We start from the raw sequence: 144,179 nt of genomic DNA, 5'->3' as shown, positions 1-144,179 counted from the left end.
ACCTTTTCTTAGCTCTCTCTAAAAATCACATTTTTCTAGAAATTTAGGAGCTGGTGATTGGTGCAATAATAAGAGCAAACAAGGATGTGGGAGTGATGTAGCTGTGATATCCTCTCCCCTCATTCATCCTCGGGATTGATTTGATTAAATTGGCTCACTAGAAGGATATTATTTCCTGACAGATTTCTCATGGGCACCTCTCCGAAAGCTTTACTGGAAGAATGATATGCCGTCTCCCAGATATGCTGTCTCCCGTCTTTCTTCTGGCAAGGATATAACATTATTCTTGCTGAAAAGAAAGATGGGTTTTTTTGAAGATAAGATATAAGCATGAGAAAAGAAGATTGATCCAGCCCATTAAGGTCATTTTTTAAAAACATGTACATTTTTAGAGTTGGCACATCTTGTATCTTCTGTACAGATAGTTCTCGACTTCTTGTGCCATATCCGTCATTGGATATTGGCAATCATGTTGGCGATCCTATTTTTATCAACAGCCGCACGAAAAAGTGCTGTTGAGCTTTGTCCAAACCAGTCCCTTAGATTTTGAAACCATGATGTTCTTCTGCCTGGACCTTGTTTGTCTTCAATCTTTCCTTGGAGGATTAAGTGAAGTATGCTGTATTTTTCTGGGTGTTGCATCACATGTCCAAAATATTCTAACTTTCGCTTTTTTATGATTTTGATGATTTCCCTTGGCTTTCCCGGATGGCTTATCACCTCCTCATTTCTGATTTTGTCAACCCAATTTATATGTAACAGCTGCCTGTAAATTCACATTTCAGATGCTTCTAGTCTCTTCAAGTGGCTTTCTGTCAGAGACTGTCCACTCTGTAGAGCAGTATAGAAAAGTTGTAACATCTGACAAGCCTGATTTTCAATTTTAGGCTTATGTCGTGACTGCAGAAGACCTTTTTCATTTTGAACAAAGTTTTCAACTTACAACCACAATTGGGACCGGAATTCCAGTCATAAATCATTATGGTCATAAGTCGAGAGACCACATCACCAGGCCCAACTTTTTCAATCATCTTTTTATAGCAGTTGTTAAGTAATCTCGCAATCTTGAATCTAAATCCACTCTCTCCAATGGGCATTTTTCCATCAAACAACTGGTTGTAAGTTGAGGACTATGTCTATTATCTTTCAGCTTTGCAATGGATGAAATCCGGATCTCGATGTGCATTAGGACTCTGCTGCTGGATATCCTCCCTCCATGGCTCCTTCTTTCCCCATTTGTCGGTGAGGTTTGCATAACATAGCCTGAGTAGAAGAGAGGGACCGGGGGAATTAGTGACTGGGAAGCATGCCAGTCCATAGTGGGATCAATAATTGCTTGAGATGTCAGATATGGTAGTTGTGTGTTCTTTCCATTTCATGGAGGGAACCTTTCCTTCTCCCTTTAGCCAGTATCTCCTGGGTATTCAGATATGGCCACCCTTAAGTGGCTGCCAGCGAAGTATTAACACTGCTGTTTCTTCTTTCTCAAAGCTGCCAAGTGAAGATATAATAGCAAAATTCTCCCAGGCTGTGGATTGGTGAGTCCTGGGTGGTTTGCATGCATCCAATAACCAAATATTAGTTGCTATCTGAATCCTCCCTTATTGGAAAGGAATCCAGTTTATCTTCTTTAAACCTGAAATTGACATATTGCATCAACATGATACATATTCTTCTTTATTATTTATAGAAGTCTTATTGACTAGATAATCTGCAAGGCCCTTAATCGTATTTCTGAATGCATATTACTTTGTGTAAATCTCCTATTTATACAGTATCAGTTAACCCTAGAATAGCAGGTATTGGTTCCGTGCTAATCATAAATGCAAGCTAAAATGTTTCCTTTACACACAAGTGTTTTCCGAAATAATTGCTTTGTTGGTTAGCCATTCTAACATGACTCTTCAGAAGCACCCAGTTTTCATTTACACTGACATTTTCTGTGGTAGGCTGCCAACCAACTGTGTAGCTTCTATTTTTTAAATCCCGTTTGGCTTTTAGATGGAAACAAGCCCGAATGATTTTTTTTAACGTCCCTTGTCTTGCTTACACAGGGCAGGCTGCTCAATCCGAGCTTTTGCGTGGCATCCTCATACCAACAAATTTGCAGTGGCCCTTCTGGATGACTCCATCCGTGTTTACAATTCCAACAGGTAAGGGATCTAACTGGCCTAAGGTAGACCATTACTCTGAACAGACTGAGACCAGTGGCAATTAACATGGCATATGACAGAAAGCTTGAACTCTCCAGGGTGGTATAGAAAGTTCTATCAAGAATTGATTAGTACAGGTAAAGGAAAAATACAATGGCACCTTGGTATTCAACTGCTTTGAAACGTATTTATTTCTTGGTTCAATTTATATGCTGCCCTTCTCCGGAGACTTATCATATTTAGTAACACATTTTGATGTGAAAATTTTGTGCCGGTACTCATTGCTGTTTGGTACTCAACGCACAAGTTAGAACTTGTCGATGTTGCCCACCTTGGGACTCACAACATTATTCCTTATGGGGAAAATTGGTTTGGTACTCATCATTTTTGGTACTCATCGTGCCTCCCAGAATCAATTAAGGATGAGTACCAAGGTACCATTGTAGTTGGATTATTGGACCATGAGATGAGAATAGTAATGTGAGCTGTGCATAAGAACAAACTAGGTTTGCTTGAAAACAAGAGAAGGAGATCATTTGGACTAAAGGTCGGCCATTCTGTACACCTATTCTTTGCCCACCTTTGGGCCTGTGTCAGTAGTTTTGTGTATTCTTGTCACGAAGTGAAGACTTTCTCAGATGGACCTGCCCAATTAATAATATTAATATTATAGGGAGGATCTGCTTGAGAATATTCTTCTCTGGGAAAGTTTACAAGAGAAGATTTTTCTCTGGGCTCTCTTAAACTGTAGCATTCCACCCTTCCTTGCAAGGGTGTAACTAGTTCCCTGCCCTCCCAAGTTGCTCATTGACTTTTGAAGTTACTGAAACGCATCTCTCTTACTTGGCTTTTTAAAGATATTTTTAGTACTTGATCATTTTTATACCATACTTGCACTGTAATGTTTTTCTTTAGGAAAGCTGTTGGCTTTATACCCAACCAGCAGGTAGCCAATATTAAAATATGAATCTTCTGTAATAAATAATATCAAACCAAAGTCTATCTTGTGAGGGATCTCAGCAATCTCCCGCTGATCATCCAATAGAAATGGATCACCACCCGCAGAAAATCAATTGTCAAACCACCTGCCTAGTTGCTCTGTGTGGAGAGCTACCTAAATAAAAGTAATTGTTTTATTCTTGGGTTTGTATGTAGAAATATAACTTCTGACCGACTGGTTGGAACCTTAGGAACTGAAAGGGCCATTAATCCAGCCCTCTGCTCAGTGAAAGAATATTCCTGTAGCGTGTTCTTGAGCACATTCAGGAAGGAGAGCCTACCTTCCTTTCTGCTAAGACGTTTCTTCTAACACTCAACTGAAATTTACCTTCGTATAATCAAAGACTTTGTCTTTCACTTTGGAGCAATAGTGGACAAATCCCGATTTTTTTTCTGTTTCATGTTATTTTAAGGATGTTTAAGCACACAGGGTAACCTACATCAATTCCTTAGGCTCATTTTGCTGATATGTGCCTGGTATCCCTGGCCCTCTGGGCAAATTTATATCTCTGTTTGGGTTTTCTTCTCCAGTACTATAGTCCCAATCCTGAAGCATCGTTTGCAAAGAAATGTAGCTTTGATGGCCTGGAAGCCACTGTGTGCGTCTATCCTTGCTGTGGGGTGCCATAGCTGTGTGTTGATTTGGCACCTAGATCCCACTTCACTTTCTACCAGGTAACCCAGTCAGGTCTTGTTTATTAATCAGTGATGGCAGCCCATGTTAGCCAGCAAGTCACAATTGCTATTTCGTTGCTGCTATTTGAAGGAAATGCTTATTAGATACAGTATCAGATGTGCAGCCCAGTTCTTTTACTTTAAGTGTATTCTTAGTCTCTTCCCCGTTATAGTTTTTCCCATTCTTCCATGTACCTTTTCCCATTTCCAAACTATGTATGTCGTATATCACATGTCCCTTCTCACAAGTCTATGATCTAAATAACGAATGCAAGAATATGAAGGTCCATGTATTCATTCAGTTTCTGCTAATTGGAGACAAAGGAAAGCTACCATCTCCCATCCCATCCCCCAGGAAGTCTTAGCAAGTTCTGGGTCTCCTCTCAAGGACATAGGCAGCCTTCCAGCAGTTAGTGGCAGTGTATGAAGATATTTGTGGCTTTCAGATTCCTTATTTTAATGTCTTTGTTTTCTTCAGTTTGTCATCCATTTTCTGTTGTCTCGATATTGCAAGCTTCTGAACAGAGACAATATCTTTTCTATCAATCTGGGAGTTATTTTTGTGGAGGGCTGGGATCCAAATGTTTCAGGCCACTAAGTGCCCACCTCCATCCCAAGTCTTAACAGTGCCACTCAGTCTCTCTGATGTTTGGTCATGCGGTTATTTGCTGCACACATTGCTCATTTCCGATAATGGGGATGTGAATTCTGCAGCACTGGATGATGGATGTACCGTAGTATCTTGTATGACACAGGGAACGTTTGCAGAAGGACTGTTCGGTGCTTCGGACTCAAAGGAAAAAGGTGCTTTGGAGCCTTCAAGTTGCAGTTATAGCACCTCCCTACAGTTCCTTAAAGCAGTCACATCTTTTCCCAGCATCGCACACTTGTCATCAACAGTGGCAGCGCAACCTTAGAAAAGGATGCATTTGGGTTAAGGAGAGCTGAATGGTGCTATGTAGCTCTTAAGCCGCTTCTGACCATCAGATTCAATCTGCTGTACAGCCTTAGTACTCAGTTTTATTTTGCCAGCATACGTGCTCATATCTGCAGAAGCAACTGGGTGGGCTTGCGTAACACAGTGACTTCTGGTTTAATTGCGGCTTGCTAAATGGGTTTTCATAAGATGCCAATGAAAATCAAAAGAAATCACATTAGAGCTTCCTATGACATGTGTCTCTGTTTCCTGTAGGCCTTCATCTGGCTGTGCTCAAGTGCTCAGCCATCCCGGCCACAGTCCCATCACCAGCCTGGCCTGGGCTCCCAGTGGAGGATTGCTTCTGTCAGCCTCACCTGTTGATACATCCATGCTTGTAAGTATGTTGTGCTGTTACTGCTATTATGGCAGTGGTGGGATTCAGCCGGTTCTGTCCGGTTCGGGCAAACCGGTAGCGCCGACCATGGTAGGCCCCGCCTACCCACCCGGAAGTAATGCCGTCCTATTTAGCCATGTTTTGGAAGCCATGTGCAAGCAAAGAGCATGCATGGAAGTCTGAGCATGCGCGGAAGGTGGCGCACGCGCTCACATTTGCAAACCGGTGGGGAAAGTAAGTGAATCACACCTCTGTATTATGGTATAGAACAGAGATGCAGAACAATTACCCCTCTGACTTGTGGACTTCAACTCCCAGAATTCCTGGGTCAGCATGGCTGGCTCAGGAATTCTGGGAGTTGAAGTCCACAAGTCAGAGGGGTCATCGTTCCCCACTTCTGGTATAGAACAACAGATAGCATAAAAACTGTGGCAAATAGATCCATAGACATTACTCTGTAGTGAATGCCTTTTTTGCAGATATGATTCTCTCGGGCAATGGAGGTCCTGAAATGATCAGCAGGTTTGGGGACAAATATTTTTGGCAGACTTTTCAGAAGGAGTCCAGGGTGCATCGTGTTAATTAATTTTTCTCCCATCAGACTCTTTATCGGTAGTGTCATTTTAAGTTAAAGTGAGGGCTACTAGAAGATTCTTGTTGGAAGAAACACAGTGCTTTCTTTCCACAGTGGCTTCTCTCCTTTTGACCTTGTGCCGCTAGGTATGGGATGTTTCCACAGAAAACTGTATCCAGTTGCAGTGGTTTGGAGGAGGCGGGGTCACGTACCTGGCTTGGTCACCTGATGGCAGCAAGGTGCTAGCAGCAACACCTTCAGCAGTCTTCAGGTGAGCAGAGAAGCCTTGAAACCAGTCATCTAAGATGAGTCCTCTTTCTTTAGTGGAGTAATGGACAGTGGGGTAAGAACAGTGAATGCCATTGCTCTTCTCCTAGCTGAATGGTATTCCCAAGGCAATTTCATTTCTTTTTATCTTGTTGCAGAGTGTGGGAGGTTCAGATGTGGACTTACGAGAAATGGCCAACTATCAAAGGTCCTTGTCGGGTAGGTTGGGAAAACGGAATGGTGAAGGGTTCTTATTTATTTACAAAAATTGCGGTACTGCCCAGTTCATACTGTTCAGGGTGGTTTACAAAAGGAAAGACAGAAATAACCACTCAAAAATAATGAAATGCAGCTCAGTAATATTACACAGCCAAAGACATATCCGTCTGGTTGCTGTAAAATTTTGAAAAATCCCCCCAAAATCAGTTATCAGAACCCAATTTAATCATGTAGTTTTTTCATTCAGGAACTGAATTTCTATTTGGAATTTTCTTATGATTTTAATATTACCAATCATTTATTCATTCATTCATTTATACCCTTTCCTGCCTTGCAAAACACTAATAAATAGGTTGCTAGATGTAACTCCAGGGCTGGGACACTTAGCATCCCCTTCCATAAATCTGGCAGATTATTCCTGAAATGTCCTGGAGCCAAGCTCTCTAGAGGACTTTATTGGCCAAATCAGACCAATTGATTCGGATGCAAACTACCAACCTAGCCAACAGAGGACCAGTGTTCTATGACAGGGGCGGTTTTTGTGGTCTCTGGACAGCTTTCAAAAGCATCTTCGTGTAGAATGGAATTACAATAACCTAACTTCTCCAAAACTCAGGAATATGTGTATCTTAAGGTTGAACTGTTGGGTTCTTGGTGTTCACTGAACTTGGGTTTTTTAGGTGTTTTATTAGCAGGCCTAGCAAACAGATCAACCTGAGAGAGAAAGTGGAGTTTGCTGACTTGGACTGCCAGTCTTTGTTGGGATATTTTTTTTTTCTTGATTAGGATATTGTTTCTTCTTTGACTGTTTATCCGGGGGTTGACAACCAGCAGGCAAGCTATCTATAAACAGCTAGCAAACTCCACTCTCCTGTGGACCGATGTTGTTACCTAGCCTGGTAAAATTCCATCGTAGGAATATGACCAAACATAGCAAACATCCAGATCTCAACAATCTATTTAGCAAAGAATTTTGGTCCCTTTGTTTTACCTGCATTAAAAGTGCATTTGTTTTCCATTTCCTCTGCCTGATCCCAGACTGGTTGCTGGAGTCCAGATGGCAGTCGTTTGCTGTTCACCGTCCAGGGGGAATTTGTGATCTATTCCTTATCTTTCTTGGAATACAGTGGTGAGTGTGCAGCTGTGACACGAATACGGCTTCTCGATTTTTGCAGTATGAAAAATAGTTTCAAGAAGCATGCTTGAATCTTGGTCTCTTTAATGGAGGTTGGGGTTGTTGGGTGGTGTTCTTTGGAGATTCTTTCTTGTACATGTAGTGCATTGGAGCAGAGGAGAAATGCTATTGAATAGATTTTTGGCTGGACTATGGAGTTGGCTTCAGTGTCTTGCATAATGCGACTTCGTATTTGTTTAATGTACAGATTTGATTATTCTGGATGATACTTGGTTATTAAATGAATACAGATAATAAGCAAAGTAGAATCTGGAAGAACTGTTTGTCAAAGTAATCAACGACAGGAGAGACGAACAGGGAATCTGATCTGGGTGTAAAGCCACTTTCTACCTACATCCTCCTATTGTTTGGTTTCTCTCATAACTTCCAATATTTCAGGAGAGCAGCAAAGGCAGGTCGGTGGGTCTAAAACAGCTTCCATTGTGGCAGATCTTTCAGAGACTACGTTCGAGACTCCCTACGGGGAGGAGAGGTGAGAGAAAGGGAATATACCATGTCTATGTGGAATTTGCTTGAACGTTTCTGGCCTTCAACACTGTTGTGGTTGCTCTGGAGCGTTGATGAGTTGGTTGCTGGAAGCATAGAGATCTGGGTTTGGGTGGGAATCAAAAAAGATTCTTCTGAATAGGGTTTCCAGTAATTAGAAACCCTGGAGCTCAGAAGCTCCCCAAACCTCGGGATGGGCTGCAAATAAATTTAATGTAGTAATAATAATCGGATAATAATATACATTTGTAGAATGAACTAAGGTTTTTTTTTTTTTAAATACAGTTTTCCCCCTATTAACACTTTTTAAAAAGTTTTTAAATTCCAGACTCCGAACCTTTTTCTTCCTGTTGCAGCAAAGTTTGAATGTTGGTGGTTGACCATTGACGCTTAAGCATTCTGCTCTGCTTCAAGTCCTCTGTCTCTGTGTTGCAGGATTGGAGGGGAAGTGCAGTCCATGGTTTGGGATCCAAGCGGGGAGAGGCTTGCGGTGGTCATTCAAGGTGAAGCCTGCTTCTTTGAAACTCTCTGGGCAGCTTGGGGAAATGGAGGGCAAAGGGAGATGCCCTCAGCAAACATGCCCATGCCAAATTCTGAGTCCTTCTACAAATGCAGCATTTTGAAAAATCATTGGGGTTTTGCTTCCAGAAAGGCTTGTTTTTTGTCTTTGAATGTGAGTGCAGGTGATTCGTGCAGCCAGCCATAACAGCCCCCTCCACCCCTCCTCAATATACAATCAAGCAGAAATCACGTCCCTTCAAAATCCCATGAGCAATAACATAAGGATGTGCTTTGTGTGCCTTTTAAAAGACATTTATAGGTTACATTTCAAGGCAAAAAGAAAGATATCACCAAACCCAAAAAAGAAAAGGGGAAAAAAATGCTTTTAAGTTATTCGAAACAAGGATGACTCTAGTGGTTTTATTAGGATGATTGTATTCCTGTACTCGTCAGATAAAAATCCTCAAAATATGTTACTATGTGGATAATTCAGAATGTTATGACACTTTCAGTACATTATGTGGCTTTTGCTCCTTTATTCCGTCTGCATTTTACATTCTGCCTTTCCTCCAGAGAGCTTCAAATGGAACATGTGATCCTTTCCCCTTTCCCACAGTTTACCCACAGATCTATAAAGGCTGAGACATTTGCCCAAACTGACCCTTGTCAGTTTCAAGATTATATATTTGGGAAAAAAGGGACACGGATGAAAGAATACCCACTTCCTGCTTTATAAAAGCACATGCGTAGGTTAATCTGTTGTATTTGGGAATGACACATCCTGCTAGAAGACTGAAATGACCCCCAGCCCTTCATTTTACCCCTTTTTTTTGTAGAAATGAGGGGAAGGGCACTGTAAGCATGAAGTGGCTACCTTGCTGTGCCTCAGAAAACTTTGTGTTTTAAAACCTCCTAGTGTTCTCTCTAAAGCTGAGAGTTGCCTTTTCCTTCATGATTTCTTAAACCCTCCTGCCAAATAAGACAACCCTTCTCTAAACTCTGAAGAACCCAGGGGGAAACATGGGCAGTAGCTATTTTATATATTGGGCCTTCTTTAATGTTATGGCTCTTTGGGTTTATAGTTCGTTTTTCTGTTGAACACCATCCAGAGTCAACACTGAGTTGGGCGGCCCTATAAATCTAATAAATAAACAGCTGAGAAAGGCTGGAGATATAGGAGAAATGTCTTGGCCGAGAAAGAACTAGAAACAGTTGCTTCTGCATCTGAGTAAACTCCTCTATGTCCCACTTTCTCACATGCACATTGAAGTTGTTTTCTGGATTGTTTTTTTTTTCCCCCAGAAAGATTTGACAGTGCAGTCCCAAGGATATTTATTGGAAGGAGTCCCACTTGGTTTATTGAAATTTATTCCCCTAACTGTGGACAGGATTGTGCTGTCAAAGCACCAACCACACCAATTGCATATAGCTATCAACCAGTTAGATAATTCCTCCCAGCTCAGGCCCTGATTTACTGTAACCAATAGCAAAGATTCTTGTATTGTAGTTTACATATTAAGTGCTTTGCCAAGCTCCTTACTTTTTAATGTGTTTTTTTCTTCCCGCAGGAAATTTGGATACCTCAAAGACTATCATTGCAGTGTTTCGGACTCGCAATAGCCCTGTGTTTGAACTTCTGCCCTGGTTTGTATTGTCCTGTCCCTCTTTATCTGGAAATGGATTCCATAAGGCATTTCTTATCTATTAAAACAATCTAGATTGTCTTTTTTTCTTTAAATAGTTTTAAATGGGAGGGTCCTCTTCAAATTATTGTGATTATGGTAGGGAGGCAGATGAGGTAGGTTCTTTTTTTTCTATCTATCTTTGGGTTAAATTCTCTCCTATCTATTTTTGGGTTAAATTCCAGCTCATATTCCTGTTAAGTGAATTACTGCAGTTGTTAAGTTAGTAACACGGTTGTTAAGTGAGTCTGGATTCCCCATTAACTTTGTTTGTCAGAAGGTCGCAAAAGGGGATCACAGATAACCTGAACATCGGGAAAGATAGCTAGGAGATCTCTACTAGACTACAAGTTGCTCATTCTATACAGGCAGTCCTCAACTTACAACAGTTGATTTAATGACCATTCAAAGTTACAAAGGCACTGAAAAAATGGACTTACGACCTTTTTTCACACTTATGACTGTTGCACCATCCCCATGATCACATGAGCAAAATTCAGACGTTTGGCAACTGACTCATATTTCTGACCGTTGCAGTGTCCCTGGGTCATGTGATCCCATTTTATGACCACCTGACGAGCAAAGTCAATGGGGAAGCCAGATTCACTTAACAACAGTCATAAGTGTAACAGTCAAGAAAGGTCATAAAATGGGGCAAAACTCACTTAACAAATGTTTCACTTAGCAGCGTAAATGTTGGGCTCAATTGTGGTCGTAAATCGAGGACTACCTGTATGTAAGCCAAAAAAGCAGGAGAGGTAGCACTCTTGGGATATTAGAGAGAGAGTACTAGACATCACTAGGCCAGGGGATAAGTATTTTAATGTACTTTTATTGTGTGCTGAGGGTCCCAGACTGTGCAAGCCTCCAAGTACTAACAAAACATCCTTTAGGCATCCCTGTTATAATATGCACTCTCTTTCTTCTATCACTTCTAGTGGTTTTGTACAGGGTGAAGACGGGGTTCAGCCACAGCTGGTCACTTTTCATCCTTGCTTTAAGAAGGGAGCCCTTCTGACAGTGGTAAGTTCAACCTCCACGTATTGAGAATTATGAAGAATGCCTGATCCAGGTGGGAAGAATTGTAGCTGTCTTTGCTATTAAATCTATGTTTTCTAAGTGCTGTAAAGAGGGCTAAACTGACTAAAGAGAGGGAAGGTTTTGTTGCCACCAGATATCCTAAAACACGGGTGGCAAACTCGCGGCATATTGCCGTCATGTGGCGTATCGCAATGTTTTTCCCATTCATGGAGCTGGGTGGGCTTGGCCTGCATGCGATGCATCCGGCATGTCTGCAGGCCACCAGTTTGACATCCCTGTCCTAAAACATATACAATATAAAGTTGGCTTATTTGCTGACTTGTCCACATTTCCCGTAGGATGAACAACAGTCTCTCTGGATGGCTATTATCTGGGCATGGAGTAACTAAGATTCCTCTTGTCTATTCTAGAATATCCTAGGTGAAAATTTAAAGGTATATATATTACTCAACAGCTGGGCTCTTTCCAGTCAACATAATAAGGATTAGTGTAAAATTATCTCCAGATCCAAATGGGATGGATTGCTTTGTAGCCTCATGTAATTCGGCTTAGATATTACTCTGATACTCAATGATTGTTTTGTTTTTCTGAATTGCGTAGGTTGATCTATTTGGAATCCGTGTTTAGGGATTTGTTTGGATTTTGTGCACATTTCATGATTCTATCCTGGGCTACGTATACAATTAGAAACTTAAAAGTCCCAAGATTATTAATTTTTAAAAGCAAGCTTTAAAGCCCTTAAGATACTATTTCCAGACTTCTGAAAGCTGAAATGAAATATGAGGCATACTTGATTCCTGTGCCAAAGTTTTATATTTATTTTATGTAAGAAAGTATAACACTCTGACTAAAAGGAGATCAATCCCTATTTCAACATAAATCATTCATTTAGACATTTTACCACTTTGGAAAGAGGTTATGTATTTATTTATTGTGCTTTTAAACTCAGTTCTCTTCTGCATGGCTAAGAAACTCAGGATAACACCAAGCCTGGCTATAACCCCTTTCAAAAGTTACTACAACATTGGAAATTAGAAGGAGAAAATTACAACTAATGCAGACATCCAAAATTACCCATTGCTCCCCCGTTTATGCTGTGTTCCTCATAGACATTCTTAGCTTTCTGTAATGTGTAAATGGAGATCCTTGTTTTTTTCCTCCTCTAAGAATTTAGGAATAAGAATCCAAGAATAAACTATGGCTTCTGAGCATAACATATTAGAAAGTAAGCAGACCAAGTTTCCAAATCAACGTGTATGATCATTGAGTATTAAACCTGTCAATCAAAATAGAGCAGCACCAGCAATTTCTCCCAGTTTATATTCTGGAGAGAGATGGGAACTGGAGTGGTGGGGATTTGGACAGATGAAGGAAACTTAAAAGTCCTAGGGAAAGCCTATTAATATTAATAGCAATAGCAGACTTACATACTGCTTTACAGCCCTCCCTAAGCGGTTTATTGCCCCCAACAATTTGGGTCCTCATTTTATCGACTTTGGAAGGATGGAAGGCTGAGTCAACCTTGAGCCAGACAGGATCGAACTCCTGGCAATGAGTAGTGAGGTAGCCTGCAGTATTGCATTCTAACCACTGTGCCACCATGGCTCAATATTAAGAGAACCTGTTTTCAATATATTTTAAATTGGGGGATTGTGCTTTTTTGTATCTTCTCCACATTCCACCTTTCGGAGTTTTTTAATTTATTAAATTTATTTGCTGCCCAGCTCACTGTCAAGATATATATTAGAAAATAGAGGCGAAAAATAGATGTCAGGAAAGGAAAAGGCTTCATAATGGCTGCAAAACCAATAGAAAGAAAGCATATATGCAAATGGACCAGAGAATCACCTTCCAGGTTCTTTAGCTACCTTCAAAAAGCAGGTTTATTCATTGATTTAAAATATATAACTACATTAAAAAATATATAGCTGTCCATCTTAAACCAAACTCTGGACATTTTGCAGCCAAGAATAAAACATATACATAATAAAACCAAAAGCAATAAACCTGATAAGCAAAAGCAGTTGAGCCTCACAGAAGAGGCCAATATCATGCATAGCACACCCACTCATTTGTCTTTCCAACGTTGGCTTGCTGAAATGCATTTCTGCTTTAGACAAAGAGTGAAGCTCCATGACCTGGGATCTCTCCCAGCAAGAAGAAAGAAAGAGCCTGCAATGGTCTAGGCTAGGGGTGTCAAACTCAAGGCCCAAGGGCTGTATCTGGCCTGCGGGGTGCTTAAATCTGGCCCATGGGGCCGGACTGGAAATACCAAAGGACCGGCCCGCAGTGCCTCTGCCAGCCAAAACAGGCCGTACGGGACTCATTTTCGGCCTGCAGAATGCTGCAGGATGACTGGATTGGACTGGATTATTTTTATTTTATTTTATTTTATTTTGAATTTGTATACCGCCCTTCTCCCTGAGGACTCAGGGCGGTGAACAGCCAAGTAAAAACATCAAGTACAAATATTAAAATACAGTTAAAATATACATATATAAATTTGGCCCCATTAATTAAAAACAATAAACAAAACACTTAAAAACACTTAAAAAATTAGGCCAGCCCGGCTTGCTGGAAAAGGAAGGTTTTAAGGGCACGGCGGAAGGCACCGAGGTCTTGGATTCTCCTTATCTCTGGAGGCAATTGATTCCAGAGGGTAGGTGCCCCCACAGAGAAGGCCCTCCCCCTGGGGGTCACCAGCCTGCACTGTTTGGCTGATGGCACCCCGAGGAGGCCCTCTCTGTGGGAGCGCACAGGTCGATGGGAGATCGTCGGTGGCAGCAGGCGGTCTCGAAGATAGCTAGGCCCTATGCCATGGAGCGCTTTAAAGGTGATAACCAACACCTTGAAGCGCACCCGGAAGACCACTGGGAACCAGTGCAGCTCGCGCAGGAGCGGTGTTACATGGGAGCGCCAGGCTGCTCCCGTCACTACCCGCGCTGCTGCATTCTGGACCAGCTGGAGCCTCCGAGTGCTCCTCAAGGGGAGCCCCATGAAGAGAGCGTTGCAGTAGTCAAGGCGAGAGGTGACGAGGGCATGAGTGACTCTGCACAGGGAATCCCGATCAAGAAAGGGCCGCAACTGGCGGATCAGGCGAACCTGACAAAAGGTCCCCCTGGTTACAGCCGTCAGATGTTCCTCCAAGGACAGCTGCCTATCCAGGAGGACTCCCAGATTGCGAGCCCTCTCTGTGGGGGCCAACGACTCGCCCCCAATAGTCAGTGATGGAGTCAACTGACTATATCGGGATGCCGGGAGCCACAGCTACTCAGTCTTGGAAGGGTTGAGTCTGAGCCTGTTCCTCCCCATCCAGATCCGCACAGCCTCCAGGCACTGGGACATCACTTCAAGGGCATCGTTGGGGTGGCCTGGGGTGGAGATGTACAGCTGGGTGTCATCAGCGTACTGGTGGTATCTCACCCCAAAGCCACGGATGATCTCGCCCAGCGGCTTCACATAAATGTTGAACAGGAGGGGCGAGAGGACCGACCCCTGAGGCACTCCACATATAAGAGGCCTTGAGGTCGACCTCTGCCCCCCTGCCAACACGAACTGCGACCGGTCGGAGAGAAAGGAGGAGAACCACCGTAATACGGTGCCCCCCATCCCCAACTCTTCCAACCGGTGCAGCATGATACCATGGTCGATGGTATCAAAAGCCGCTGAGAGGTCTAACAGGACCAGAACAGAGGAACAACCCCTGTCCCGAGCCCTCCAGAGATCATCAACCAACGCAACCAATGCCGTTTCCGTGCTGTGTCCAGGCCTGAAACCCGACTGGAACGGATCTAGATAGGATGTTTCCTCCAAGAATTGTGGAAACTGTCGCGCGACCACACTCTCAACAACCTTCGCCAGGAAGCGAAGGTTGGAGACAGGACGATAGTTGGCCAATATTGCCGGATCCAGGGACGGCTTCTTGAGGAGAGGCCTCACCACCGCTTCTTTCAAGGCGGCGGTGAAGTGACCCTCATTCAACGAAGCGTTGATAACACCCTGGAGCCAGCCTCGTGTAACCTCCCGGGAGGCCAGTACCAACCAGGAGGGACACGGGTCCAGTAAACATGTGGCCGCACTAAGTCTCCCCAAAATCCTGTCCACATCATCCGGAGTCACAGCATCAAACTCCTCCCAGGTAACATTCTCAAGACTATTCCTCGTCACCCTGCCCTGATCTACCCAGAGTCCAAATCCCCCCGGATCTGAGCGATTTTGTCATACAGGTATTGTCCGAAATCCTCCGCCCTGCCTTCCAAGGGATCCTCCCGCGCTCCCGGATGGAGCAGGGAGCGGGTTACCCTGAACAGGGCGGCCGGACGATTCCCTGATGACGCAATAGAGGCGGAAAAGTAGTTAAACTTTGCCGTCTTTATCACCACTAGGTAGGTCTTAATATGCGACCTTACCAGTGTTCGGTCAGATTCAGCGAGACTGGCCCTCCAACCGCTCTCTAGGCGTCTTTTCCGGCGTTTCATCTCCCTCAGCTCCTCGGTGAACCAAGGAGCCGCGAGGGATTGACACCGGGTCAGAGGCCGCAAAGGCACGACCCGATCCAAGGCCCCACCAGCCGCCCGATCCCAGGCAGCTACCAGGTCCTCGGCCGAGTCGTGTGCCAGATCTTCAGGAATTGGCCCAAGCTCCGTCTGGAACCTATCAGGATCCATCAGGCGCCTGGGGCGGATCCATCTAATTGGGTCCGCCTCCCTGCGGCGGGGTGTAGCGGTTCGAAGGTCCAGACGAAGGAGTGAGTGATCTGACCATGACAAGGGTTTCATGTCTATATCCCCTATAATAAGACCACTCAACCACTGGCCAGAGACAAAAATCAGGTCCAGCGTGTGTCCCCCCCCCGTGAGTGGGGCCATGAACTAACTGGGTCAGGTCCATGGCCGTCATGGAAGCCATGAACTCCCGAGCCATCTCTGACGTTTCACCAGCGGACGGCAGATTGAAATCACCCATGACCATAAGCCTGGGTGTATCAACTGCCACCGTGGCTATCACGTCGAGTAGCTTGGGCAGGGCCGTTGCCACGCGGCAGGGAGCCAGGTATGTAAGCAGCAAGCCCATCTGAACCCCATGACCCCATCTCACAAAGAGGGACTCACACCCGGCAATCTGTGGCACAGTGGTCTCCCTCGGACCCAGACCTTCGTTAATAATAACCGCCACCCCCCCCGCCCCTCCCCTGGGCCCTCGGCTGATGGAATGCTCTGAAGCCTGGTGGACACATCTCAACCAGAGGGACCCCTCCCTCCGGGCCCAACCAGGTCTCCGTAATACCCGCCAAGTCCGCTCCCCCCTCTTGAATAAGATCATAAATGAGGGGGGCCTTATTTACCACGGACCTGGCGTTGCACAGCATCAGCCGGAGGCCCAGGTCCTGAGTATCTGAGCCACCTAGTATCCGAGGGGAGCCTTGAGGACCGGGGCGTGCAATCGCTCTCAAGTAGCGAGTGCGCACCCCCGGCACAAGATAAGGTCCTCTGCTCCCGCCATATCTGCCCCTCCCATCCACCGTGCTGATGACATCCCCAATCCCTCGCCCTGCGCCCTCCAGCCCGTTACCCTGTGCCAGGCTGGGCCCTGACCTAGGTGGATTACCCCCCCCCCATCCCCTTTGGTCGCCCTCCCAGTTCCCCTTAAAAGATTATTAAAAACCCTAATTAAAAAACCCCTCAATCCCCGCTTTAAAACATGCCACCTCTCGGGGCTCCAAAGCCCGTCCTTAAGGTAGGCCTTCGATAGAGTGGAAGGCCATCGCCGCGAGAGGGGGGCATCTCGCAGCGCAAGCAAATCTGCCGAGGTATAAGCCATACAAGTATGATGAGATGGAAAAGGGGAACCTTGGATGTCAGCGAAATTTAAAGATAGTCATTGAGGTGAGAGATGGCAAAAGAGGCTGGCCAGGATGAAGCTGGGGCCCCTTCACTCTCTCACAGTGATGGGGCGACCAGATCAGATGGTTGCAGTGCAGGCGGATGGCCACAGCCGTTCTCTCACCGCGGCTGGATGTAAAAGGCCAACAATAGTCACTCTCTCCCTGCAGATGGAGCAGCATGTGGCCTCGAGTAAGTGCCTGATCTGGATAAAAAACAAGCAGCATCCTACAGTTTAATGCCAGATTTTACATACTGAAGGTCCATTTAATCTACAATCAACAATCTATAATCATACAATCTATAATTGATAGCCATTTCTATTTACTATCTTGGAAATTTACCTCTGCTGTTAGATCTTGTATTACCATGTTATTTATGCTATTGTATTTTTATTATTAGTTGAATAATAAAAATACAATAGTATAAATAGTTTTTCTGCCTGGAAAAGCAATAGGGTATAAATTTAGAAATAAAAAGTTTAGTGGAGTATGAAGAATAAGTAATAAATGTTTGCCAGTAATATCTGGTAGAAAAGATAGGAAAATGGTTATAGTAGAGAACTGTGGAAAGAAAGAAGAGGAAAAATGCATCTTGAGCCTGTCCCCACAATGGCCACACCTACTGGCCACGCCCACCGCCGGGGACACACCTCTAGCCCTCCGAGGTCAAACCCAACCCTGATGCGGCTGTCAGTGAAATCGAGTTTGACACTCCTGGGCCATCTTGAGGAAACAGGAATGTTTTGCTTCTACTGCCTTTGGTTTGATGCTTGTGTCTTTCTTTCACAGTGCTGGTCAAACGGAAATATCAGCCACGTTCCTTTCTTCTTTGTGACCGCTCAGTTTCCTTCATTTAGTTCTGGGCAAAGTCCTCTCGTGCCCTTGAGCAGTTGGAGCAGCACCCGGGAGCAGCCGCTGTTTTCCGAACTCTGAAGGGTCAACTTTCCTAGGACTTTGCTCTGAAGGGCTCCCAACTTCTGTCACATCAGCCTGGGAAGATCCGGGACCGATTTTAGATTTAATTTTGTATGAATCTCTTTCTTCTATGAGCTGGGCATGGATTATATAGTCTGTGGTAGAGACTGGACCTAAGGAATGCCTGCTTGCTTTCCTGAAATGGACAATGTTGTAGTTGTATTTAGGGCAGAAAATTAAACACATCAGTTCAAGATCCTGTTTTTGCCTACTGTTCTTCTCCCTGCCAGTCAAATAATCCTCTACGAGCTTGTTTTGTCTAATTGAGAGATTAACTGTAATTTTTCTGAGCGTCTTTTTCGTTTGCTGCCTGACATGGGGTTTTCGCAAGATTTTGTGTTGTTCTGAGGATTTGTGAACTTTACTTCCTGGAGGTATGAAGAGCAAAGACAATTTGTTGCCCTTGAAATATTGAAAACGATGACTCAAATTTTTGCCATTCATCACGATGATTCAATCGATTGAAAGGGTGGTTAAAATTGGATAGATGCCAAGTTGTCCACCACTGTTTGGCTGGGGCACTCATTGCAGTAAGTTGTCTGTTTATTCAGCGTTGGCTTGGCCAGTTGCATGAACCCATGCACTGTGGTGTGTAAACCATAGTTTATGACTTGGTATCATGTGTCTTCCTGTGGGTTAACACAAGATGTAAACCAGATGAGTAAAATTAGCTATTGGTTTAGGGCAATGGGGGAACAGACATTTTAATGAATCAAAACAGAGTAAGATACTCATCGCCAAACTTGAACCTGGTCAGTCCCATTGAAATGTTACAGGAGAGTGCATTGTGGGGTGAGGATGTTCGAGTAACTTCAGGAATATTTTAACATGTATTTGAAAATGAAATTGGAATGTGTACCTCTCGTACACCCAAATGAGTGTATGTAAGATATTTGTGTGTGTATGAGAGATTTTAGTTTTCCTTACAAAGTAAGCATTTGTGAAGATAAAGGGAAGTTTGATCCCCTTATATCTGGGCTCTTGGTTCCATCTTTCATTTAAAAAAAAAGTTTGTAAAAAGAATTGATTAAGTTGGAAGTTTGCTGGTGACTTACTCTGAGCTGTTAAAATGAGCAAAGGATTTCTTAGATCAAATTCCTGCACAATGACATGTTACTTGATAGTGAAGATTACATACAAGTGTTAGTGAGGAGAGTTAATGTTAAGTACCAAAAGATACCTCTCCAACTGGTTGTTTTATATGGGCATTAGGATGGAAATGGGATGGATTCTTAAGGACACTTCTCTCCCCTGTATTATTATTATTTTAAAATCACTATCAAAAATGATGGGGAATACTGGTAAAGTTTTTTTTTTTGTCTTCAGCTTTGGGAGTTGCTGCAAAGCGTTCCCACTAGGGATAGTTGTAAACTGATCTTCAGAAAGAGAAGTGTTTTCAAAATAAGCAACAGCAACAACGTTCGGCTGTCTTATTTGGCTCCCTGCCACCAGCACTTCCATCTCTGTCACTTTGATCCTCTTATATTTGGACTTTGGCTTGCAACGCCTCATATCTGGACTAAGCAGCTGAGAGTTACCCAAAGGGAGGTTGTACGCGGCTGTGGAGGGAGATTCCAAGTGCACCACAGATTGCGTTCTCCTCTTGCACAACGCAGGAGGAGTCTTCAGCCCACCACTTTGTACACCTCGGTGTGCCTGTGAGCTGAACAGCGTTTACTCTGAGCTGCTGACCAATCTTTGGAAGAAGGAAGAAGAAACCCCCACAGAACCTGCAATTCTTTCAGATTACTAAACCCATGTTCAGAAGAGGACTCATCTAAGAGCTAGACCACGCTGTGCCATGTAGGAGGTCTTTTGCTTCCCTGTTGACTGCTAGGCCAATTCCTGGCCTGTCTGGCTGTCCCTATGTTTGTGACACTTAGAAGTGATCTGAGACTCACATTTCTCATGATATCATATGAAGGCCAATGGAAATATCCCAAATACGTATTGAGTTCATAGGAACTCTTCCTTTCAACAGGAAATAACTTTTGCTTCTTCGATCCAGTAGGCTGGTATTTCCACCGCCTTTTGTATCAGGAGATACAATTTTACTATAGAAATTGCCTGATCAATTTGCAAAGCAGATTTGCAAAAGCAGAGAAAACCGTCAAGGCTATATTTTTAATGCCACGGAAGAGCCTGTTTGATGACTTGGTCAAGTAAAGCAGCTTAAATGACAATGCCTGGGGCTCTACAAAAAAGGATGCCAATTCACTCCTGCTTGCTTGCTTTCCAAAGGTTTTTAAAGAGCGTGTTCTTATAAAAGCAGTTTCATAATAGATAATACCGAGTGAAATAGCCAATAATAAAAATGAACTCCCCGTCCTTTATTGATTCTTGAATTGCTGTTAGGATATGCTCTCGTTTGGGCTTGGCTGCCTAGGTTGCAGCCCATGATGCAGCTAATACAGCCGTAGATTTGGAAGGAGAGGCTGACGAAGGGGATGGGGCAAGACAAACTGCTTTGCTACGTATTTAAGATTGCTAATTACAGGTAGCCCTTGACGTATGACCACCATTGAGCCCCAAAATGCCTGTTGCTAAGTGAAACATTTGTTAAATGAGTTTGCCCCATTTTACGACTTTTCTTGCCACAGTTGTTAAGGGAATCACTGCAGTTGTTAAGTTAGTGACACGGTTGTTAAGTGAATCTGGCTTCCCCGTGGACTTTGCTTGTCAGGTCGCAAAAGCTGATCACATGACCCCGGGACACTGCAACCGTCATAAATATGAGTCAATTGCCAAGAGGCTGAATTTTGATCATGTGATCATGGGGACACTGCAATAGTTGAGTGTGTAAAACGGTCACAAGTCACTCAGTGCCGTTGCAACTTTGAACGGTCACTAAATGAATTGTAAGCTGAGGCCTACCTGCAATGGGTTGATTACGGTAATAAGATTGCACTTTCCACAGCAGTAATAATTGATGGAAAATAAACCATGCCCTGTTACAGATCAAAGAAATATTTATACAAAGGTAGGGGGGGCTGTCTTTTAGGGGGTACCCCAGGTACCCATCTAGTCATGAGGAATCAAACTTCAATTCATGGTGGATTGTACTTTAAAAGGATGTAACAAATTCTAACAAACATTTCATGAATTAGACTATTTCTATTTCATAAAGCATGAGTAGTTGATAACATAATTGAATAGAGTATCTTCTAGAAAACGATGTGGCTAAAGCTACCGAGCAAAAATATTCCCATCTTAATTTCAGTATCATCTAATCCTAAGGATTAAAATAGACCAATGTGTTCTCATATTTAACATATTTAAGTAGGGTGATATGTGGATTTGGAAAGATCAGAAAATCTACTTGTAATGCACAGGCTTTAACCTTTTTCTTGGCCTTGAGTTGTAATCTAATAGCAACAAAGAAAAATGTAGGTAGGTACAGTAGGTACAGTATCTTACTGCTCTTTAGTCTACTCTAAAACATAAAATAAGGATCAGACAAAGATGAATTTGGAATTAGATGTACTTTTATTTATGTAGGCACAGCCACCAAAGAAGTAGAGTTAGACACACAGTATTTCTGATTACAAATATGCATTTCATGTTAATGGTAACCCGTTTTTCTCCCCAAAACAGCATTTCCTTGAAGCAGTGGGTAGAGTGAAGGTCAGTTGTAGCTAGAGCCAAAAACCATCCTATTTCTTTCACCATCACCCTTGTTTCTGTTTCCGTCAATCTCTCTCCTTTTAAAACAATTGCTTTACTTGTGGAGATGCTACCAAGAAAAGGTGAAATAGCTGTTAGTCTTCTTGAATTGAATTTTGCTTCTTTGGAAATTAGATTGAAGATGTCAGCTGACCACTTCTGATGTAATACCCTGAGAGTCTTTAAGAGGATATCAAATCAGTTTTGGGGGGTGGAGAATGGCAATAATTGAGCAGATTAGATAGAACATCTCTGTAAAACACCAGGGATTAAGAAACTGGGATTTTGTTATTGATTTCATGCTTTGCTCCCTAGTATATTAAACTATGATATATCTAGAAAGAGGGATCCAAATTGACTGACAGGTGTTTTATCTAGTATAATTATAAGAAACAGTGTACACAATAGAAAGGGGATCTAGTTTTTAAACAACTGTTTTGGATTATATAGCATGGTGGCCTGTGGGGGAGACAAAGGCAGAAATAATGCTGCAAGTGCAGTTTTAAGGGGCATAATTCCAACAAGGATTACAAGGATAATTACAGCTGTGATTTTTTTTTTTTTTTGCCTTTTGTTCTACTGTTAAAGGCACAGGGGATGCTTGCCAGGAAAAAACGGAGATGCCAGCCATTATGCATATTACTCATGCTTCAAAGTGTTTACAAAAAGTGGCCACTGGGAGAAAAGAAAATCTGCAAACTTTATGGGTGGGAAGGAAGACAGAAACGAAGTGGGTTTCAGCAGCCCAAGTGGAGAAGATGAGGCTCGCAGTTTAAACAGACATGTTCCCACTGTTCCAAGAGGACTGTGAACGACCCGCCTAGTTGGTGAAAGTTGGAAATGTAATTTTTGGAGGATGATTTTAAAGCCAGCCTTTGATCCAGCCATCTTAAAGGAATCCACAGTTGGGGAAGGAAATTCTCACATTTCAGGCTGCTGCTAATTTAACCAATCAGATATTTGTTGGAGAAGCTGAGAGAAAAAGAGTCTTGTCAGTGAGATTGGTACAAATTGATGAGTGGTAGCTAGTGGATTAAGATGTGAGTTTACTAGGAGGGGGTGGAATTGCTCTATCTTTAGAGCAAATATTCCTAGTTTATTCTGAAAAAATAGCAAGTAGCACACTTGGGCAAACTACCAAATAAACACCCAAAATATCTGATGGGTTGCAACCTTAGTCAAACCCAGTTTAGCCCAATGTTTAACCCAGATAATATTCCAGCCTATCAGGAGAGGAGGACATAAATCAAGTAAAATCATACCGGAATAATTCTCGTAGCTAAAATTGTCATGTGGGAGAAATGGATTGGCTAGTGACTATGTTAATGTAGCCTTACAATGAAACCAGCTTGCTGTAGTAGCGGTTAAGGCATCATGTTAGAAACCCGGAGACTGTGCGTTTTAGTCCTACCTGAGGTACGAAGCCAACTGTGTGACTTTGGGCTAGCCACTCTCTCTAAGCCCGAGAAAGTGGGCAATGGTAAGCCACTTCTGGAAAAAAAAAATTCTTGCCAGGAAAACTGCTGGGACTTGTCCAGGCAGCCTCGAGAATCAGACAGGATTGAATGGAAGGAAGGAAAGGAAAAAAAAAAAAGACTTGTAATAAAGTAGAATTAGTTCATCTACTTGTATTTCCTGTCTGGTCTCCCTGGTAAGGCTGACATCAGTCTTGTGAATCTGAAAAAACAATTCTCCACTGTCTCCTTTACTTCCTGAGAAATTAGGGGTGATCCCTTCAGAGCCTCTTACATCACCCACTAGCCAGCTGTGGGCTATGCTGTCTCTGATTGGTTCCTAGGCAGAATCTCTGGGCCCAGCCTCCCAAGGTCTTCCCCGTATAACCATTACAATTGGACAGCAGCTTTGTCTTAAGCAGCATTTTTGGGGGGTTGGTCCCTAGATATAAAGCTAAGTTTCTTTAGAGGGACAAATTCTTATCAGATTAAATCTGCTTCCAAAACAGTTCTGTTGTGTAGCCCCAGCACGTGTACGAGTCTAGTCCGTCAGAGGATTGTGCTGAGTGTATTGTCTTCATCCACCTCCTTCTCCTCAGGTTGGAATGAGCTGCTGCTAGGAACCGGCAGGGATTTGAGGTATTCCAAGTGACGCCGGGATTCGGCTTGGTTGCGCCGGATATAATAGATGATGTAAGTGATAACGACACCAAACCAGACAAACATAGTGAGCAGCATTGCAAAATCGGTGTGCTTCTGCTGAGTGACACAGAAGTTGACGCCGGCGCTGACCAGATGGGACAAAGTCTTCCCAACATACTCCTTCCAAGTTGCGGTGGTGCACACAATGTCTTCCGCCGTCCTGGCTCCTAAGGAAAGAGCCTTCATCAGCTCCTGCAGGGAGCAGTCACAATGCCAGGGATTGTTGTAGAGTTCTAGCTTCACCCAGGTCAGCATGACGAAAGGAGCAGGGTCTATGTTTCGCAGCTTGTTCCCTGAAAGGTCCAGGAGCCTCAGTGCGTTCCCTAAGCCGTGGAAGGCTGCTGGAGAAATGCTCTCGATGAGATTGTCCGCCAGGTGAAGTTCATGGAGGAGTTTCAGGCCGTGGAAGGCCCCGCTGGATATGTGGACAATCCAGTTAGAGTCTAGGTACAATACTCGAGTGTCATGAGGAATGTCAAAAGGGATAATCATCAGATTTCTCCAACTGCACCACACCACACCGTTTCCTGGCGGGCAGTCACACCTTCGTGGGCACGACTGATGGCCATGCAAGCAATGGATCAGGAACAAGAAGACAGACCACACCGACATTACTGCTGCGTTCTTCACAAAGAAGCAATGAGATCCTGGCTCACAGGCCCAGAACTCTGATTGAAAAGCAAAGGGATGGGAAGAAAGTAAATGACAGCGATAAAGGTCCTTACAATACATTTAATGCAGTGCTGTCAAATTTGCAGCCAGCAGGCCGGATGCGTCATACACTGGCCACACCCATGCCCGGTTTAACGAAAGGGGGAAAAAGTCACAATACGTCACGTGATGCCACCGAGATGAGTTTGACACCCCTGATTTAATGGGTTTATTTTGACAGTAGCTGTTATCATTGTCAGGGTTCCAAGTAACACCCCTAATGAAAGAAGACTCGGAGGCCAGAAGTTCCTCAAAGTTCCATTTTATTAGAGGTGTCATATTGGCACATCTGGGAAAATCCGAATCTGAAAGCTTCCAGGTTTTTCCCACCCAGAAGAAAGTCCAAGTCCAAGTCCCTGCCCTTGCACCCACATGTCCATCACATGGTCCAATCAATCCACCATCCCAACTGGCGATGCCTCCCAGTCACACCACTGCAGGTGCAGGACAAGATGTCCTTGACTCTCAAAGAAAAGAATGTTATTATGGCTAGATATTTCTCCACTCCATACAATCCCTCCTCCCAGTTTCCCACAGCACTAAATGTGGCAGCCCTGAAGATCCAAAGTAAAAGATGTCTTCCAGGACTGACAATCATATGACCTTAATCCATAAAGCTTTATTAATAAATGGGCACATACTATTCTTTTGTCTGTTATGAGTTATACAGGTAGTCCTCGACTTACAACAGTTCATTTAGTGACCGTTCAAAGTTACAACGGCTTTGAAAAATGTGACATGACTATTTTTCACAGTTACGCTCTTTGCAGCATCCCCATAATCATGTGATCGAAATTTAGATGCTTGGTAGCTGGTTCATACTTATGATCGTTGCAGCATCCTGGGGTCATGTGATCTCCCCTTTTGCAACCTTCTGAGAAGCAAAGTCAATGGGGAAGCCAGATTCACTTAACAACCGGGTTACTAACTTATCAACTGCAGTGATTCACTTAACTGTGAGAAAAATCGTAAAATGGGGCAAAACTCACTTAACAACTGTCGCACTTAACATCATAAATTTTGGGATCAATTGTGGTCGTAAGTTGAGGACTACCTGTAATTAACAAAAGCTATTTAACCTAGCATTTCCTCTCCATAAGCAGTAGCTCCTGTTTTGGCCTGATGCAAATTGTTATAGTTTATAAATTTATTTTATATTTTGATATATACTAACCTATTAAGCTTTTGGTTGTATGAATGCAAGCACGTTTTCCATGTTGGAAATTTTTCATTCTTTTTTCAACAAAATGTAGGTCTGTTTTTAGGGGCAATTCCTATAGGTATCTACCCCAAAGTAAGCCTGATTTAATTCCAAAGTGTTCGTTTCCAGGTAAGTGAATGCAATTGTCAAAAGAAATATTTTTCAAAATTCTCCTTCATTTTTTTATAATTTGGGCATATTGGCTGATGTACTTGCTTTATAGATCTCATATGCCTCCAGCTATTTTTCTCCTCAAATTCAGCAATGGAAAGGAAAAGGGAAGATCTGTATTTGGCTTTGGAAATATAGGTTCTATATATAAAATCATAATTGAACCTGAACTGCCAGTGACTAATAATGGTAGAAATCAAAATATCAGATTAGTAATGAATATAGAGGTAAAGAAAGATTAAAAATGAAAGACTGATTAAGAAGCAGGTTAATTGTCCTGGTCTATCTGCTTCGGATGGTGATTATTTTCTTTCAGATTACAAAAAGCAGCTCATGTATTTACAGTACAACACTAATATCTTTTGATTTTTATTTCCTAATCATACTTATATGCTTGGCCAGATTTAAAAACCTGCTCTTGTGCCTTTAATAGCAGCAACATATGATTCTGTCCCTGCCAGGAAATACTCCCCTTTTGAGCTGCTACACTCAAATTGCCACCACAGACCCCAAGTTCGTAAGCCAATCTTCCTTTTGCTTATTTAGAACATTACAATATACAGTATATTTTTAAATAGTTTGCTACCGTTATTATATGCTCCAAAATCAGTGGTCTGTATCGTCAGTTTTACATGATTAAATGAACACCAACGCTTTGCTCTGCCTTTGCTGGGAACAGATAACACTGATGCTTTTCTATCTGAGTATGATTATATGATCAGTCCACACCCAACACATTTTTGGTTAGCCAAAATTGATCAGGCAACGCCACAGCCATTTTTTTTTATTTTTTTTTTTGGCTTTCAGCTATTTTATTGAAATACATGAAGGTTGAAGCAGCACAATAGCTGGAAAACCTTGGGAGGACAGTAAATTGAAGAGATGTTTTTAAAGATTTCCATAACATTACTTGAATGAGGCAGAATCAAACAAAACTTTTCTTAAGAGACATCATCTAGGTGTCAGGTATATCATCTCTGGCTAACTCCCGTGTCCATTGATTTGGTGGGAAACCTTGAAGAGGGAGGCCCCCCCCCCAACTTTCCAAATCTACAGTATGTTGTGCTTTTATGCTATGCTTGTCTCCCATTGAATTCACCCAATTTTAACACTGTTAGATGTGCACAAGTAGTTTAGGAGTATAGTATATGCATGCACAATTGTGGCTGTTTATATGACCAGCAACAGGAAGATACTGGCTAAACTACCTAATCCAGGACTGTACAGTTATTACAATTGTCAAAAATTCATCTGGCCTCCATGTTTCTAACTAGGGTGTGTAAACATTAGGGTGGGGCTTTGCGTATTGTTTTATTTAGCTGTGGACTGGATCATGTTACACTGCCCACTGTAATATTCCGGTACCTCCCAACTTTTACCTCCTGTAAATTGTAATTCTGATGAATTGTGATGCAAAAACAGCACTGACTAATCCAGGTCTTGATACGATGCAGAAGAGATCATTTGCTGTGTGTCTGCATCAAGACCAGATTAAAGACTCTTGGGTGAAGTAGCCCAAATTATTAGTTGATACCTCTATCACCTAAGCCACCATGCCACACTTATCTGTGTACACAAGGTGCTTGAATCAAGTCTATCTGCCCCCCAACTAATGGACCCTGAAGATAAGGGAGTCTCCCAGACTTACCTGCAGCTTCTGCTTGGCTTCCTTTCAGGGATGCAGGAGCCACAAACCCCACAGATCAACTTCTCTCAGGATGTCCTCTCTGTCTACTGTAGTTCCCTGCCTGCTGTCCATCAGCTAAAGAGCTTGAGACACATGACTTTGTGAGTGGGAGGAGGAGAGAGGGAGAGTGCCCCTACCAGACTGCAGGAGGTGTGGCAGGGAGAGCTGTCATTTTGTTTGTAATACACGAACACAAAAGCTGATGAAGCAGCGGCCTCCTCCCATCTCACCCCAGAATTGGACATTATAACTTTTAGGACTTTTTAATGATGTTTGGCAGCCCACTTCACATTTTGTAGGAAGAACCAGAAGAGCCTAATGCTGGGAAAGATTGAGGGAAAAAGAAGGGGACGACAGAGAATGAGGTGGCCGGATGGAGTCACTGAAGCAGTAGGCGTGAGTTTAAATGGACTCCAGAGGATGGTAGAGAACAGGAAGGCCTGGAGGAACATTGTCCATGGGGTCGTGATGGGTCGGACACAACTTCGCAACTAACAACAACAAAGGAAGAACCAGCATTTTCTGCTGTTTTTTAGGTAAATTCTTTTTGGTAGGCTTCCTTTGCTGAATAAATTAGGTTCAACCTGTTTTAGAGAAATCCAGTTTGTTATAGTGGTTAAGGCACGAGGCTGAAAACGAGGAGAGTGAGTTCTGCGTTAGCTATAAAAACCATTTCTGAAAAAGCTTCCCAAGAAAACTGCGGGGTCTTGTCCAGGCAGATGCCAGTTCACACTGACTCAAAGGCACCAAAAGAAAATAAAATCTGTTTTAGTGTTTAGAAACTATTTTTGGTGTGCATCCTACCTTGTTATGGTAGAACATGCCAGACCCAATTATGTGGGTCTGATGGATGAGGCCCTTTTAGGACTGTCAGCAAAAATGTCGTTTCCATCCAGGAAAGATGAGGAAAGAGGTTTTAATGGTACTCAAATCAGAACATATTCGATAAATGATGTTAGCACTTACCGCTTGTAGCATGAACGTTTTTAATTACAGTACTTTTTAAATTAGTTTTTTGAAAGTGGCTCTCAAAAATGAAAAAAAAAAAAGGATAATGGCTTCTTATGTTGGCCATTTGAATTCTTTTCTATTACTTGAAATCCATTTCAGGTTTAGAATATTGCTAAATAAGTGCCCAAGAACAAGCGCAACATGTTAGTGAGATCACCTATCAGAGCGGTAAATTGAGCTCCTTCCCCCACTCCAGTAACTACCTCAGTTTAAAGATAATTCTGATGTAGCAAATCTGCCTTTTAAAACCAATTTTGGTGCAGTTTAACCACTACACCAAACTGGCTCTCTGAAAAATATTATTTTGCTGTTCCAAAATACTTGAAAGCAAATCCCATTTAAAATGCTGCCTGTTTATGAAAATTCCTAATAGTCCAGAAATAAGGTAGGATGAGATCTAAAAGGAAACCTTCTGGTGCCAATGAAGCCAAAGTAAATGATTGAAGCCAAAGGTCCAGAGTTACTGTCTTCTCCAATCTGGCACTTGGCAGATGTATGAAAAACTACATGCCCCATAATTCCCAGAAGGTACCAAAATTGTGGTCCACTATCACTCCTTTTGTGGCCTCCTGAAATGCCTAAATGGGCATGGCCTAATTATTTTTGCTTTTCCTTTGAAGGAAGGATTTAGAATGACAAAAAGTAGGCCTTAAACTTAAGAGGAGAAAGGCATTCATTTCAGCTCTTAAAAGCCCCATGTCTCTCCCCAAATTAGGACTTTGTATGCCAGCCTTTGCTCAACTTGGGGATATGACCCTAAGTATGCTTGCAAAGTGAACACCCTCTTCCAAACTCAAAATATGCTTGTTGTAGAAAAAGCTGGCCCATATAAATGTGATTAAGCTAATTTGCCTCCATTTCTACAAAGGGAAGGTGGAATACTGATTGAAATTTTAAGGGATTTTGTAATTGGTATGTAATTGTTCTCATAATTTTAGCAGTTGGTGGCCATAATCATCAAGCCTAGAAAAATAGAACACTTGATACAAATCTACTAGAATCTACAGAAAGCACTAAATGAAAAAATGCTACGTAATTGATGATGCAATTTTTCTTAAGCATTTCAGGTCAGAAAATGTAAACTGTTTGGGGACAGAACCTTATTTTATTCATAAAACGTACGCATGAAGCTCACATAGTCCACATTCTTCATATATATTCAATGTAATCTGAATAAGCCACATGCCCAACCTCTCTTCACCCTCAAATGTGTCAGGTTTTTCTGTGGATGCGTTTTCCTTCAAACTCAAAAGACTTTTCTACACACTCAGATCCCAAGTCCTCCTGCAATGAAATCAACCCTTATCTTAACCACTCCTGAAGATGATTTCAATGGAGCCTCTTGAGGATTTCCCTCTAATGCAACGTTTTCTCTTCAACAATTGCTGAATCAAATCTCCAAAAATGAGTGGTTCTGATTGGCTGATTTGATTTCGTTTTAAAAGCTTTACAGCAACCCTACAAAATAAGCCACTTCCCAGGAATACAAACTTCTTCTTTTTTGGGGGTGGGTGGGTGGGTGGGGGAGATGATGATGTGCCAAATGGGACGGTTGACAGGTGGCATCTGATTCCCTCAGTTGGGTTCAGCTTGTTGAGCCAATGTCTTTCGCGCCATTTCCAGTGCACCTTCCTTAGTCCTGTTTCCTCCAATGAAGCCACTGGAATGTACAAAGATACAGTCTGGGATCCCGCTGACCTGGGAGAGATCTTCATCACGTAAACCCCTCCATTCCTCCAGCAATGGCAATCTATGGGGAGGGGGGAGGGGAAGAGAAGAGAAGCAAAATCAGGTGAGCAAGGAGATACAACCTTGCTGTGGAATTCATGTATAACTCTTGAGGAAAGAGGAGAGGAGAGGAGAGGCTGCCTAGAAAACCATCAGACATAAGAGGCCTAGAGCCCACAATTGTTTAGCAGTCGAAGGCAGTTACTTAGGAAGGACCTGGCGAGTGGAAAATTAGCACTTTCAGACCTGCAAGATTCTGTTAATGTAGCCCAGGGGTCAGCAACCTGTGGCTCTGGAGCCGCATGTGGCTCTTTCACTTCTCTGCTGCGGTTCCGTTACTCAAAATATGTGTCACAACAGCCAATGTGTGACACCTGCCGGCACACAATTTATTGAGCTTTTCAACACCCGATAGGCCAACCATGGATAAATCCAAGAAAAGAAAAGTTTCAGAAGAAAACAGAATGTTTAATTCAACTACATATGCTAGCTTTGTGACCACTCAAGAAATAGTCAGGCACGGGAAGGGTTTTGTGGCTCCCAGTGTTTTCTTTTCTGTGGGAAACGGGTCCAAATGGCTCTTTGCGTGTTTAAGGTTGCAGACCCCCGATGTAGCTTTTCAATAAAGCAGGTGTAGCTCATCTAGTCATGTTTCCTATCTGGTTCGCTTGGGAAGCTGAGAAACCTTGAGGGAATGGTCTACAATGGGCTCTTTCAAATTTTCTGGAGTTCACTTTCCAGAGAGCCAGCCTGCCTAACTGAAAGCAAGGGACTGCTCGGCACCTAAAGATTTTGAGGAAAAGGCTACAGAGAATATGGGATGAGGCCTCTGCTAAGATACAATGTGATGTCAAGAAACTTTATCCTGGAAACACTTAAAATATGTTTATTTTATTCAATTTTCAGAACAAGTCATTGTTATTCCTATTTTTTTGTGTGTGTGTGTATATAATGTTTATTTTATTCAATTTCAGAACAAATCATTGTTATTCCTATTTTTTTGTGTGTGTATATACCTTCAACTCGGTTTTAACAGATTGTACTCTTAATTTTGAATAACTGGATTTAATTCAGTTTAAGCAGTAACCTAAGATCTAGAGCAGTGATGGCTAACCTTTTTGCTGTCGCATGCCAAAGGAGGGGGTTGTGCAAGGTGGTGGGTGGGTCATGCCCACATGTGCCCACACCCATAATTCAATGCCCTCCCGCAGTCTGCCCCCCCACGCAAGCGCGCATGACCCCCATCCGTGCACCCCATGCTTTTGGCACTTGATGGCATGGTGGGCCTGCTAGGCCCGTTTTTCACCCTCCCCAGGCTCCAGAGGCTTTCTAGGAGCTTGGGGAGGACTAAAATGGCCTTCCCCACCCCCCTGGAGGCCCTCCGGAGGACAGAAAAAGCCTGTTTCCTGACTTCTGGTGGGCCCGGAAGGCCCGAAAATCAGCTGGCCGGCGCATGCATGCGTGCTGGAGCTGAGCTAGGGCAACGGTGGCATGCCCACAGATATGGCTCTGCGTGCAACCTGTGGCACACATGCCATAGGTTCACCATCACGGATCTAGAGCTTCCCAAGAGTGTGGAATTACAATGTTTTCTACTTACCGCTACTGTACTATATATCTCTCTAAAAGGAAGGTGCTGAACCTAAGATGATACCCATGGTTTGTTCATGGGAAGAACAGACAAAAAATTGATCCGTACCATTTGTTGTGTACTCAATGAATCTGAGGCAACTATTCCACGGTATTGGGAAAAAATATTAATCTTTCTTTCAGGGTGAGTCAAAAGGTGTTGAGGAGCTACACTCACCGGTTCTGAAAGGTTCGCAGCCCTACAGGAACACATTGTACCCGCCACTGGCCACTCAGATCTGTGTATAAGACGAATTTCAGTGGCTTCTTTACATCCATGGTTTGTTCCAGCTGCAAAAGATGCTCTTTCCATGGACAGCCTCCTTGTGCCAGGACCAGAATTTCACCACTAGGGTCCACCTGCCATAGAAAGAGAGGCACACCATTCAGAAGTACTGGTTTTACCAACCCGATGGCTGAAGTATACAAAGCGCTATTAAAACACTAGAGGCATTTATTGCTATATTAACGTAAGTCATAAAGTGCCTTACTGTAGATTCTAGTCCAAAAGTGAATTTAGCATCGTCAGACTGACAGAAGTTTCAGTTCATTTCTCCTAAGATTCTAATCCTCATAATGACATACAGGGAATCATGGAGAAGTATACTGAGTGTCAGGTTCCAATTAATGTACCCTTCACAAACCGAACTCTGAGGCATTCTGTTTCCTCAAAGAACAAATTTATTTAGATACATCATCTTGGCCCAAACTGGTGGAAAGCCAGTACTAAAGGTTCCCATGCTTTCCACCCCACTTAAAGTAAAGGTTTCTCATTTTTCCAAAACAGTATGTCACACTCTCCAATCGGGATAAGGGCTGGTTGCTTGGCGACTTCTCTCCTCCTCCTCTGGCCAGCCGGCCGTTGGAATGTATCTGACTCATTGGCTAACTATATTGCTTTGGCTGAAGACTCCATCCACCTCTACTCTCCCCCTTCAGCTCCAAACTGTGTCAACCTGAATTCACGTGAGAATAACCCATGATAGAAACAAATCCCCCACCAGAAAGGAACCGCCCACCGCCTGGTCAGATTACGCTTGACACTGAGTTCAATGGTTCTAGAACTGGAATGGAAACAAGCAGCAAGTGGCTGTCATGCAACTCTGAATGTATCACCTCTATCCTTCCAACTGTGAGGATACAGCAACCCTGGTGCATCACCAGAAAGCTCCTTTATCACCTTTGGAAAAATGAATGCTTAACCAAAAAAAAAATAGGTTATCTGACAGGTATGTTTGCAAAGTTGTCTCCCTCTTAGGAACTTGTGAACACGATGGGTACCTCAAAGCGCTGTTGGATGGCATCCTCCACAAGGCTGCGTGCAGGGTGCCAACTGCGGTGATAGTAGTCAAGCCGGTCTAAGAATTCGTGGCCCACCAGCATCATGGCCTTCTGGAACCCAGCCTGGAAAAGAAGCATGGATTTGGCAATTACACTCTCAATCCCAGGGCGTTTTTAATTTGGAGCCATGCAATCTGTGCTATGTGATTATAGGGGAGGACACTGCTAGCCACTCTCTCTCTGCATTCCTCAGACAAACCATCATGTGGCTGCCTCTTTCCTCTTAGCAGCGGAGACATCTGTGAGCTGCTTACACAAAGAGGTACCAAGTCAGAATTTCCCAAATACAGGTAGTCCTCGACGTACGACCACAATCGACCCCAAAATTTCTGTTGCTAAGTGAGTCATTTATTGTTGTCCCATTTTATACAACGTTTCTTGCCACGGCTGTTAAGTGAATCCCTGCAGTTGTCAAGTTAGTAACATGGCTGTTAAGTGAATCTGGCTTCCCTATTGAAGGTTGCAGAAGGGGATCGCATGACCCCAGGACACTGCAACTGTCATAAATATGAACTAATTGCTAAGCATTTGAATTTTGGTCACGTAACCTTGGGGATGCTGTGATGGTTGTTAAGTGTGAAAAATGGTTACAAGTCACTTTTTTCAGTGCTGTTGTAACTTTGAACGGTCACTAAACGAACTGCTGTAAATCGAGGAATACCTGTAGCTGGGCTCTCTAGAAAAAAAGATCATTGCCGAGTTGATTATGGGTCGGCAAAAACAGCCATGCAACCTCCAGCGCTGAAAGTTCTAGAACTGTGATGGTGAACTATGGCACGCGTGCCACAGGTGGCATGCGGAGCTATATCTGTGGGCACGCGAGCGTTGCCCTAGCTCAGCTCCAGCATGCGTGCGCATGCCAGCCGATTTTTCGGCCTTCCGGGCCCACCGGAAGTCGAGAAACGGGCTATTTCCGGCCTCCGGGGGTGGGTGGGTGAGGCCATTTTCGCCCTCCCCAGGCTCCAAGAAAGCTTCTGGCAACCTTTATGCTGTCACATGCTATCACAGGGGGCATTGAATAATGGGTGTGGGCACACACATGCGCGACCCCCCCCCCCCCCGCTCCTCTGCTTTTGGCATGCAACGGCAAAAAGGTTAGCCACCACTGCTATAGAAGAGCTGGCACAAGGGTCGTCTTCACTGTGACCCTCCATGGGTAGGCCATTGCCCCACAAATAGATGAAAAAAAGATGGAGGCCGCCTTTGGGGGTGTGTATGTGTCAAAAGACAGCAATATAAGCAGCAGGCTCCATCTTTTTTATTTACATGCTTTCATCGCAGGAGAGCTGGGTTAGTCTACGTTAGCCAAAGACCAGGAGGAGCCTGGTAGCACTTTTTCAGGCTAACAAATTTTATGAAAAGGCATATGTTTGACGAAATCAGCCATCGTTCATAGAATAGAATAGAATAACAGATTTGGAAGGGACCTTGGAGGTCTTCTAGTCCAAATCCCTGCTTAGGCAGGAAACCCTATACCACTTCAGACAAATGGTTATCCAACTTCTTCTTAAAAACCTTCGGTGTTGGAGTCTGAAAAATTATCAGACTCCTGATGTTTTCAGTGCTGCTTTGATTTTGTTTTGGTTTTTTAGATCCACCACAACTTTCCTTTGTATCTGATTTTATTGTTGTTTCTCTGTGTCATATATGTGGGTATATGCATAATTTTGTATTTATTTATTTGTTTGTTTGTTTATTTTGTCATGGTTATATATTGGAGGTGGTGACCCTTTGAGAGCTGTATGCAACAAAATTTAATTTTTAATGTATGCCAATTAGTGTACATTCAAAGTAACAATAAAACTATCCTATCCTATCCTATCCTGTCCTGTCCTTATTGTTAGAATAGAATAACAGAGTTGGAAGGGACCTTGGAGGTCTTCTAGTCCAACCCCCTGCTTAGGCAGGAAACCCTACACCACTTCAGACAAATGGTTATCCAAACTCTTCTTAAAAACTTCCAGTGTTGGAGCATTCACAACTTCTGGAGGCAAATTGTTCCACTGATTAATGGTTCTAACTGTCAGGAAACTTCTCCTTAGTTCTAGGTTGCTTTTCTCCTTGATTAGTTTCCATCCATTGCTTCTTATCCTGCTCTCAGGTGCTTTAGAGAACAGGTGCTTGACTCCCTCTTCTTTGTGGCAGCCCCTAAGATATTGGAACACTGCTATCATGTTATCCAAGCTGGCTCAAAGTTTGCCAAGCAAATCTCTGTCTTCTGAATTCTACCTCAGTGTCTTGGTCCTTGTCATTCCAACGAGGATTCAGGTAGCTCACCCTGGAGCTCACGTTGGTGGTCATGGCGTAGCGAGGCTCTTCATCCCACTGGGAGATGCCATTGTCGATTGCATCTATCTCCTCTATGAAGTTCTCATACAACTAAAAAGGGAGGAGGATGGGAATGAGAAGAGGGTCAGTTCAGCGAGGAATAATTTTTGGAGTGTGCAGGTAAAAGAGGCCATCAACAGCACTCTTTACGTTCTTCCTGTGAATTATGCCTATTGAATCCACTAACAAAAGCTGTTTTAAGTAAGTAAGACTTGATGGCTTTACAGGGCCTTCAGTTACTGCTGAACTACAATTCCCACAATACTTCTCCATTGGACATGCTGCCTTGGGCATTACAGGAACTATAGTCTGACACAGATGTTACTAAGTTGGAGAAAGCTGCTTCGGCTGCTGAAAAGGACTCCGTTATTTCTCTTACTCATGCCAGACATTTTCTTTCACATATCCCCATCCCAAATATGGATCTAGATACCTTGTCATAAAGCAGACACACAACAGGATCTTCCTCCTTTAGGCTCAACTTGTTGGCTAAAATCTGGGAGCCAAAGTGCACATATACCAGCCCTGCACTGCTCAGCTTGGTCTGCCATGGTTTCTCAGGTTTTAGGGTGTGCATTGACTCATTAAATGACCTGTGAAAACAAGGCAGAGGGTCAGAAGAGACTGGGAAGGCAGCAAGAGAGACAAAATCACACCACTTTGAGAAAGAGCTCAGCTTTCCAAATTTCTCTTATTCATAGACTGGTAGAACTGACTTTTAAAAATATATTTCAAAGCTCTGCCTACAACAAGGAAACCTTGCCCAAAATGTGCTTTCCTCTTTCTTAGTGCTTTTCCTCCTTTCTTTTCTCTGTCATTTTTAGATTGTAAGGTCAAAAGCAAAGACTATATTAACAGCATTATACCTGAGTCGAAAGATGCTTTGAAAAGCACTTTAAATTGTTGTTTAAAATGCTAAAAATAAAGATGAATAATGGAAGTGCATTTGGAAGAAGTTCTTTACCTCAGTAAGAAGCAGGACAAGGAATGAAAGGGAAAAAAAAGAGGTTGCACATAGTTTCTCACTTAAAAAAAAGTTCTCCTATGGAGACTCCTTAATGGACACAGCTGGCTAGCAATGATGGAATCTAATCCAAGATATCTGGAGACCATTAAATCTGGGTGATTATCTTTCAAACTCCTCTTGACTTCCTCACCTACTGGATGGTGAGACTTAGTGACCAGGTTAAGATGGCAGCATAGAGAGGAAAAGTTTAAGGAATTCCTTGGTACCTCTGGTGATGGTCGTAGCGGTGCTTCTGAGGATCATATTCACCCCCAACATCCACCACAACATCACACGAGGACAGCAGCTGGGGATCCCGAGTCCGGATAATCTCTGCATCCTAAAGCCACAGTGAGCAGTGTGACAACAACACAAGCTGTGAAACAAATGCATGACTACCAATCTTGTAGCTTCTGACCCTAGTCCGTTCTAGGTTCTGCAACAATTGAGAGGGCAATTTTTTTATTTAACTTCAGATTCCTTTTAGTTAGACAGTGTGCCTACAGGATGAAGAATGCTCCACAATCCTGAGAGGTTGCAGATGCAAGTGCTGACAAAAAAAATATTATAAATTAAGAGATATTTTCCCGTTTTATGCTTCAAAAATTCCAGAAGAAGCAAGCTGGGATTAAAGTGTTTTGTTAAAAAAGAAATTTGGGTTATGATCCTTGTTAAACTGAGGAGACATAAGTTTCCTGAATATGCAAAATTCATTATTAGATGAGATTGCCCAAAAGAAAAAACCCAGTAACACTCCCCCCCCCCATTATCTTTTATTGTAGGTGTGAAAGATACTGAAATATAACGTAGATGTTGGGGCACGTATTACACTCACTCAGATTCTAGCATAAAAAAATCGATATGAAAGAAAGCAGCAGTAAAAACTTCCCTTTTTAAAAATCATACCAGCTTCTATTTCTTACAATTATAAAAGCAGCTTTGGAAACATGTAGATGTTTAATGAAATCTCAGAAATCTGGGACAATTGGGTCATGGTTGTAATTACAGATGCAGGATTAAGAGTAGAGTAAGAATGCCAATGATTTATAATGTGGCAAGAGTGCAAACATTTGCTGCTTCTTGAAAGTAATTGTTTTCTGTTTGTTAATCTCAAGATGCAGGGGCTCCATTCATACCACCGGGTGGAGGAGGGAGAGTAACTTTAACCCAATTTTGGCAACTTGTGGACTTTTTAACTCCCAGAATTCCCCATCCAGCCATGCTGAAGTTGAAGTCCACAAGACCTGACTATTTTTACACCCTCAGCCACCCAATGACTGAAAATAACCCGAAAGATGCTATGTGTATATGTGATGCCTCTCCAAAAGACAGGAAAGCCAGCAAGTTGTGCTTGCCTTAATGGGATCTAAAAAAACACAATCTCTGCACACCCCAAAGGGGGGAAAAAAAACAATTTAATCATGTCAGAAGAAGACAGCACAATGCCTCCCTGTATGTTTGGGCTGCAATTCCCACAATGCCGGCTGATCACAGATTGGAGTCTCAAAATACATGCAAAGCATCGGCTCTCCTCAAGCTCTAAAATGCCGACTGGGCACCATAGGAACTGTAGTCCAACACATGTGGGGGGGACGGGACGCAGAAAAGAAAGGCTGTTCTGGAGAGATTGCACTGGCTTGCCGGGATTGCTTTGTAGTGCCTCTGCAGCGGGACTGCCTACCTGGTAAGGGGGAAGCAGCTTCAAGAGGAAGCACGCGAGCGCCTCGTCGCAGTGAAAGGTGCCCCCGTGGGTGCCGATGCGGGGGTGGCGCGCGCGCTTGGGGCCCGGCATGAAGCTCCGAGTCACACGAGGAGCCCAAGAGAAGAGACGGAGCATGCGCATGGCGGCGGTTGTCCTGCACTTGCCGCCCACCCCCCACCCCGAGCCTGATTTCCGCCGTGTGACGGCGGCGCTTCTACCGTATTCCTGCGAGTTGGGGCGCATAGATTTCTTCTCCCCAAACACTTTCCTCGCGAGACAATTATTCATTCCTTTCACGGGGAAAGAACAAGAAGTAGTAATCCTGCAGACGTTCCGTATCAAAAGTTGTGCAAACCTTACACGCATCCGAAAATCCCTTTCAATTTCTTGTAAAGGAAAAACGATTTCCGAAAAATTTAGGATCCGGTTTTGCGATTGATTGCGCGAGTAAGCCGGACCGGGGACGCACTTGCGAGGGAACAGCAGGGCGGCAAAATTTCCTTCCTTGGGTGAAAAAACTGCGGAATAAAAGTACAGTAAGTTGTTCCTAAAAAAAAACAAAAAACACCTAGTCTGGATATTACTGGAGATAGACTTCCACACGGCCTGATTTATTTCACAGGGATGTTTTTAGGGAATACTCCCCTGGTTGAGCAACTGAATAAAAAATAAAAATAAAAACCAACGTTTTTAAAAAGGCATCGAAGCCTGTGCAAATATTTAAAAAGTATTTTTAAATATTTAAAATTTAAATTTTAAATATTAAAATTTAATATTGCTCCTGCAATATTTGATCCTGCACCCCATTTGATGCCCGTGTGGGGAGGGCCCTTTCTTCACACCCCAAACCATTTGCTTTCAAGGAACAGGATGCAATTAACCATAACAGTCAAGGTTAACCTTATTGATAGGGTTAACAATGCATATGAATATATTTAATAAAGGTGGGGTATAAATCAGATCATACTTCCTCTGCATATTTTCCCTATGCGTGATGTTCCCCAACAGCGAACCTAAACAAACGGGAGCTGTGGGGAACTGGCTAGCTGGTATTTCTGTGCTAAATGCTTTCACTTTTTACCACTTTTGGTAAATGCTTTCACTTGTTACCACTTTTAGCCAGGGTTATGAATTCCACTTGCTGGACTGCTTCAGGCTGAATTTCTAATATTGCTGATAGGAAGATACCTGCACTCCAAGCTAAAAGGATCAGAGAGCACTGACCAGCATTCAAGGAGGAGGTGGGTGAAGGAGTTGGGCATATTCAAACCTTTGTCATCAATTCACTACCGGTGAGGCATTTGTACATTCTGTAGACAGCCAAGACTGCGAGGAGCCCTTGTAAAACTAGAACAGCTGAAATATGAATTTGAGCTGCCTCTGGCAAAAGATGAAGTAAATGCAGTATCCTGTGGAAATATTTTTTTAAAAATGATTAGTGGAGCATCTTCATGTTATGGGCAGCAGGATGTGAGGATAAAGGAGGGGTGAAATCCAGCAGGTTCTGGAGAACCGGTAGCGGAAATTTTGAGTAGTTTGGAGAATCGGCAAATACCACCTCTGGCTGGCCCCAGAGTGGGGTGGCAATGGAGATTTTGTAATATCCTCCCTCCAGGAGTGGGGAGGGAATGGGGATTTTGCAGTATCCTACCCCTGAAGTGGGGTGGGAATGGAGATTTTGCAGGATCCTTCCCCTGCCACACCCGCCACGCCACGCCCACCAAGCCACACCCACAGAACCGGTAGTAAAAAATTTGTATTTCACCACTGGGATAAAGCCATTGATGCTTCACACAGATCTTCAAATTATTTCCTCTAGTGGTTTCATGAAGGGAGTGAAGTGGCAGTGAGAGGCATGCAGTCTCGACATCTAGTTCTGGAGAGCTTGATCCATTAACTTCAAGGTGCCATCTTATTCTTCATGCTAGTTAACATTTAGAAACAGTTTATGCTGCACCATTAAACCTTTATCCCAAGTGATATAATTTTCAATCCTCTAATCATTAAGATTTTCCTCCTTGAGAGAAAGACTGATATCAGTGTTAAATGGAAATAAATCCCAGGGCATTTAAATGATTCATTTCTGAGGAAACATATCAAATTAATCACTCAAAAGGTTTTCTCCGTTTTTTTATTAATAAGATAACCAAGCATCACATTTAAAACTGCAAAACAGTATTCAATCATTCTTTCTTATTAAAGCTCTGGAATATTATATTTAAATATTAGATCTTTATTTGTTAGAAAAAAAGCCAAAAGATGTACATAGGAATAAAAAGATAGCATTCATCTCTTAAATTTCCATCATTCATCATCATCACCACCACCATCATCATCACTACAATTAAAATATATATCTCTTGAAATCATTATATTGATTTTTATAAAGTGCATGACGATTTACTACATAAGGCAACAAAATGGAGATGATTTGTGTTTCTCATCTAGTAAGCTACCTTTCTTCTAACTGTACAGGTTTGGCTTTTACATGCAGAGGTTGAAAAAGAGCCCTAACATCTTTCAGAACAGAGCAGCTTTGATTCAAATGTCATTGTTATTAAAGCCTCTAAAACAAATTCACATGAAATATTTTCAGCCTATACTAAATAAACTGGTTCATCATAGTAACCTGACTGGCTTGTAACGAGCATGATGTTCAAACATTGCTGTATTCAGTTGAGGGCACAGAATTTGAGAGGATGATTAGTTCTACTCCTCTCCTAGGCAGAAAAGCTTTAAGTATTCTCCTCCTCCTCTTCCTCGGCATGGACATTGTTTCCTGATATGGGATGGATTCCAAATCTTACATTCATGACTGCAACACCTATAAGAGCTTGTTATTGTTCTAACCATGAAAAAAAAATGACGAAAATGTCTATAAGGTACAGAAACAAACACCCCCTATAGCATGCTTATGTTCTAGCAGCATTTTAAATAGCGGACAAATTAGCAATGTGTATATTGTGCATTCCATATTCAGTACCTGAATTTTCTTCTAATTGTCTTTCAGTACTTGCTACCACCAATGAGCTCAAATTTGCCCTAACTCCCTACTGTGACTCTAACCATGTATTTGCTGGGGTCATTTTCACTTTTAAAAGTGTTCTTGACTCAAGCATATGGTGGAAACATAAACTCATCCCATCTTTAACATTATTTATCAGCTTAGATGCTGAGATGGAGTACAAATATTGATTAAAAAGCTCATTCAAGTGACCAAAGCTAAGGAGGGTTCATTGGAGCGATGATGCATTTCTGCAGTTGAAGGAGCAAGGTTTAAAAACGGAGATACTACGTCTCAAATGGTTAGCTTGGCTAATGAAAAATCCAATGTATTTTGGGTTGCAAAGGTTCGAGCTTTAATATGCTTTCCCTGCGAAAGGAGCTAGCTGAAGGAGGGGCACCTACATATGCTCACACACATCCAACCACAGGGACTTGTTGCATGTGGGTGGGCTGCCTTTGTGCCAACTCTCAGAGAAGTACAGAAGGAAGTTAAGGCTTTGATGAAATCTTCCAATCCCAGTAATTTAGGCTAATTTCAGAGTAAAACAATCTAATCATTCTAGAAAAAGATAAATTGCTTTGCAGCAAACTCAAGGCACTTTCACAAGAATTACAGGCTAGTCTATTACCCTACTGACACCTAGTGAGCACAGGACAGATTTCAATCCAAATGGGAAATATCTATCTCTACCTTCTTATATCATCTGTAAAATCTAACTAGCACAATCTTTTTTTAAAAAAAATGCTTATCTAATCTGTTCCTGTCTGTGAAGAATAATTATTTTACTTGATATATTAAAATATATAGCGATGTATAGAGTGCAAACTGCTGTTATCACCAAGAATTAAAACCAAACAGAACTACACAATTCTGAATGTTCAACATGTCTTCGAAGTAAGCAATATATTCTACTACCTAAGTTTCAGCAGGAGAACATTCGTCTATAATCATGTTTTCTCTTTCCAAACTGACAATTAACTCATCTTTTAATGGTGCAGTCTTAATAAATCTCTCACCCAAATGTTTGTAGACTCCTTCATCAAATAGAAATTGGTCCACATCTTATTTCATATTATTTGGGACCAATGCAACAAAAAGCTACCTAAACCACATATATTCTTGGTGAAGTCATTATTGATGACAAGATCTTTTCTTTGTCAACAAATGGCTCATATGTACTTAATTTTTCTAGAAATCAAGTAGCCTAGAGGTTGTCAAACTTAGAGTAAATATTTTACCAGTATCAAAAATAAATTAGTTTCAGCCTCCTGAGGATGACTTAAGAACTGACTCAAACATCATAGCCCTAAAATGGAAACAACTGAAAATTGCTTATTCTCTATCAGATAATTAAGCTGCTTTGTACATGATTTAATCTGATCATAGGAATCCTTTCTACAATCCATTAAAAATACAATTTTTCTGAACAAACCAAGCATTCTTGGTTAGACTAAAAGTCAGTATTTTACTTCTGTATTATTCTTCATCAACTTTTAGTAACTAGTAGTGTCAGACACTGTTTAAGGCTGAAAGCGGCAAACATGGCCATGGTTTTAATAGTGCAGAGATTCTGGCAGGAACCTGGTTTTTAAGAATGCACCCATATTCCCCACCGAGGAGTGTATGATTAAATGCAAAGTTTTCCAGTTCCTATTATAGATTATTATGGACTAAAAAAGTGCGGACATATTTCTATGCACTTGAGAAATTGCATTAAAAAAAACCCAAAACCCAAGAAGATGGTTATTTATTCTAACAAATCTTTTTTTCTATTCCTCATTTGGCTAACAAATAGAAGTTTTGCTGCTGTTGAAGCATCTTATTAATTAATTAAATTTATTTCTTAAATTTATATGCTGCCCTTTTCTCTGATAAAGTAACTGTTGGCAAGAAATTATATTCAATAAAAACGAGCCACTTCGATATCTGTGTGTATTGCAATTAACCAGGACTGAAAGCTTTTACTAGCCTATAGAAAGGGGACTATCCAAATTCCATTTTTCATTCCACTCATTCTCTGTGGGTGCTCTTACACAATTGTAAGGCCACATTTCAACTACTGGCTTAAAAAGCAATATTTCCTTTCATCACTGCAAAGCAGCAACAACAGAGAAAGCCATTCAGTTTTGAAGGGCAGATGGGGTAAGATGAATCAGGTTGCTCCTCAGAGAGACTGGAGATGTATATCAAGAATGTGGCTCTTCAGGTAGCATGGGGGGTGGGAGAAGAAATCAAAATTCTCACTGACAGAATATACACAATCTCACGTGGGGTAAAAATTTTCAGTCTGTAGCCAGTGGAAAGCTGGGCTGACACCCCCACACACTCTCTTGATTTCCATGTGCTTTTTCCTCAATGGTGGCTTCAGGAGATTTCATTGCCAAAGACTTCAAGGACCAGTGGAGTGAGCTGCGTGCTATGTTCGGGCAGGAAGGAGAGGCAGCGATATTGCTTGGAATGCTCCTCGTTCAGGCTCCTCAAGTCTGTAAGTTTTTGGATCATCTTGGGATAAAGCAAACGGTTGCCTGGAGGAGGGTGTCGGCAAAGAATATAGGTCTGCAGGATTTGCGAAAGTCGGTCTTGGATGGATTCCACCAGAGCTGTGTCCTGAACGCCAGGGCGATCTAGGAAACAAAGCACACCACACATTTTTATGTGATGGAGGTAGGCAGTAGCGCCTATGACAGGGCCTGTATGTGCTCCACTTTTACTTAATTCCATTTCCCCCCCCCTCCTAATAGTAGTTTCTATGCATTCCTTTAATTCCTCCCCTCCGACCCTAGAGTCACAAGTTGAACTCCTTCAAAATAATTCCGAGTTTCCCCTTGTATCCACATTCCATGTCATATGTCAGAATCAGAAAAGGGAGCATCAAAAAACACGTTTTTTAAAAAAGAAAAAATGGCAATGAAAGCAATTTGTTGGAAGAGAGGCAGAATTTTTCTTTCAATATTTCAGCTATGAGACAGCTTGAACCTTTTAAAGGTATTTTTTGCATTAAAAATAAAACTGAAGTTTGTATAAGCCACAGACCAGATCTATGTAGCTTATGTGATCACAAACTGTTGTCAATTTATCTTTAACTCTCTGCTATTTGTTGTTATGCTTAGAAAGAAAGACACAACTTCTTTTAGATAGGAGAATGAACTACTTTTTTTTTCTTTTGCACAATTACTGGAATTTTCTACCAAAAGTTCTCAAAAGGGATGCTGTTGAGATACCTGAAATTAATGACTGTTTTCTTGTGTCTGTTTGAAAGAAACCATCCATTTAATGAGTAAGACTTTGCTTTAATTTCCTCAGCATTTTGGGTCAAGCAGAAATAGGCTTGGGTCAGAAATAGTTAATTCTTATAACAAATATGCATGCTGATCAGATATTAATCAAACAAACAAACAAACCCAGCAGGCAGTGCAGGTAAGGATGTTTTCAAACAAAGGGTTTCTTTTGCAATTGTTCTGCATGGTATTCCACAAGTAGTTAATTTGTAACTTTCCCCCATTACTCTGGCTTTTTTTTTTTACCGCCTTCAATCTATTAAAAAGGATTGATGCCCATAAAGGTGAGTGGCACATGCCATTATTCTAAAAGTATTGCCAGGGGTGTTCCAGATGACAGCACACCCTTGGCATTCATATAACGGGAATTGTCTCTCTTTTAGTGACCTGTAATTTCGAGACGGGCCTGTGCTACTGAGTCTTACTATTCTCCAAATACATCATAAATTCCCCAGCCCAGTTTTTCCCATCTCTTCAATTGTAGCCAGCAAATGCAAACAAATGCAAGAGGGATCATAGTACAAAAAACAGAAAAAAACTTTTTTAAATAGCGTATGTTGACAAAAATCACTTCCCCACTAATAAATTATAGCATTTTCTAAGGGTGCAAGCACACACACATACACATACACATACACACACTGCTACATCACAGGCAGGGCAGGGACAGTCAAACGGACAGATGTGGCCCATTTGCCATAAAACACCCAGGTCTGTTCTAACGCCAAATCTAGTTTCTGACAAATAACTAGCTTCCTTCAGTATTATAGTCATAAATTGAATGTTTAATTCCCACATTGACACACAGCAAATATATTGAACAAAAATTCTCAAGCCACCTTTCTCTATTCAGCAAGCCAATTAGTCTCCTCTGCTCAAAATTCTCCACTAGTAGTGTGTCTTGTAACAAATCAGCTCACAATTCAAGTTTTCAGCAAGCATTTGGTCCTTTCTTTTTGACAAACCAGCAGTCTATATCTCCGAATAGTAATTTCAGAACCATTTGGCCATTAAATTGTTAATCAACACACTTCTGGAAAGAGGCACCTTGGATCTCCTCTCCTCACACTAGATCTCATTGGTTGGAAAGATGCTTGACACAAACTGAATGGCAAACATTTCTAACAATCCACGTTGTGTAGGGAGTTGCGTTGAATTGCCACAGATAGTTTTGACAAGTGCCGGATCTTTGTGAATGAATTCCTGCTGAATGTATTAAGCAATATTGCAGTCTCCCAGGCTGTCTCCATCCGAGGCTGTATATCAACCTTCTTTTTATATGATGCATTTGAACAGGTCTTTAAGGATCTTTGTTAATACAGGAAAAGTTCATATTATCTTAGTCATTTGTCATCCTTAAGCCTACTTCATCCTTTCACTCTTATTTCACCCTGCTTATCACAAGTAGGTCACAGCAGCCTTTTCTTAAATCACTCCAATTTAATGTCTTTTTACTCATTCCTGTGGCAGGTTGCTAGAAGAGTTAATCAGATTCTATACAGAGACCAGCTGAATCCCCAGACTGTATATTCAATTTATTTGAAGTCTGACTCTGGGCAAGGATGTAATCTGTCAGGGGGGGAACGCACTCTTCTCTTTCTTATTGGACAGCCGTAACATTCTATTTAGATTCCATACATCCCATCTATACACCGTATATTTAGCCTGTCCATCTATACACACGATGAAAAACTATGTTCATTTATAGTTTGATTACTTTCGTAAACATGTGGATTCAAGTTTTTTTGAACCTCTGAGTTACCGAGGCCCTTTTCCATCTGATCTCTGAAATCACCCAATTGTTATCATAAAAAGTGATCTGGTACTTTTTGCGTGGTTGTGCACTTGAGGGCTATATTGACTCATTTTAGAGGAGCATTAACCACACTTTTCACTTCATGTACGGTTTAAGCAACTGCTCAAATATGTCTATCATAGCATGTACTGTCAGAAGTCACTGCCTACTAGGCAAGAGATTTCTTGATACTCACAGTCCATGTCAGCTCACTCTGTTTAGTCATCTCCTAATCTCTCTGCCTTAGGGGGAGAGAGAGGGAGGGAGGGAGGGAGGGAAGTCCATGCTTGGCTGGTATTTAGAGAGTATTCTGATGTCAGAGCTCCTGCCTATTTAATCTGGGGAAAGTCTCCCATTGACACAATGGCAGAAGGTCATAGGTTTTTAATTCCACAGCTGCTTTAATACCATGCAAAACAGCTACACTTATCTTACATCTCTTTTTTTTTTTCATCCTCCGACTTATATGTCAGGCTATTTGGAATTTGCCTAAACCAAAAGTAATTCTTCCAAGGAAGATTGGCTCAATTTTTTTAAAAAACGCGATGTATTGACAAGAAGGGATAGAGATATAATAATTGCAGCAAATAAACTATTTGTCGAGCCCACCATGGCTCGCCACACAAACACAACGATCATGCAATGATTCCAGGGGGGAATGGGCACTGGGTGGTTAGGCTTCGGTTGTGGTAATGGTGATTCACTTGGTGTTGCTGATGGTGGCGCGGCTTATTTAAACGGCGCTGAGCGGCAGTTGCTCTCAGCGCCGACTTTATACGATTCGTACTCGTCTTTTCCTTTAGTGAATTAAACAAGCACTGATCAACCCAACATGGTGGACTGGCTTTGACTTCTTCAGCGTTCGTTCACATAGATGTGGATTGGAAACCTGAGTCTATTCCCAATTTAGAACCATTTCCTGCAAACTGATGAAGAAGTGGTACTTTTTACTATTGTGAAATAGGTTGAAGGTGGTTCACTCTAAACATAGCCTGCCTGACAGGTAGAAAAGGGGCACAACGTGAAGTGAGAATCAGCTATCAAAAAACCATGAATTCCATCAGTAACTGGTGCCACAGAAGAATGAGTGTGAATGGCTGTGGCTAGCAACACTCCGAAATAGTGTATGGAATAGGCAAAATGGGGTAGCTAAAACCACCCCCTACAAATAATACAATAAAAAGTATAGTCACCTAAAACTTCATGTCAACAAAACCTGTACTGCACTCAGGGATAACATAACTAGCATCGTGCAGATTGTACAGCCAGCTCTCTTTTTTCATTAAAATTAAATTTCTGTTCACCTCTGACCTGATGCTCTGGAGAGAAGGTTAGTCCTGTTTTTAAATGCAGGCCTAGCATTCTTTCAAAATACTGGTAAACTTGTGTTTAAAAATCGGCCTAGTATTGTTTCAGAAGAACTCTAAACCTGACAATATAGGAGGCTACATTAGATCTAAGAATCATTTTGGAAAATGATCATAAGCATTATCTAGGCAGATGTATTGGTGAAAGCCAGATTTCTAGTTTTTCCTGCAAGTCAAATGGTCCCAGATGGCAATGCTTAGTGACCAGAACAGAGGGAGCACACCTAGAATAGCTGGACCAACAGGAGCTAGGAAATCCTACCCTTAACCATGTCAGGTACATCACCAATGAAATATGCTAGATAGTGTCCAGAGCACAACATAGGGGGAGAAAAGAGAAAACACTAATTTAAGACCAACTAACTAAAGGTAACTAAGTTGTTTTGATTGTGGGCTGTGGATGAGACAAAGGAAATGTCATGAAGACATGGCACATAAAAATGGTATTGATACATATTCATGCAGTAGTTAGGTAGATATGGACACTTCTGCTCGGAAACAGCAAGTATTGATATCACTTTAAGCTCAGAACATCCTGATGTTTGAATTTATCTGAAAACAATCAAAAGTCTGAATCTAGCCAAGACCTGTTATAAAGTTGATTCAAAAGGACCAGGATTATTCCGAGATAGATCAAATTCCTTGAAAATAATCCCTTCATTTTATGCTGTGGAAAGGATTTCAAAAATTAATTTTCTATGGATGGTCATTTGTTCAGTAGTTTGTTTCTTACACCGAGGCACATCCAGTACATTCATTTGGTCAAAAAGATGCTTATCATTTTTTATACATGGTGGAATAAACATTATGTGTGTTATTTCCTACCAAGACTTTAATACGTAATATGTTTTAAGATAGCTGAAATGCAGCCTGTGACATTAAAGTTTTCCTCACCAGGAGAAAGGATGCAGATGGCCATGAGAAGCACATGTTCTTCTTCATGCAGGTTCAGTTTCTTCAGACTAATTTGAAATTTAACGAGGGGCTCCAGTAAGTCTAGGCTGTGGCCAGCTGAAACAGAAACAAAGCAACTTTTGAGAGGCAGGCACTATATTACTAATTACCAGCTAGGCTAAAACAGGGGAAGTAACAAATGTAAGCATAAATCTTGGCCCCGGATTTTCCTTCCAATGCACCCAAGTGTGTCATCCGTTGAGTTGTCATCCCTAAGGTGAGCAGTATGCTCAAAGAAACCAAACAACCGGAATAACAACATCCATGTTTCATTAAAACTGGCTCTTTGGCAAACTTAACTTATACTGGATTCGCCCTTGAGGTGGTGCAATCGTGCAGTTTACATGATTACTTTTTCAACTTCCTGTTCCTCCCCATCTTGGTCAGATGGTTGCCACAGAAACTGAATTCTTAAGTTTGCAACTTCATGAAACATCAGCCAGCTAAGCAATCTGGACCCATCAGACAATCCACCTCCTCATCCCAATTTATTATTCATTGTGATAAAACAACATTTCACTGGAAGGACTTGGAGAAACGTTGGCATGTGTAGCAGAGTGAACTTTATTTTATCTGGCCCACAGCCCTTCCTTCCTCTAAATTTGCTAGCCTTCCTTTTTTTCCCCCTATTGGGTACCACCCAGAAGCTCCCACAAGAGTCTCTGTGGTGCAGGGGGGAAAAAAAGGAAGTCTGGAAGCACCTTTCTTTTAAACTAACACATTTTATTAAAAGGCATCAACTTATTGTGAGCTGCAGCTCACACCATCAAATGTCTTTCTTTCCAATTTTTTGGTTTGGGCAAATAAGAAATCTCTTTTCCTCTCTGAACATCAAGTCCAATACACAAAGTTTCAGCCACTTCATGCTGGCCTCTTTTTTAGATAGTCTAGACATGTACTTTCTTGCTCAACTGCAGCTGAGGAGGGTCACCAGCAGTAACAAAGCTGGGATCTCCTGCCTTGCCCTGGGGCTCCTCAGCTTCTCCCTCCCCTCTTTCTTTCCTGAGGAAAACACTACAAGCTTCCTCTGCAGCAGCTGTTTTTTAGTGCATGGAACTGGGGGGGAGACAAGGACAAATTACCTGGGAATACTGCATTTTACACACCCTGGTTGGCAAGCTAGAGGGAGCTCTTATGGACTCATCTCTTGTCCTCAATGTTTTGGGGCCTCCTAAAACACTTCCAAGGAAATTTGGGAGTACTGTATTTCTAAGTGCATGCAGTATAACAGTGGCAATTGTGTTAAGAACGGCTTGCCAGGCATACCTGCTGCAATCACAAGGTACTGCACAAAACCCCTATGCCACACAGGGGAGATGGCAAATCAGGATTTACTGCCAAGGAGTAAATCAGTACATTTTTCATTATGTTATAAATAGGCTGTAAATTATTAAACAAAGGATAAACCCATTTCTCCTTCTCAGATACACCACTGTCATTAATTCTTTCTAATGTTACCAGCTGTGTAAAATAATACATAAGATACTGTGTGCCACTGTGATTTGCTTCAACCTTATGTAGGTTTAGGACACATTTTCTATATATCTTAAGAGGTATTTAAAAGTACTGAAGGAAAAGAGAATTGGCATGAGGTAGTTGCTCCAGGGCTATCTTCTGCTTTACCATGCAGGTCATACCTTGAGTGACATCACTGACTTGGTATTTGAAGTCATTGCTGCCGCAAGTCCAGGACATATCCTCTAGGGAGAATGACTGATTGGAACGGAGCATTATCACTTCAATGGCACTGGATTTCAAGAGAGCAATCTGATCCTCTGCTGTTAGACTTCTGTATTTAAAAGAGAATATGAAACTCAGATGTCAACCAGTCCATCATCATAACATTCTGTAAGGTCAAGATTAGATATGATTACCCTTTATTCCCGACCGTGCTGTTATTTCTCTTGATATAAACTGATCTAATACAACAGCTTGGAAGGCCATCCCCAAAACATAAGCTCAGTTAACCAATGACAAACTCTAAGTTGATTGCAGACATTTCTGCTTGCAATTCTTTGTAGCCTCAAATGATGGCTTTATCCGTGTGAACGACGGGCCACAGACCAGATGTTTCTGACAGAACTTTCATGTCACTTAATATGGATATTTTAGCAACACAGTTCACACACTGAATTAAAAGCCAGTCACAATTGGGCTATGCAATGCTGTGGATTTGATTAAAGAATTTTTTTTTTTGGAGCATGCAAGAGTGATGAGTGTTTCCTGGAATCATGACACAAATCTTGTGAGGCCATAAAACAAAATGAATCAAAAAAACTTTTGGAAAAACACATGAGGTTCTCGGCAAGATTTTTGCAACAGGTAGAGCTCTGCAAAGCAGATTCAACTTTCTTGCCAATTCAGTTCACAAAAGAAGCAAACCTATGGGAAACCTCTGGCTAAGTGGTTCTCTGCAGGCATGTATGCGCATACACCCATGGCACTCTTCCCAGTCTCCTAGCTCTTATTTAAGAGGGAATCTGAGATACCTTGTTCAAGGTCTCTACCAGTACTAAAGTTGCAAACTACCCCTTCCCTACAGTAACAGGCTGAGAAGCCTTCTGTCACCTCCCAAGGAAACAGCTGTTAATGGATTGCAAGGCTTAAAAAAGACAGAACTGTTCTGAAGGTAGGACTTCAGTTTGACTGAGGAATGATCGTATTTATTTATATGGCTTGTTGTGTCAATATTTTATTTGGTTTTTAAGGTGACCCATTTTTACCTTTTGTGTGCCTTTGCAGATTCTGAAGTCTTGTAAGTCTTGTAAGTGTTGTGCATGGATATATATTTATTTACGCATGACAAATCAGACACAGATACACACCTCTAGGGAAAAAGCAGGCAAAGGTTCTGAAGCTACTTCTAAATTTCCTTACCTGAACCCTGGAATCATTTTAGCAAATCCAATAACTTTCTGGATGCTGTAGCTAACAAGATCAGCAAGGTGAGGCAACATGGAGAGGTGGGAGAAGTCAATGGACATGGATGTGCTGTCATCATTCAACTCCAGACTGGAAAGCATCATTGGCTCTGGTGGAAAAGGAGAGGTGGAAACAGCTTAGACCGTCTGTCACACCAGTAGGGAAGGCATTGTTCATTACAGCATGAAATGTTTTAGAATCTACACAGTATTAATTGGGCTACTTAACGATTACTATTTATTATTTTACTTTCTGGTGTGTATTGATTTGCATCGAGTGAGTCATATTGTGAAGATGAAATTGAGGCGCCACTGCTGTGGCCAGGACCCTGCTGTCCCTAAGCTGACTGAAAGCCACTGCTGGTAATACTCCAATGGGAACAAGCAAAACCAAAGAATCCAAAAGGAGTAATTTTGTGAGATCAAATTTTAAGACTGTAGAATTCCTCAGTGTCCAAATTTTGGACCCTATCCACATGATTAAAAACATGTCCCAGTTTTTCACTTTAATCTACTGCTCTGTTCTTTCCTAACTACACTTAGAATGGTTTTTAGAAAATAGCCATTGCAGTGCAGCATAAAAAATTACATACATGCCCTGGTTCGCACCGGTTCTATAGAACCGGTAGTAAAACCAGCGGGAGGCTCCACCCACTGACCATGACGTTATCAAAAGTGCTTCTGCGCATGCGCAGAAGAGCGCACGCGTGAGCGAAAAGAGCACATGTGCACAGCCCTGTTGCGAACCAGTAATAAAGGTAAGTAGAACCCACCTCTGCATACATGTATTACTAAAAGTACAATCTTTGGCACAAAACCAAACTCAAAGTCTGAACACAGAATCAAGGCATGTCCACATTGAACTCCGGTGCTGCTCCTGCAGTGGTGCTTCATGCTATTGTCCCCAAAAGTCCCCAAGCTGACTTTTTTCCACATCATCTTCCTAAATATTCAAAATTATCTATTAATCTCCAGTGTTTGTATCACATGCCAATCCTGATGGACTTTGGATGGGCAACATTAAGATAAAACATTCTGTGCCAAACTCCACAATACAATAAAGACACAGAAGGTGTCTAGGAACATTAAAAGAAAATGTTCATTCAAAGACTTTAGCCATGTCAACTGCATAGAGTTGTGATGGATGAGGGTTGCTTTTTCCATTGGCAGAAATCCCCACCAATCCTCCCTTCCCAGTTTCTGGTGCCTCTTTCTCTCATTCAGGCATTGTAGTGTGCCATAGCTTTCACACAAGACTCGGGTGCTCTTCCAACCCAACCAGCTGGGGTTTTTTTTTTCCTCCTCCACCATAAGCAAATGCAACCCAAGGAAAATGCTCTTGGCTGACATTCAGTTTCCACACTTGTTTACTGTTCAGGTAGAAGAAGGACAGGCTAGACCTCCGTGCATGCAAAAGCTGACTGGTCCAAACACAGGTTTTGCAGAAACAGTTTGAAGGTTATGGAGATGAAACACTGGCCATCTTGAAGTGTCCTCACAATGCATCTTGGCATGATGCCAGAGGCAGTATTTATCATGAGCCCTTTTCCTATAGAACACTTTCTGAGTTTTCCTAGAATTTCTTTTATTTTTCCACAACCCCAGTAAAAGAAAATTTTTTTGGAACAGTGGAACAAAGGCGTTGGCATTAAGAACTCTCTGAATAGAAGTACTCTAAAATTCATAGGACTATGTTAGATCTTCTGAAGGGGAGAGAAGGAGACCTTAGCTGTAAGTTAAGATTTGTTGTAAAAGTTTCACAAAGAAACTTCATCAGTACAAAAAAGGCAACTGTAGGATTTGCCATTTAAAAGAAACATAGTTGCTAGAATTCTTGCAGTTTACCATGAATATAAATATGATTTGGACTCTGTGTGTTACCTGAAGAGAAGCTGGAAGTATCTGAAGAGTCATCTGAGAAGGAAAAACCTGGTGTCATGTTAGACGATCTACTTGTATGTTCTTTTTCATTTTGTCTTACAGGAGGCTGAAATAGAAAGGGTACCATTTGATAGTAGCCTGCTGTTTTCTTCATACCTTCATCCTGAGTCTAGTTACTAGAAAGTTAGTTCATTAATGGAGATAATTTACTGTGAGGAAAAGGGTGCCTTGAGGCTTTTACCCACTTGTTTACCCAGTCTAATTCCATGGATCCGTTTCTTAGAACAACCACCAAAGAGAAGACTATCATCTGCTCTGATATCCTATGATTTAATTTTTTTTATTTCTCCTTTATTATTTTATAAATAATTCAAGGCAGAGAACATATCTAATATTTCTTCCTTCTCTTATTTTGCCCTAACATTTTTATTACTTAATTCTTTAAGAAATCAGCATATTCTGAACCAAATAGTCACTGCAACTGCTATCTTATTTGCATAATAACCTAGAAAAAATGTATGTTGCAGCCTCTTGATTGAAGGTAAAATACATTTATTCGATCTTCAGGTTGAGAAGGCAGAAGGTATTAAGAGGCTAATCACCCTATATTGGAAATACTGGTTTTGCTCAGAAAATATAAACTAGTAGAGAAAAGTAAGGGAGAGTAGGAATCTGTTGGGAAATATCACAAAAACAAAAGTAACTAACCCCAGGTTTTCAAAACCATGAGTCATCCACAGTTAGTTCTCTTTCTTCTACTTCTCCTATCTACTTCAGCTGTTCTCCTGACGCCTCATGTGCATCACTCAATTCAAAGCTGTTTTGCTCTTGTGACGGGGCAGGAAACACTTGTGGCTGCTTTAGCCACAAGTATCTTCTTCCTCTTTTTCCCTCAGAACTGATAAAACCTCGTTATTCAAAGATTTGTGTGTGGCTGAGAAAGGCAGGTTGGACAAGTAGAATAATGGGGCCCATCAAGAGCCCTGCTGCTTGGTTATTCACTCTGCTTAAGGGGACTTTCCCCTATTTTGTTCTGTCAAGTACATTTTTAAGGACAGATTGTGATGAAGCCATACTGGGCAGCCCACATAATGCAGCTATCACCAACTGAAGTCTAGTCACAAATACACTTACTAATTTCTCCAAGCAGTACAGTTGTAAATCCAACTGGGGTATATAGATAGTCCTCAACTTATGACCACAATTGAGCCCAAAATTTCTGTTGCTAAGTGAAATATTTGTTAAGTGAATTTTGTTCAATTTTACAAACATTCTTGCCACAGTTGTTAAGTGAATCACTGTAGTTATTAAGTTAGTAACATGATTGTTAAGTGAATCTGGCTTTCCCATTGAATTTGCTTGTCAGAAAGTCACAAAAGGTGATCACATGACCCTGGGACACTGCAACCGTCATAAATATGAGTCAGTTGCCAAGTGTACGAATTTTGATCAATGACCATAGGGATGCTGTAACAGTCATAAGTCTGAAAAACAGTCGTGTCACTTTTTTCAGTGCCATTGTAACTTTGAACAGTCACTAAGCGAATTGTTGTAAATCGAGGACTACCTGTATTTACAGATGTATTTCATGCTAACTTAGTGTGAAAATAATTTCCAGTCAGAATAGTTCTAAATCCGGTGACTTGGCTAGAGAGCTTCAATCTGGGACACAGTTCCAATTTAAAAGACATATTGAATTGTTCTTTCATAATAGAAATATGGAAAACCAATATGCAGAAAAAGACCTAGTGGCCCATCAAGGCTGCCCTTTGAGTTTATTTGTTTTTTGCTTTATTTTTAATTTCTTTTTAATGTATTTATTTATAATTAGGTGTAGATTTGAATCTGCCAGCAATGTTACTTTTGTTAAGTGGGATGTGGACAAGAGTTTGAATCACTAATTCAGAAAAGTTACAAAGTTGAAAAATATTCATTTTTTTCACCAGCAGGTGTCCTACTTCTCACAATAATAGTAAAGTACTGAAAAAAAAAAAAAAAAGCAAGCAGAACTTACCCGGAATTGAGAGAAATCTGAATAAGTAGGATCATAAGTTTTGCGGTGGGCTTCAAGAAGAATTTCAATGACTCGCTGTTGTTCCTCCAGCAATTTGGGCTTTAGGCTTTCCTTAAGAGCTTCCTCCTCCTTCCTCTTCATTATCATCTCCCTTTTCCTCTGAACCTCTTCATCGGTCAAAATAACTGTAAAGGCAGAATAGTAAGCACATTAGAGTAGAGGTAAGAGGAAACTGCTAGCCTTAGCTGAAGAATGGGAGAAGACAACAGCATTTATTTCCTTAAGGGTTATTGTTTATCGGGACAGGAGTGATTTAATAGCTAGCAAATGTTCAAAGAAAGAGGGATACTTGACATGGAGAAGACATCCCAGGTGGATCTTCAAAAATTCTGATTTTAAAGCTGTCTTTAAAGAACCCTCTGGCTCACAGTGACTTTCTTCCAACCAGATGTTTGCAAAGTTGCTGAGGACATGAAGCCAGATGTACTGTTTAGAAGACCTCATACACACGAATAAATTTTACTGCCGTTTAAAAATACACGGCCAACAGTTTTTCTTTGCATAGTTGTGCACTACAACCATTTTGGGGACTGGAGGAATAGCACAGGTCCATCCTCATCAAAAACAACTTGAAGGCTATCTGGAATGCTGCCTTTATGTGTTTTGTGACATCAATCCTCCACAAGTTGTCTGTGCAACATGTCAACACACAGCAAAGGGCTGCTTTTGTGGACTATGGCCTTTTCCCTATTTACAATTAACCATGGCACAAACAGCCTCTGGGAATATGTTCCCAGGACGTTCCCTCACATTTAGTCCCCAGAGACAAGCTTATATTGCCCAATGGGTTAAAGATGTGTTTTCTTTCTTACTTTAAAGACCATCCAAGAGAAGCCTCAAGGTATGTAGAGTCTCTTAGACTTTGGGAGGAACTTAGGTGAGGGGCTGTTATTGAGAACAGAGGCGATAGAGGCTGACAACGAGGGCAATAAATATCACCCTGGTGTGCCATTTTCTGACAGCTAAAAGAATTGTGATGAGCAGAGTAACTTAACAGTGGGCAGAAGCCTACACTGCCTGACTATGTTGCTGAAAATTCAGAAATTACAGTCTGCAAGCAAGTGAATATTTTGACAGGTTTTCAGCTCATTCTGGCAATGCCATAGACACACTGCTGGCAGAAACATTATCACTTTTATACAAGGTCACTGATGCATCGCACTGACAAGCTTCCAGGCCTGCATGTTTGGCAAATAGAGACAAAAGCCAACTTTAGAAAATGAAAGACAGAAACCTTCCTTTAAATACAATGAACAACAATTGAGAATCGTGTTATCAAGTGTGAAGAATCAGAAGCACACCTTAAGTTCTGGTTAAGCTGATTTATTGCTCATGTCTATACACAAAAATCTGGTCAACTAATGGACAGCACTAAATTGGTGCTAGGTAAGTGTTAATGGAATTCAAGGGAAGCTGGTCTTGGAGCATTTGTGGAAATCTAAGGATTCTAGGCTGAGTCCTCTCTTAACTATACCCCCAGCCTCTGCCTCCTCTTCTCCTACACCTATATTCCAATAGCATCCAAAACTTTTACATTCCCTTTTTTTAAAAAACAAATATCGCAATTATGGAGATTTATCATTACACATAACCCTCCCCAGTCCCAAAGATTCTGGGCAGCACGCATCAAACAAAGCAAAATCATCACCATTATCATCCCAAATACTCAGATAATAGAAAAAAGAAGCAAGGATAAAATCCAAAATAAATCCAAGATAGGCACCAAGAGTCATCTGGGACTGCAATAAAATAGCTTTTAGAGAAGTCTAGCAAGGTAAGACTTTTAATGCATCAGGCTTTGGGATAATCTATCTTTCTGTCCGTTCATCCATCCATTCACCAGCACATGAACATTACTATATCTTGTATACTAAATGATAGAGATGACTTAGATTTCGAAGATGGTTGGGGGTAAAATACAACATGATAGCCCCAGATGAGAAAGATTAGATTTGGAACGTGGGAAATTAGAGGTGGGGGGGATTTCCTATCTCAACTTACCTATTGACAGATTTGAGCAGTTTCAATACCTGGATTTTTTTAAACATTTTTAAAAAGACCCATGACACATAATGAGAAAGATTACAAAGCATCCTGAATACTAAAAGCAGTATAAAGGTCACCCTGCAATTTAGGATGTATAAGCAGAGCTGAGCAAGCACAGGGCTGTAATACAAAGCAGTCCCTTTGCACGCAATAGCTGCAAGCCTTATTTTGGCATGTAGGACGAGGTGTTGAGAAAGATCTCTACCATCGTGAGGAACTGGAGTCTGTCTGCAACTTTTCTCTTCCTGTGACGACCCTAATCCTGGAAGAATTCTTGCAACCAAGTCTCTAGCTTGCTTCTTTTAAGTATACTATAAAGAACTGTTCTCAAATATCTTGGTCTTAATATCCTTTACATTCTTAAAAAGGATTGATGGCCACAAAGAGCTTTGGTTTACGTGGGTTATATCAATCAATATGTATTATATTAGAAAAAGAAACCAAGAGGTTTTAAAATATTTATTTGATTTTGTAGACCCTCTGAAAAAATTCTGGGGGAAACTTTGATAACCACTGCTATAAAGAATGGTACAGTATCACAAAGGACCAGGTGTTATTTGTTTACTTGCTTAATTAACCTTTTATGCAGCCCCAATCCCAAATTTCTCAATGGCATAAAAGCTCAAGCAAACAATAAATAAATTCCAACATCTTGAGCTTTCATAGTTATACTGTCCAGCATCAGGGGCAGTTGCTGGGATGTGAATTAGAGAGGGCAATTACTCTTGTGTTCTTTTTTGGTTGGCCCCTATGGTTCCCCTTTCCCTATGGAGAAAGAACTTTTGGTTTGATCTAATGGAGCTCAAGTGACATTCTTATTGCAGAACCCACTGCTTCAGGCTCATTTCAAAACAACGGTGGTTTAGTTTAAACTAACGTGAGCTTTTTCTTAGAACCTCTGTAACTGGATGTTTGAAATGTGGAAACGGAGGTGTTAGATGAAGGAGGCCCTTAGATTCAATCTGCAGAGGTCACCAGGGCTACTTTTTCTCCTGTCTGGTCTTCTCTCCTTCCCTGCTGTCCTCCAGAGTCAGCACACAGGCCCATAAAACAAGGGATAGAGAAATTGCTGTGTTGGCACTCTTGTGTAAAGCCTATTTCAATGCCATCCTTATCGTATCTTATCTTCTCTCTTCCAGTTTATGGCACCATCAAAAGAAGTCCAGTAAGTTCTAGATCAGAGATCCATACATCTTGTACTCTTAGGGTAGTAATGTGTATATACAAAAGAAAGAGCACTGGGTGAAAGGGCATTAGTCTGGCTCCTTGATTTAGAATTTATTTCATATCGCAGGGAACTAAAAGACCAACCTGCTCTCTAGTCAGCAGGCTGTTTACCAAGAAGCTTCTTAGAGACTTTTTCTCTGAATCAGACAATATTATTTACAGGAAATTTGCACAATACTGTTGTGTGCATCGAACATTTCTAAAGGAAGTGAATGTGAAGCATTAGGTGCCTGAGAAATCAATGCCACATCCGGATGGCTATTCCCTACTGTCACAATTTCTTTCCAACTCAAATATTTTTCTGTACACCTCCTAAGATCTGTCAGATAGTAAAATCACTTTGATCTTTTTTTAAAAAAAATAACAATGGATTTGAAAACTTTAAAAGAAAGAAAGTCTGTCCACTATGTGTAAAGCTCCCTCTTAGCATTCTCTTGCTTTCCACGAAATATCTATTGTTCTCTATAGGGTAAATTATAGAACAAGTGCACTTTGAAGTTTGAGTTTAGACAAATACAATCAGATCATGGGGAAGTGCTAAATATGAGGGGGAAAAGACAGCTAATGTTTACTTTTTATGATTCACGCCGATCTGTTTACTTATTTTCCTATTACATTTCTATGTGCCATTTGCAGAGGATATTGCCTGAGGGCTAACAAATATCGATTTGCCAAAGAAGAAAATATTATTCTGGAAGCCTGCACCTTTCCCACTCTCTACATGCATTTTGTTGGCATGTAGGGACTTCTATGGAGTTGGTTGCAAGGGGAGACTGGTTTCGGATACTATGATTAAATGCATTAGGAAGCCTCCACAGCTTTCTCTTCCTCTTGGCAACAGTTCTGTGCTACGTAACGAATTCTGGGAAAGCAGCATTCTAGCAAGCCTTATGGACTACAGCATCCCAGCAAAAACTGGAGGAGTAGCAAGACCATCACATTTCTTCTGCAGATGTTTTGGTGTCATGGGGAAGGGACAGTCCCTATCCTAGGAAAAACAGATGCCTGCCAACACAGATCAGCTCCCTAGTTACAGTTTAATTGTAATTTTAAGAAATGTTTCGCTTTAATCAGCGCTTGCTTATACCCAATATTCCTTGACTGATAGGAGGGATAATTAAGAAATCACTACCTGATGAAGAAGAAAACTATTTTTGGCCCCCATCATGAAAGAAATATACTTGGAGCAGTAATAAATGGGGAGAATGTGCAGAATTCAGGCTTATTTAATTCAATCTTTGACACTGGAAGAGAATGCAAGTTTATTATAATCAGGGTGGATAAAAATCAATGATTTTTTTACAAAAATCAAAAAAATCAGATTTTTTTTTATTTAATTTGGATTTTTTTTTATTTAAATCGGATTTTTTTGATTTTTATCTAATTTATTTTAATAAAAAACTTTTGGGGTAAAAATCTATCATAAGATAGTTTTCTATTTAAGATACATAAATAATTTAGTTTATTCAGCATGAAATGGAGCTTAGTTATGTAGCATGATGCTGTATATTCTGCAACACTGGGACTATCGGCGGGTCAAAGGAGTAGCAGAGATGACAGTTGCTCTTTAAAAATTATGATTTAAATCGAGTTGATTTAAATCAAGCCTTTTTACTAGTGATTTAAATCATGATTTAAATCGTGATTTAAATCAACTCGATTTAAATCAAATCCACCCTGATTATAATGACTTAAGTAAGTAGTAGAGTTAGTCATGTCATTTTAAATATGAGCTAAAGTCAGTTGTCTCATTAATATTTATATATCCTGAAATGTGGCCTGCCATTTACCAAGCCAAGCCAAGCCAAGCCAAGCCAAGCCAAGCCAAGCCAAGCCAAGCCAAGCCAAACCAAACCTGGCTTAGACAAGTGGTTATGTTTACAAGGACATTCAACATGCGAAAAATCACTTGGCTTCACTGGTCTCATCATATTTTTTGAAATTATCATATGCATTATCTATTAATAGTTTTTCTGATTTAGATTCACTTCCAATTTAAGGAGAGAGGGGGAACCCTCTAATAAAAGTTCAACAACAGATTGATGTATTACGATTGAACGAGCCACGGTGACGCAGTGCTTAGAAGGTAGTACTTCAGGCTAACTTACTGCTTACTCCAGGAGTTCGATTCTCACTGGCTCAAGGTTGACTCAGCCTTCCATTCTTCCAAGGTCAGTAAAATGAAGAGCCAGATTGTTGGGGGGCGATGTGTTAACATTGTAAACAGCTTAGAGAGGGCTGTAAAGCACTATGAAGTGGTATATAAATCTAACTGCTATTGCTACATGATCTACCAAAACCACACTGTCAGAGGATGACTAACAGTGTGTATTGCATGCTATTTACTGATACATATTATTTCCAAATCCATATGTCTGCTCAATTTGCTTATGGAAGTGGCATTTCTTTGAAAGCCTGAATCTTAGCTGAAATCTTAGGACCTTTTCCCATTGTTGAGCAGAAGCATGGAATAGATACTTGAGTTGGCTGAGAACTACAATGGCATGGAATTTGGCATCTCAGTTGTCCATCTCTATCCTGCCAGTATTTCTTCTGTCCTCTAAAACTGCAATTCACTTGACTTTCCTTCAAGGTAATAAGCAAAAACAAGCCTAATAGATTTTTAATTGCCTTGAAGCTTCCAATGGATGGCATCAGAATAAAGAGGGGGAAAAACCAACAATACAGTTATTGATAATGTCATGGCAATATGGCAGACAAATGATAGGGCCAGATAAAATTTGTGCCATGGTTAAATGTAAAATGGAAAGGCTCTAGGTTAGAGCTAAGTATGGCTTATGGAAAAATAAGAGACTTACTGATGATATCCCTGGGTAGGGCACCTAAGAATTGAATATCTATTGTCACACCTGAGAATTGTAGTTTTAAAAATCTGGTGTGGAAGGAAGCCCTATATTTTTCAAATATTCTATTCTCAGAAAACTTCGATTGTTAAATATATTGACCTTCCTTGTGCTGGCATTACCCTACTGTATGCCAATTCATTAAGGGAAGAAGAATCCAAGACCCAATTTTTCCCAAATATTTAACAGAGGAAATTTCAATTGTACTGAAGATTAATGGTGTTTACTGAATATTCAACATGTATACAGGGGAATCCTACGTATATTTACTCCAAAATATTATGTTTGGTGAATTTTGCTCTCTACTGAGTCTGTTCAGGGGTTACTACTGTAATGTTTATGTTGTTGCTTTCACAACTGTTCAATACTGCAAACAATAAAGTACAAGCAGAACAGAAAGGCCTTTGTACAGGTAGTGCTTGACTAATCACCTCGTTTAGTGACCGTTCAAAGGCACTGAAAAAAGTGACTTATGACCATTTTTCACACTTATGACCACTGCAGTCTCCCTGTGGTCACATGATCAAAATTCGGCTGCCTGGCAACTGGTTCATATTTATGACGGTCGCAATGTCCCAAGGTCATGTGACCACTCTTTGCGACCTGCTGACAAGCAAAGTCAATGGCGAAGCCAGATTCACTTAACAACCATGTTACTAACTGAACAACTGCAGTGATTCACTTAACAACTGTGGCAAGAAAGGTTGTAAAATGGGGCAAAACTCGCTTAACAAATGTCTCACTTAGCAACATAAATTTTGGGCTCAAGGTCATAAGTCAAGGACTACCTGTATATCAAATATGCACTACGGGATTTTTTTCCCCCATTGTTTTTGCATTACCAGCCTTTGTCAAAAAGTTACCAGTATTTTGGAAAGCTTTTCTTTAAAAAAAAAAACAACTGTTACAAATTACTAACACCCTGGAAAAAGAAATCCTAGCTGATAAAAGTTTCATTTGTTAAAACACTGGTAACCTTTGGAAAACAACACCCGAACATTAGCAAATCACATGGGAAACATTCATCTTATGACCAAGGGCTGTTGGTTGTTTTTTTTTTTTTTTTTTTTTTTCAGACACTGGACAGAAAGAACATTTTATGGTTAAGGTGGAGTTTGGAATGAGAGGTCTGGCAAGGAAAAATAGAAGCCCAGGTCATCTGTTGCTGTGGCATAACTGGGTGATGCAAGCATTCTGCAGCCTGCAGCTACGTCGGCTGAGGGTTAGTTAGCCGCTAGTGTTTTTCCAATACAAATGTTGCACAACTCTGTACATTCTTGAAAGTGATCTACAGATTAGGGTAGTATCTAACTGTGTCTTTCCAGACTATGAGGTGGCCTGAATACCAACATTTTTTTGTTCCCAGGATGGAGTGATATTACTATACAAGCATTTTTTTAAAAAAAAGACTTATTTTCAAAATCAATCAACTAAGACATTGGCATAATAAGCACCAGAATTGCTTTTAACATTTATGGCGGGGGAGGGGAGGGGGGAGGACTCTCTTAACTGCTGAAAAGTAACAGCAATTCCAGTAGACACATTTATATTTAGAGTGTTACTCAACTACTAAACTTCCTAAGAATCAGTTTTGTTGACTGGAAACTAGGAAATCCAGATCTGTAAAAAAAAACCTGTTATTTATGGCTAACTCAAATTTGAAGCTAGAATCAGAATGCAAAGAATGGAAAGTAAAAAAAAAAGAAGAATATTGGAATTAATGCTTTTGGGACATGTATTCTGGAAGAATATCTGTATCGCAGATTCTTCTGCTTCAATTGGAGTTCTAGATGGGGCGGAATAGTTTCTGTTTTGTTTCTCTGCTAAAACTATGCTACTTTGGGAGGGATTCAACCTTCACACTAAGCATATTTTTCTTTTGTTCAAAATAGTTTGCTGGATAAACTGTAGTCACAAATCATAGTTAAATTACAGATTTAATTTGTTGTCTGAATTCAGCCAATCTACTACACTATGTCAAAGATAAACAAATAACATCATGACTTAATGAGATGTGAAACCAGAGTTTATGCCACTGCATCCGTGGGGCAGCTGAGAAAAGTCTTCTTGACCTTGTGAGTTTCCATAGATTTGTAATCTCTAAAAAAGGCTTAAAATATAAAATGGTACATCCTATTTTTCTTAAATATGTAGATGCACTAAACATAAGGTGCACATGTGCATGGCTGCACAAACCCAGTTACTGGGCTAGTTAGAAAAGAAACACAAGGACTTGTGTCAGGAGAAATGAAAGGAGATTGCAGAGACAGGCAGAGGAAGTATTAAATCAAATGATGGAGTATGTGACATACGTACCTACGCTTATTTTAAATGCTATTTTAAATCCATGGCACTGAATTTGCTGTGTATAACATTGATAAATATTGGATTTTTTAAAGGTTGGATAGTAGGTTTGCTTGAATATCTATTATGATTGATTAAGGCTAAGAGATAAAATAAATTAGCAAACCTTTGTCCCTTGCTTCAATATTCCTACTTTCATCAAACTAAAGAAAAAAAAGGGTTTGGTATTTTGATTCAGCTGGAGGAGTGATGTGGACCAATTTATAGTTCCATCTTTTTATTCTTTATTCTTCTTGGGGAATTCAGTCCACCCTGCCCTTACCAAAGAATGAAGCAACGTGTACCTTATGAGGATCATTACAGAAGAACTTATATTAAGCATTCTGCAAAATCAAATGAATTGATCCATGAAAGATCAAAATTAAATTGCTCATCAGCTAGCATTTATTGATGTATCCCTAAGGCCTTTGGTCAAATATATGAAGCTTAAATGAAGCTAACTCCTTCTGAGTTGGTCCAAAGGCGCCAATAACTATAATGAACACTTCAGCTCTCTCTCAACATCTATAGCAGGGGTGTCAAACTCATGTCGTCACAATGGCATCACATGACATATCAGGACATCGTCCCCCTTCGCTAAAACAGAGGTGGGCATGGCCAGCATGTGACACATCTGGCCCGCAGGCCAGGAGTTTGACAGCCCTGATCTATAGGAATACACTAACACTTTTAAGTCTATTTTAAATAATGCCAAAGCATCTCTTCCCAGACATAGTTGGTCAATGGAGCACATTTTATTAGAGTAACAGGACTTTTTTTTTTTTTTTTTTACTTTTTTATACTATTGACAAAAATTCCAAATTCTTTCCGTACATCAAACACGTGCACACCCAAACACACCCCTTTACATTTAGGGAGGGTGATGTTATTTCCTCAGAAAAAGTCATATTTTAAAATTTGTAAAAATAGATAAATATTGTGGACAATGCTGGAAAGTTGCAACAGCTTGTGTGCTAATACCAAGTGTAGGAAATGAATCACTGCAATTTCCCATGAAGTGCTGTGTTGAGAAAGATTGAAATGGAAATGCTTTCAGATTAATGCAGATACTATTACAGTTAGGCACCTGGATTAGAAGGCCCCCATCTTCTAACTCTAAGGTTGGCTTTTATGATACCTGTAGCTTGTTAGGCAGTTGCTGCTCTCTGCAGATATGACTACATCGCATAAGTAGTTAGAGCAATTTGATGATGCTCTGTGAGGCCCACAAGTGCTTTGCATTTCCTCACTATCTCTTCCAACAGAATACAACTGAGTTTTAAGGAAACATCCAGACATGGAATATGGCATGTTGGGTGTGCAATTTTTCTCAGTTTATTCTCATGCAATCATTGCATGATTTTCCAGAAAGGAAGCTACATCATACAATTCTTCTATAATGATTTTGTGGAGTAATTATCAGATAAAAAATTCTGAGAACTTTCTAGAGAATACATTTGCACAATGACAAGCAAAGGCAGCAGAAATATTTTCCCATGTACTGTACAGCATTTGTTCCCTATTAATGTATCACATTCTCTTTACAGTATTTTTATGAATACTTATTGTGAGCACTATACCTCCATACTCTCCTTGTCTAGAATTTTATGACAGTAAAAGAGTTGCTAAAATTTAACTGAGGATATAAACCGCTGACGACTACCTGTTAATATACTATACAGTTAATGTACGGTACTATAATATACTTAAAAACAAAAGCAACAAATTATGAAATTCACGTTTAAAGTCTATGGCAATTCTGTCATTCAGGTCATGGTTGTCTGGAAGGTGCTTTAGCAGTCAGAGCTAAAGAAGCTTCTTGGATGAGAAGTGAAACGTCTTCAAAGAAAGAACAAGAAAGTCCAGTTGTCTCCTGAAAAAGCACCTTTGAGATACATTCACACTAATTTATACAGGAAAGTTTCAGCAAGTGTCAGAATTTGTCTAGACTCTGAAGCTAAGCAGTATTAGGTCATGACAGAGTTTCAGAGGTGAAATCTAAACTAAGTCAAAAATTATTTCAAACAAAGATAACCTCCCCCCCCCCCCCACACACATACCCTTTCATATTATTGCCAAGAACAAATCCTGATTGCCTCCATTTAGTCACTAGGACCAGAGCTTGATTTGAGGTCATATTTAATTTATTGTAGGGAATAACAATCCTTCACTGAACACACATAAATTCAACTGCCAAATGCTTAGATTATCCGTTCTTAGATTATGAGTTAGAATATACTTCATTTGGATTTGCATTTCTGGAGAACTCTATCCTTCTTCCTCTATCTAGTATTTTCACGGTAACAAAAACCACTTGCTTTCATTTGTCTAGAGAATGGAAAAGGCGTAATCATCAGAAGTCAAGAAATATACTTCATATACTTGTATATACTTCATCTCCCACTCTGTCACAAGCACTGTGCAGGTGGAACACAATAAGAAATATACATGAAAGCAAAGCCAATCCGTGCAATATGGATTGTTAATGGGCATTTCTACCTTTAGCTTACCAAAAAAGAGTTGGCAGCATTAGGGAATATCTTTGAATTACATCAATGGAACAGATTCATGGCTGTTCTAAAGAAACCCACTGAGTAGGATTGTGACCCTATATAGGCCCTAAATACTGTGGCATTTTAAAATTTAATTAGTACAACTAGTCCTCAACCTATACCAGTTTGCTTAGTGACCATTCAGTTACAATTGACTTATGACAATTTTTCACACTTATGACCGTTCAAGCATCCCCATGGTCACATAATCAAAATTCAGATGCTTGGCAACTAGTTCGTATTTATTACAGTTGCAGTGTGCAACCTTCTGACAAGCAAAGTCAATGGGGAAGCCAGATTCACTTAACAACTGTGTTACTAACTTAACAACTGCAGTGATTCACTTAACAATGGTGGCAAGAAAAGTCCTAAAATGGGGCAAAACTCAGTTAACAAATTTTTCACTTGGCAACATAAATTTTGGGCTCAATTGTGGTAGTAAGTTTTTTTGTTTTTTGTTTTAGTATCAGTCTGGCTTTTAATACTGAAAGATGGAAAAAAAATCACAAAACACATTTATAACAAAAGGAAAATAGTGCATATTCATGTATATCCACAGCTTTTTCCCCCCAAAGACCAGACTCTGTGCAATATACCTGAGCAGAAAACATTCAGATTACAAAATGTAACTGGTGAGGTTCTGTGTGTCTTGGGCCCTTTAACCATTCTTGGGTGATTGCCACTGGGGAAGAAGAGTGCAGTATGAAGGAGGCAGAGACATGTTTAAGCAGAATTCAGATCCAGAGCTTTGGGTTGTGTTTTCTTGGAGGTCAGCTCAGACAACTTCTTCAGCCTTTTCTTTAGCTCCAAAGGGAATTTCTTATAGCATTTCTTGCACACTGGCTTCATGTCAAATTAATTGTGGTCGTAAGTTGAGGTTTACCCGTAGTTACATTGTTATAACACAGTGGTAATTATTTTAATACTTGTGGTTGTTTTTCATTCAAGGAAGGATGCTCAAAGACTATTCTATGTATATTTAAATATACTGTTCTCTCAAAGAATTGTATGTATCATGTTGTCTGTCTGTCTATAGACCATAATGGATAGAGGAATGCTTCACGCCATAGGAAGAAACCCTCTGAGTATTTACTGTACATAGAACTGGCTTAATGAATGAAGTGAAACGAAAGGGTGGAGATACTAGTAGGTTTTTACATGAAAAAGGAAAAGTGGTAAGACAGATGTGACATTCATTTTCCCAAGCTAACATCTTTGTGTCCTAACATCTTAATTGTAAGCAATGAGGCCTGTGTTCTGAATTTAATAAATAATAAATCAGTCAAAATTATTCTGTATCTTATTGGAAAGAAAGAACCAGTAGTAACTGCATAGAAACATACTCAACTAGGTCCTTTCCAATATGGTTACAGGAGTGAACACCCTCTGGATTCACTGGTGTTCTTATCCTATGTTAACCATAAAAATGGGAATGGTGGGATCTAATACTAACCTGATCTAAGGACCCAATTTCATATAAATTTAAACCCAATGCATTAACATCATTTGGAGAGAAATGTTAGGGCCAAAACTATATATGACATTAACACTGATATTTGATAATATGAAGGAACTGATCAGGGTTTTGCTTACAGCAGAGGCGGAAGAGAAATTTAGCCCTGTGCTCAGTGAGGACTTCTTGATATGAATACTGTACTACCTTCTGGTGAAGGATTTTCTTGAATAGAAAGAGGAAAGGATTAAATACTTCATCTGTATCTGGGATTCTTATAAATGATTAATGCTTTCCCCTTCCCAGATGATACTATTAATATAAACAGATTCTCCTCATATTTTAAAATGTGCATGTTCCATTGTTCCAAGTCTGTTTTGGCCAGGCAGCCTCCACAAATGCAAATAATTATTTGCCAAGAAAGTGCTTCTTGATGTTGCAATTTTTGCGGGAAGGTTCTTACAAGATTTCATTTAAGAATGATTTCACCATCATTTAAGCAGAATCTGGTGGCTTCCCAGTTCAGAACATTGCCAGCAGCTTGATGTAAACCTTATGTAGGTTGCAAAGTTGAAAGGAAGAGAACAGTGGGCTTCTTCTAAGAAAAATAGTGCAAAGGGATATATTTTCCCACTTCCTGCCAAAATAAGAGGCCCACTAAAGTATTTTACTGGAATCAGTAGCATTTTTAGAGAGTTTGCAGCAAGAGATAAGAAACCTGGAGGAGGGAGGGGGAGAAGAGCAGCCAAAATTCAGAAGCTCTGTGCGGTTTTTCCAATGCAGTAAGGGCACTAGTTTCTCTTGCTTTATAAGGCAACAACTATTTGGACTCATGGGCATTTTCTAACAATTCCCCATGTCTAAAGATGTATCTGTGATAGGGCCACTATCAGAACACCATGCAAGAATTTTTTGTTCCCATTCATCAGCCACAAAGAGCCAAGAGCAGGAATCCATGGTACAATATGGTTTGCTAAAAATAAGCAAATGATCAAACCAATTGTTTATGTCAAACTGCACCTATTTCTCAGTGGCTTGCCATTTTGAACAGCATGATTTCTAGGGTTATACAAAGGGGCTCAGTAGTTATAGGAAGCAAGCAGGTGGCCCATTCTTTCTCTCTCGTCTAATCTTGCATCCTGTGGCTAAAGTGATTCTCCTGGTGCTCATTGTATGATGCTTTCTTAAATCTCTACAATAATTTCCTGCCCCCTTATGGATTAATCACAATCTAAATGTACAAGGATTCTGGTGCATGACAGGGGGCCTTCATTAGATCATATTGCAGTAAGTAGAAGTTACAGGGGTAGTAAATCTTGCTGAGAGTAATTGGAAACTTTACCAATATTTTGGATGACACTGCAGAAAAATAAATCTTTCAAATGGCCTTCAGACTATTCTTTTCTTGCCTGCCACCATAATTTGTTGTTTGCCTGCAGTTTCTGTCCATTTATCATGTGTTTAAGAGAGCGTAAAAGATAAGAAACTGAACAGCTTGGAGTAGATTGGGAGATATCAGAACTTTGCAACATAAACATCTCTACATTTGTACAACAAAAATAAGCACAGATTAGTCTGGAAAAAAACACCATTCTGATTACATTATTTATGCTATATTTATCCATTCTCAAATAAAGGATACCTTCAGTTTTGAGAAAATACTTTGTATATATCACTAAATACTGAACGTATGTATTAACAAGTAGTCCTCGACTTACAACCATTTGTTTAGTGACCATTTGAAGTAACAACTTTGAAAAAGTGACTTATTGCCTTTTTTTTACACCTATGACTACTGCAGCATTCTCATGGTCACATGATCAAAATTCGGATGCTTGGAAACTGGCATGTACTTATGACAGTTGCACTATCCCAGGATCATGTGATCACCTTTTGTGACCTTCTGAAAAGAAAAGTCAACGAGGAAGTCAAATTCATTTGACAACTGTATTATTTAACAACTCAAGGATTCACTTAACAACTGTGGCAAGAAAGGCCATGAAAGGCCATGAAAACATGCTTAACAACTGTCTGGTTTAGCAACAGAAACCTTGGGTTTAATTGTGGTTGTAAGTCAAGGACTATCTATATATTCTTATAGTGAAGTATTTCAATTCAGCAAAGTTGTAACTTTATAATATGTTCTGACCGAGAAGTTGAAATCAAAGGAGACATTACTGTACAGTACTTATTCTTAATCTACTCTAAAGTCCCGTGAAACTATTGGGTTTTTTTTTTTAGATGCCTCCTCTCTTATTGTAATATCCTGTCTAAGGGCCTTTCCCCACTGCTGAGTGAAAGACTCCTCACTCGTTCTTGAGTCAGCAGAAACACCACAGTGGTGTGAATGTATTGTCCCCATTACAAATCCCACACTGTCTCTGCTCCTACTCACTGCTGAGCAATACTGTCCCGATTAAATACCTCCAGGGCATGTTAAACAAAATTATTGGTTTAACACACTGGCTGTGCTGCCACCCAACTCCAAAACTGTGAGAAAACATCCACCAATCACTACAGTGATGGAGAATCAAGGCAAAGCTTCATATTTTTGAGCTTCATTTTCCCTTTCTCCAGATCTAAATGCTAAGTGCTGGGAAGTGACTCGAGTCTGGGTGGCGGCTGAATCTTACAAGTGTGCAGAGTCCCACAAATGGTAATCCCAGGGATGTAGCATACAGTTGTTAAAGTAGGACACTGCACAAGGTGCCAGCAAAGAGGAGGAATCTGCAGTGTTTCCCTTTCTAGCAAAGCAACAGTGAGCGATCCACCAGCTGAAGGAATGGCACTTGGGCAGCTTGGCTAAGAAGTATGGCCAGCTTGTCCCCTCCCCACCTCTCCCCACAAAAGGATGGCTTGCTCACTGAGCAGAGCAGTGGTGGGTTCCTCCCGGTTCCGCCGAGCCGGTAGCGGTGATGATATGACGTCACTGAACTGATTCTGCCCCCTCCGCCCCCGCGTTATTCTTACCTTTTATTTGGCCCCACCCCCAATCTATTGCTGCCTCCCAAGTCCCAGCTGATCGGCTAGAAGGAAAAAAACTGTTTAAACTCTTGCCATGGAGCTTCAAAGGGCTGCCCTACAGCTGATCAGCGTTAAAAGGCAGTGTGGTGGTAGACCAGTGCCTTCTAAAACAAATGAGTAGACCGGTGCCTGCAAAAATAAATGGGTAGACCAATGCCTCCAAAAACAAATGAGTAGACCGGTGCCTGCAAAAATAAATGAGTAGACCGGTACAGTTCTGCAAGCAGTTAAAAGCCTGGTAGATCAGTACCTCTGCTAAATCCTAAAGAATTGTCACGTGACCATCAAGAGACACCCACAAAATAAGCCACGCCCACAGAACCAGTAGTAAAAAAAAATTTAGAACCCACCCCTGGAGCAGAGCAGGGGACACAGGGCATGGGCCTCCTACATCCTCCATTCCTGGGACTCCTTTGGTAATTCTCACAAATGTGCTGAATAGATCAGAAGCAGCTCTGGTCAACCCCCTCATTCCAGGGGGCAGAAGTAATAACTTGAATGTGATTTCACTCTTATACAAGACTCTACTTGGTGAATGAAGTGGCTTTTTTGGCTTAAGAGTGGACAGGGTGGCCGAGGCCCAACTTTTTAAACTTCATAGCACTAGTGGCACCACAGAGTTAAACCCCCTGCTTGTTAAACTCCCTGCTTTTAGTGGGACCTTCTGGTATATGAAAAAAATGGAATAGCTCTTCCCATCATGAAACATGCAAAGAGAAAACAATACACTTAGACCTTATTCTTAACTGTACAGAAGCTTTAATGGAAATTGCCTTTGGTCACATTTGAAGAAATATGTTGCAATGAGAGGGTTTTTTGGTTTTTGTAGCCTTCAAGACAGTTTTTAATTTTTGGTGACTGCCTGAACTAGTCCCTGCAGTTTTTTAAAGCAAGATTTTCAGAAGTGGTTTGCCCTTGACTGCTTTCTAGGGCAAAGAGTGAGAGACTGGCCCAAAACTAGAATTCATAGTCTTCTTGTTTGCATCCTGCTGCTTTAACCACTACACTAAATCAGCTCTAAGATAGATATCAGAATCCTAAAAAACATAACTGTTTCATCTCTTGGTGAATAGTTTAAGAGGTTAATAAAATAAGCTTGAAAGCCAGTAGAATTATGGAATTAAGCAAGAAGTTAGAAACCCAGTTTCTAATTTACCTTCTACTACAGAAGCTCCCTGGGTGGAACGTTACTCTCTTGCAGCCCAACTCTCTCTGCAGGGTAGTTGTTTGGGGGGAAGAAAGCAGTGGTGGGTTGCCCCCGGTTTGGACCGGTTCTATAGAACTGGTAGTAAAACCAGTGGGAGGCTCCGCCCACTGACCCTGACGTCATCAGAACCAATCTGCGCATGCAAAGTGGAGCGAGCGAGCGAGCGAGCACAATCCCGTTGCGAACCGGTAGTAAAGTTAAGTAGAATCCACCCCTGGAAGAAAATACTCCATATGCCATACTGTGCTCTAAATGAAAATACAAATCTAACGAATTATTTTATTTTATATTCATTTTTATATTTTACATTTATATTTTATATTTATATTCAGATACTTATTGCACTTTCTCAGAAACAGTCAAGAGCTAGATCTATTTTGTGAAGCTACAGTAGTCTTGATTTAAATCAGATAAGTCCAGTAATCAGTAACAGCCATGGGAATGTGATTTGTCACAGTCATATAGTTATCACCATACTGAATGTTCTACAATAATTTATACAAGCTACCTTCAGAAAAATTGAGTTTCCAGTCATGCAAAGTTGTGCACGTACTGTATGTATGATAAGAAGGTAAGGGTTATCACAAGAATTATTGCAACAAAAATAAAAACGAAGTCTCAGATGCTCTGCAGAATGTACATTTGTTGCTATTTTGTCACCTTTCTATTTCACTTGTATTATGTTACGACATGATTGGTTCTTCTTCAGAAGAGCCTCCAATTTTTAGGAGTAACTTCTGAGGCTAGCAGTGGGAAGGGGGTCTAATGCCTCCCTTGGTCACCATTCAGTCAATGGACAACTGGCTTGCATTTACAACTGGTTGTGGCAGCCTGCGGTCACTTATCTTTAGAAGATCTCTGGAGCTTGGGTTAGGGAACTTTAGCCAGCCACTTTGTTGCTTGGCAACAAAGCACAATCCCAGAAACAGCTGCCATTTTCCAAGTGACCACAATTCTTTGTGGCCATGCTGAAATAAGGTGGCTCCCACAGCCCAGGAACAGTGAGGGATGATGTGGCTTGCCTTCCTTCCCCAACGTGAGGTCCAGAGGTCTTCAAAAGATCAGTATGTAATAAAGGGGGTGTGGAGGAAGCCCAAGCCCTGCAGGGACCTGACTTGGGGGTGGGGGGGAGAGAGAAGAAAGCCCAAGGTTGTAGGGACTCTGAGGTGTGGAAAATGGAGCATGGTGTGTCTCTGGGGATGGGTGAGGCTTTAGGAGACCCAGGACAGGCAGGCCCGGGTCTTCGCTATGACTCCCAGGTTCTTTCCCATCTGAGGCACTCGTGCTCCACTTAATGACTGCATATAGGAGAGCAGGGGATGGAGATTGTTAAGCAAGGCTTAACAGCCATTAGGATATGCTATTGCAATGGGCAGGGTTCATCAAGGTCACAGGTAGAGCACTATCTGTACTACAAACAGAGCAGTTGGCAATAGCATCTCAAAAGCTACAGAATCATCCAGCTGATGGAAAGGTGGCAAGGCCATTCTATTTCTTATTTATTTATTTATTTATTTATTTATTTATTTATTTATTTATTTATTTATTTATTTATTTATTTATCATTCATTCATTCATTCATTCATTCATTCATTCATTCATTCATTCATTCAATTTATATACCGCCCTTCTCCTAGTGGACTCAGGGCGGTGCACAGCCAGAACTAAAATACATAACAATACAAAATTTAAAATTAATTAAAAGAATTATATACTTTGGCCCGAATTAAAACAATGCGAATTAAAACCCATTAACAGATTAAAACTAAACAATTAAAAACAATTAAAAACTAATCACAATACTTGTTTCCAGGAAAAAGAAAAACAGCTAGTGCTGTAGAAGTCCTGTACAGATCACAACCTTTTTAGTAATTTGGCCTACAGGTCCTTGAAGCACATTCTGTTCTCATTCATTTAACCAGAGGTCAGCATGGAAGGGCTATTTTTAGCTACAGTCTGTTAAGGTTTCTTTTATCAAGTAACTATTTCACTAAAAGGATCATTTACAAGTTGGCTGTTACACTATACATGACCATCATACTGTAGAAAACATCCGCCTCCATGCTGGTACTGGCCCTCCCTAATTCATAGTGGATACACTTTCCCTGAAAGTGCACTTTGCTCATATTGCAGAAAAATCAAAGTCCTCAAAACTCTTGGGGCTTTAATTGGTTATGCAAAAGTATCTCTATAACACGAAATCATCAACTCCATTTAAATGCTGCCTGTCTAATGATCACCACAAGGTAATTAAGAATGGGGGGAAAACACTGTTACAGGAAAATAATCATCCTTTGTAGATTTGGAAGTAATCGGAACAAACTTTGTGTCTCAAACAGGCAAGCGTTTCTCTGTGGAAACAGATTTAATGTTAACACAGTGAAAATACTGGATCAAGGAGCAGTTGAACAGAATTTAGTCTACGCGCATGCTTCCCAGTGCAGCTACATTGATTTCCTATAGCCTTTAAATGCAATGTTCTTTTAAGCCCTGGTAGCCTTAAAGCATGTATGAAATGCCAATGGAACTTGAACTTTAACTCACTTTTAGCACAGATACAAACATGCATAAAGTGGAAAAATTCAATGCTGTTAGTGGAGCAACTTCTACTAGAAGGAGCACAGGTTTTGCCCAGTGGGCATGTAGGGGAAAAAAAAAACCAGTTTAGAATTTTAGATGAAAACTTCATTGCTGTCTGTTGCTTTCTAGCTTTTCATCTCAACAGAGATACCATATTTCCCCAAATATGAGTCCATGGAATTTGCCAAGTAAATGGTCCTCCATACTTTATCTGCTCGATTTTGCTGGGCTGATCATACAGACAATGAAGCACAGGGAGAGCAAAATAGGGGAGATATAGGTAGTCCTTGACTTACAACCACAATTGAACCCAACATTTTTGCTGTTAATGACACAGTTGTTAGGTGAGTTTTGCTCGATTTTGGAACCTTTCTTGCCACAGTTGTTAAATGAATCACTGCAGTTGTTAATTTAGTAACAAGGTTATTAAGTGAATCTGGCTTCCCGATTAACTTAGCTCATCAGAAGATTGCAAAAGGTAAATCACCTGACCCAGGGCACTGTGACCGTCATAAATATGAACCAACTGACATTTTGATCATGTAACCATGGGGATGCTGCAATGGCCATTAAGTATGAAAAATGACCATAAGTCACTTTTTCAAAGTTGTAACTTCAAAGGGTCACTAAATGAGTGGTTGTAAGTCAAGGATTACCTGTAACATGGATTATTTTAAACAGATAAATGACAATTGTTGCTATTGATCTGCTTATAAATCACCACAGGTCACCAAAAAATGCATTTCTGAGAGTGTTGCTACACTTTTCAAACAAAAACCATAATGTCTTTTTTCATATCTCACTCACAAAGTCAGCAGATTACTTCATGGCATGAATTTATTTCTTGGAAACAGGTTCTTTTGCATTAGTCATAAGGGGGAAACCCATGAATCAGTATAAACCCAAAAAGGTGTTTTGTTATCAAAGACCATGAACAATATGTTTCTTTTGAATCTTGTTACGATATATGCAATCAAGTAGTAATGAACTTCGAGAAAAGTGTTTCAGTCATTTCTTCAAAGGGAAGAAAGATTCAATGAAGGCAAAGAGATAGATTAAGCTGAATGTTTTGCCTACATGTCAAGGAAGGAAAGACATCATTGATGAGAAATAAATAAAAAAAGAGTGTATACATTCATGCATAACCTTCATGTTAGTTTAGGCTAACTCCATTCACTATATCATTCCATATAATTATATCCTTACAAACCATTCCTGCCTCTAACATATCCATATACCACTTCATACAATGCTTAAGAGAAAGGGGATGAAAGTAGAATTACAACTGGAATTCTAGAGGCAAGTAGAATAAGGTCATTTTATGATTTTCCTTCTTCTTAAAAACAAAAACCTAAGACACCCTAGTATCAACTGGTGCATTGCTAGGATTCTCCTTCTCTTCCCCTCCTGGCAACATTTATCACCTAATTTGCAACATGGCATACAAAGAAAGAGGAGAGAACATGTACATATATACAGTTTCTAAACTTTTGCTTTTGAAAAAGAAATCTAAATTCCAGTTAGGGTTCCCCTACTTTCTACAAATGAGGCTTTAAAAAACTCTGTCTCTTTTGCAAAGTAGTGAGTCCTGTGACACTAAGGTCCTGCTTTAGTTCACCTTTAACACATCTGGATAAAAACCAGCTTATTCATGAGATTGAATATGAACTTTTCCTGTTCCTATATGAAAGGCATGGAATTTGATCAATACTGTGATGTGAAGAAGGCAATGGTATATAACCATACATTTTATTCATTAAAAAAATATTTTAGGCACCAAAATCATCCCAAAATGGATTTAAATAATCCAAAACACATTAATAGCCCAGATATTTTTTAAAATTACAACACCAAAAAGAAAACAGTCAGTAGTAAAACCCAAGGCCAGTTACAGCTAAAATAATTTCCATTCAGTTGTCCAATCAACCAATATAGGACAAAGCAATTGAGAAAATGGACAGTTTTCAATGCATATAGAGAAGAAGCCTTATAGCACCGGTATGAGGTAACAGAAGAATCACTGTAGGAAATAAGCCAGTTTGGTATAGTGGATAAGATACTTGCCTAGAACATGGAAACTGTGAGTTTTGTGCCATAGGCACAAGAGCTGGCTGGTGACTTTGGATCAGTCACTCTCTATCAGCCTAACTCACTTGACAGGGTGGTTGTTGTGAGGAAATAGGAGGAGGAAGAAATATGATATGCATTCTCTTTCTTGGGTTACTTATAAAGTAACAAAGGCAGCATAAAAGTCTAATAAATAAAATAAGCAGATGCATAATGTCTGTGAGCGGCAGAGTCAACTAATATCCACATCTTGGCAATGCTTCAAATCAATTCTTCAGATAATTCTGCCTGCAACATTTCATGTAGTTGTTAAAAAGCAAGTAAGAGAAGAAGGAACTTTGTGGCAAACCATAAACCAAAAAAATCACAGAAGGACTTGGGGAAGGAAGTACCACCTTCTGTAACAAATTCCAGAAATTTAGCAACTCTTAAAAACCAGAGGATACTTTTGTCTCGACATATTTCGGTCAAAAGTTCAGTGGAATGTGGGACTTCAAACGTTTTAGCATTCTTGGTATAAGACCATAAATTGGATGGAGCAAAGCCATATTAATTCTCTTGGATATTTTAGCAACTTCTGCTGATTATGGAATTCTTCAGAACTGTCTGGTTGGGCAGGTCTTTTGCAGTAATATATTGCAATAATTTTATTCCTTCTTATATCATTGTTATATTAGGAAAGTACTCATTGTTGCATTATCCAAGAATGTCCCAGTGTACTATTTTCCTTTTGTTGTTTAATATGCACGTAAAATGGTGGCAGATGTTATCTAGAATGGGGTTTCCCAAACTGTGACATCTACCTCTTTCAGGGTGTGACAGACAGAGTCCAGGGGAGGTGTGAAGAACCTTTTACTTATACATTGGCACAATAAATTCACCTTTCTCAAAATTTCATTGTATTGTTTTCATTGTTCATTTATGTTAATTTTGATGTTTGTATTTTTAGGAGAGGTGTATACATTGAAATTACACTAAAGGGAGGCATGATGATAAACCGTATAGGAAGCCCTGATCTAGAGTTTTGGAGTAAAGTGCCATGAGTAAACAAATGGTGCTCAAACTTTTTTTTATTATTATAATCTAATAACAAAGAACCAATAGATACCCCTGAATGCTACCTATATTTGATGAAGGGCTGCATCAAATAATATGGACAAGATGAAGATTATTGTCTTCAATTTTTCTATTTCTGATATGTGTGTGTGGAAAGCATTGTATTCTTCCCCTAAAATACTATAACAGGTTTACAATTTACACTTGCTCCATTACCCTTGATTTCCAGGTTGCTGGTAAAGAACAGATAAATGGAAATACACTTGCTCAAACCAGGCAAGAGGCTACATGAATTTATGTCTACCTGTGACAGCGCAACGTGCTTTATATCAGGCTACTTCTGAAGAATGCCTGGGAGCTTTAGCCAATGCAGAAAGCAAAAGCTGTGCAAACCAGTGCACAGTATTTTATCTTGGCAAATCATTTTTGCTTCCACGCCAATATTACACCATACACTGCCTTTGAACATTATAGAACCATAGCAAACTGTATGTAATATCTTACATCTCCTTCAAATAGGAGCCTGGATAGCTCAAAGACAGAGCACTGTAATTTAACACCAGCTGTCTGCAATTAAAGTAAGATCGAATCTCACCAGGCTCAAGGTTGACTCAGCCTTCCATCTTTCTAAGGTAGGTAAATTGAGGAGCCAGTTTGTGGGGGAAATAAGCTGACTTTGTATAAATATACAAAAATATGAAGGCTATTGCTTAACGCACTGTAAGCCGCCCTGAGTCTCCGGAGAAGGGCGGCATATAAATCAATTTTTTTTAAAAAAATGTTTTTAAGAGCTAAAATATTACATGGCAGTTTTGAGCTCATTTTTTTTTTCTTCCTAGCATTTTCCTGCAAGTGCGGGATCCACCTTTTTTAGATCCATTGGTTTCAACAAGAATTGATTGACCTAATGTCATGGACTAGGGAGAGCATGACTGGCCAAAAGTCACCCAGTCAGCTTTCACACCTAAGGCAGGACTAAAACTCACAATCTCCTGGTTTCTAGCCTGGTGCCTTAACTGCTAGATGAAGAATAATATACTCAAATGAATATCCTACAAAGTGGAATGCTTCTAATACAGCGGCAACAGTTTGGGTATCTCTATTAAGATGCATTCCCATGACATTCCCCATTTGCAGTAAAAGGTCCAGGTCTAATGTACGTTTGGCCTCAAACACATGGAGTCTTCGTTGATCTAACTTAAGTACATTACAGACAACATAAGACCTGTACTTGCTCCCACAAAAACTTCTACACAGTCTCCAGAGCCATCTGATCCAAGCCCTGTGAAATCCAAGCCACTGCTTCCTCTTGTTAATATTCTAGAATATTAACCTATTAAACTTAATAATTTGTTGCCAACTTTTTGTAACATATCCTTCACTGGTCATTTCCCCAGATCACTAATTTTTCTTCTGATGTCTAATTCTTTCTAAATTCAGGAAAGCTAGGTATTACTTCCAAGGTTACCAGACTTGAGCTACAGGAATTCCATGGAACTACTGTATGGTAGCCTTTTTTTCTGTGCTGCCACAGAAATATGATGCTGTCAGGTATTTGCTGACCAGACCTGGTGGTCCTAGTTTTCTGAAAAAGAATGCTCAAAATTTAGGAAGCAAGGCTCTGCATTTACAGCACAATAATTTCTCTGCCCTCCAGAAATCTATAGCTGCAGCTGAGACAAAACAAGATAGAGAGGAACTGATTTCAAGTGAATTTGTGGTAATATATATATTTGTGTTTTAAAGTCATAATTAAAGCAAAGGTCCTTGATAGTACAATAATTGGTTTTTTAAAAATCATTACTATTTTTACCATAGTCATAACCTTTGTCAGCCAAACCAGGAAGTCTACGTAGACCTCATGAACAAGAAGCCTGCTTTGGGTTCAGCCCTCCTTTCTCCAGACTGCATTTCTCTGCTGCAGTCTAATAGGATCAACAATATATTGTTTTGCCCCTGTGTCATCACACTCAAAAGCATCTGAAAGTACTACAAATGAATAGAAGTGTTTCAGAACTCTAAACTGCCTATTGATTCATTACAGCCCTTCCATCTGAATAAAACTGATTTTTTTTCTCTCCTCAGCTAATCGTAATCATGAAACTAAATAAAACTTTTTTTCATCCTGAGCTAAAACTTTCTTAATCACGAAGCTAAAAAGTTAAGCAGGCACCTGTGGCTTTTAAATCAGTACTGCTACAAAAACACATTTCCCTGTGGGACTAGAATATGCAACCTGTGTCTCAGCTACTATTGGTAGTCTCAACAAATACTGCAGGAAGTTCCTGGTATGGATATCAATGTTAGAAAAAAATAATAATGAAATTGCACCAAGCTTACAAGATTGGTGATGTTCTCACCTAAAATCCTATGGTGTTTGGCATTTATTACTCCAAATTTTATAAGATTTCAGGTAATAGCCATAATTTTGTATGCCAATGATGCCAAGTGTGTGATGGTTCCCACGGGTGCTGTAATGTTGACTCTTGGCTTATGTGGTATTCGTCAAATTTTTTGATAACTGCATAATAATCTCTATAAAGAAAATAGGTGGGGATATTTTACCTACGTTAGCAGGAGAGTGTGAGGCATCCTATTAAATGAAAGAAAGAGACACAGGCAGACAGATTGAGTGAACAAGTGCCTGGAAACCTCAATCTGGAATTTTCATAATATTTTTCAAGAAAGATGCCCAAAATCTTCTGTGTAAAGAAGAGAAGGGAGCACATTTACTCACATTCTTTCATCATGCCTATGTCAACGCAACGCTTCAGCCGGCAAGCTTGACAGTGTCTCCGGTTATCTTTGGTAATTTTACAGTCACCATTGAAGGGACATGTGAACATTGCTTTTCTTTTCATGCTCCTCCTGAAAAAAAATAAACAGAAAATGCATCAAATTGGCTTACTTCTTGATAGAGTAAATCGTAATTTATAGTTTCGGCACAGTTACTGCTCTGAAAATAAATGGTATGGAAGATTGGCATGTAAAATGAGCTGTCTCTTAAAAAGCAATACACATAGCTTACCACCAAGCATAGGAGAGATAGCTCAAACATAACTACAGTTCTGTTTCTAAGAAATATGGGTATTTTTAAAATGTGCTCTGTTATTATATTTGGAAGACACTAACAATTTGCCTGTCTTTGTGGTTTTTTCTTCCCAACCATCATTTAATATTTTATGGACTACATGGAGAAAAGCAGTTTTTTGTCAAAGAGAAAGAGCCTATACAATAAATGGGAACATATTATCCATAGTTCGGATGCCTAAAACAGCCGTCTTTAAATGTAGAAAACTATTTAGATTTGAATTCAATGGTAGACGGCAATATATACAAACACCTCAAATTGCTTGTGATAATATGGTTTTTCTTATAAGCTTTCAGTCAATTAACTTGCTTTCTCAGACACATGAAATGGATTCAGAATGCAACTTTAAGTACATTGGAGGATGTATCAGTTCACAAAACATAAACAGAAATTGTTGGTTGGAAAACATCAGTCACAATATTTAGATTTCAAACATGTCATCAATTAATGCAGAATGAAGTGGGTTAATGTAACTTGTATCACACCCAATATGTATTTTTGAAAGCTTATCATGGCAATGTACCCATTCAGAGTTTAACAGTAAACTTGCCTGCTCCGTCAGCTATCTGTGAATTAATATATGCTCACTAAGCCCAGTGCTTAAAGTTATTTATTCATGTACCATCTGCAAATGTTTGATGTAATGGCAGTATAGAATATGCTGCTTTAATCTAAATGTTTAGATAATTAAACAGGTACCGTCTTCTGCTGAAAATCACTGTTGTCTTATGTCCCGTGTAGGAAATTTGAACAAACTGAAAGGGCACCTCAGAAGATTAAAAAAAACTATCAACATCTTCAGGCACACATGACAAGTATCTGCACAGAATACATAGTGTATGAAGAGGCAATATTACAAGCCTAAATGTTGGTGACAGTATAAATAGCATTTAGTATGGAAGGGAATGATACAGACATGTCTCTTTCCTAAAATAAATAAATAAGTACATAGAAAATATGTTCTATAAAGAGCTGGAAAACTAAATAAATGTTATTTGTGCTTGGAATGAAGCTGCCTAACATTTAACATTATTTAAATGACTAGTTAGACTCTTGTTATACCAAATCATTTGGAGATGACCTCACAGATCTATTGGCCAAAGAAATTCAGAAAACCAACCAGAAGACCACCAGAGAGTAATCAGAAGCTTTTCCTAAGTCCCAACAGTGAATCACCATGTAACCCTGGAAACCTGAAATTCTCCTTCACTCTTTTAAGAAATCATTATGCCTCAACTGTTGTTGAATTCCTTTTTCCCTCTTTGGCTCCAAAGCATAGTTGAATGGGCTGGCACTCAAACCATTACCTGCTTTTGGAACAAGTTTCTCTTCATCTTTACAAGGGCACGTTCAATGTTGGTCAAATGACAACGTGAAATGTGCTAGGATGGAACCGTGTGCCACCCCGTTCAACTTGTGAATAGCAATAGGCATAGGAAGCTGATTCAGTTCTAATGCTTTTCAGTACACAGCAGAAATGGAACATGAATGTGTCCTATGAGATTATCTTTTTAAAAAATGTTATACTCTATGCTACATAATGACAACAAATTTACATGTTGCACACAGGCAAAGAAGCCATTCTCACCACCGTTACGTAGGAAGAGAACATAATTGTCTGGCATTATGCACCACAAATATATTTTTATCTCTCTCTTTCTCTCAAAACCCCACTTCTCTTGTATTTTAAACAAACTAAATATATCTATATAGCCATGTTATACAATAAATTATTAATGTTTAGGTCCTTTTACATAAAGATGGGAAAATATGATAAATTAAGGATATAAGCTAGCATGTTCAGTCTAAATTTCTGAGCACAATATGTAGCTCCTGTTGGCAAAATATTTGTTAAGCTACAGAGGTGAGTTTTTCAGATCACTGTTTAACAATGGATAACCTTCCAACTTTATACTGTAGTATCATGTTTTCCCAACCGTAAAAGCATGCCATAACCATTTCCGTTCTTTTCTTATTAGTTTAAAAAAAAAAACCCTCAGAGGTATCAGATAGATATAAAATATTGGTAATACTTTTTGTAGAACTGATTTTAATTTGAAATTGTGTCACAAAAAGGTAGTTTTTCTTTGACACCCCTGAACTGGAATTCCAGATCTCTCTATGATCTTGAACAACTTGTTTACTTCTTACTTGCTTCTAATAAACATCTACAAGTGTAATATTCTATAAAGAATTAGTTGTCTTCTAGTGCTAGAAGGGGTTGTAAAATAATAAATGCTGTTTAAGAGCCGTGGTGGTGCAATAGTTAGAATGCAGTATTGAAGGCTACTTCTGCTGCCTGCTGGTTGCCTGCAATTTGGCAGTTCAAATCTCACCAGGCTCAAGGTTGACTCCCTCCTTCCATCCTTCCGAGGTGGGTAAAATGAGGAGCCAGATTGTTGGGGGCAATAGGCTGACTCTGTAAACAGCTTAGAGAGGGCTGTAATGCACTGTGAAGCGGTATATAAGTCTAAATGTTATTGCTATTGCTATTACTTTTCATAACAATCTATAAAAAATTGTTTTTTGTTACTGCTGAACACAATTCTGACATTTGTAGGTATTGGTGCATTCCAATATCTCAGTATCTTTTTCCAAGGCCTACATTGCTACTGTGCAAATTCCTTGTCTATGGTACACTTTCAGCTGTCAAGAGTAGTGTCATCAGCATAGTGCAGGTTACAGGTATTCCTTGTTTAGCAACCACAATTAGGACCAGCAACTCGGTTATTAAGCAAAGCAGTTGCTAAGTGAAATTGCAGCTGGTTTTACAATCTTATTTCAGCTTTCCTTTGCTTTACAGCCTGCAAAGGTTGTAAATGCGAGGACTAATTGCAAAGTTACTTTTTCACCATCGTCATCATAACTGCACATGGTCACTGTCTGAGGACTATCCATATTAATACTTATTCCTCCAATGTTTAGAACCGTGCCATTGTCTTCCACTCCAGCCTCTCTCAATACGTATTCAAGGATGAGTAAATAGGGAGAGAATAGACAGCCTTGTTTCTCACCTTTGTTCCCCAGGAGCCAGTTTATAATAATGTCTTTTGCTTCTGGGTCTTTTCTAAAACCAAATTGAGTATCTGGCATCTCCTTTGCTTTAATCTCCATTCAGTAATCTTAATCGTTATTTTGCAAGCACATGAAATTAAAAATATTCCTATTATTTTGCATATTTAAGTCTCCATTCTTTGGTAATGCCATGTGGACTCAACTCCGCTAAGTTGTTTTCTATTTTTGTTAGCATAATTTAATTAGAATCTTCCTCTAATACTTCCTCTGTTCTTTCTCATATATTTATAAGTATTACTTCAATTTCTGTCACTTTACGACTTGGTAAAGTCGTAAAGTGCTTGAATTAGTGTTGTAAAGTGCACAGAGTGCTTGAATTAAAAACTTATTTCTCTTGTTGTCTAGTATTATAATTCTGTTGCTTCTGGCCAAGAAACTATTTCACAAGGCTGGTCTATCAATAACTGTTTCCCCAACTTTCTGTACACTTATACTTGTGTCACTAGTGATGGTATTCTACCATCTTGTTTCATGTTGGCTACTTTTCCTTCAATTTTCCAAATATCAGGATCTTCTCCAATGACTACTGACTTCTTATTGCAGGATATATCTAAGATATTTAAGGTTTACATCATTAACTTCAAGTAGCATCTAATGCAGGGGTGAAATGCTCCCGGTTCGGACCGGATCACCCGATCCGGTAGCAATGGCAGCAGGTGGTTCGGAGAACCAGTAGTAAAAATCCCTGCGCCCCCTGCCCATGCCCAGCTGAGCCGCGCGATCATCAGAGGCTGGTTTTTTTTAACTTTTAAAAGCATTTTTTCTACAACCTCTTCAGCCAAAAAAATGCTTTTAAAAGTAAAAAAACCCCTCTGATGATCGCGCGGCTCAGCTGGGATCATCAGAGGCTTCTAAAAGCATTCTTTTCAGCAACCTCTTCGGCCAAAGAGGTTGTAGGGGAAAAAATGCCTTTAAAAGCCTCTGGCGATCCCAGCTGAGTTGCCTGATCGTCAGAGGCTTCCAAAAGCATTTTTTTCTGCAACCTCTTAAGGTTGTAGAAAAAATGCCTTTAAAAGTTAAAAAAAAAAAGTTGGCCACACCCACCCAGTCACATTACCCAAGCCACGCCCACAGAACCAGTAGTAATAAATTTTAGATTTCACCCTTGATCTAATGTTTTGTTAAGAGTTATAGAATCATAAATGAAATTTTATATATCACCTATCGAATAACGTCACCTCCTTTTCCTGATAGCTGAGTCACCACATAGTCAACCACATAGTTCCTAGTACTGCCTTAGCTTAAGCACCTTGTCTAATGTCACCTTGACCTTAGATAAGTTTACCTCACCATTACTTCACCCTTATATATTCTCTGCTTTACAGGACTGCCTGCTGCCACTGACTGCCTCCCACCGACCGATATGCTCCCAGAGAGGGCTTCCTCAGGGTGCTGTCGGCCAAATAATGTCGACTGGCGACTCCCAGGGGGAGAGCTTTCTCTGTGGGGGCTCCTGCCCTATGGAACGAATTGCCCCCAGATATACGAAGGATCCCCAACTTCTGTGCCTTCCGTCGTGCGCTGAAGACCCTGTTATTCCAACAAGTCGGTCTGATGGGACAATAATTTTAATTGGGTTTTAAATATGGGTTTTAATATGTTTTATAAGGGTTTTAGAATAGGAATTTTAAATACGGCCAAAATTGAATTATTTTAATATGGTTTTTAAATTTGTCTTGTATATTGTTTTATTATGGCTGTTCACTGCCCTGAGTCCTTCGGGAGAAGGGCGGTATAAAAATATAATAAAATAAATAAATAAATAAAATTTAGTGAAATTCTTGCTTTGTTTAACATTCAGCTATATGTCATTAGAATCCACTCTTAAAAAATTCAGTCATTTATATGTTTCCTCTGCCAAACCAGAAAGGGGCCCATCCTTACTAAAAGAGAGAATGCTGAACATTGGATCAGGGAAAGAAAAGTTAAAGAGACAATCTAGATAATCATGTTTACTGATGAATGATGGAGGAGAAAGAGGAATTGCAGCATTTTAGGCCCCTGCCTAAGAATGACAAGCTACCCCAATGCTTAGAACACAATAAAACATCTCACTGGCATAGCAGAATGAGTGCAATGGGGGGGGGAGATTTTGTACTTTATTTTAAACTCAGAAATGCTACAACCACAGTGTCAATTTTCTTTTAAAAAATGTGATTGATTTGATATGAGACCAATCGGATGTAAAAACAAGTTAGCCAAGTACCCTGACCCTATCGCGAATCACAAGAGATGCCAAGGATTATCAGAATGAAAGAGGAAATCTAATAAAACCTGTCCAAAGATTAAAAGGATTTTAACTATTTCCCAATAGAGCAGAAACCACCAACTGCCTCAACATCAGTTTTACAGGATATCTAAAGGATTTGTTACAAAGGACCTGATGTTTATGGAGCAAAGTTCTGGTTTAAAATTCACATGCCTGAGCTGTAATTAGTCTTCTCTGCTAAGATATGCATTTCTTATAGTCCTTCGTAAATAGGATGAAGGTCAAGGTAATTGGCTATCATTTTTAAACCCATGCTTGGGAGAGGAAAATGTCCAGAGGGTAGGCAGGCCCTTGGCAAGCATCTTGTTTTTAACATCCTCTTTGAGTATCAGGGTATTATTATTGTTGCTTTGAAACAGCCTATTGCAAGTTTCCATCAAAATATGCCTTACAAGTTTCCATCAAGATAATTGTCTTTTACTTCAAGGTCACTTATTGTTTCTGATATATTCAGGCTTCCATTATTCATGCCACTGATGTTCTTGCAGCTATTACTATCTCAGCCACAGCAATTTGTACTTTCCTTTAGTGCATATTTTTAGAAATTTGGTTGTGATTGCTCTGCCATGTTTATGAACCAGAACTAAAAGTTTCAAGACAGTGTAGCAGTTATATGACTACTACTTCTCCTCTCTTTCTGATACCTCTGCTCTATAGGTAGTCCTCAGCTTGTGACAATTGAGCCCAAAATTTCTGTTGCTAAGCAAGACAGTGAGTTTTGCTCCATTTTATCACTTTTCTCGCCACAGTTGTTAAGTGAATCACTGCAGTTGTTAAGTTAGTAATACAGTTGGTAAGTGAATCTGGCTTCCCCACTGTCAGAAAGTCACACAAGGTGATCACATGACCCTGGGATATGGCAAATGTCATAAATACGTGCCAGTTGCCAAGTGTCCAAATTTTGATCACAAGACCGGGGAGATGCTGCAATAGTTCTAAGGGTGAAAAATGGCAATATGTCACTTTTTTCAGTTCCGTTGCAACTTTGAATGGTCACTAAACAAATGGTTGTAAATTGTAACATTGCATTGTTTGCAAGTCTCCCTTCCCCAAATCACCAGCTAACAAAAATGTCAGTCCCAATAATAACACACTGTAACTTGAATTATGCTACCTATTAAATAGGAAGAAAGACAGAAAATTCTTTAAAATAACAATATGTTCACAATAATTTTTTTCAATGGAACTCTATATTTTATCTAGCCCTCAGGTAAAAGAGAAGTTTGACTACATAAGATCTAGCGTCTCTTATTCCTAATTCATTAATTCATCTCTTATTCTTATTCATTATTTTGATTGCTGTTTTTAACTTGCTCTACTCATTGTCTTCAGTTTTTTAATGATCTATTTTCCGTATCTTTCATCCTCTTTCACATCATGCCGTGTTTACCTTAGAGACCTAATAGTCTGAGGACAATATTTATTCTATTATAGATGGTGAGTGTCAGATGTATTTATTTCCCATCATCCATTTCAGGAATGTCTACCTAAACCAAGATTTCATGTGGCCAGCTCCCAGGCGGGGAAATGAATACAGACCAGATACTTGGCTTGCCAGGGGCATCTGCCATATAGTTCCTAGATGGCAATTCAGAAAATCCAAGAAAAGCATTATATGTGCAGGATTATATGTGCAGGATTACCAACAAGGAACTGTAGTTGGGTGCAGAATAATGGTGATAGTGGAAATCAAGAGATAATTTGTCCAAATGAACTCTTTAGTTATTTGTTTGTTTGCATTCCACCTTTATTATTTTCACAAATAACTCAAGATGGCACACCTATTACAACATTCCTTGTCCTGAGGAGGGACTTGAACTCATGGTCTCCCACTTTCTAGCCTGGTCCTTGCCCTCTAGATCAAAGTAGAGTAATAGTAAGATAAGGAAAACAAGTAAAACTGCCATGATGAGCTTTTAAATCTTTAAAATTAGGACAGATAACAATTACATGTAAAGCTGCACAAAGGTTCTCCTGAGCAGTGGAAAGAAAATTGTCATTGTTCAGAGTTGCTGTTTCCCCCCCCAGTTTTAAGAATTCAGCACACAAAAGCTTGGCTCTTGGTCACCTCTTTTGGGGTATAGACACTCCTAGTGATACATCTTCAGTTTTTATTTGAGAAAGGCACTGATTCTTAGCTGCCATACTTTGAGGAAACAATGAGCTACAAACGTGAAGTTATTCCTTAATCAAATAATTAGTTATGATTTTTTAGAATACCTCTTAAAGAATTATTTCAATTACACTTTGATAACATGTTAAGAGGGAATGAAGTACTCATTACCTTCCCAAGTATCTACCTGTTCTCTCAGCTAATGTGTCATTAAGAGGAGGAAAAACTTAACCTAATGTGTTTTATGTCTAGGAGAGACCGTGCATGATTGATTAGCCAAGGGCACTGTGGGGAAATGCACCTCTGACAGACAAGTCACTCTCTTAAGCAGTTGCAATTGAAGAAAATGTTGCTGTTCTGGTTAGCCGAGTGCACTGTAGCCTGACTGGAAATCTGGCTCTGATGTCTATGGTACGTAGAACATTTTATCTAATCCTCTATTTTGCAAAGTTAACAGGTTTCCTACAAAAATGTTGAAATAAAAAAAAAAATCCACATTAAGAAAAAATTGACTTTTAGAATTTCAACTTAATGTTTATGTAAATCCCTTATCAATACTATTCCTACCTTCCAGTTTTCATCTTAAATACGTGGGAGATTTCCCTTCATTAGTCATGTTTTGGCTTTTGATGTATAGTATTACTCATCCACCTTAATCCAATGCTTCCCAGAACAAACTCAAATGTCATAACTATAGAAAAGTACTCTATGAGAACTAAGCATTTCATGCATGAAAGGTGCTAAGCTGATGAACGTTTTGAAACACTCTTGGCTAGTATATATGTAATGCTAATTAGAAGACTAGAAGACCTCCAAGGTCCCTTCCAACTCTGTTATTCAATGCTAATTTCCTCTTAACCAGAGTTAAATTAGGTGATGAAAGTTAACCACTTTCTTATTTCCTCTTTCCGGTACTGTACTTATGTTTATTGACAAAGTGATTTGCAAGCAAGTAAGAATTGTATAGGAATAGAAACAATCCCATGAACAAGAAAAATATTAGTTCCTATATGAACTAAATGAAAATATCCCCAATGACAGTTGGACCTGTTGAGGACAGTTATCTATTTCACTAAAAAACAGAATGTACTTCCACACTCTGCAAAAGGAAGAAACAGTGGTTTAAATTAGTTAACTCTAAACAATTTCACCTTTTGCAACAGTCCTGCTTCTGTTTATCCTATACCAAACAGATCCCAATTCCTACTTCCTGTTTTGCTCCTCCATATTTCTACGGATGCCTAATGGAATTTATATTCTCCATTCTGTTCAATACAAATCATGATTCAAACATTCCCACCGTGCCAACTTGTTCTAATGACAGCGAATTTTATATCCATGAAATATTATAGAGTAAGTTCAGTTTGAGGTTCCAATCAAATCGTTTACTACCTAAAATCTAGCTACCATGTTGGAAGCAAAACTATTAATATGCTCCTTTCCTTCCTTACATATAAATATGTAAGTTGGGTTCTTTTAAAGATGCCTTTCAGATAGTATTTGCATTTTTTAAAAAGAATAAGATAAATAATCTTTTTTTGATCAGTTTTTGATGGTAAGAAGAAACTGCTGGTCCAATAAAAAATAAACCATTGACCAAAATGTATTAGTTTAAGTAAAGAACCACATACCTAAAAAATCCTTTGCATCCTTCACAGGTCATAGCGTTAAAATGAAAACCGGTAGCTTTGTCTCCACAAACACCACAGATCCTGGGAATGTTCCTGTCAAAGTCGGTGGCTGTATCAGTAAAGGTTGGACATGGCGCCATCGGCTCCATTTCTGTAATAGAGAAAATATAAAGGTTACCAACTTCATCATAGTACGTTATGAGTAAATATACTCAAAGTAAATACACTGAGTAATATAGTCAGCGCACATATAGAATATATAAAAGCCAATAACAAGTTCCCTGATCCCATTATCAGTCTGGTTATGAATATTTCCCCAAGCATAGTAACATGTTTCATTCAAAATGTACAGGTCTTGACAAACACATTCTCGACTTTCAGAGTGCTAAAAACAGATCCTTCAACAAGTTATATTTTGTCTGCTCATCTTCATATAAATGTCTGAATTACAGGAAGTAAATATTTGCAGAACCAGGGTATTTCTACATACCTTTTCAAGAGAAAACCTCATGGTCTAGTTCCACTATTTGTACCAAATTTGGGGGAAGGGGGTGTTTCAAAAAAAAAAAAAAGAGTGAAAATAATTTCTTTTTCATACTGTGAGAGTTCACATTAAAAAGGAAACAAAATTGCAAGGAAACGGAACCGTCTTCTAATTCTCACTTTACAGGGAGGAAAACTACATGTATGCTTCTCTTATTAATCTTAATACCATACATTGTATGACAGAAACAAGTAACCAACAGTTTATTCCTTCAAATGATGCTATAGGGTCTCCTGTTCAAACAGGGGGTTGGACTAGAAGACCTCCAAGGTCCCTTCAAACTCTGTTATTCTATGCTATGTTCTTTTATGCTCTCACTAGAAGTAGAATATTCTCAATGAATGATAAAAATGGAGAGGCAAGAATTCAGAGGTTAGTTATTGAAAATCTCTTATGGTCTGCTTCTATGTAAGATTTTTTTTGAAGCTGTTCTGCAACATGTACATAACATGTGTATGGATGAACTCAGCTTAAAAAAAGGTCTGAAATTGAAGCGATTGGCTTCAAACCATAAGTATTAGGGGCAGATCCATATATTAATACCTTGCAATTCACTATGTTAAGAGCAGATGAAATTCCCTGTGCCCATACTTATTTTTGCAGCCTTATGCCTTCATATGTTATTTTTTCTTAATTCTGGTATTGAGGGTCATGGGTGGAAAATATGTTTTTCAAAGAGACTGAGAAACCAATTTAATGTATTTGGATCTTAATGGCCTGCATTCCTTGTTTTAGAACATGATGGGAAGAGATGTTTTTTTAAGAAAAGATTTTCCCTTTTACCTGTACTTTGGGCCAAAGAGAAGAAGAATTTAGTTTAACTTTCCATTTTACTCAAAGTTATATAAAATGAGTTGGGGAAAATGGCACTCTCTATTCTCATTCTTTTCTTGCTAGCCCTCTCTTATTTTCTCATTGCCACTTCAGGGTAACAAATTTATTTGAAATAGAAGCTTATTTAGTTTTGTTTAAAAATAAAAAGAGATTGCTGCACAAATTTCTCTTTTTCATTTATTGGAAACTCTGACCTTTAAGTGTGGCAAACACTGACTGTCCAAATAGAAAGTGTTCTCATTAGTGATTACTATTAACTGCATTTTTAAATTTATACTAACCAATTACGAGTTGTTACTCTTTGTCATTATCCATTAAAATATCATGTATACCAGAAATGACATTCAGACAAGCAATTAATGTATGTCATGTTGCTTTTCATGAATGAAAATCTCATAATGCTTTGCTCACAGAAAGATCAAGAAGGGAATCCTCTGGAAATTTGCTTTTACTACTGACTACATTATTATATTCAGCACAAAAGTAGAACTGTCATTTGGAACATTAGTTTATTAATTGGATAAAAATTATTTAAGAGAGTAATGTCACTATTTAAAATCTCTTATTTTACTAAATGAAAATAAGCATTTAAGCTTAAATGTCCTTTGATCTGGCTATAAAACACTTATAAAGTTGAAGAGTCTGAAATATTTTCTCATGTACCAGAACAGCTCCCACCAATGTTATCTCTCTGGAAACCATTATTATCAACTGAAATCTTAGTTTATAACTTAGGATGGAGTTAGCTTTATTTCTTTAGTTATCAAATTTATATGGCCATCCATCACACAAGAAGTGACTCTGGGCGGCATACAGCAAAAAAGTATAAAATAATAAACATGTTAAACACATTCATATTAAATAAGTTAAATACAAACACACAAATACACAGAAAAACACACAGACGATTTGAACAGAAACAGAGCCCCCTCAAGAGCTCACAGGTTCCCTGAGACTTCCAAGTCTGATGACAAAGCCAGGTCCTGAGGAATTTCCTGAAAAGAAGGAGGGATTGAGCTGGCCTCACTTTGGGGTCAGAGGAATGTTCCATAAGGTGGGCACCATGGCAGAGAAGGCTGCTTCCTTGATCTCCAAAATGTAGCTTCCTGAGAGACGAAACCTTTGCTAGGGTTCAGCTGAAGCCTATGGCTTCCCATCTAGATCCTCACAGCTTTCAGACATTAAGATAAATTGTCCACAGCATCACTTAATTTGCCAGGGGCAGAGATGTATAATTGGCTATTATTGGCCTATTGATAATACCTTACCCCATGGCAATGGATGAGCTTACCCAGTGGCCTCATGTACATGTTGAATAGGAGCAGAGAGAGCATTAAAACCTGTGGCACTCCATGCAGTAGGGGGCAGGGGCAGAATCTCCCCCCCTCCAATCACCATTAATTGGAATGAACCTTGGAGAAAAGAGGTGAATTAGCACAAAACAGTGGTGCCCATCCTCAATCCCCTGAACTAATCTGGAAAGATACCATAGTTTATGGTATTGAAAGCTGCAGAGAAGTCAACTCAGGCAAGAAGGGGTGCACAACCCGCATCCTGCTCTCACCAGAGGACATCTAAAAGCATGACCAATGCCATTTCTGACCAAACTCAGGTTCATTCAAGGTCCTCTGAAGCTGCTGTGCAATCACCCTCTCAGCTACCTTCCCCAGATGTGTCGTAAGATGCTGTTAATATTTAATATTTTTAGTAATTCAGGCTTGATTGAATTTTTCTTAACATTGAAACTGTATCTATAGAGCAGTGAATAATATCTATGAAAAGAATATACACAAAGAATGAGGGGACAGGTGTTTCAACATGTATGTAAAGAACTTGAACACAACCATGGAAGACTATTAGTCAAATTAAGAATAACTGATTCTCTACAACGTTGGGAAAAAATTATTAATTTAATACAATTAATCGTTTCAGATGATATCAGCCCACCCAATGCTCATGGTTTCAATACACTAGGCATTAGTGCAATGCTAGAATCACTACTCAACATTGCTCTATATTTTGTTGTTGTCAGTTGCAAAGTTGTGTTCGACCCATTGCGACCCCATGGACAACGTTCCTCCAGGCCTTCCTGTCCTCTACCATCCTCTGGAGTCCATTTAAGCTTACGCCTACTGCTTCAGTGACTCCATCCATCCACCTAGTTCTCTGTCGTCCCCTTCTTCTTTTGCCCTCAATCTTTCCCAGCTCTTCTTGCTCTGCATAGCAAGGTTTATAGCATGCAGCCCTGGACAGCTAGCAATGTGGCCCCACAACATCGTAAACTTTTAACATTTTTATGTGATTTATATCGACTATTTTATATATTTTATATGCGGCCCAAGAAAATTCTTCTTCATTCAATGTGGCCCACAGCAAGCCAAAAGGCTGGACACCCATGTTTTACATATTATTCTAGTTCAAGGGCTCAGATTATCTTTGTTAGCCTGGCATACCACAGATCTGTTGGAACTAGAGAATTCCAAATCAGGAGAGCTGAAAGCAACCATTTACTACATATGCTGTAACCATTGCATTATTGCTGAAACCTTCAGGAACATATAGGTTCTTATTCGAAAGGAGAAGAGGTTAACTCCACCCTCCCTACCACTGCTCTCCACGTGCAGAGTGACTTTGCAGAGAACAGCCTTCTGTTTTCATGGAAAGTCTTTGGGGCAAGTTAGGACTCGTGAAAATCCATGATCCTACATTGTGAGTAGACTAAGGAATCCTCTGCTGAAAACAATCCTTTGTGTGGAGGAAAAACCATCATAGTTGTGGTTCATTATTTCTCTTTAGCTGAAAGACTGTCTTCTTTATCACATCAGAGGAGGGTATTCACTGAGACAAAGGGAAATGATCAATAAGCATTTTCTGTGAATAAAGCTAGGCTTCACAATCTTTGTCTCCATCAACCTCTCAATTTCCCCCATTTCCATGGTTGCATTCTATCAGTACACATATTCTAACATTTAAACTTTGTGTTCCACCATAAATGTCATGGAATACAAGAGGAAAAATATGGCTAACAATATCCATTATAAAGCATATATAGCAATAACACTTCCTTAGTATTTTATAATAGAAAGAAGTGTGTATAAAAACATTTTTGCTATTATAAGAAGACAACAGATCAAGAAAGCAGAGAACCATCCATTGTCATCATTTTGCAAGTGAAAGACTGACATCACAAAATAAGAGACGTTCATTTTAAGATTGCTTGATGGGCTTATAGCAGAGGAGAGATCGGAAATTGCTGTCCTATTTTTTTTTTTTTACTCACACAAGCACTTAGGTAATTTAAAAGTTGGCACCCTTGTACTTTTAAAAAATGTTGGCCACAGCTGAAAGACAATCACATTTCATTCAAAATCAGCCCTACATCAACCTCAAATTCCAATTCCAAGAAAATACATGCAAGAACCCCGGCTTTCAAACAGGATCAAAGAGCCTGGCATCATAATTTCAGAATGGCATCATAATTTCAAATACATAATATTTTTTCCTCTTTGGCAGAAATAGTATCTTATTTTACTTCACAGGAACATTTTTGCAAAAAAAGTGAGGTACTTTACCAACATCCAGATCATCTGGGATATTCTGTTGATATAATTCCCACGGGCTCTGAAACTCTGACATGGATCCACCTGCAATCCAAAATTATTATTAAAAAGTTAACATCCAAGAATTATCGAGGGAGTGTTCAAATCTCACCTCCTGCTTTGAGTTTGGGAATTTAGTCTATCTTTTAACTCCAACCTTACTGACGTAAGCAACATACTTTAAAGAGTGAGGTGTGGCACTCAGCAAATAATTCACCACACCTAAACACCAGTCACAAAAAAATAAGGTGTCACTTCAGCACGGCTTCCTGTAACATCACTTCAGAAATGTGAGAGATAATGCCAGTTCCAGTCACTGTAGGGAGGTGAACTGTGTTAGTCTACGGCAGTCAAAGATCAGGAGGAATCTGGTAACACCTTTTCTAGCTTAAAATTTGTATTAAAAGACACACTTTGGTCATCTGATGAAGTGAAGTGCAGTTTACCAAAGCGTGCGCCTTTTAATAAAACTTGTCAGTCAGAAAAAAAGTGCTACCAGGTATTTTTTGAGCACCGCAAAGGAATATTTAAGAACTGTCAAAGATATTAAAAACTAGATACATGAGGGGCTTTCCGCACAGAGGGTTTATTCTTTCCTAGAAGAAATACACAGTTAAACAGAAGGGAAATGGCAAAGTAAAAAGAACAAAATTTCTTCATGGTTTATCTGACAAATATTTCTAAACAGTATTGTAAACACAGTGTAGTTGTTTTCTAGGGGTAGTACTTAAAGATTTCATTTATCATAGCTAACTCATTGTCAACAGGCTTATTTATGCTTAAACTGGCATTTAGGAATCTGAAGAATTGTTCAGGTTCATGAATTTGAACTGTTGATGGTTAAACTGGTTAGTCCACCACAGATAGAATAGTACCATAGTACAATCTCCACAACACAGACTTCTAAATGCCACTTTAAAAAATTGAACAATTACCCTTTTTCTAAATTATATTAATTGAAGTTGTGGGTAATTGTTTGAAAAATGCATAAACTAACTCTTCTTAATTTTCAATGTGGCTTTTAGAATTTAATTCTATTGTTCAGTATAATACAGTAACCAAATACTGTACAGTAGAGTAGTTAGGCACATTACAAATCCATTCTGAGGTTGCTATCATTTATTATACAGACATGATCCATACAGTCCACTGAAGGCAGATTTGACAAGCAAAGAAGATGAATTCAGCTACTTTATGTTGTTACACCATATATATATTGATGAGTATGATTCATCATTCTTCTCAAGAATTAGACGGATCCTTTGTAAGCTTATCATACACAGAAAAATAAAAATCCTCCTTTGAGCATATTTGTGAAAGGTTATATTACTGTTTCTTTAAAAAAATACTTTGCAGCATCAGTTCCCACTCACAGCACTTCTCACAAAATCACAGTCTCCTACTTTTGGAGTTAAACCTTTTGGTTACTGGGTAATTTCAAATTACTGGCTAATTATAAAATATGAATGTAGTCCTCCGGTTTCACAAGAATAGTGACTTCTTAGATACCACCAGATATATCTAAATTCAGTGCCAAGCTTGGCTCTTGAGTAGATTAACATTTTGAAACATTGAATCACGCTGATTCACTGGGTATAAGATAACTAAATTTAAGGTTAGGTTTTGCAAATTCAAGATCTTTATTCTAGCAGGAATATACAGAAATTAAATTAGTTAAGATGATCATAAGTCACTTCCATCTGTGAATGAGATTCAGAGAAGAATAAAACAGAAATCTTCAAGCCCATTCCAGCAATTTCAGATTTCAGTATTATGGCATTACTAATATTTGATATTGGCTGTTACATCATTAAAGAAATGCCAAATGATCTCTTGATGTATATTTCTGAACACTGACACGAGCAACAAATCAACACCAACAAATCTGGCACTTCCAAGATATTTTCACTTCCCTTAGGCTGGAAATGATCTTTCTGATGATTTGACTGATTTTTTTTCTTTTTTCTTTTTGCCTATCACATACATACAGACAAAAACAGATTCCTTAAAAGATACTGGGAAGATCTGTACTCCGAAGTTTGCAAATTATTTCGCTATTTTTTTCCCTGATGTTTGGAATTTTTCCCTCAGATAAAAAAAAAAAGTAACCTGGTTCATACATGCTACATCATAATTGGGTTTATTCAACTTTAGCATGACATACTGTGGGGAACCCAGCAAACTGTGGTTTATTCAATAAGCCAAGATACAAATAATCATGGGTTTGTGTGACATGAAGCCTATATTCAGCGAAGACCCTCTCCAAGGAACCTTAGCTACCAATGGCCATAATAGGCTAAACTAGGTATTTTAAAAGATTTTACTGTACATTTCTTTCCCAGTATGGTATAGTCTAGTCCCTTGGCCTCATTTATTCAGTTCCAAGTATTAGTTCTTAATTAGCTCCATATGATACATACCCACGTGAAATATTAAAGATGCAGAGAAATTTTCTCTAAACACTATTATGAATATATCATCAAACAATGACTAACACGTATTTCAGATGAAATTCCCAAATCTTAAACAGCTACTACTTAATTATCCCTGTGGGAAAGGGCCTGCCAGTTTCATTACAGCATTCAGTTTATTGCTCTTTTGCTAACTGAAGAAATAACATGTAACAATTCTGTGGAATTCCCCTGTCTGGCATTTGTTTTTTAACAATGAAACTGTGGTTTAAATAGCTACAAATAAGTAAATAAGATTTTGGGCTAGGATCAGGAAGAGAGCAGAGTTCTAGTCCACACTAAACCATAAAAGCTCACTTTGCGGCATAGTCATCCCAACCTATCACACAGGAAATAACAGACTCCAAAATGTTTGTTGGATAATTTTCTGGTGAAAGACTACAACAGCTAGTTATTACATGTATAGATTCTTGTATTTATTAAATGTATAAATAACTGTATATATATCTTCCTAAATAGGAAAATACTCATTTTCTGATTATCACATTATTTTCCACCTTTCCTATAGTTTTTCATAAGATTTAAATCAGGTGCTTAGTTTTTACTAATAAAAATACGAATAGTTTTTTTTTCTTTAAAAATAATAATAGGAAGCACTCTATTTAAATACTTACACAAATTACCCAACACACATTTTAGAGTATGCATTATTTCCTGATATCATGAAGCACTTGATGATCCTACAGGTTTTTAAAACTAATTTTTCAATTATAATAAGAGAAATAATCATTTTATGGTTCAGATGTAATCATTAACTTTGAACTGATCCCTGAACTGAAGATAGCATATTGGGGTCGTAGAATAAAAAAACGAATCTTGCATTCATAAGTAAATGTAATAAGCTTGCCAAAATACATCCTACATATATCTCATGGATATACTCAAGAGATTATTGAATGTAAAGTGAAATAACAGACTAATGTAATAACTGTAATGAAATAAAGGAGTTGTGCCACTATAAAGTTTTAAAAGAATATGACCACACAAAACATACAGTATTTTACTGTCAAGGTTATCTTCTGAAATTCATAAAGATGTTCCAAACACCATTTGCAACTTAGATTTTCTGGGGAAAAAGCTCAAGCTTAAGGGAAGGTTTTTAGTAAATGCAATCAGAATTCTCTTCTTGTTTTCTGCCTTGTCAGAAAATTTGTGCCATGTCCCAAGTTTAGAACAAAGATGTCATAGGTAAATGGTTTACAAATTGTACAGAATTCAAAGGAAGTTCAACACTTCATTTGTAGATAGACGCAATTAAAAACAGAACCGTTTCATGCAATGTAAATTTAGGACACAAACTGATTGTTTGGGAGAACTAGAAGTACTATAGTTAAATTTAACCACACATTTCACAGAATCAAAGTGTCCTTCTGAACACCTAAGTGGTCAGAGAATTTGAAAGGGATAAAGAACAGTACAGTCTTTCTGCTACTGCTGATCTGTGACTCCAAGCATTTTAGGAAGCATTGCCAATGGGAAATAACGCTGGAAGTTGTAGTTCAGCTGAAACACTTAGAATAGCAGAAGTTGCTGATGCTTAAAAGTGAGTTGGAAAACGAGCAAGAAGATCAGATAAGGGTTAAGTTACAGATAAGGTTAATTTTCAATCTCATAATAATTATGAAAGCTAGAAGCCTTTTGGGTTTTTAAGTTCATTAGCATCAAATTAGCTGGATAATTGTACACTTCTCTGTTTGATATTCTTAATCAGTTTCCAGACATAACCTCTTTTTGTTATCTGTACACAACACCTTTGATCTGGCTCTTTAAAAACTTGAGTTATATCCATGACTATGCAAGGCTTTATAAACTCCAACAACTTTTGTCAAAATAGTCCTGGCAAAAACACAGCAGCTTTTTAGGTTTCCAAGCTGAAGATGCAGATATTTATGCTTCACAACCGATAGGAATGTTTAAGGAAAAGTTATTAAAGCAGCTGCATGATTTGCAAAGCGTCCACAGCTGTTTCAGAAACAACGGGTTTTTTCCAACTTCCCAGACAATTCTACAGATCCAGGATTTCCTGGTGGTCTTCTATTCAAGTAATAAACAGGTCTGACTCTTGAGTTTTTGGGATCAACAAAGTATGAATACCTGTTGCCACCACCTAGATAGGCAAGCAGCCCTGGTGGTGCAGTGGTTAACATGCAGTATTGCAGGCAAACTCTGCCCACAGTCTGGAGTTCAATCTCAAGGTTGACTCAGCCTTCCATCTTTCCGAGGTCGGTAAAATGAGGGCCCAGATTGTTGGGGGCAATATTAAAAATAAAGCTTACACTGTAAACCATCCAGAGAGTGCTGTAAAGTGCTATGAAGTGGTATATAAGTCTAAATGCTATTGCTATTGCTATCTGTGGAAGAGAACGGACGTTGACTTACCTGAACGTCCCTTTTAGGAGTGCTGCGACCACTGTCCATAGCTGGGACTCCACTCCAGATCTTGACAGTAACTGAGTGAGAGCTGTAACACTCTCCCTGATAAGGCACGCCTCCAATCCCATGGTCCTCCAGTCTATCACGAAGACACAGCAAGACTCGAAGGCAAAACTCCAACAGCAAGTCCAGGCAGGCAATCAGGAGCCACGGCAGACAGTCTGAAAGAAACTGCAACAGCAGAACACAACAGAACAACTAGGGGGGGAATGGACAGTGGTCGCAGCACTCCTAAAAGGGACGTTCAGGTAAGTCAACGTCCGTTTTCCAGAGTGCTGCTCCCACTGTCCATAGCTGGGACATACCCAAGCTCAAAGAAAAGAACTAGGGCGGGAGACTGGATGCCCCCAACCCCCTGTCCAAAACAACGCTCTGCAAAACCCGCCGTCCAAAAGCAGCATCCGAGGAAGCGTACGAGTCAATCCGATAGTGGCGTATGAATTGTGACACCGAGGACCACGTGGCAGCTCTGCAGATGTCTTCCACCGACGCTTGTGTCGCCCAAGCCGCGGAGGTAGCCGCACTGCGGGTTGAGTGTGCAAGAATGCGCCCCGGAACAGGTTTCGCTGACAACTCATACGACAATGAGATACACGCTTTGAGCCACCTGCCCACCGTGGCCGCAGAGATCTTCTGTCCCATCGAGGCCGGATGAAATGAAACCAGCAGGGCCTCAGTCCGGCGAAACGTAGAAGTCCGGCGAATGTATATACGAAGAACCCGTCTGACATCTAATTTATGCCAACGCCGTTCGGTAGAGTTCCGCGGGGACGGGCAGAAGTCTGGCAAGGAGAGTTCCTGCGCCCGGTGAAAATGGGTGTTCACCTTCGGTATGAACGTAGGATCAAGCCTGAGAATCACTAAGCTCTCGCGAAACATACAAAGGTCCTCACGAATTGAGAGCGCCGAGAGCTCCGACACTCTTCGCGCCGAAGTGATGGCCAACAAAAACGCGGTTTTAAGCGATAGATGTTTCAAAGAGACCGACCTCAGAGGCTCGAAGGGGGGGGACATCAGAGCTTGCAGCACAAGCGGAAGGTCCCAGGTAGGGTATCTGTGTACTGCAGGAGGAGACAAGTTCGTCGCGCCATGAAGAAACCCCCTGATGAGCGGATGCCTCGAGAGAGAATCGTAGGGAGGACATTTCAGGACGGTAGAAAGAGCCGCAGTTTGACGCCTCAGCGTTGCAGGGGCTAGACCTTTTTGTAAACCCGAGTGGAGGAAATCCAGAACTTCCTCCACCGTCGCCGAGGTAGGATCCACATGTCTCGAGGCCCCCCAGGCACAAAAGGACCTCCAGGAAGCCTCATAAATGCGGCACGTAGAAGGTCGCCTGGCCGCTTGTATAATCTCCACAACTCCGTCAGACAAGTTTGACTTCTTCAGGATGACGCGCTCAAACGCCAAACGGCCAAGTGGAGCCACTGGGGCTCTGGATGACAGACGCCCCCTTGGAGCAGCGATACCTGATGTAGTGGGATCACCCAGGGTGGTGCTACGGAGAGGGCGACCAGGTCCGCGTACCAGGTCCTGCGCGGCCAATTGGGAGCCACCAGGAGTAGATCCGCCTTCTCCCACAGCAACTTCCTCACCACTCGAGACAACAGAGGAATAGGGGGAAAGGCGTAAAGGAGGCCCTTTGGCCATTGACATCTCAGGGCGTCGCGATCCTCCGCCGACGGATCTGGGTACCTGGACACAAATCGAGGCAGCTGGGCATTCCTCCGGGAAGCGAACAGGTCTATCACCGGTGTCCCGAACCTGCGACAAATCTCTTGAAACAGCCGAGGATGGAGCTGCCACTCTGCCGGGTCGATGAGTTCCCGGCTGAGCCAGTCGGCGCGTACGTTGTCCACCCCCGAGATGTGGTCCGCTTTTATCGATAGCAGATGAGTCTCCGCCCAGTTGAATAGATGTTCCGCCTCGAACATTAGAGACCTGGACCTTGTGCCTCCCTCCTTGTTGATGTGCGCTTTGGCTGCCGTATTGTCGGTGAGGACCAGCATGTGACTCCCTTCCACCGATTCTTTGAAATGACAGAGCGCCAACCTGACCGCCCGCAGCTCGAGCAGATTTATGCTGCAGCGGCTTTCGGACGGTGACCACTGACCTTGCGCCACGAGATCGCCGAGGTGCGCTCCCCAACCTTTCAGGCTGGCATCCGACGTCAAAGTCAGCCTCTCCGGCTCCAGGAAGTCGCAGCCCTTCAGGAGCGCCGGAGACAGCCACCAGTTCAGTGACAGACGGGTCTGAGGAGGTAGATACACCCGGTGGTTCGAAACCGCCTGGCCCGACCGTTGGAAGGGGAGGAGGAACCACTGCAGGGCTCGGGAGTGTCTGCGTGCCCACGGAACGATGTTGTAGCAGGACACCATTTTCCCGAGCAGTTGGGCAAGGAGCGAGAGAGGCACCTTCTCCAGGACTTGGATTTGCAGAAGTAAGTCTGTGATGCTTTGGGCTCTGTCTGGAGAAAGGAAGACCTTCCCTTTGACTGAGTCTATCAAAGCCCCCAGGTGAATGAGTCTCGTGGTTGGAACCAGGTGGCTTTTCTCTATGTTCACCGAGAACCCATGGCGTTGGAAAGTGTCTAGGACTAGAGTCCGGTCCTGAGATGCCTGGACAGGAGAAGAGGATAGAATCAAGACATCGTCGAGATAACTCATTACCCGGACTGGATGTTGACGGAGCGAGGCGGCCACAACCGCAACCAGCTTGGTGAACGTGCGCGGTGCGGAAGACAGGCCGAAAGGCATCGCCCGGTATTGGAAGTGACTCCCGTCGTACTCGAACCTCAGGAACCGTCGGTGGTCGAGGTGTACCGGAACATGCAGGTAGGCTTCTCTGAGGTCCACCGATTGTAGTAAGTCCCCTTTTCGCACTCCCGTCAGGATAGAACGAAGAGAGTGCATCTTGAACTTGTGATACACCACAGACAGGTTTAATACCTTTAAGTTCAGGATGCCCCGCCATCCCCCCGAGCTCTTGGGGACCAGAAAAAAGGTTGAGTAGAAACCTAATCCCCTTTGAGCTGAGGGAACCGGCTCTATCGCTTCTATGTTTAGCAAATGTAGAATTTCCTGCCTCATCAGGTCGCGACGTTCTAGAGATGAAGGGACCGGGCAGGAGACGAAGCGACTTGGCGGGGTTCCAGCAAATTCGATAGAAAGACCTGAAGAAATGGTGCGTAGCACCCAAGAGTCCTTGGTAGACCGGGCCCACTGGGGATAGAAGAGGTGAAGTCTCCCGCCAATGGGGCCCGGAAGGGACGAGTCATTTGCCTCTGCGAGGCTGTCTGAAGTTGGAGCCACGAAAGGGTCGTTTAGACTGAGATTGGAACCTGCTGCGGTCGCGAAATGAATCTCGGCCTTGAGCTCTGTCCTGGCCCGAGAAGGAAGGTCTGCGGAAGAAGGAGCCGCCTGAACCTTGAAAGGGACGAAAGGGCGGCCGCTGGCTATATGGTGTATACCTCCTTTCCGGGCGGCGAAACGCAGTTGGAAGGACCTTTCTCTTGTCTCGATCCTCTATCAGTAGTGGCTCCAAGGCAGGCCCGAACAGGTTTGGCGCTTTATAAGAGGCAGACGCCAACCTCCATTTGGCCTTCAGGTCTGCTTTCCAGTGGCGAAGCCAAAACAGGCGCCTGGAAGAAACGGTGGACGCTAGAGTGCGGGAGGCGAACTTTACCGTATTCAGGGACGCATCAGCCGAGTACTCGGTGGCAGCCACAATTTTATTTATGTCCTGGTGTAACCGAGTCTCCTCCGGAGGCAACCTCTGTTGTAGCTGTTTCAACCATATCAGCGAGGCTCTATTAAAGAAGGAGGTTGCGGTCGCCGTCCTGATTGCCCAGGAAACTGCCTGATGCGACCTGCGAAAGGCCAGTTCAGCTCTGCGGTCTTCTGATTTTAGACCGTCCAGGGAGTCAGACGAAGGTAGGGCACCTGACGCCAAAGCCGCCACAGGGGGGTCCACCGTGGGAAGAGCCAAAAGATCTTCTAAATCAGGAGCGGCACAGTATAGTTTCCTATCCAGGGTGCTGGGCGATGTCATAGAGCTAGGTTGCCCCCAAGGAGACTGTAGAACGTCCAGAAAAAGGCGGGGGCACGGAATCACATCTTTGTCCGGCTTCGCAGACAGAAACAAAGCGTCATGGGGCCCCGCGGACGTGGGGGCGCCAGAATGATCCGTGCCGGAGGATGTCAAATTGGTGGTAACACGGGCTTTGTGTAATAGCGATTTGAACATAGACGGACGGAACAACCCCTTAAAGGCAGGGGAGTCCACTGGAAGGTCCTCATCCTCCGAAAGTTCTATGTCTTCTGGACACTCCTCACCGTGATCCGAGTCCGCCCTGGAAGAGGACGTTGATGGTTTCCTGGTCACCTGGTAGGAGGATACCTGGCGACTCAACTGAGGAGGCTGCCCTGCTGAACGACTCGGAGTCTGAGATGCCTGATGAAGGCCAGCTGCCAAAAAGGAAGAGAAGGCCGATGAAAACATGGCCTGCAGGTCCTGATACATCGGTGGAACCTCCCCGTCAGGGCCGCGGAGGCCAGCTGCAGTTGGGGTGAACGAAGCCTCAGGCTGAGTGCGAGGAGGTCTCTGCGAAGAGGGAAGCCCCGCTCTGGAGACATCTGGCAGAGATTGAGATACGCCTCTGGACAGACGTATGCGCTCATCACGGTTGGACGGCGGAGGGGCATTGCGTTCTGGGGACGAAGGCGGAGACCCGGTGGAGGATGAGTCTCGGTCTGCCGAAGCGGATACAGCGTGCTGCGCGGTAGGTGCGCCAAGGCCTACTTCAGCCACCGCCGCCAATCTCGCCTTGTCCCACTGCCTCTCTAGAGCATTGTGGCGGCGCTGGGCGTCCCGGTCTACGCCCTTGGAAGCTTTGGATTTATGAGAGGAGCGGTTGGAGGACGCAGACTGTTTCCGGGAAGACTTTCTGGTCCGCTTAGGAGAGGCGCGCGGTGGACTATGGTCTGGCTCCATATCGGAGGAGAGAGCCTGGTCCGCCATGTTGCCCGGAAAGCCGAGACCGACCAATGAAGGCACAGTACTGGCAGAATAGAGGCCTCTGTTGTACTATTGTTTGAAAGTTGTTTTCTTTTTTTTTTTTTTTTTTTTTTTTTGTAAAATATATACAGACAGCAGGCAAGGTATAACTATGTCAATAATAAGTCCTTCCTCTTCTGCTCTTTTTTTTTTTTTTTTTTTTTTTGAACTATATACACTATATACAGCAATAATCAGCAGAGGCGATGATAAGACCTTGCAAGCTGGGAGGGCTCTCACAGCGATGCAACGTCCATAAGTGAGGCCCCGTCACAAACCCGGGGCAGCCACCTGATGCAGAGGGTGGAATCCACAAGACGAGCCACCGGCAAAATGGCGGGCGCTAATCCGGCGGGAAAGGGAAAATGGCGGGCGCAACAACAAGCCAAAATGGCGCCCGTCTCCACCGCTGGGGCCCGCGCCCGTAAAATGTGGCGGGCTCTCTGATACGGCCAGAAATGGCGCTCGCCGCCGCCCGCAGCCCCGACAAGCAAGGGAAGGACTCACGCCGCTCCAGTTATCAGTCCGCTTGTCTCCGCCGTCAAAATTCGCCCAGGGTTAAGTCGGAGGGCGCACCGCGAGGTGACGCACCTCCGAATCAGACAGCCAGCAAGGTTCAGCAAGGCGGCAGGCCTGCGCGCCAAATTTTCCTCCTCAGGCGCGGCCGCTCAGTATTCAAATGACGAGGGGAGCGCACGAGAAAGGTGACGCTGCCCCAAGCCGCTGTAGGCAGCAGAAGGGAGAGTTTGGGATGACCGCAAGCCTGCGCGTCTATCCCAATGCCGCGGCCAAAATTATGAAGCCGGATCCGCCCCGAGGGGTCGGAATCCTGCAGCTGCGATCTTCCCGGCGAGGGCGACCTGTCGGCACACCACACGCATCCAGCAGCACTGTCTGAAGCCAAAGGCGACTACCGAGATGAGAATAATCAAAAATAACAAAAAAACCTATACGAGAAGGGAGCAGGGAGAGTGGAATAAAATAGAGACAAAAATAGACCAAAAATCACACAGCTCAGAAATTCACTACAGTTCTTGTCAGTAACTGAGTGATAGACTGGGGGACCATGGGATTGGAGGCGTGCCTTATCAGGGAGAGTGTTACAGCTCTCACTCAGTTACTGTCAAGATCTGGAGTGGAGTCCCAGCTATGGACAGTGGGAGCAGCACTCTGGAAAACAGCTGACAGCAAATCGGAATTCCTGCATTACTATTAGCTTAAGGCTGGATCCTGGTATCCATCACAAACTTACAATTGTTATTATCTACCAACTATGATGAGTACAGCCTATAGTATGATTTTGGAGGCTTTAACAGATCATGGCATAACATACAGTGGCAAGAAAGAACAGTGTATCATGATGTACACTAAATTACAGCTGATTTGTTTTCACTGAACAATAGTGTGTGGTGGAAGAGACAAGAAAATGTTAGATTTGCTAAAACCTTATCTCAGTGAAACATATCAGACACAAGACAGCTGTGAAGGACTGAAATATTTGGAGAAGATTTTATCATTTTTCTCTCTATTTTTCCAATAAAAATTAGCCCATTTATGTAACTTGAAAATGAGTACAAACCTACACTGGTTTGAAACTGGCAAAAAATTATTATTTATTTAACATGCCTTATATGCTATGTTTCTTCTCTGCAAATGTATCTAATAAATTCTGAAAAGTCCTCAAAGATAACCCCTATTGGCTCATTATTTTGATGTATGACAAGAATGTCCATGCCAAGATTTTTGGGCAAAGGACTTTGGAATTACTTCAGACATACTTTTTCAGACATTGTCATTATTATTGATTTCACATAATACTGTATGTGTTATCCTTTGCTTCACCATAGCTTCATGCTGATGGTAGTACAAAATTGGCACTATGAAGCCGGGATTCAGAACATTCAAATCCTGGAAGAGTGCAAAAAGCCTAATTTACTACATAAATTAACGAGAGAGATATTTAAACTAGATCAGGACAGGCAGGCAGGCAGGCATCATTTTCATAAGTCAAGACACAATTGGAAAGGCTTTAGATCACGGGTATCAAACTCGATCATGTCACGTGATGTATCATGACATTTTTTGCCTTTGTGGAGCTGGGGTGGATGTGGCCTGCATGATGCATCCAGCCCACGGGCCATCAGTTTGACACTCCTGGTTTAGATCATTTCATTCTTTGAAGGTACAAGTCTTTTCAACAACCTTCACCAGGAAAAGAAGGTTGGAAACCAGGCAAAAGTTGTCCGGATCTATACAACTTTGCCCCAAGCTTTCCATGTGATGCCATCAAGGTTCTTTTATTGAGTTGGATTCTGTGAGGGTCTTGATCAGGAAGGACAGACTTTATCTTAAGCATAATAAAATCTAGTGGCTGTGGTTTTAGTCTCCAACTCTGATCCAAAATTTTTCCACCATTAACTCTGAATTGGGTAGCACTTCCCTTGTTAGATTTGGTGTGCAACTTCAAAATCTTCTTGGACTCATAGCTCCTATTCAAGAAAGCCACCATCAAAAGGCCCTTGCACCTGATATCTCTATTCTTGTTTTGAAAGGTTCTGCTTCTGCTTCCAATCACTCATGAGTCATTATTCAGTTGGATTACTACAATGCACTCTAGATAAGGCTACTCTCGACAAGCATTCAGGACCTGCAGTTGGTCCAGAACGCAGCAGTGTGTATAGTTCACTTATTCTTAAACTGGTCTGTTTTGTGACTTTTTTTTTTTAAAAAAAAGCTTTATCTAGAATTATCAGCTGCTTAGATTTCTTAAAAGGGGCAGCTATGTAAATGTGATAAATAAAATAAAACTTGTTAGTTATTTCACTATTCTGGCTGACCTATTTCAGAAGATCTCTTTAAAAGGTTTAGAAGACCTCCATTATATTCACTACGGCTTTCGAAAAGGCTCAACATCCTCACAATATACAATAGACTGAAGTCCTGGAGGAATGACAGAACAAGTGGTCTCTGTTACTCACAGAGTAGGGTAAAATATTGGGTGAATAGACCCTTAATATTGTTTCTTAGCATTCACAGTGTATCACATAATTTTCTTAATAATTCCTACACCAAAACTATAATAAGGCTAGAATTAATCTACCTGTATTACAGGCCGCACGCTATGTCTGCAAGAGATACTAATTTGATGAAGGCTCAACTGAAGGAAGCTTTGAGAACTGGGAATTTCCCAAATTACAGTCTATGCCAAGCTATGATGCAATCCCGTTGTTATTACCTGTAACCTGCATAATTCTTAGATAAGAGACAAAGCTACATTTACTCAATTCTTCCATGACAGTGGACGCTTCTCAGCTAAACCCGGATATTGTGGTCTTTGATTTACTGCTGAGGATGAGCTGCAGAGAATGGTGGAATTTTGAGTTTCATCTGCATAATCATCAAACTGAATGTGGATTCTTTGATGAAGGAATGATTATACATGATACAACTTGCGTTATGTCAAAATTAAGAAATATAATTAGCGCCTTTTGATAAATTTCCAAGAAATTTACCTCTATCTGCTGAAGGAATATATCCCAGAAATCAGGTTTTCCACTATGCTTTTTCTTTAATCAAAGTGTGATTTTGCTTTCCTAATCATTTTTACATTCAGTTGATAAGAGAACACTCTAAACTGTGAGGAAAAAGAAATGTTTTTAACAATGTCTAGCCTGATGCTTAACCACTATGACAAACAGCTATATAGAACTTCAAAAAGAGGGAGCCTTGTTCTCTTTAATATAACTGTATACTTCCTACCAATCTTTCATAGAGTGTCATGGTGTCAAATATATAAGCAATTTTCTCTGGGCAGGGAAATATTGTATGTGTGTCACAATTTTCTTCCCTGACCTGCTTAAGGGCAAGAAGGGTGCTGATGTGATTGAAAAGGATAAAGCTTCATTTCTGGATGCATCTAAAGATGGAATGCGAATCCATACTTTCTTTTTCTAACAATCCGGAGATAATTTAGGAAATTCTTATTTAATTATGTTGCACAATTCCAATTGCAATTTGAAATAATACTGGAATACAAAAAGAGAAACATGGCACTAAGAAGAAATTATTGCTTCTTAATGAAAAACAGTTGTTAAAAAGAACAACTGGAATATCCAAGACTTTTTATTTTTTTTTAATATTTTTTTGAAAATTATATTTCAGTGTCCACAATGCTATATATAAAAGGGGAAAAATCCATATATTTTTCTTGATATTATTTAATAGGAGGATTTTACCTATTTCTTATCAAGAATAGGTGGAAAATACCTTTTTAATTGTGATACATTGATATAAGCCAAAAACAAAACTCAAATATTTTAATAAATTACTTAAGACAAAGAAGCTTATTTTCACAGAGCACGTAATAAAGGGGAATAAGACTTTCCCCAAATAATTTTGCAGACAGTAAAGAAAATTGGAGGAGTTTGATCCCCACAAGTCAAACCACTGTATGGTGTCTTCATAGTTCCCAAATTAGACTTGTTTTGCATATGTTGCCCATGAAGGCAGATGATGTCATGACAAAAGAGCAAACAGACTAACCCCCAATATGTACAGAAAACATTGAATGGACTTGTCCTATTTTAAGTCACTATTAAATCCCTCTGACCTTACTCCTACCAAAATAGTTACAGTGGTTTCTTGGTTGATATAAGAAGTGACTACCTGCCTACCGTAGATAGAAATTGTGCTGTATTTTGCTGTTATCTCTGAGACTTTCAAACAAGATACATGAACTTGTGTAAAGAATGCTATTGCAAAAGCTTACCTAAGAGAAGGAAATGTCAATCTCTGTATCTAATTTATATCTAATTATATCTATATATCCATATCTATATCTATAGTGGGGTTCTTGACAGAAATATTTATTCCCTTTTATGGTAAATCTGCAACAACTTAAGAGAGGGCTGTAAGCACTGTAAAGTGGTATATAAGTCTAAATGCTATTGCTAAGTGCTAACTATTGGAGGTTCATATGGATCCATCAAAAAGACCTCTCTGTAAAGAGTCCAACGCTACTTAAGCAAACTAGGTTTTTAGAATATGAAATAAAGTTGAAAAGGACACTCTGGCAAACATTAAGAAAGCAAATTCAATCTTTCCCACACCTTTCGGATTTATTTTGTAAAGATAATATCCCAAGATAGATTTCTTAGAGAAAACCCTCAGATACCTTCACAGAGGAATTCATGGATAAGAAATAAAAACTAACTAGAGGAAAGATAGCTTATTTGTGGTTCAACTCTGTAGCAGTGGTGGGTTGCTCCCGGTTCGTAAGAACCGGAAGTAAAAATTTGTAGTAGTTCCAAGAACCGGTAATAACATTGGCTGGCCACACCCCCGAACCGGTCACCGCTCGCTTACCCCACCCATCTCATCAGAGGCTTTTTTTTTTTTTACTTTTAAAAGCATTTTTTCTACAACCTCTTCAGCTGAAGAGGTGGTAAAAAAAATGCTTTGAAAAGCCTCTGACGATCCCAGCTGAATTGCTTGATCAGCAGAGGCTTTCCAAAGCATTGTTTTCTGCAACCTCTTCGGCCAAAGAGGTGGTAAAAAAAAATGCTTTGAAAAGCCTCTGACGATCCCAACTGAGTTGCCTGATCAGCAGAGGCTTTCCAAAGCATTGTTTTCTGCAACCTCATAAGGTTGTAGAAAAAATGCTTTTAAAAGTTAAAAAAAAAAAAAATTGGCCACGCCTACCCAGTCACATTACCCCCACCAAGCCACGCCCACAAAATAAGCCACGCCCACAGAACCGCTAGTAAAAAAAATTTAGAACCCACCCCTGCTCTGTAGTCATATTGAACCTCAGCAAAGATAGCTTTTTATGGACATGCAAACCTCAGTTAACAGGCTCAAAGAGGTCCAGCTCTGACTTCCCATCCAAAGCCCTAATTGCAATTATAAGTTTAAAGATAACACATGTACATATGTACATGGATAATACAAGCTCTGTACAATGAAAGAGGATAAATTCTGTGTCAGTATAAAATAATGATTACCAAGGCCTATAATAAGCAACTTGTTGTATGTAGTTTTTGTGTAGTCTAACACACATGATAAACAAACAACAGTTTTACACAAGACAGGGCAGAAACCTGAAGAGTCAGAATGAAGAAATAGCTTTGCTAAGATTGGCTCGAACATATCTGTGGAACTGGGCACATATAGAAGACTATGATTGTATTAAAGTTTTACAAAGGCATGTCATATCTGTGATACAGTTCTCCATTGGACTATATGAATGTATAACTTTCTTGGAACTGTGTGTTTCACCTTGCAAATTTACTATGATTTGAATAAACCAGCAACTGTCGATGGAGACTTTTTGAAACCTCTCATCATAGGAACAAAAAACTGAGCTCTGAGGTGCAGGATCAGGTAAGGAGACTCAGTAGAGATCAGGCACAGATCACTAGCTATAGGTGTTTAGCAGCATATCCATTTTTTTCTTTCACCTTTAATGAATGTAAAAGGTGAACTTTCTCTGAGATACCCGAGTGACAGTGGAATTGTTAAAGAATATTTAAAAGAAAATCATATATTTCTAGTATTGAAGCCCCCCTGCAGTATATGTTACCTACATGCGTGGATTTTGTCTGCATAAGTGACTATAATAGCCCAAACATCCTGGGAATCAGGCAACAGCTAGTGGTGATGTACAAGAACAGTGAAAGGTACTATTCATGATTGCTTCACCATTCACAAGAAAGGAATTCTCTTTGCAACATCACTGTTATCAGGATGTACCTGAAATAGAAATATTTTCTGATAGAAGGGGAAAATCAAGAACCAAAACACTGATTATACATAAATGTTTGAAAATATGTCCAAGTCTCTTTCATGCTCTACTCTGAGTCAATACCAATAAGCAAATATGAGATGGAAAGGGTTTTGGAGAAAAAGTTGCTAAATTGGGCAAAACACTTGATACCTAAATCCATTTGGCAATTTCTGGTTTAATTAATTTCTGGAACTAAGCCAGTATAAAACCAATGGAGGATAGGGATAGCATTGATCAGGTAGACGACAGCAACATGAATTAACAACAACAAAAAGCAGGGTCTTCAGTACCATTAATATTGAGGCTAATAGATTTGAAAACATAGTATGATTAGTACTGTATGAAAACATAGTATGATTAGTACAACAGGAACAGGAACGACACAGAAACAGAAATGGGAATAGGCGTTTCATGTTACAGCTCTTTGCATGAATGATTAACTAGCCTCTCATTTGTTGGCCTGCAAATCCATGCTAAAAAAAACAGCTACAAATAGAGTAAAATGAAGATAGATGACAAAAGGACCATGCAAGAGTAACTATATCTTTTATAAAGAATGTGGTCAGGGTGCCGAGTGAACAAGGCAGAACAGATCTTGGGAATAGTATGTTCTGTTAAACAGACAGATCCAGCAATAGAGGCATGCAGTGCCTTCTGTTCTAGACTTAGTTACAAAATACGTATAGTGCAAAGTAATTGCCTATTTTTAACCTGCTAACCTAGATAATGCTGACAAAACAGAAGTTGCCAATTCAAGAACTGTGACTGGGAAATATACAATATTAATTAGTAACAGCTTACCACACACTGAAAATAAAGGGAAATAAACAGTTATAAAATGAAAGGTTTCCACTCTATTAACAACGAAGAAAAGATGTAATAAATATCAATGCAAATTAGATATTAGACATTAATCATTGTATGCCTAGATAATTAATATCTTACAAATTTCAAGCCTGACCCTATCATATACTGTGCAGAAAGATTTCTATATTAGATTTATCACAGATCTCCAGTGACTTTCTTCTATGAAAAAAGACATTTCTAGGGCAAAGAAAGAATATTTGGCAACAGAGATGATCTAATCTTCCTTCCTTTCCCTGGGCTGTTTATTCCCCAACTCAGGCACTAATCTGAATTTGCATGTTATTTTTATTGCCATTTTCCTCAGTACAGTTGCTTTTCTACCCTTGTTGCATGTGTTCCACCTTCTTCCTTTTTCTTCCACTTCGCCTTGCACTAAATACGCTTTAGGTTGCATCCATCCAACACACATTTATTTGCAATCACAAATAAAAAATTTGGCTTGAAACTGTTGCACAAAACTACAGTTATAATTAACAAGGGCCCAAAATACCTCCTATAATTTTATTACAAATGAATTTTATTTGAAAGCTAAACAAAAGATTTTTCCTGAGGGTTTTATGCAGGCAATGTGATGGCATATTGTGAGCTACAGTTGCTCTCAGTTGGATGTTCTCTTCAAAACAGCTACCAGCAGCCAAAGTCTAAAGAATCAAAGCTGACAGCAAATAAACAACAGTCTGGTAAATCCCTCTCTTTACCCTCTATATAGGGCAGAGGTATGAATAGTTTCCCTGAGACTACACAAAGCTCTGTAATACTATTTTCACCCCTTGAAATAGAAACGAACAATTTCTGTACAAAGATATGGATTTTCAGGAGAATATTAAAAATATAAAAATCTGTTTTCAGATTGAAATGTAACATAGGGTTTGACCTTTAATAGTTCCACACATTAAAATATATGTAAATGTTTTAAAACTCTAGGTAAAATGAACTAAGAAAAAGAAGTAATTTCAATGGCAACAAAAGAATAAAATATTTGATTTCTAATCACTAAATGCATTATTTCTGCAAGCTGCTTTTTGGCCCTCTCTGGAATAGCAGTGCTTTTCCCTTGGCCAATATAATTTCCATACTGAGTCACTACTACCTTATAACTCTGATGAGTAGCTATATTATATTAGCCCTCAGTTGACACAGCTGAAAATAAACACAGGACAGTTAAATTCAATGAAATGTTTTACACCTCTTCAAAGTCCCAGTTGAATGGGCCAAGCTTCCATGACCCAAGCTTCAGTCTATATAAGTATTAGAAAGCGTATCTCCTGCCTTATTAGTTAGAATCCACTACTGCAGATCACTATAACTTGAGGTCTACACATTTGACCAAAGAATCCTTTGCGGATTTCTCAGATCCAAGAGAAGCAGAAGAACTAGGATTCATTATTTTACATATATCTATAAATGAATGTAAAAACAGGGTGTGTGTGGAGTATACAGTGGCATGCTGGTTAACAGCTGATGAGAGGTGATAAGGCACCTTATCTCTGTGTGAAGGCAGAAATACACAAGTGACTTTTAATCTAATGCTGATACTGTTTTTTCTTTTTTTCCAATTATACCAAATACTTAACAGGTGCTATAGAAATAGCAAAATACAAAAGAAATATAATGAGATGAATATCCATCCAGCAAAGGAACTATTAGGAAGGTTATCATCAGTTTAGATCAGGGGGTGTCAAACTCACATCGTCATGGCAGCGTCACATGATGTATCGGGACTTTTTCCCCCTTCGCTAAACCGGGTGTGGGCGTGGCCAATATGTGATGCATCCAGCCCGTGGGCCATGAGTTTGACAGTCCCGGTTTAGATTAACAAAAGGTTCATCTCTTTTTGATGCTTCCACAACTGGAATGAGCAATCTGTGATTCCCTCCAACTCTGTTTCTGTGAATTTTCCGAAACCACTAAGATCGTATCTCAGGGGTGCTCTTGTTCTTTGTTTTAAATAAGCTCTTCAAGCAGGTAAATTTAATGCACCTTGTCACAAAAAACCTAAGATAAAGATCAGCCTCCCACTGCTATCACAGGACACTTGTAAACCTTCAGGGACAAAAACTAAAGTTTCTGATCCCTGGGAAAAAAATTCTGCTTCCATTTTATGGCAACATATCACTGCTCACAGATAAGTAACCCAAGAGAGACCATTCTTAGTTTATTTAGTTAATTTGATTTGTATACCGCCCTACTCCCGAAGGACTCAGGGTGGTGAACAGCCAAGCAATAAAATACATAAATACACAAAATTTAAAACCAGATAAAATCAAATTAAATCATTTTGGCCCAGACAGATTAAAACACCCCAATAATTTAAAAACAGATTAAAATTTACATATTAAAAGAGGGAGGAGATTTCTTCAGAAATTAGCTAAATTTGAGCTGCAAGACCTGTGCAGTAACATTCTGTAACCACATAGCTATTGACACACTTTTCTTGGTAACTGTATCCCATAATTTGACCAATTAATCATCTGTATGATCCATTACTGACACTTTCGTAGCTAGAAGTGATATATGATGCCTATGTACTGAGTGCACTATCAGTAAGCTGCATTAATATGCTGACTGATCAAAATACTTTTCCTTATATTGAAAATAATTTCAAGAACTGATACCATGTCTGAACTGAGAATCTAGTGTATGTTAGGAGCCTGACACTACCCTCCACAGCCCTGATGCTCCTACAGTAACCATAACCCAGCCTCCTTGTTCCTATTCTTAATTATTTAAATGTCAAAGTATGAATCAGGGAATGGGGCATTTTATTGCCCTGTAGAATTAATAAATGAGAATATTTGAAGCTCAGGGTTGAAATGAGGAGTCCTTGGTGCTCTCTGAGCTTGGCTGTTTTCTCGCAGACATTTCATTACTCAAACTAGGTAACATCATCAGCACTAGACAATTGTGAATTGTTCATCTAATGCAGGGGTGTCAAACTCACATCGTCACGTTATGTACTGTGACTTTCCCCCCCTTTGCTAAAACAGGAGTGGGCATGGCTAGCACGTGACGCATCTGGGCCGCGGGCCGCGAATTTGACACCCTTGATCTAATGCATAGCTGCAGCCTATTTTGACAACAAAACAAAGGTTTACCAAATACTTTAGGAATCAATAAATGGCTTGCTTTTTTGTATAATTTACATAGACAAATAGATAAAGTCAGTTTATTGAAGATTTCTAGGCCCGCCAAAGCAAAATGTTTATTTATTTTATTTTCCCCTGCCTCGGTTATGAAATTTTGAAGAAGGGAATGGATTTCAAATTTTTGTCTTCCACTGGCAATATTTCTCCCAACCCTGTAAGAGCCGAACCTCATAAGGCAGGAACCAAGTCAAGCCCGATAGAATTGTTATGTAAACATGGAACACATATCTCTGATTTTCAAAGCCAGAAAAAGAACAATCAAAGGTCCTTTGATTTGCCAGGATGGGAGGAAAAGACCTAGCCTTGATTTCTAAGTAGGCAAATCTTCCACATTTTTTTTTTTTGTATGTACAATAAAATAACCCATTTAGCCTTGTGGAGTCTAAAAATCTGCTGCTGTAATCTAATTACATACTGACTGTAGGGCTGAGTTTCTAAAGACCTGAGATTTACTGCCATGCCTAGTATGAACTCTGACAATTTCTTTCTCTGTTATTATTTATTTTCATAGGATCATCTACAAAATAAAAGACTGATAACATACCTTCCGAATAGTAGTGCAAAGAATTGCATCAGCATCTTGGAATCACATTATCTTATATACCAGCAAGCAATTTCTAGATGGATTTTTTAAATGACATCAGCACTTATGCTTTTTTTAGTACCAATTTTGCTATATCCATACATCAAGACATACTTTGGAAACACAACTGTGAAATTCAAAAACCTCTTCCATATTCTTGTGTGGCTTTCCCCCTTCCAGTTTCTGATTAAGACTAGAGAGTGCAAGTTTTCAGTAGTTTGAAACTGGCAAGAAAAGAAATATTATTTGTGAAGGTATACTCATCTTGCTTTTATCACCAAGACTAGAACATTCATTATATGTAACTAGACTGCCCTAATCAAAATGAAATAGAATGGAAGTCCAACATTAAAAGTAACTAATGAAAGCTAAATTGTTCAATATCCTTGCAGTTTAGCTCCCACTCCCCCATTCTGCCACTTCCCTCTCACCAGGCTTACCTCCAGTATTGTAGCCCAATTGTGGCCTAAAGGGGTTAGAAAGATATTATAGGCTGGCTTGGGTGCACAGCTCCCTCTCTTCAACTGAATGTACTATGTTCCCACCCTTTAAATCATGTTTCAATGGATGATTGCCCAAATCAAAAGATCAACCACCATGTATTTAGATTCAGCCAAATAAACATAATTTTATGTCTTATCAAAGTTTGAGAGTTGAAAATAATTTGAAGGTGATATTTTTGCCTATCTTAAAATAATGAACAATATCATTCACCAAGAACCCAGCTTGCTTGGATAAAATGCTTCACTTCAACTTTCTGATCCCTGAATGACCTATCAGGGGAGTTTGAACTACCCAAGATTGCTAATAAATTCTACATATCTATCTTAAGAAAAGACGAATGATATTATTTCTACCTCTAACTGCTTTGTTTTTCTTTGTCTAGACTGCTACTTTTCATATAATTATCTCCATGCCTACTTGCAGTCTTCTGAGTTCCTCATTTTAATTTTTGCCTTTATATGATTGTTTTTACTATGGCAGTGTTTCCTTCAAAAATCCTATTCAAAGGTCATTTTCTTTTTTTGTGAATGTGATAAATCTCACTTTCCAAGTTCTTTGCTGTCAATTTATCCAGAAGTGCTCAAATAGGTCACACAAAATATGTTATCATAAAGGGAAAAAAAAAGCACTACAAATAGTCATGGTTTAGCAACCATACCTGGGACTGCCAACTTGGTCATTAAGTGAACCTGTTGCTAAATGAAACCACAACTGTGCTTATTTTATTATAGCTTTTTTCTGCCTTACCAAACTGCAAAGATTGTAAATGCAAATATTTATTGTAAAATTACTTTTTCAAAACCTTTGTACATGCAAATGGTTGCTAAATGAGGCAGTTGCTAAACAAAAAATACCTACATAACCTTATATATTTTCCTATCTTATGGAGGTATCTGTGTTGAAGAACATCATGCAACTAATTCTGAATGAAAACCAGAAGGGACATATATAAAAATGTATTATGCAATGATAGTGTCTTTATTATTTTATATGTATATTTTATTACATTTATATAATGCTCTTCATCCAGAAATCACAAAGCAACCTACAACAAAACTCAATTAAGAATAAGAAAAAAACAACATTACAACAATAGAAAAAAAAATAATCTGAAGCAAAAACATTAAATTGAGGCCTGAGGCAGAAAATAACTCTTAAGAGATTTCAAACATAAAAAAGGCACGTCAGGCTTATAGTGTAATATGACAAGGAAATGAAATGGGAAGAACAGAAGAAACTAAGATTTGTAAGACTACTTTTTTCCCCCAAAAGTGTGCATTAGATAGAATCAAAATGCTCTGCTGACTCAGTCAATATTAGGTGCTTCTTTTCATCTGTATCTCCATATACAGGTAATTCAGTGCTTCACTTTAGCAGTATGGAAACGACTAAATCAAATTTGGACTTCAGCTCCTATACCCCAGAACACTCTTCTATAGTTACACATGCCATCCACATTTAGATCTTACTATACAAGTGAACTCTTTTTGTTACAAAATATTTCAAACCAGAAGCCATTCTTCAAACCAGTATCATTGCAAATATTTCCAGCTGCTACATGTACAGTATCACATAGGCTTATTGTCTTGTGGTCATGAAATGTCCTATTATTTAATGGAAAGTCTTTTCAAGAAGCTTTGTTGCATTTAAAACATAGTCACTTTTATTAATCACAACTATCCTCTGAAACTTTGCATTTACACTATGCTTAGTGTAAATGGAACTTTTGGAATAATTTACATTCTTCATTCAAATGTTAGCTTTGGAACATTCATCAATTTAATGATGTTGCAATATTCCTACTTAAAATTTATTTGGTTGTTGCATTACAAATTCTAATAAGTTATTTTAAGAAGCTTAAAAGTCCTTTTTAAAGAAATGTTAAAATTAAATTTTCATACATGTATTAATTCCCAATGTAACCTAGTTGGAGGAAAACATGCACATTTTTGTATTTTGAACTAAGAACTTACCATGTCAGTCCCTCTCTAACAGATTCCTGACCTGCATATAAAGACAAAAGATTCCCATATCTGCTTAGAATTTCTTTAAAAAGATCACCTCAGCTTTAAGACTGTTCTTCCTATATCACTTAGGAACACAACTGATGGACACTGTCTTCCTAATTTAAATATTTAAAGTATTTCCTTTTTTCTTAGAAACAGAACAAAAGAGCAAGTTAACAATAATGTTGAACTCTGTGCACTCAGTCATAGCTGCAGGCATTCTTCACTTTTTGCCAAGAACATTTATTTTCTTGACACTAGTCTGCCCTATTAAGACAGTATGGTGTAGTAGTTAAGGCATCAGGCTAGAAACAAAAACAAAACAAAACGACCCCCCCCCCCATGAGTTCTAGTTGTGATCTAAGCATGAAGCCAGCTGGGTGAGCCAATCACTCTCTCTCAGCCCTGGGAAGGAGGCAATGGCAAACCACATCAAAAAAGCCTTCCTAAAAAAATTGTCTCCAGGACTTAAAAACTGACATGAAGGTACACAAAAACAATGTGCCCTACTAGACCAGAAAAAGCAAACTTTTAAGAGGAAAAAATATGGTAAAAGTTATGTTTATCTCTATTTCAAACATTAACATTCAATGAGAAAGTTAATTGCTACAACTATTATGCTACAATCATTTGAGAAACATTTAAATCTACCTTCAGTTTCTGAAGGATTGTATATGGATCATATTGCTTTTTGCCAGCATTTAAATACCTGATCACACAATAAGAAACTGAGCTTTGTGCATAAGTTAAAATGCTAAAGGTTTATATTGGAGGCTGATTTCAGTTAAAGTAGAAACAAGATTAAAAAGTTACCTGCAGTTTGGCACGGGACTTAGGCGCACCTCCTTTGAACTGTGCATTCAGTGAGTGACTGCTTGATCCCACTGAACAGGCAATTTACATTCTGTTAAGAGTAACTGTCATGTGACTCAGAGGCATGGTGAAAAGCACCAGCTTCCAATTGCTAATTTCTTTTCTAGCATTGCTTCTGAGAACTTAATCTGGTTCTGTTATGCTCAGGTTGGATTTCAGATAAGAATCTCCGGGGCTTTTATTCACCCATTCCATAAACATCATTATAAAATGAAGATACTCTTGTTTGTGTGTGTGTGGGGGGGGAGTTTTCACAAAAACGGTACATAAGAACACATGTGCATTCTGTACTGTAGTTTTCTATGTTTCTCCTGATTTAAATGGGCTTAATTCTGAAAAAGCACGCATACAGAATTGCCAAATGCATGTTAGCAGCAGCAGTGATCATACTAAAAAAAAAAAAATCGTTTTTATCCTCTATAAAAAGTTGTCATGCATTTTGACTAGCTTTGTCTTTGAAGACAGCAAATAAATTTCAGAGCAATTGTTATTAGAGCCTGTGAAATTTCCAAATAAATCAAATTACTTCTGAAGTTTTGTCTCTATTTAATGCCAGGAATTACTCATCAAATAAGGGGGGCAAAGTTGTGCCCATAAATACTTCAATAGATCACAACATCTGTTAACATTTTGCAACATTTTACAAAGAATCCTAAACGCATTAGTCATTCATTAAAACTGCAAGCCATGTTACAACCCGTTTTAACAAGTATATCTTGCAAAGCAAGGCTGTTATCAATATATATACACTTTTTCATATACCAGCTTCTTTTAAGAGCAACATTCTATTCCATATCCAATTCTTGGTATGTGCTGCAAATCTAACAGATCCCAAACTTTGAACTTGATATCATTTGGCAGGGATAGGGGGGGGGAAGATTAATAATAGTACTATAATAATAAAATCAGAATTCTTTGCACATTCCTTCCACCTCTCCAGTCATAGCTAAACATTAAATGCAGACACAGAGTGAAATTCTGCCTTTTGTTTCAGCAGTAACAGTTTACTTCAAAGCAATATTCTTCCTAGTCCCTTAATTAAGGAAAGGGATCCCTTCCATCTCACAGAAAATCTTGCAGTTTTTAAAAAAATCTCTTTAGCTGCCCTAGGATTCATTACTACTCCAAATTACAGAAAGCAGGGACGGAACACTGAGAGCTACCCACCTCTGTAGAAAATGCTCCTTCCTGTGTTAGAAAGAATAGAGCCCTGATTTTTCCAATAATTTAAACATTAGATTTTTTTTTTTTTTTAGGAAGCTGAATCAATTTATTTCTGACTTTCAGTTCATTGGAAACAACAACAAAGCCGGTTTTGAGAACATTTTTGTTTTGAATGACAAAGTTTCCAAGAAGAGCAGGCTATTTTCTCACTGGAAAGATTTCTTGTCCTATCCCACCTCCTGGCTTCCGGGCTTCAAGTTAGCCATTACAGCAGCCGCAATGAAATACGCCTGTTCCCTAGTCACTGTCTTATTCCTTAGGGTTTCTCTCTTCCCGTATGGATTGCTCAGAGTTTATCGCTGATCACACCCTGGATCCAGCCTCTTTAGTTGCAGTGCTTGAAAAAGCTGGTGGTTGCACCGCAGCTGACACATTACCAGGTTGTTTTCACAACTACAGAAGCTTCTTAAAACAACAGTTAACTATGTTCTAGATGAGTGGGAAGGATTGGGGAAGTGGTGGGAGAGGTCAATGGAGTTTCTCCCCCCCCCCTACATTTTTAAAACATCTTTCTTCTATACAACTTCCTCTAGTCTAAAGCAACTTTTCAGATTCCTTAAAAAACAACAACAGGTAAATGCACATTGAGATAAATCCAGAAAAAACACGGATAAGGTTGAAAGGGAGACAGGAGTGATGGTTTTGTTTTGCTTTTTATTTTTATATTATTATTCCTGAACACAAAGTCAGACAGAAGCTGCTGGGAAATTCTTTGCACGCTCCTGTTGGTAAGCCAGAGAGATAGAGGATAAGCACTGATTGGCTTATGGTGTCTTCTGAGAAGCCTACACTTGCAAATGGAGACACACAACAATGCTCAGAGCATGCAAACTGGGAAAGCAAATGCAGAAGGTTTCAAACTGCTTTATACAGAAACATAGATGCAGTGCAGCTGCATTCATTCTAATTCTTTTCAAATTAACAAAGAATTGTTCAAAACTTGTAATGCTGATTCTTTGTGACTTTTTTGTTATTTTCCCAGCAATAACAATGTCAATATTTTTTTGTTTAATTCAGTTGTCATTCAGTTGTCATGTTCAAATTGCAGCTCCAAGAAATAGTTTACAGGCATTAAAAGAAAATTCAGGATTTGCTCCTGGATGGTAGTATCCAAGACTGAGTCAAGAGGAACACCCTATCACATAATTTCCTGTGGGGCATCTAAAAAATCTCTACCTTTTCTTATGCTTTCTGGGATATTGTCATAGGTCAGTATAGGTAGTCTTCGACTTACAAGAGTTCATTTAGTGACCATTCAAAGTTACAACAGCACTGAAAAATGTGGCTTATGACTGTTTTTCATAGTTATGACCTTCACAGTATCCCCATGGTCACATGATCAACATTTAGCTGCTTGGCAACTGGCTCAAATTTATGACGATTGCAGTGTCCCAGGGTCATGTGATTCTCTTTTGCAACCTACTGACAAGCAAAGTCAATGGGGAAGCCGAATTCACTTAACAGCCAGGTTACTAACTTACCAACTGCAGTGGTTCACTTAACAACGGGGCCAATAAAAGTCATAAAATAGGATAAAACTCACTTAACAACAGAAATTTTAACCTCAATTGTGGTCGTAAGTCAAGGACTTCAGCACCAGAGAAAATGCCAAGATGAAAGAAGGAAAGTGGATCTGTACATCAACTGGGATCCCATCTAAAATGCACAACACCATCATGCCAATGGTAACTTGTAAAATTATGTACCTGTTACCAGTCCCACCTCATTAAGGACCATATTACCTAAAGCAGTAGTAAAGCATACATGAATCACTGTGCATTATAAATTCAGCCCCACTGCATTTGGAATTCTGGTTAAGTAGCAACACTAGATTCTGTATCATGTTCATCAAACAACTGATCAAATGTATTTTAAACGATAGGACCAATGAGAATGAAATCAGTCAGATAGCCTAAGTAAGACATTCTACATCTTTATGTAAATATGAAATCTATTTCCACTTAGAAATAGCTTCTGGACTTTATGTTCAAAACAGAAAAGAATGAAACTTTGGTCTTAGGTTTAGATTACTTTATTAACTTTGTTGTTATAGAAATGGCTTGCATCTACTAAGAAACATAAAACAAAAAGGCAAGGCTGTAACTGTACTTTGTATTCCACTGAACTGAAATAAGTTGAAGTCACACTTTTTTTCCTTTCCTTTTCTTTTTGCCTTGCACTCTTTTCCCCTCTGATCTTTATTTCCATTTTTAAATACGAAATCCATTTACTGCTCCTTTTTGCTTTTTTGCTTTACCTTTTTGTATATGGCTGTAGTGGGGTCACTAAATGACTACTTTTATTTTCATGTAATTTTTGGAAATCTTCCACCAACAGAATGGAAAGTCATGAATACCTTCAAATCCAAGCCTACTAAGGAATTTGCCTGTATAAGTTGCCACTTAAAAAAATAAATTTCTAATTTTTCGGAAAAAAGTGGAAATATTAAAAGCAAAAAATTTCCTTTTTGTGGGTTGACAGGATTACTAGAAACAAATGGAAGATGATATAATCCAGGCCCTTTACAACATTTTTGAATAAAGTAGAACTATTATGCAATATTAAGCTTCAACCAGAAGCACCCATCCTCAGATTATAATATTAAGACTTTTCCCCTAAGAAGCAATTCTTCTTAGAAGAATGGAATAATTACAGTCTGAACTACTGTCCTTATTTTTTACCACTTAACAGTTGTAAACAGATTCTTTACATATAGTCCATGGTCAGGAAAGCAACAATTCTATTCCACGTATAAACAATCACAATGAAGAAATATGCCAACAAAATCTTTAGATTCTAAGCATTTTATACTAAACCATAATGCTACATTACAATATGTTTTAACTTCCAATGAATACATATTCATCTCAAATAACTCCCTATTTAGGATGGATGAGGATTCCCAGAAAATATCAGATTCTCACCTTGGAGGCATTTTCCTTTATTACTAAAAGTCCCTATATTACAACAGACATAATTAAGACTGACGTCCCAGTTACTGTCATTCATCCTAGAAAGAGGTAACTGATTACAATTATTCTAATGAAACACACTACATTTATATGTATGTCTGCACATAAATGTCAGTGCTTAATCAACACTATCTCCCACAAATCTTGAAAGAACTTTCAGATGTTAAAAACTGCTGAATTCTGATAATTTCCCAAGCTAAACTGACAGGTTTTGCACGACACATTAACCCTGGCTGGTAGAACTGAACACACATGCCACCTTCTTGCTCCAAACCTTTATAGCTCCTTAATCTTGGTGGTTATCGATTCTACAGTTAAATGGATGAGAAGCAGCTGCTACCTTAGGTGAACCTGAAGTGGAATTTAATATTATAGTTTACCTGTCAGTTTCAAATTCTGGAAAATGCTAACTAGAACAGGTGAGAATTCTGTATTTACCATGCAAGAGTCTCTGATAATGTTTAAGGCACCACATAGAAAGGATTAAGATTTAATCAAGCAGATAGGTTTAATATGACAGGTAGGCTCTCTATCAAAGCCCTCCTGGATAAAAGACAGGATATAAACATCTGGCGAAAAAGTGTCAGTACCACAGAAACTACCTTAATTAATTTACAGTAATCAGTAAATCAGCAGCTAAGGTTCTTTTCCAAATGAGGTGAGGCAAATATTGGGCAGAGAGATGACTGCTTTAGCAATAGAGCTGTATTATTAGACTTTCTTCCCAGGAAAGAAGTCCTGCCAATAGGCAAAGCACTTTCTTTATTTCCTAATGCTTTTAAAATTATTAAGCTGTTTTGTCTTTACAAACTATATAGTTGATGTTGAAGTAGTTTCTTATTATTATTTTTGTCTTAATACTACTTCGTGAACTACTACGGTATAAGGCAATATAAATAAACAAAGTGAACCCTTTATCCAGTGGAAGGTTCCTTGGGGTAGATGTGTATGTTAGATAGATTGCACATTGTTCCCTCTAGGTGAAGCACTGTTCCCTCTTTGTTTTCTATATTCTATTTTTATTCTACCTGGAATTGGACAATCTTGCAAATGTGATTCATAAAAGCATGAATATAATGAGTTATTAATCATAGTGAATAGTTCAAATTAAAGATATTGAATTTATGGCAGATGTGAAAAAGCAAATTTCCGTGCCGGAACCCTAACCCTAACCCTAACCCTAACCCTAACCCTAACCCTAACCCTAACCCTAACCCTAACCCTTATTAGGAAAAAGTCTGAAAACTGCCTATATATTAATCCCATTATGCAAACCTATGATATGTCTGTATCTGAAATACTATATACCAGTGATGGCTAACCTTTTTGCCATTGCGTGCCAGGAGCGGGGTGGGGTGGGGTGATCCCACCGGAAGTTGGCAAACAGGCCATTTGTGGCCTCCAGAGGGCCTTCAGGGGGGTGGAGAAGGTTGTTTTCGCCCTCCCCAGATTCCTAGAAAGGCTTTGAAGGCTGGGAAGAGAGAAAAACGGGCCTTTCCTACCACCCCCCGGGGTCCTCCGGAGGCAGGAAACCGCCTGTTTCCCTACTTATGGTGGGCCCAGAAGGCCCAAAAATCAGCTGGCCGGCACATGCATGTGCGTTAGAGCTGAGCTCGCGTGGCCACTGATATGGCTATGTGTGCCACCTGTGGCATGCGTGCCATAGGTTCACCATCACGGCTATATACCGTTCTGGTCACATTTGAAAAAGAAGAACAAGTAGAAAAAGAGAAGACAACAGAGGATACAAATGATGAGATGGCTCAGAAACTTTTTATGTGAGAAAAAACAGATAACTGGGAACTCTACTTTTTTAAAAAAAGGAAAATTATTGTTTAATTTTAGATGCAAGTTGCTCCAAAGATCACTCCTGAAAGAGTATAAATATTTTAAAGAAATAAAACTATAGAATAAAATAAAATAGCAAATCAGCTGTCTAATAAATATAATACACCTCTAAATAAAACATATATTAGCCAAAAAACACAGATCCTTCTTTTCACTCAGATCCATCTGTACCCAAAAGTCAGAGCCAAATTACACAAGCACACCCTCACGCACGCCTTCATGTATGTATGCGGCTGGAGGGTGTTTAGAGAATTATACAGAAAATACCAAAGCAGAACATAAGTAAATTAGTTGCTCTATTTTTTACAGGTATGCCAAAAAAATATAAAGATCATTTAAAAGTTAACCAAAATAACAATATAAATCATAATTAAATACTGATGTTCTTACCAATGTTATTTTGCAGCTTTGAAGAAGAGATGTAGTAAGGCTCGTGCCAATCTAATCTAGTGTTATCCAAGGAGGCAAATTCTGAAACCACAAAATATAAATCAGACATGTATTTCACCAGAGTTTTCAGACAATATTAAGCTGGAACAGAAAGTTCAGGTGAGCAAGTAATACTCAATTAAGAAAAATAAGAACAGGGATAGGAGCTGTCCAATACAAAATGTATCTCTTACATGTTTTACTTATATACTCTACAGGTAGTTCTTGATTTATGGTCACAATGGAGCGTAGAATTTTGGTTGTAAATCACTGCAGTTGTAAATCAAGGAAGCACATGACTGGACCTGATTTTATGACTGTTTTTTTATGGTTGTAAATCAAGACACCATGGTCGTTAAGCAAATCATGTGATTTTTAATTGAACAATGTGTTCGTTAACTGATTCTAGCATATCAATGTTTTTTGCCATTTTCTAGTGCCATTTTCAAAGTTGCCTATTGTGGTCATGTGACCTTGGGATGTGCAACCGGGTGTCAATGCAAGTCAGTTGCCAAACGCCCAAAATACAATCATCTGGTCACGGAGATGGTGATGGTGCAGGGATGTAACTTTAGAGACAGGTTATACTGTAAGTAGCTTTTTTAAAACCCATCGTAACGTCAAATGGTCATTAAACAACCAGTCATAAGTCAAGGACTATCCATATGTAAATAAAATTGCCATCAATTACATACATGAATTATGTAGTCGAAAGAAATCAGTACATTAAACTCTGTATACTTAGTGTCTTTATGAAAGCGCACAGAAAGCTTCGTTTCCTTGGATTTTTAAAATGTGACAGTCCTCAACAGGCACACATATTAAATACCTTGTATTTAAAATTTCAGTTCCAAATCAATTACCAGTTTTACTCATCCAGTTTTTGTAACATCTAAACATTATTCTTCAGTCAAAACCTTGCAGTTAGAAGTGTATCTTCTCAAGCACACCATTATGTAGGCATACATACATTTACAAGCAACTTAAGACAAACCAACTGACCCAAGATAGTGAACTATACATTTAATAAATAAAATAAATACTGTATAACATTAAAAGTTACAGCATTGTTTACATTGTAGAAAGCCTCTTCTTGATTTTTTTTTCAAATTCCTTTATTCTTACAAGACTATTTTTAACTAAATTTTAAAATTGATAAGGACTGGCAGAAAGTAGCTGATAGTGAGATATTTAGACAAAAATCTCAGTTTATAGAGATGGGAAAGGTTCAGAATTTTTTAAAAGAAACAATATAATTAGAATAGAAAATGAATTCCTTCGTTTACAGATTGATTTTTAAAAAATATCAATTCCCCAAGTCACCAGACTCAATTAAGTAACTTAGGATAAGACATAATTGCCATAATTTAGTTTTAAATTGTCATGGGGTTTTAAATTGAACTGTTTTAAATTGGGCCAGTTATATAATTCTTTTAACAATTTTAAATTTTGTATCTGCATGTATTTTAGTTCTGGCTGTTCACTGCCCTGAGTCCACTAGGAGAAGGGCGGTATACAAAATTAAATAAATTTAAATAAAATAAATAAATAAAATAAAATAAAATAAAATAAAATAAATAAATAAATAAATAAATAAATAAGGGTTTGTTTGTTTGTTTTGCTTACAGTTAATATGGCACAACCTAAGTCGCTCCTTGCTATTTGTCTCCCTATCTATTAGGTTCCCAATGTCATTGTAATTGGCATTGTAGAATATTTGGCATTGTAGAGTATTCGTCCAAAACTGATCCCAAAACTTTCGAGATGGTTAATTTACAAACTAAATTTATATTTCAAATCACAGTACATGTCAAAAAGCCATTTCAGAAAACTATGTATCAAAGTAAATTTAACACCTTTAGCAGCCTTTGCCCTGTCTTATCAGGTTGGACTTTTGTTCTGGCTTATCTTGCCATTTATATTCCTTAGAATCCAAACAAACAATTCCTTTTTCCATTCCTAAAAGTGCAGAAAGTTCCTGACCTAATGAACTGAGACTACAAGAAGTGCTCATAAAATGGGAAAATGCTAATAATTAAAATGTTTTTCTCAATAAAGCAAATAAGTAGGTGCCTAAATTATACACATGTATTTCATAGACTGACTACAAATATAATAAATTACAGAGACAGAAAGATTTAATTGTCAATAAGACAAAAGTGAAAATTCTTTAAAACTCTCTTTTTGCAATTGGATGGGTTCCAATAAGTTCAAATAAGTACTATTGTTTCAAAGGAATTGCAAAAACAAGGGCAAAGTCTCACAAATTTGGCTGAATTTTAAAACTTTTAAAACTTTAAAAAACAAAATTTGGAATGCTTTCTGGCCTTATTCTAAATTGCTGGTGAAATATGATTCAGAACTGGAACAAATTATAGACTGTATTGAGTAAACGGATGAAGAATTTAGACAGAATCAGAGATAGGCAAAACTAGAAAACAAAAAAATTCTAGATCGACAAAGTTAAATGCTGTATCGTATGCTGATTATGATCTATACAGATTTAGAAAAAGTAGAAAATTCCAAAGTGCCAAAATAATTTTTTACAAGTCTAGCAATGGGACAGTGATTTTTATTTCCCTGAAGTTCAAATCCAGAGACTAAGTATATACATGTTAAAATTTAATGATGATCCCATGTGCTCTGTGGGCAGTAACTTCCCAGAAGTTTGAAGAGTCTCCCAAAAAAAAAATTGAACTTGGAGAAGAATCTTTCAGAAATAAAACAAATTAATGCTATAACAACTTATCCTTTAAAGGAAGATGAGTCACTACTCAATATTTAGTGTGGGAGGACAGCATGACACACAAGGCAAGTCTTAAAACAACTGTCTAAAATATCATTTCTACAAAACTTAAATAAATTATCAGATTTTGACAGAATACAAGTACTCCTTGAGTTATGACCACAATTGAGCCCAACATTTCTGTGGGCAGTTAAGTGAGTTTTGCCCCATTTCATGACCTCTTTTGACTGAGTTGTTAAGTGAATCATGAGGTCATTAAACAAATCTGGCTTCCCACATTGACTTTGTCAGAAGCCAGCTGGGAAGATTACAAATGGTGATCACATTTATATTCCAGGACAGTGCAACTGTCAGTTGTCAAGCAACCAAATTTTGATCATGTGACCATGGAGAGATGAAGAGAGGGGAGAAAGAGATATACACATACATACACACACACCAAATGGACCCAAAGCCAAAAACAAATAGACTCAAATCCCTTTAAAGAACTTATGTGGTATTACTTGACCTACAGAACAAAAGTAAAAATGAATTGTGCATATTGCAACATTGTAGTTAGCTAGGTTATTATCTCCATAGTAGCTATATACACACCACTTACCCATCATGCTATTCCTTTTCATCATAAGTAATATGGTGCAATGCCTCAGTAAGAAATAATAAGCAAAATTATTAAAGGAAGGAAATAAAGAAAAATGAAATCTGAGTCAATCTGGTTTATACCAGCACCACTCACTAGACTGCTCCATATCTTTCTATTCTAGGAAACCATCTTTCTTTCCACTGCATCCATATGCTGCTTACTTGGCAGACTGCCATTTGTTCTTTAAACTTCTTGCCTCTCTCTTCTGGGGGATCTCATCAACTAATATTAAGTTTCTCATCTTTGCCTTCCTCTCACTCTTCCATATATTCATTTTATGATTTGACCAAACCATCTTAATGTACCGGTAGTTCTTATGTACTGATCATCACTTTTGTATTCAATCTAATTTATTCAACACTGATTAATCCATCCCTTCTTTGGCTCATTTCTACTTCATTCAACTTGATTTTGTCTTTCTTCAACAAGTTTAATTCTCATATAATAAAGTAGCCAGAAAGACAATCTTCCTTCAACCATTTTTGCTTCCCTGCAAAAATGTTCATGTTTTACTTTTTTTCTTTTCAATTTGATATACCTTGCAATACTTTTCACCAGTCAAGCCCAAGTGCTGTGGTGGCGCAGTGGTTAAAATGCAGTATTGCAGGCTAATTCTGCATTGCACTGCCAGGAGTTCAATTCCCTTAATCCTGACCGGCTCAAGGTTGACTCAGTTTTCCATCCTTCCGAGGTTGGTAAAATGAGGACCAGATTGTTGGGGGCAATCTGCTGACTCTGTAAACTGCTTAGAGAGGGCTGTGAAGTGGAATATAAGTCTAAGTGCTAGAGCTACCTTGATCTTTTGATATATTCAGTTTCACATCCATACTAATTGCATTATATACTTTATTCAATATTCACTTTCAAATTATTCTGTATCACCTACATTTATACACAAATACATTTCCAAGCACCACACTTCCAACATCACAAACATTCCTTATGCATTTATCCATGATTACATGACAACAACACATGCTATCAGACTCTTGTCTTACTTCTGCTCAGTGTTGAAGCATTCATTAAGCCAGGGTGGATAAAAATCAATGATTTTTTTTAAAAAAATCAAAAAAAATCAGATTTTTTTATTTAAATCGGATTTTTGATTTTTATCGAATTTATTTTAATAAAAAACTTTTGGGGTAAAAATCTATCGTAAGATAGTTTTCTATTTAAGATACATAAATAATTTAGTTTATTCAGCATGAAACGGAGCTTAGTTATGTAGCATGAGGCTGTATATTCTGCAACACTGGGACTATCGGTGAGTCAACAGTGGGTCAAAGGAGTAGCAGAGATGACAGTTGCTCTTAAAAAATTATGATTTAAATCGAGTTGATTTAAATCAAGCCTTTTTACTAGTGATTTAAATCATGATTTAAATCAACTCGATTTAAATCAAATCCACCCTGCATTAAACGTTTCATTTGTTCTCAGCAATATTTGTTTTTTATTTAACAAATTGGCTGGCCAATTAAAACTATGCACGGTGCTATTCTTGAACAGAAATTAGCTGGGCTTTGGCCTTCCTGCTGAGACTTTTAACAAGTAGAGCAAAGTATATTTTTTTGTTTTTTAAAAAAAAGAATCTAGGTCCAAAGCATTTGACTAAAATATGGGTGGCTTTTTATCTTCTTCTATATGGAGCATCTGCCAACCTTTCCTTGGAAGTGCAACGAAAGAGAGGAGAATTACAAAAGTAAATGATAATATGCAAGGGAGAGGCACTTCTTGGAAAAAGAGAAATGTTGTGTATGAACACATCTTGGCATATGCATAAAGGTTTATTAAAATTTGACCAATAAATTAATTAATACCACCTGTTGATTTTTTTAAAGACCTAATTATCATTTCCAACACAGAGAATGACATACAAAAAGTAATGTGTAAAATACTTAAGTTTGTTTATCCACATGAGTACTCTGTGAGGAAATATTAAATACAAGCAGAACTGGAAAGATCTAAGGTCAACCAAGAAATTAATAGGAGAGTGATAATTTGACTTTCACTAGATTTAACTAGTTTTCAGAATTTTTATTAGATAGCCACAACAAAAAAAAGTATGAACAAATGATGAAAACATATTTGCAAGCAAACAACCAAGTTCAGGGAGCTATGACCTCTACAACTGAGGTATTAATTAGAGGAATTAATAAGTGAGGGGAAGGGAAATAGCTAAATCCCCCCCCATCCCATTAACCAGGTTCAGAGCACAAACCAGGTTTGCTTCAAGCAAAAAAATATCTGACGAGAAAACATATGAGGAAATATAGCATTTAGGAAAGCTTTATAGTGCCTCTCACTTTCTAAATGCCTGCAGCCTTTGCAGTATTGTTAGCTGGCAAAAAGATGTGTGGGGGGGGGACTGTACTAGTATGAGAATGGTTAAAAGAAAAACTTCAGATTCTTTTGCAAACTTGCATCAAGAGACTCCACTTGTTGAAGCAAGAGAGGGAGTTTTAGTGTAGTTCTTCCATACCATGCATATCAAGGTGATATACAACCACAGGATCAATCCTAATTATCATGAAGAGTGATAGTTTATGATAATTAATAAACCAGGAGAATAAACCGGAAGAGAACTGAATGAAATAAGGAATGACTAGGGGAAAAGCCAGGTAAGAAGTATTAATGAAATGCTGTTCACATTGTGTGTGATGTCAATTATACCAGCACTTCAAACCCATTGTTTAATCTGAAACAAGATTAATCAAAGTTCTACTCTGAAATATATGATGCAATATAAAATGAATCTAAATTGGAAAAATCTAGACTTGAATTTTACCTTCAGCTATAAAGTTTACAGAGCTGATCCTGAGTCAACAAATTGCTCCCAATCTAGCCTGAGGATGTAGTTCCATGGTATATTGTATTCTGAATTTATTTAAAGGAGCAGGAAAAGAAAGGAAAAAGAGCAATTACAAAAAACTCCACAAGTCTAGGATTCAGGATAAGGTACTTTTTAATCTCATTTTATATCATTTACACTGCTTTTAAAAATTATGTATTGCTCAAATCTTGTAATCCCCCCCATAAGATTCTAGGACCACAGAGTTGGAATATAGACCATGTCACCCATCAAGTCTAACCTTCTGCTGGGGGTAGAAATCCAAATTACTGGCCATCCTGCTTCTAGTTCAATATTTCCAGTAAAAAGAGCACCAACACATTCACGAGATTGTAACATAGGCTGCCTCTATCACAATACTTTTAGGGCAGAGATGTAGTAATAGAACCACAGTATGCACCATTCCATATTTTACACTTCGATAACATTTAAAATGTATCTTGAACTAAATAAATGATAATTCAAGTTACTTTTCTTTGCAGTTCAGTTTTCTAAAAATCAGTAAATGACATCTTAATTTTTGATTCTTTAGAAAGAGGCAGCCAGCCAGCCATTTTCAAAAGACTGAAGAAAACAATAAAGGCAGGATAATTAATTATCCTGCTTTTAATTCAATTCTGGTTCTTTAAGCTGGCAGACTGTTTTTTGAAGGAGGGGGCATGCAGTCTAGGTGTCTTGTTTACACTTTAAGATGCACTAGGGTGTACAGCAGGATAGGATCAGTACACATGATAAAAGCCAGATTCCTGGCCTCTCATACGTCAAAAGGATATTTCTCCTTTTTGACCCATCAGGCTTATCTGCTGGTGGCAGCAATCAACTATGTCTGTGACTAGGAACTGTCTAAATTCCTCACAATACTCTGAATTGATGTGACACTGGGGATATTTAGAAATTATCCAAGCATATTTTGGGGAGGGATCAGAACAAGCACCAGCAATTAACTCTAGCAAGGTGGTGGCAATCACACAAAATGTCACGTTATTCTCAGGCCATTTCTTTTGGTGTCCTTTACAGTATGTTATGGCATCCCTGGGCTATCTCCAAGTTGCTGCTATAAAGCCTGTCCTCATTCTTCTGCATTGTGCCATAAGCCTTTTCCTTCTTCCACATTAAGCGCAACGCAGATGCTTTTTTTTCTTCCATGCCATCACAACTTTTTTGGGTGAGGGTACCTTTGAGTTGGTTTTTGACTTCTGTTGACTGCTTGGACAAATCCTTGCAGTTTTCTTGGCAACATTTTTCAGAACGCCCTTGCCTGCTTCCTAGGGCTGAGAGAGTAACTGATCCAATATCACCCAGCTGGCTTCCAGGTCTAAAGCAGGATTAGAATTTACAATCTCCAAGTTTCTAGCCTGGTGCCTTGACACCCACACCATACTAGCTCTCTGATCATAACATTACCTTCATCTTAGCCCTGTTCAGATATGGGCTTAGATTATCCTTATCTGTATAAGGGTCAAAAATGTTTTTTTTCATGTTCAGCACCATCCAAAGTCATCCATAAGGTATATAAAATTTATTTAGGCTTTGTTACCCATTACCTTAGAAGGAAATCAAGTGACTATAGTGGCTGGGAAGAGAAACAACAGAGGTAGGACAGACATTGACAATTGGGTAAAAGATATATCACTATAGCCATAAAAACTGGTTGGGTGACTTTGGGCCAATCACTCTCTCTCAGCTCAACTTCACAGGGTTGTTGTGGGGAAAATAGGAGGAGGAAGGTGCATTTGGATATGTTTGCCACCTTCAGTTATTTGCAAAAAATAATAAAGGCAGGTCATAAACAAAGAAATAAAAAGATCATCCAAGTCTAGGATGGACAAAGAATCCACCTCAGCAAACAGGGAGAAGGCATACAAATGACTCGTGAGAAACAGCCTTATTTCTGATCCATATATAATGTCATAACTTTTGAGAAAGATAGATATTTAAACATGTTCAATACCATGACCCCACCAACTGTAACAGGCCAAAGCAATATTATTGTCTACGAAACATCTAACTGTACACAGTAAATGGTGAAAACTAGAACCTGGAATCTAAAAACTTCACAGTTTCATAAATATGTTTTAACAATGCTTATGGATCCTCAATGGCCTTCAGTTGAAGACTAACTCCTCACCTCCTACTTGCCCTTTTTTGTGTAAATCACATACAAACACAATGAACTTTATGTCACTACCATATAGTTCCACTTAGGGAACATTAACTTCCTGTTCTGAAATTATAATTCCCTCTTCTGATAAACTTTTCTTTTTTCGGCATTGGTTAAGGTAGACAAGAATGAGGAAAAACCCCTTTCAGGGACCAGAGGAAGCTAAGTCACCTTAGATGGGAAAACACAAAAAATCCCTTCCTGTCGTCCTTTCTCCCCCCTTTTTTTAACCAATTGTTTTCCTTAGAAAGCAACTTCAACTTAATGAAAAAGTCATTCACACCAAGTTAACTGTAACATTGTTTAGCGAGGGGTGGGGGGAGGGAAACATATGGTAGTGATAATGGAGCAGGGCCTAGAAAAAAAAATTTTTTTTTTAAAAAAAGCCTTAAATAGCCTCACATCTTTTATTTCTCATTTCTTTTTTTTTTTTTCTCCCTTTCTCCAAGTTCCATTTCAGACACCCTCTTTTCTTGTAAGGGAGGGTGCGGGAGGAAGATTCACACGTTTCCTTTCCCCAACCACACGCGCGACCTTTTTTTTTCCCCCCCTTGCATTCTACTTCCATCACTTCAGGATAGGAATCGTAACTCAGTCCCGTGAAAAGCCAGCCTCCCTATATAACCGCCATCCCCGTCCCGTCACGCGTTCACAAAACCGCGAAGCTCGCGGGCTCTCCTTTCGCACACACACACGCACACACACACACACCCCACTCCACCTCACGCCAAGCGTTCTGCCCCGCGAGACAACGGAGCACCCTCTCACTTAGCCCAGTACCTGAAGTTCCCCGTCCCGGTTCTCCGAACCAACCGTCACCTCCCGCCACCCCATCCCGTAACCCGCCTATTAACTGGAAACCACCGACTGCTCGACTCCGCCCCGCCACCGCCTCCTCTGCTAATTTCCCTCAACGCGCCCAATAAGGGGCCGGCACTCCTCTCTGCCCCACCAATAGATTTTAGCGGTACCTGGTTCTAACCCCGCCTCCTCATGGCTCTCTTCCCTCGTCCCTCAGGGACGGCTCGTGCCGCTCCGCCTGCTCCCCGCCTGCACGTCAACGGGCAAGGTGACGCGTGAAAGGCGGGGAAAAGGAAACTGAAGCGGATTTTCCAACTGGTTTCGGCTAAACTTCCCCTCAGATTGTCCTGCTGAAAGGAAAGATAACAACAACAATAATAACAATAACAATGTAATGGTGAGGAGGAGGAGGAGGAGGAGGAGGAGGAGGAAGAAGAAGAAGAAGAAGAAGAAGAAGAAGAAGAAGAAGAAGAAGAAGAAGAAGAAGAAGAAGAAGAAGAAGAAGAAGAAGAAGAAGAAGAAGAAGAAGAAGAAGAAGAAGAAGAAGAAGAGAAGAAGATGATTGCTATGGGACTTTAGAATTCCAACAGCACCTGCCATGTAACACCCAAGACATAATAATTGTTGATAAGAAAGACAAAAAAAGTCTGGATAGTGGATATGGCAGTGCCAGGAGACAGCAAAATAGAAGAGAAAGAACTGGAGAAGATAACAAAATACAAAGAACTACTGTGGCAAAGACAAACAAGGATAGTACCAATAGTAATAGGTGCCTTGAATGCAATCCCAAAACAATTGGAGCACCACTTGAACACCATTGGCATTGACAAATTTGCCATCAGTAAATTGCAGAAAGCGGCTTTACTTGGAACAGCTTCCATCCTGCAACGATATCTTGTAACAGCATCAAACATCCAGACCTGCCTATCCCAGGTCCTCGGTAAGGACTTGATAGGTAGATAAAAATGCCAAACCCAATCTGAACATCTTGGCTGACCGTGCAATGATTAATCATCATCATCATCTCTTAGTAATAACACTCTTAGCCTAAATGAACTACCTCTGCTCCTGTAGCTCGTCCTTCAACATAAATCCCACTACACATTTTACATCACATGGTTAATTAATTTGCAGGTTTTAATTCAATTTGCATGGTTAATTAATGGAGTTACGAGTACATGTATGTAATATACATAATGCGTTTAGCCAGGGACAGTCCCTAGTATGTTTCTTTTTCTGCAGGATAACTGACTGAAACTCGTAGCTTGGTGGAGATCAGGGTATTTTTCTTGAGAATAATAGCAGATTATAATGTATAAGTGTTTCCAACCACATGCTTCCAGGCGGGTTAGACATCCACAGTCTCCTAATTACTATAGATATTGGTATGTCAGTCCCCAAAAGTTGGAGAAAATGATTAAGATTATAGGACTTGAAAGAAGTCCTAAATGCTGTTTTACTTCTTTTTCCCAGCAGTGGCATTCAGTTCTGGAAAAAGGGAAAGAAATCATCGCCACAATCCAAATGATAAAGCATTGTTTTTAGATGGCAAGATTAGTTAGTGTTTTTGATTTGGGATTCTCTTCGCCGGAGAAGTCAGGTTTAGGAGGTCAGAGCAGATAACAGATAACCTGAATGATCTTTAAAAAGCTAAGCATCATCAGATTTGGCTAGTACTTGGCTGGGAAATGATCAGGAAATACTGATTATAAATTAGACAAAGAATTAAGAAAATCTGGGAAAACTGTAATAGGATGCCATTTTTATATTACTGCCAAGAAAAACCATTGATGTATTCATGTGGCCTCCAGGAGTCAAACTCAACTTGAGGGAGGCTTTACTTAACCTCTGGCACCAAGTATTTTTTTAACAACAGCTGCTCAACCACCATACATTTTGGAAAACAGAAACCCATGCAGTACTGCTCTGTACTGTGCGGGTACGATGCAAACCAGTAGTAAAGGTAAGTAGAACCCACCCCTGATATTGTCATCTGGGCTGTTTATAAAATTCTCTGAACAAGGCAGATACAGGTAGTCCTCAACTTACAACAGTTCATTTAGTGACTGTTTGAAGGTACAATGGCACTGAAAAAGTGATTTATGACTCTTTTTCACACTTAACAACCATTGTAGTATCCCCAGATTCATATGATCAAAATTCAGACACATGGCAACTGACTCATATTTATGACGGTCCTGGGGTTGTGTGGTCACCTTTTGCAACAAGTCAATGGGGAAGCCAGATTCACTTAACAATCGTGTTACTAACTTAGTAACTGCAGTGATTCACTTTCTTGCAATTGCAGCAAGAAAGTTTGTAAAATTGAGCAAAACTCACTTATCAACAAAAATTGTGGGCTCAATTGTAATCATAGTTTTACTGGCTGATGGCGGTGGGGAATCCAAAATACCTTCTGAGTGTAACCTAGTGATTCTTCAATGACAGTAATATTAGAAAGTATCAGCTAGAATCCAGCAAGAATTAAGAATGACCATGGGCAGTGAAAAAAGCAGTGGGAGTAAGAGTGACTTTCTACTTCCTGTCAGCTTCCCCATTGAATCTGCTTGTGGGGCGCTGGTAGGAAGCAACAGAAATCACAATCACTATCACATGACTGCGGGGTACGCTACAGCAGCCACAAATTTAAGAATAAAAATAGTTGAAGCTTGCTGAAATTTCAGTTCCGAGGGAATAATGAGTCCTGGGGTTTGTTTGTTTTTTACACATTGTTCAAGTTAGCAACCTAGATTCAAAAATTGTTGCAATATGATGCACCATTTGGCCTAATTGAAGGGTACAAACAGACAAGCAATGAAAGTCTTAGTAGTATATAGATTGGGCTGATGATGCAACAGAGGATGAGATATGCCCAGCTTCTATGAACCAGCTGTGGCTGGTACAAGCATTCTCTCTCTACTCCAGTTACTTAGTCATTTGCAGTAGATAATGGTTGGTAGGAATGTTGCTGAGAAGGGGAGAGGATAAACCTTGGAAGTCACATTCTCCTCTCCCAGGTCCCTCATGGGGAACTGGGAGAGGAGCTACCGTATCAACAGCTATGCCACTGAGGTGATTCAAATGGCAGTGCTGGCTGCATCACATCCAGGGCTGATCCAGGGAAATTCCTCCTACCAGCATGGCCACTAGGAGTGATTGTGCTCACATTGGCACTGGCATGCTATACTGCACAGATCCACCATGTAGCAGATTGGTTGGTTGCAATAGGGTGGCCATGCTGGTCAAAGTGGGACAATTCAGGACATCACCTGTTTGTGTCCTGCCAGTACAACTTACAACATGCCACATGGGTGATCCCATAGATTCCCAGCGTGACATGTCAGCCCTTATGTGGGCAGGCTGTGTAGGTAGCAGTGTTGGCTGGAAGGAACCTCCTGCTTTGCCCCATCCCACTCTGAGCTGCCTGTGGACCATAAAACCTTTATTTATTTTTCTAATTAAATTGTTTAAGAACAGAGCCAGTACTTTCAGCTTTTCTCATAAACTGTGCATCTCCTGCCATTTAAGAAGAAAGCATTCATTTAGATGTGAAGTTATCAATACTTGACTTCCCACACAACCCTCCCATTTGTTTCATCACTTGTTTTTATACTAGTCCTGCCTTTGCATCATCATTAGCAACCTGCTAGTCACAAATAAATTACACAATCATGTCAAGTTCCTTAGACTGTATTGTATTATACTGCCAATACCAAACAGAATTTCTTGGCTCCTTTACATGAGAAACCATAAAAAGTCATTAGTCCAGGAATCCTGTGCTGCAACATATAAGACTGAGCCAGGTAGATAAGATCTCTATACTTCTTAACTTTTCATATCTATAGACACATAGACACATCCCTGATTTATAAGATTTGGGCAATCAGTCCATGACTGTTCCATAAAAAAAAAAAAAACGTCAGATTATTAATCCATTTCTGAATTATGCATTATCCTAATCCATTTGGCAATTGGGATTTTTAAAATGTTTTATTAATTAATAGAAAAAATGGAAATATATGAGTAAGATTAGCAATAGCCATAGCACTTCTTAGACTTATTTATGTACCACTTCGCAGTGTTTTACAGCCCTCTCTAAGCGGTTTACAGAGCATATTGCCCCCAACAATCTGGGTCCTCATTTTACCGATCTCGGAAGGATGGAAGGCTGAGTCAACTTCGAGCCGGTGAGATGCAAATTGCTGAATTACCAAACTGCAGGCAGCCGGCAGGCAGCAGAGGTAGCCTGCAATACTGCATTCTAACCACTGCATCACCACGGCTCTTAGTTAGTATATCTAATATTTTTGAATAATTATCAAGATGGCTGTTAAAATATTACATCCCTAACACCTTTCAGTCTATTTTAGTGGTAGATATTTAGGATTTTTAGTAAAAGGAAGCAAACCCTTAAAAATTGTCAATTCCATTTCCTTCTCAAATCCCAAATCCCAAAGTTGGCTCGGTTACAGATACATGGTGCTTTTACACATTAACACCGTGAAGCAGAAATACAAAGTCCATCCAGACTCTAAGGACTTGTTGGAAGAAATCTCCTTCTGGGTTCTGCTCCAAGTGGGGAAAAAGACACTGGAAACATGGAGACTGCTTGGAAAGATGGTTTAATGGTGGACAGGATCACATGGCTTGAGTTCCTGAACAGAAAAAAGGGCAGATACAGTAAATCCTCAGGTTTTTATGCTCTCTCTGGCTTTGCATTTCCTGGGGCCCCGAAAGAGTATCCTGATTGGTTGTCAGACTCCCAGGGGGTGGGGGTCTTAGCTAGCCTTGCTGGCTGATGTAATCTTCCCAGGTTCCATGTCTTGAGTTTCTGTCTAGATGGGTCCCATTGTATTAGTTTCTGTTGCTATTGTGTTGCAAATGTCCTTTGACAAAGGATTGGGTTTCTGCCTCTGGCCCATTAACAAAGGGTGGGGGGCAGGAAGGTGGGAGCTGCTTTGTCTGTAAAACATGCTTCTCCATTTCTCATCTGGGAAACATAATATTCTGCCTTTTTAATATTTCCCAAAATATTTCATTCTTCCAGGAAAGGGTGGGTGCTAACTTCCTACAGACTATATGGCTAATATATTTTAGAATCTGTTGCTGGCACTTTAAAGAATCTGAAAGACAAGGAAGTTTACTTTACTATTTCACTAAATTGCCAAAATGTACCGTAGGTACTGCAAAATACCTTTCATTGCAAAGTGAAAGTCTAATGAGAGTGACTTTTGTTTTGTAAGTCATCAGTTAATTTGTTTTCCAAATTTTTATAATACATGTTTAAAAGCAGACAAAATACTTGCGGTTACCTATCACTTTCATATCTATTCTCAGATTCATAGCATTGTAGTCATGGGCATATCTGGTTGTGGATATCTTGGGCTTGCAAAAAAATCACCAATTTTCACTTGATCTGTATACATGCTGACCATTGTATATATGTACATCCATTTTGCACACGTATCCTGATCCCCAGAGCATGGAAAATTAATTGGTAAAAAATTTTCCCCTACATCGTGCATTTCCTCTATACATTTATAGCCAGCTTTTTTGCCTTTTATAAAAAAAAAAAGTTGGGAGGTGATGTTGTGGTTGATGAAAAAATATAAATAATGTAAGAAAACTATATATAAAGGAATGCCATGGGTAAGAACATTCTACTTGGTAGCTGCAGGCCTAAGGTACAGTAATAAAGCAATTAACTTTTCTGAGTGAGAAAAATTATCTGTGGACTGATCCTCATCGCATGCTGTTTTGCATGATGGAGCTGGGGGAATGAAGGAAGATGAATTTTGAAATCAAAGCAGTTAAATATTTTATGTATTAATTATATGATGAAAACCTTTGGCTTTCCTGATAGCTTAGATTAGCTTTCCCAATTGAATTCCCTTCAGTTCTATTAGGCTGCAGTTCCCATCATCCCACATCCAGCACAGGTATTATTCATTGTTTATGCTTTCTGGAATCATTTATACTGAAATTGGACACATCTGAGGAAACCACATTAGTGAAATAATGAAACCATGTTCATGATATTCTGGAAAATCTCTAATATTTAGATTGTGCAAATAAATAGTGAACGCTATCTGATTTATGAACATTTAATGAAGTGTTCAAATGCTTTTCATTTGAAGTAAGAGATGGCATATATGACTAACCCAGTGGTTTTTCATCAAACTGAGATTCTAGCCTTGTTTAGGAAGGAATGACTCCTGCTTTCAACAGGGAAAAAAAATCTTTTTAAAAAGTAGCCTTAAATCCACAAAAATTGTTCTTAATGTTGTTCTTAGATTACCATTTTTGATGTCACAAAATGAAAACACGAAGCATTTTGAGGTAATCAGAAACAAAAGATTCTCCCTCCTGATCTTTGTCTTTTTATCTGGGGAAGTGGGCACATTTTCAAACACCGCACTCAGCTGCAGTGGCCTATAATTCTTCCATGTTAAGAAAGCTAGGCCCTAGATTGTATGGATTATATCTTATTGGCGCAACATGTGTGCATCTTCCTGCTTTAAGCATTTTAAGTTATAGAAACAAAACCAGAGTTTTAAAAGTAATCTAAAAGGCCACCTGGGGCAGGAGGCCTAGCAGGTACCAATACATTATATTCTCCAAGGATCTTGCCCAATAATCACAGACACGATAGGCTTTGAGTTCAATGTATTTATTTACTCAATTTCTTTCTATTCAGGTAAACTCATTTGGAACTGGAACTGGACTTCTGCGCACAGCCTTTATATATGGAGGAGGTGGAGTCAAGGTAAGGAGGGGTTATGGGAAGGGCTAAGTGAGGGAGGAGGGATCAGTGGGTCAGTCTATGCAATGGTGTATACACAGTTAGGCATTTACTTGTAACAAATCCCCCTCTAAATGCCTAACATTCGGGGTTGATTCGTACCCGGCATGGTCACCCCTAGTTTTGATGTGAGATATGTGTGTTGCTTGTTTGGTAATGGTTTCGTTAGAATGTCCGCGACTTGCTCAGAGGTTTCACAATGTACGGCCCTAATAAAACCTACATTTGATAGTTGCCTGACATGCTTATGCTTGATGTCGATATGTCTGGACCTCTGACCCACTGCTTCTGCGTTGGAGATGTCTATGGCTGCTTTATTGTCCTCGTGGATAGTTATAGGATAAGCCGGTTCAGTCCATATTTCAGAGAGCAGGTCATCGAACCACACTAAATTGTTAGCTGCCTTTGATAGGCAGATGTACTCTGCTTCTGCCGTGGATGTGGCAACCAGGTTCTGTTTGCCAGTATACCAGTGTACCGGACAGTTATTGATGAGGAACACGTAACCTGATGTGCTTTTCCTGCTCTTGGTATCACCTGCCCAGTCAGCGTCCGCATAGCAGGTCAGCGCCGGTTTTTTGGATTTGGATGGTTCCAGGCATAGGTACGCGTCTATGCTATGTTTCAGGTACCTGATTACTCGCTTCACCCCTTCCCAGTGGTATACCTTGGGTTCACTGACATGTCTGGATAATAAATTAACAGCTAAGCTGATATCGGGCCTTGTCCAATTGGCAATATACAGGAGGGATCCAATGACAGATCTATACAAGGTGTTGTCCTTAAATGACTCCCCCTCTTCGTGCATATGTTTCAAGAAGTCTGTTTGCATGGGGGTTTCACATGGTTTAGCGTCCCTCATGTTGCATCTATGTACAAGTTCTAATATTTTCTCCCTTTGAGAAACCTTGAACCCGTTCTCTGTTTTCTCGATTTGTACTCCTAGATACTTATTGACTTTCCCTAGAGTCTTGAGTGCGAATTGTTTCCCCAGTTCTCTGGCGAATTTATCGCAATTTTGCTTGTGCTGCCCCATGTACAGGATGTCGTCTACGTAAACGAGTGCGTATTCGATCGATGTGCCCTCCCTCTTGGCGAAGAGGCAGAGGTCTGCTGATGTGGCGGTAAAACCCATGTCCCTGAGTGTTTTGGCTAGGCATTCATACCATCTTTTCCCGGACTGTCTTAAACCGTACAAACTTTTGTTTAGTAGCCAAGTGACTCCCTCTTTCGCGCCTTTCCCTGGGGGTGCCCTGACGTATATTTCTTTGTCTAACTTCGCATGGAGGTATGCGGTTTGAACGTCAAATTGGTAGACTTCTAGGCCTAAGATAGATGCAACTACTAGGGCGCTTTTGACACTTTCTGCCCTAACTGTGGGTGAGTAGGTATCCGTGTAGTCATCTGGATACCTTTGGGCGAACCCCTGAGCTACGAGTCTAGCCTTGTAGAGGGCCTTGTTGTCTTCGAGTTCCTTGATTTTGAAAACCCACTTCGTGCCTATGAGTGTCTTATCGGCTGGGACCTTAGAGGGGGTGTACACGTTCAGTTCGCGCAGGCTAGCCATCTCCCTTTCCATAGCTTGCTCCCACTTATCTCTCTCTACCTGCGGCAGACTAATGATTTCTTCGTATGAGTTGGGTGTTGTTCTATTTGGGTGAATGGACATGACATAATCTTTAAACCTCTTGGGCATTTTGTTTCTGTTGGGTCTGATAGGTCTCATGGGTCTTGTGTCGGTGTCGTGCATGTATTTGGCCTCCTTCTCTGTGACCGTGTCTACCTTGATGATGGGGTGGTCTTCCTTCCACCCCTTGGTGGCTACCTCATGGTGTC

The 144,179-nt window shown here is 39.8% G+C and overlaps 4 protein-coding genes across 9 annotated transcripts in view; 1 reads left to right on the top strand and 3 right to left on the bottom strand.

The window, feature by feature from the left end:
- The window catches only part of AAAS (aladin WD repeat nucleoporin), a 24,284-nt gene extending 6,144 nt beyond the window's left edge, over positions 1-18,140 (top strand). For 2 of the 4 annotated variants that reach the window (XM_070934930.1, XM_070934931.1), the window contains exons 6-18: positions 1,151-1,242; positions 1,492-1,538; positions 2,055-2,153; positions 3,684-3,827; positions 5,020-5,140; positions 5,861-5,985; positions 6,140-6,200; positions 7,239-7,329; positions 7,774-7,867; positions 8,317-8,384; positions 9,951-10,026; positions 11,003-11,087; positions 17,779-18,140. In XM_070934930.1, the coding sequence (XP_070791031.1) occupies positions 1,151-1,242; positions 1,492-1,538; positions 2,055-2,153; positions 3,684-3,827; positions 5,020-5,140; positions 5,861-5,985; positions 6,140-6,200; positions 7,239-7,329; positions 7,774-7,867; positions 8,317-8,384; positions 9,951-10,026; positions 11,003-11,087; positions 17,779-17,922 (1,247 nt within the window). In that variant the 3' untranslated portion in view covers positions 17,923-18,140. Of the gene's footprint in view, positions 1-1,150; positions 1,243-1,491; positions 1,539-2,054; positions 2,154-3,683; positions 3,828-5,019; positions 5,141-5,860; positions 5,986-6,139; positions 6,201-7,238; positions 7,330-7,773; positions 7,868-8,316; positions 8,385-9,950; positions 10,027-11,002; positions 11,088-11,443; positions 11,540-17,778 lie in introns of all 4 variants that reach the window. The other 2 variants (XM_070934932.1, XM_070934933.1) reach the window with 2 other exon arrangements.
- A 5,490-nt stretch (positions 18,141-23,630) lies between these two features.
- On the bottom strand, positions 23,631-24,395 carry LOC139310718 (leucine-rich repeat-containing protein 3-like). The gene has a single exon (XM_070934929.1). It carries the CDS (start codon positions 24,393-24,395, stop codon positions 23,631-23,633), a length of 765 nt encoding a protein of 254 aa, XP_070791030.1.
- Positions 24,396-29,649: 5,254 nt separating this feature from the next.
- On the bottom strand, positions 29,650-38,446 carry MYG1 (MYG1 exonuclease). The gene is made up of 7 exons (XM_070934928.1): positions 38,278-38,446; positions 36,824-36,936; positions 36,024-36,183; positions 35,492-35,641; positions 33,203-33,325; positions 32,100-32,281; positions 29,650-30,314 (listed from the first exon to the last, which is right to left on the bottom strand). Exons 1-7 carry the CDS (start codon positions 38,437-38,439, stop codon positions 30,140-30,142), a joined length of 1,065 nt encoding a protein of 354 aa, XP_070791029.1. The 5' UTR covers positions 38,440-38,446; the 3' UTR covers positions 29,650-30,139.
- A 2,004-nt stretch (positions 38,447-40,450) lies between these two features.
- On the bottom strand, positions 40,451-135,566 carry VDR (vitamin D receptor). 3 transcript variants are annotated; one of them, XM_070937914.1, is made up of 11 exons: positions 135,521-135,566; positions 126,304-126,384; positions 95,124-95,195; positions 90,174-90,324; positions 80,732-80,862; positions 55,516-55,700; positions 53,502-53,607; positions 51,577-51,730; positions 50,337-50,488; positions 48,640-48,756; positions 40,451-43,929 (listed from the first exon to the last, which is right to left on the bottom strand). In XM_070937914.1, exons 3-11 carry the CDS (start codon positions 95,185-95,187, stop codon positions 43,670-43,672), a joined length of 1,320 nt encoding a protein of 439 aa, XP_070794015.1. In that variant the 5' UTR covers positions 95,188-95,195; positions 126,304-126,384; positions 135,521-135,566; the 3' UTR covers positions 40,451-43,669. The 3 variants fall into 3 exon arrangements, with proteins under 3 accessions (XP_070794015.1, XP_070794013.1, XP_070794014.1); XM_070937912.1 differs by lacking the exons at positions 126,304-126,384; positions 135,521-135,566 and adding exons at positions 118,964-118,994; positions 119,810-119,852; XM_070937913.1 differs by lacking the exons at positions 126,304-126,384; positions 135,521-135,566 and adding an exon at positions 119,810-119,827.
- Positions 135,567-144,179: the final 8,613 nt, after the last annotated feature.

Source organism: Pituophis catenifer, unplaced genomic scaffold (genome assembly GCF_029215685.1).
Source record: "Pituophis catenifer annectens isolate HBS135680 unplaced genomic scaffold, rPitCat1.0.hap2 SCAF_2, whole genome shotgun sequence".
NCBI lineage: Eukaryota > Metazoa > Chordata > Lepidosauria > Squamata > Colubridae > Pituophis > Pituophis catenifer.
This window is presented reverse-complemented; position numbering and strand designations above follow the sequence as displayed.

Coding starts and splice junctions, on each gene's coding strand:
- LOC139310718 (XM_070934929.1), bottom strand. CDS start 24,395: ATGTCGGTGTGGTCTGTCTTCTTGTTCCTGATCCATTGCTTGCATGGC.
- MYG1 (XM_070934928.1), bottom strand. CDS start 38,439: ATGCGCATGCTCCGTCTCTTCTCTTGGGCTCCTCGTGTGACTCGGAGC. Junction 36,184..36,823: donor CGCTACGACCATCACCAGAG/GTACCAAGGAAT, acceptor TTGTTTTCACAG/GTCATTTAATGAGTCAATGC. Junction 30,315..32,099: donor CTGCGAACCTTTCAGAACCG/GTGAGTGTAGCT, acceptor CCCTCCCCATAG/ATTGCCATTGCTGGAGGAAT.
- VDR (XM_070937914.1), bottom strand. CDS start 95,187: ATGTCAGAGTTTCAGAGCCCGTGGGAATTATATCAACAGAATATCCCA. Junction 50,489..51,576: donor AAAATGATTCCAGGGTTCAG/GTAAGGAAATTT, acceptor TTTTAAATACAG/AAGTCTAACAGCAGAGGATC. Junction 43,930..48,639: donor CATCTGCATCCTTTCTCCTG/GTGAGGAAAACT, acceptor TTTGTTTCCTAG/ATCGCCCTGGCGTTCAGGAC.